The sequence below is a fragment of the Parasteatoda tepidariorum genome, chromosome 9 (genome assembly GCF_043381705.1).
Source record: "Parasteatoda tepidariorum isolate YZ-2023 chromosome 9, CAS_Ptep_4.0, whole genome shotgun sequence".
Classification (NCBI taxonomy): domain Eukaryota; kingdom Metazoa; phylum Arthropoda; class Arachnida; order Araneae; family Theridiidae; genus Parasteatoda; species Parasteatoda tepidariorum.
The window spans coordinates 54,808,028-54,950,948 of NC_092212.1; the positions used below are offsets into that span (position 1 = coordinate 54,808,028).

General features: G+C 28.0%; 4 protein-coding genes and 2 long non-coding RNA genes across 9 annotated transcripts; 3 read left to right on the top strand and 3 right to left on the bottom strand.

Annotated features, from left to right (window-relative positions):
• Positions 1-725: 725 nt before the first annotated feature.
• LOC139426502 (uncharacterized) lies at positions 726-3,756 on the top strand. The gene is made up of 2 exons (XR_011637817.1): positions 726-1,008; positions 3,452-3,756. It is a non-coding gene; the product is annotated as an uncharacterized lncRNA (long non-coding RNA).
• Positions 3,757-15,007: 11,251 nt separating this feature from the next.
• On the top strand, positions 15,008-33,960 carry LOC107455559 (integrin-linked kinase-associated serine/threonine phosphatase 2C). 2 transcript variants are annotated; one of them, XM_016073174.2, is made up of 9 exons: positions 15,008-15,022; positions 15,167-15,224; positions 15,311-15,469; positions 19,466-19,589; positions 22,102-22,208; positions 24,041-24,222; positions 24,373-24,494; positions 26,992-27,193; positions 28,754-33,960. In XM_016073174.2, exons 2-9 carry the CDS (start codon positions 15,194-15,196, stop codon positions 28,877-28,879), a joined length of 1,053 nt encoding a protein of 350 aa, XP_015928660.2. In that variant the 5' UTR covers positions 15,008-15,022; positions 15,167-15,193; the 3' UTR covers positions 28,880-33,960. The 2 variants fall into 2 exon arrangements, with proteins under 2 accessions (XP_015928660.2, XP_071042047.1); XM_071185946.1 differs by lacking the exons at positions 15,008-15,022; positions 15,167-15,224; positions 15,311-15,469 and adding exons at positions 16,481-16,672; positions 16,759-16,917.
• Positions 33,961-41,514: 7,554 nt separating this feature from the next.
• Positions 41,515-46,538, bottom strand: LOC122269068 (uncharacterized). The gene is made up of 2 exons (XR_006224957.2): positions 46,208-46,538; positions 41,515-44,127 (listed from the first exon to the last, which is right to left on the bottom strand). It is a non-coding gene; the product is annotated as an uncharacterized lncRNA (long non-coding RNA).
• Positions 46,539-46,545: 7 nt separating this feature from the next.
• Positions 46,546-90,555, top strand: LOC107455554 (Integrator complex subunit 7). The gene is made up of 22 exons (XM_016073165.3): positions 46,546-46,940; positions 52,116-52,228; positions 54,358-54,487; positions 55,615-55,761; positions 56,830-56,967; positions 58,972-59,101; positions 62,221-62,337; positions 63,957-64,079; positions 64,172-64,286; positions 65,406-65,513; positions 65,601-65,719; positions 66,334-66,430; positions 68,699-68,847; positions 69,699-69,884; positions 72,831-72,989; positions 77,604-77,798; positions 80,415-80,518; positions 81,212-81,280; positions 83,026-83,173; positions 84,648-84,746; positions 88,726-88,911; positions 90,140-90,555. The coding sequence occupies exons 2-22, from the start codon at positions 52,132-52,134 to the stop codon at positions 90,401-90,403; spliced, it is 2,880 nt and encodes a 959-aa protein (XP_015928651.1). The 5' UTR covers positions 46,546-46,940; positions 52,116-52,131; the 3' UTR covers positions 90,404-90,555.
• On the bottom strand, positions 48,988-51,312 carry LOC122269070 (tigger transposable element-derived protein 6-like). The gene has a single exon (XM_071185947.1). The coding sequence runs from the start codon at positions 50,622-50,624 to the stop codon at positions 49,434-49,436; it is 1,191 nt and encodes a 396-aa protein (XP_071042048.1). The 5' UTR covers positions 50,625-51,312; the 3' UTR covers positions 48,988-49,433.
• Positions 90,556-105,240: 14,685 nt separating the features above from the next.
• On the bottom strand, positions 105,241-138,853 carry LOC107455553 (metastasis associated 1-like). 3 transcript variants are annotated; one of them, XM_016073164.3, is made up of 18 exons: positions 138,470-138,853; positions 136,798-136,865; positions 134,311-134,401; positions 132,298-132,327; positions 130,994-131,181; positions 129,417-129,534; positions 129,211-129,313; positions 128,189-128,288; positions 127,084-127,272; positions 126,408-126,541; positions 126,231-126,313; positions 126,028-126,144; positions 125,212-125,309; positions 123,799-124,024; positions 119,580-119,771; positions 119,356-119,490; positions 114,911-114,981; positions 105,241-107,308 (listed from the first exon to the last, which is right to left on the bottom strand). In XM_016073164.3, the coding sequence occupies exons 1-18, from the start codon at positions 138,495-138,497 to the stop codon at positions 107,279-107,281; spliced, it is 2,001 nt and encodes a 666-aa protein (XP_015928650.1). In that variant the 5' UTR covers positions 138,498-138,853; the 3' UTR covers positions 105,241-107,278. The 3 variants fall into 3 exon arrangements, with proteins under 3 accessions (XP_015928650.1, XP_015928649.1, XP_042896431.1); XM_016073163.3 differs by having other exon boundaries at positions 114,759-114,981; XM_043040497.2 differs by lacking the exon at positions 114,911-114,981.
• Between the last annotated feature and the right edge of the window lie 4,068 nt (positions 138,854-142,921).

A 142,921-nucleotide genomic window follows, 5' to 3' on the forward strand; every position in this document is an offset into this window, starting at 1 on the left:
GGTGAACCTGGTCTGCAACTATGTTCAAGTTGCTTACAGACGTCAGGGATTGTTCTATGAGGATTATGGGTCCTAATGTGCCCCATGAAAACATTGTTTCTGGGCGAGAAACCATGAAAACCTGGGCGAGCCCATTGTTATAGATGGAGGGTGGTCATAATGTAATGGCTCTTCGGTGTATATGTTTTAAAATATGCATAAAAGGATTGAGAAGAACATCGTTCATATTTCCACATTAGGAAAGCTGGTCTAATTTTGATAACGTTATCGACCAATCCCATGCCAACCTTAAAAACAAAAAGTTAAAACTGAGCTGCGGTGGCTCAGAGGATAGAGCGCTGTTCTCCAAAGAAGTAACCCCCCAGGTTTTATTTCCCCCCGGCTCGCAGTCGCACGAATCACAGTGCTAACGTAAAATATCCTCCGTCATAGAAAGAATCAAGAGTTAGAATCCCCTTACCATCGAGCTAATTGTGAGTGGTTTTCTCTATTCTTAGACCATGTAAAATAAATGTGGATTAGTTCCATCAAAAAGTCCTTCCCTGACAGCTTGATCCAGGAGTTCTCTTGGATTGGGTTCATAAAATCAAAAAATCAAAGTCATAAAACCAAACTTGGATCGGCTATTCAACGTCAATAAAATGTTCTATATGATGATAAAGTAAGTTGAACTAATACAAGAGTTAATCAGTGTATAACGATATTTTTTCTTTTCGAACAGGATCTCCATGGCATCGAACGTATTGTAGAATACGTTGCTGATGAGCATGGTTACAGAGCCCAGATCAAGACTAATGAGCCAGGAACTGATAGCCAAAATCCCGCTGATGTTGTTCTGGATGCTAAACCCATTGTCATTGAAGAGCCTAAATACGAAGCCCCTGCACGACAAGAGTACTCCGCCCCAGAACCACACTACTACCACGTCCCAGAACAACCATACCACCCATACTACTACTAAATGGCTCTATTTAAAAACTTTCTTCTCTTTATCTGCTATTATTTTCTGTAAGTATGTAGAATTATTTATCTTTAAAGCAATTTTTTAAGCTTATATTTAATGACAAAACAATTTTTTTCTGATAAACATTTCTAGCAATAAAAAAAATCCAATTGGTACAACATCCCAGCGTGATTTAAGGTCTTCTGTCCAAGATTCCTCCAGAATAACCTATTTTTTGACCTAAACTGTTAGTATTTTACTACAATCATTCTAAAATATGATTCCACAAAATCGAGTCATCGTTGTTTTGGTCTTCCTCCTTTTCGACTGGAGAAGGACTTAGGCACAAAAGTTTTCTTCACTGGATCTTTTTCTTTACCATTCTAAGAATACGAGTAGCCCAGTTCATTCTTTTAAATTTAGTACTTTTGATGATATCGGACTCTGCTAAAGTTCGATAAATTTCTGAATTAAAACGTTTTCGCCAAAGGTCCTTTTCTTGGAAACCACCAAGGATACTTCAAAGAACCTTTTCTATCAAAAACTGATATTCTATGTTCTCCATTTTTTCTTATAGTCTAGGTTTCTGAACAGCAAATAAATAAATAAACATCAATAGTCAAATACGATATAGATTATAAAGTAATGCGATGTTATATACATTACAACATAGAATTCTAGTATATTAATCTATTTTGTAGCAAAAATAACGCACATTACATTAAATTTTAAAGTCATTGCTCTATGCAGAAATACAATTTCAATAAGTGAATATTTTTAGGACGAATATAGTTCAGAATGCGTTTTTCACTCAAATAAATCAAATTCAATCTTTATTTTGACAATTCTGCTTGTTTAGCCCTCAGTTGTCACGTAAGACTAGATGTTTCAGTATTATTTGTCCACCTTTTGCGTGCAGATAAAATAAATAAGATACCTAAGTTTTGCTTCTTGTACAAGTTATTTGAGCAAATAAGTTTTGTTTACATATTTTTATGTTATTCGCAGTTTAAATAGCTAACCAGGTACTATTAAGAACGTTTTAATTATCAGTGAGATTTCTTGCAAGTTTAACTGTGTGCTTTAACTTTATCAAACTAAGATAGAAAAAAAGAGACGAATTACTGTACTTGTAAAATTGAATTATTGTGCTTTATAAAGCATGCAATCTAGAATAATTTTTCTTGTATGTTTGTATAATTATCTACTTTTTACTAATACATATTTAAGCAACAGAATTATTTATTTATCCTATTTACGTTGTGTGCTTATGATGCGTCAAAGTCTAAAAAATAATTTTACATATCACCGTACTTAATTTAAAATTATTTTACTATAAATCCCATTTCCACCGTATTAGTCATAAAAAGTTTTCAGGTTAATTTCTCTCAAAAATAAATTAAACTTAACTAAGTGAAACTTAATAGCTTAAACCATTTCATGTATCAAAACTTATCCATAGTATTGAAAAAGACCATTTCACAAAAAGATGTTTTTTTTTTCTTTTTAATGAATCACAATTTTAATTTTTTAAATAAGTACTATATTATATAATTTAATGTACGAATACTTTAGGAAAGTGTTTCAAAACCGGTATGTAATTATTATTATTTTTTTTAAATTTCTAATTGTTCTTACTGGTTCTTACTGTTACTCACTTAATCGCCATAAGCAAAAGAACAGGAACAAGAAAATTTGAACAAAGAAATTAACAGCATCGAAAAGTTCATGAGTTGTCGTCGGCCATTTAGGCAGAGGGAGCGATTGTTCTTGTTTTCCAGTGGCGCCATCTATGGCCAGGAATTCAAATTCTGCCACACCCGTTTATAGGGCGGACCCATTCATACATCCATTCGTTCATCCAAAGTTCGTAATTTGGACTTGAACCAGAGAACGATCAATCACCAATTCAGTACCCCAGAGGTATAATTTGTTATGATAACATGAAGGATTTTGTGATCTGACAGATTCAACGTGCACCAGCCACCATTTACTACACGGAGAGTTTTCGGCCGGTTGGATTAGAACTCCCGTTCTCACGAACATGAGTAGTTTATGAGATAACCGAGGATTATCGCCCCATAACTCTTAATGCTTCCCAATATCTTGATGATTACGTACCTCCATTTATAGTTTCATATGTACGCAAGTGCTATTTGTCCATAGGCTCGTTTTTTGTCGCAAAAGGAAGCCAATGCGATCGAGATAGGGAGCAAGGCGATTATGCCCAGTAAAAAGCGAAAATCTGTAACTGTCTCCCATCTAGTTTGTTAGGTCTATCAAGAAGCCAATTATATCTTCCATATCTGGGTTTCTATTTTAGCTAAGAGTTCATTCTGGTTCGACGACTGCATAGTTTGTTTAATAATTAGTTTAGAGGTGTGAAAAGATTTTTCTCGTGTTGTGTTATCTGTCAGCATAGTATCCTTTATGGCAGGAAATGCTATTTCTAAGTATCTAATTGTGTTAAACATAAACAGCTTAAAATAAGTTTGTTTTTATTTCTAGGTACTTCTTGCGACTTCCTAGTTTCCTAAAAGGGACTTCAAAATACTTGTTGTTTCAAACACACAAAATTTCATCCTCTGTTTGTTAATTTTTCTTAAATTATAAACAAATAGTGCATTGGTTATGAACAAAAATCTTTAAAATGCTTTATGTTTTCATCTTTTTCTAAATTACATAAACTATATTTAGTTTATTTTGCTGGACTGTGCTGTCTTTGTTTGTCCCATGTATATTGTTTGTATTTTTATGTTAATTTATTTAAATGTTCATTTTGTGAAAAATAAATTATTATTTTTGAAATTAAACTATGAGTGGTTCGCCTTTTGTTTGATAAGAACTTGTCTTAAAAAAATCAATTTTTAAAAATTGTGTTATCAGCAGCAAGTAATTGGGAATATAAAAAACAAAATTACGTTAACATTTTTCTAGGGTATAGACAGGTGTTGTGTAACCACCACCTTAATATGTGTCGTTTAATTCTATGTCAAAACTGAAGTAAGAAAAAAGTGTACACATTAGAGGTCACAAATTAATAATTAACCGAGAAAAAACAAACACTCTTATAGAAATCTGGGAGCAGTGTTGAATGACAAACGACAAAACCAGTTTGAATGCCTAGTGAAACTTGAGATGTACTTCATAATAACTTTCAAATCCTCTGTTCTTTTGTCAATTAAACAGGTTTTAATGTTTTAGTCTCCCCTTTAAGAGTTTCATCCTCGCCTAAGTATATTATTTTATAACCGTCGTTGAACAGCAGACCCAATTTTTCGGCCTTACAACGACTAATTTGAATAGTGACACGACCCACCCTATTTGTTTAGGGTTTACGTCAAGATTACATCAAGATCATACAACTGGATTGATACATGATTACAACTTCAATCAAAGATCGCCACAAGGGACAATGATGCAAAATGCGGCCAAGCAAACAATTTATATAAAATAGGTCAAAGGACCCTTATAGTGTTAGCTGATTATAGGGTAGGAGGTCCAAGGACCCTTATTTCTACCATTCCACTTCCACACATTATATAACATGGCAGATAAAAACAATAAATAATACAGATCATTGATCTACAGAAAATGTACAATCTATAGAAGTAAAAGTTACAGAAGTACCCAAAGGGGCAAACAGACAGTCAAAAGACCATAGTACTAAAATCAAACACAATAAAATCACAATGTAATAAAGTCGAACACAAAAAAGTTAAAATTACAGAGAAGTTAAACACCATCGTATTGGAAAAAAGCAGGTAAAACCAATATAAAAATTGTAAACAGTTGACAGTGATAAAAAAAAGCCCATGAAAGCGCAAAATCAAGCCCCAGTAGAAGAGATGAATGGTGCTACTAATGTTCAACTTACAACTACTAATGTTCAACTCCGTAATCTTGTAATTTTGAACCCAATCCAGAAAACAAATGAACTCCTGTGTCAAGTATTCAGAGAAATTTGTCTTCGTAGAGCATCTTTTGATGGAACTAACACGCATTTGCGCTGCATAGAGAGGAAAACCACGAAAACCTCCCATGGTTAGCCTGATGGTTAGCAAGGTGACCCATGATCCGTCTACCACTAAAGACATTTTACGTCAGCACTGTATTCGGTGCGATCCGGATGCAGAATTCGCGTCGACCAGCCACCACTGGGATCCGAACTTGGATTACATCATGGGGTGGCGAGCACTCTATCCCCTGATCCACCATCATTGACCCTAAAGTGTACATTTTTCACTACAATTTTGACAGTTATTTTAAAATTATGTATTAAGAAAGGCCAGTAAGGAGCGCTCTGTATATTACATGTGTAGTACGAAAATTGGCTAACTGTTGTTGTTGTTGTCGTGTCTATGCATCCACTGCTAGTGCAAGGATTAGAAATCATAGAAGAGGGGTGCCATTGCCTCCAAAAAGATTGGACTTCTGCCTGTTGGTCCACGGGAACTATTTTATTTCACTTTGGCTAACTGTAAAGTGCCAATTTAGTAAAAAAAAATTTAAAAATTTAAACTTTGCTTTGTTTTACTTCAAGGTCTGTTTTATTAGCTCTCACATACAGTTAATGGTTGGTTTATGTGCTTATCGCCATTCAGAAACTATAACTATTTATAAAAAATTGATACATGTCTCGAAACAGAAAAATATTAATTATAGTTTTTATACTATACCCACGATATGAACAATTTTCAAAATATAAAATAAAAATTTATTAAATAGTTAATAAGATAAATTCGGGAAATTCAAACATAAAAAAATAAGTTTAACTGAACTTCCCAACTTTGCTGTTTCAGCCAAATTTTTGTTCAGTAGCACCAGAAATTTTGCCCAACTATTATTTCTTAGATTAATAAAGCCTTGTATGCGAGGCTTTTGATATAAATAATTAAAAACAAATACATAATAGCAATTTTAAACAAATATATAATAGTCCTAGAAGATGATGTGGGGTCCACCCTGATGAGCTCATCGATCACCCAACGCTCTGTTGCGAGGAGGTAACCAGTTCGAATCCCATCATGACCATGGGTGTATCTTTGCGATTTCTTCTCTCATTTGTGCTATCTGCTCTTCAACTTGGAACGGGCTTAGAAGCCATTAGCATCAAAAATTATACAGTAATAAATAAGTCAAGCAACGATGTGGTAACGTTACTGGCTGACTAATTTCATCTATCCATCCTAACGAGCCATGGTGGCTCAGGGGATAGAGCTCTTGCCTCCCAATGAGGTGACCCGGGTTCGAATCAATGTTCGATACGAATTCCGCATCTTGCTCGCATTGACCACAATGCTGACGTAAAATATCTTAAGTGGTAGACAGATCATGGCTTACAGTCCGCTAACAGCGAGGCTAACCGAGAGAAACTCTCGTATATTTGCTCTCCATAAAACGTAAATGCGGATTAGTTCCATTAAAAAATCCTCCACGAAGGAAACTTTCTCCCAATACTCGATCCAGGAGTTCCCCCTTATCATGGATTAGATTCAAAATTACAGGGCTACTTAGTTGAACTTTGGTAGCCGTGAACTCAAAATTGGGTTGGGTGTTCAACGACGGTTATAAAATTATACAAAATTATCCTTCCTAACATTGCATAAAATAAAAAACATATTTTGTCTCCACAATGTGTAACTTTAACAGCAATCGCACGAGTCTTAGAAGCTCTAAAACATGGTAACGTAAAGGTGACAAACCTTGATAAATCTATACATTTGTTACAAAATCCGTTTGTCATTATGTAAAGAATATAAAACTTCACCCTATCAGATATGTAAACGTTAACCCTTTCAGGAACGACAGAAAAAGATCGGGAGAATCTTTCAGTCTTAGACAGAGAGCCCAACAAACTGCCTTTTCACGCTTCTTGAGTTTCTACACTAGATCCCTTACTTTCAACCGAGGCCAAAAAACTTATCCTGAATGTCATTGGTGCTCGACAGACATGGCCTCCCCTGCGCATATTATGACTTGTTTGGGGTTCGGTAAAGATGAGGTCCTGCGAGACTCCAGTCTTTTTATGGACTTTTTGGAGGTGTTCAGCGATTCATTGGAGTAGTCCAGCTCTGCTAGACGATTCCGAGATTAGCAACAACAACAAGAGGAACGACAGAATAAAAATTGCCCCGCTTACAGGGTGGCTACTAAATACTGTAAAGTTATAAAAAAAAAATAGGAAATAAGTTTAATCGTTTAGTAAAACAATTTTTTCCCTCGGTTCTTGTGAATGACGTTTTCTATACGTGCAGACGATTTTTACTTCAAGCAAAACATTTAGAATAAATTTAAGGATAGAATCGAAAAGTTGGATGGTTAAACAGCTTTTCGATCACGTATTATCAACCCAGGACAGCTCGTCCACGCTCAGTTCGTTTCAAAAGAACGCATTAAAAGAATTCGTGAAAAGATACGAATAAATTCACAACGCTTCCTTTATCAAATAGCTGCTGAAGTGAACGTGAGTGGAAAAACTACGCAAGTTATATCAAAACGAACTAATATTTAAAGAATTGAACAAGCTTTTCAAGAATTTCAGAAACTTAGGAGCATTTTTGTGTCCCTTGACAGGGAAAAATAAACAAAATTTAACATAGCTTAATCCGCAACAGAGAAATTTCACGAAAATGAGATATAGTTCNGTAAGCACTGTATTAAAAAGGCTTATTTCTTAGCCATAGTTTGCATTAAGCACTGTATTAAAAAAGCTTATTTCTAAGCGATAGTTAGCATTAAGCACTCTATTAAAAAGTTTATTTCTAAGCGATAGTTAGCATTAAGCACTCTATTAGAAAATTTATTTCTGAGCGATAGTTAGCACTAAGCACTGTATGAAAAGGGCTTATTTCTCAGCGATGATTAGCATTAAGCACTGTATTAAAAAGGCTTATTTCTCAGCGATGATTAGCATTAAGCACTGTATTAAAAAGACTTATTTCTAAGCGATAGTTAGCACTAAGCACTGTATGAAAAAGGCTTATTTCTAAGCGATAGTTAGCCTTAAGAATGCTCTTTCAAAACAAAACATTATTTTTGCACGACAAGCTCAGTTTGTAACATAAAATACAGAACACCGACATTAATTTTTTACATCGTATTTTCAAGCAAAATATAATTATTTTATATATAATTGCTTATTATTGTTTATATTTAATTTATCAACTTGAAATACTCCAATTTTAATGTCAGTTAAAGCAATGCATTTTTATATGACAGAAGGCCTAATCTGAATGAAATTGATCAAATAGTTTCTGAAAAATAAAACGCATTTTTGCATCTTTACTTTTTTGAAAACGAATCTTTAATTCTTAAGACGAATTTCATATTTTGGTACTTAAATCCTGCACATAATTTAAAAATTTGTGTGACAAATGGCCAAAAAAGTAATTATATTAATTAACCAATTTGTATGTGATCATTATAAGAAGAAAAAATAAGAGGTTTAAGAAACATCCTAATACAAAAATATAGTTGATTCAGACATTCTTTAATGTTAATTTTTGTATTATTTATTAATTTAATTAATTAATTTAGCTCTAAAATGTGCAACACGACTCCTTTACTTTAAATTTTGAAACAATTTTGAAATTATTAAATTTTTTAGTTTCGTTCTTTTTTTTAAGATTTTTTAAATGTAAGCGGAAAAATAACCGCAGTAGAATTAATTTTTTTTCTCGTTTTATGTGAAGATAAGAAGGACCTTACCCTTAAAGTTCCATTAGTTTTAAAACTATTAAATTTTTAAGGTTTGCTGTAATGTTTCTTGTAGTTTTTTCTATTCTTATATTCCATTCTGAAAGGTAAACATGAATTAGATTTTCTTCGAGTTTTCTTTTTTAAAGATAACATCTAACTCTTAAAAAGTCATATATTTTGCATTCGTTCAAAGAACTTTTATTAGGTGGATTTCATAGTATTTGACATAAATATTTATGTAAATTAAGGTAGAGAGTGAGACTAAGATTTTTAAAATTTTCACCTTTTGGGCCTTAGCTTTCAAATCTGTCACTTCATGATCTCATGTCTCACTCCAAGCCCATTTCTTCAATTGAGACTGTAAGAGAATGAAAAGTTCTTAGCGGCTTGCTTTCGACTGATAAATTTTTTCTAGCCTCTGTAATTTGACTAATAAACATCAATGAATACATAATTTTCAAATTGTCAAATACTAGTTATCCAACTGGCAAAGTTATCAACCCGGGAGTTCTAGTTCACTGTAATTTTTAAAGTGATTGTGGACAAATGGGTACTTGCACTTCGAGAAGAAGAAGACCAAATATACCACCGCATGTGACCTATGGCGTCAGCGTCAATAAACAAAATGGCGTGTCAAAGTTGAGCTAAGTTTTTCCACATAAATTAGAATGTTAATTATGTGAAGTTAATTAAATGCAGCGCCGTATCGCACATTGAATTTATTGAAATATAATTCTTTCTTAGGTTTATTATTTGCTTATGTATTTATTGTAACACGTGATATATTTTTGTTTTGCGTACCTGGAAACTTCGATGCATAATTAGTTTGTTTATGTTCTACATGGCTTCGTGCCTGGTTTTGTGTTAAGTAAGAAATATATGGCGGAAGAATTGAAATCATTGTGAAAGAATCTTTGTGAAGGATTATAGAATGTATCACTTACGAGAATAGATACTTGACGGGGCAAGTTAACTCGAAATGGAATAGAAAGAACAATTGCTAACCCAAATAAAGTCACGTTTTAAAAACCAATCAGGCTCGAGATACCCACACTACGTCACTTACAGGTATCCCATTAATTGAGAGAGAGAATGAAGTTCTTAGAGGTTTGCTTTCGTCTGATAAATTCTTTCTAACTAACTTCGGAAATTTAGAGACATAATTTTTGAACTGTCAAATACTTGTTATTCTATTAACATAGTTATTAAATCGAACGTTCTAGCTCACTATAATTTTTAAAATGGTTCTGAATTAACAATTTATACCAGCAGATTTCTTTAAAATTTTGAAATCAAGCAACTGCAATACTTTTATAAAACTGAAGTAGTAGACTACACTATTAATTACTATATTAGATAAAGTGCAATTTCCATTTTTTTAGCAGGATTTAATGTTAGCAGGATGTTATGCAGGATTTCTATGGGTCTTAGTAAGATTAAGTAATAGTTATAAATTTAAGTTTATGTTTGTAAGATTCACCATTTTTCATAACCATTTTTACCACCCTTTTTAAAAATCATCAAGGAGAATAATAAAAATTGTTGTCATCAGATGCACAGCGAAAAAAAACAGTGATATACTTTTTTTTTTCAAAATTGAAGTTAAAATAGAAGTTTAGGAGATAAAAACTATCGGAATTTTAGAGTTTTATATTATTGTCATAAATCAAGGTAGATACAAAATACTGTTACAATACTGCTTAGCATTAACTGTAGACTCTAGAATCCCTCAAACACTATAGTCAAAAAGATTTAGATCCGGTCAAGAAGAGGACAACTCTTTTGGCTTAATAAATTTCGAACAATTGACATGGAGCCTAGCCTGTGTTGTTTTGGCTCGGTGTTACGGTGCAGAATCTTGCTGAAATATCCAATCGATTTTGGGATACAATCTGTCAGCGTGTGACAATAAATGTGTAACTAATACTTCCTCTTTGTAACTTTAAACATTGATTTTTACCCCTTTATCGATGAATTGCAGAGGAAATTTTCCGTTATTTGACACTGCTGTCCAAATAGTTACAGAATTCTTGCTCTGAAAGCTTTACACAGCTCGTACACTTTCAGGTATATCATCAAAGGTTGCTACATATACAGCATTATTTTCAGCATTATAACTTTGCTCTGTGCAAAATATTTTCTCATCAGAGAAAATCATTCAGTCAGCACTTTTTTTACCGTGTCGGTTTAGCAATTTCTTACATTTTTGTAACCTTTTTAATTTTTGTGCAGTTATCAAACCTTGAACTTATCTCTTGCGACTGGGGCAAAAATCGAGATCTTCATTTAAAAAATTCTTCTATAAAGTACTTCTAAACAAGAAAACTAAAATTTTATCAAAAAATTTACTTTTCTTTTTCATATTAATAGTACTAATAATTTGATTTAAAAAAATTAGTTCGCAAAAATATGTAATTATTTAGCAATATATATGTTTTTTGCAATAGTATTAGTTTTATTAATTTTAAGAGAAAGGATACATACCTATAATTTTGATAGGCTCCCGGATAGAAATGTCTCGTCAGTGACTCCATGTTTCGTTGACGAGAAAAGTTTTTGTTCTGTTCTTTTCGATGCATTTTTGCTTTTTTTTTTCTCGATAAAGTTGAAACATTGTATTAAATAGGCAGTTACCTTAAAAGACAAAATTTAAACATTTGGTTGATTGATCTCAAATGACAATAGGAAATGAAAATGGCTCCTTAACAATAGAATCTAGTTTCAGATACAATAGTAAGCAAGCAAAAGTTTTGAGACGATGGGAATTTTTTTTCTTTTTCTGTAAGCAAACTTTCTTAATGATGAAAATTACTAATTCGTAGCTTTAGTCATCCTACATGGGGAGCAGCTAATAATAGACTTAAAAGTGCTTAGTTCAACAAAAAAAATTTGAGATGAAAAGTTTTAAGACAATTTTGTTTTTCTACACTCTAATTGAAAGTAATCATCTTAAAGTAAGAAAATATTGTAAATTTTTCATACTTCGTGGCATTTCCTTTTGCTTTGATGGCAGTGGCACACCGTTTAGGCATCGAATTAACGAGGCCTTCTAGAGTGGACTTAAGTATTTTCGCCTATTTGAAGAATTTTCCTTGACCCGACTTTTCTATCGATGAATTTTCAAAGATGTTCCTCTGGATTCAGGTCAGGTGACTGAATTGGCCAGTTCAAAGTTTAACTTTCTTAGCTGTAAACTAACTAGCCCCAGTTTCAGAGGTGTGCTTAGGATAATTATCCTATTAAAACATCCATTCAAGAGGCATCTTTTTACGATTATAAGATAGCATGTGAACTAAAAAAGTGTTTTTATAAACATATTGATCCATAGTCCCACTGACGGATGTTTATGAGGGGGTGATGTCATTATGATACCATTTCTATTTCATTTTCTCATTTCACTCTTAGCCATTGGTACCAGAGGTCCATTCTGCTGCTTTTCGGACGTCAAATAAAACGTCGGTCTCCCAAACGAATTGAGCTTGGATTTATCTCTTCAAACGACTTTCTTCCAATTTTTAGTTGTCCATGTTTCGTGCTTCTTTGCAAATTTAAATCGGATTATCCTATTTGTGTTGAGTTGCGTTAAATGAATAGAACGAAATACAAACGAACTGTATAAAGCGTTTGTTTTTGTGTTAGCGTTCAAGCATAGACTGCATGAAAGGGTTAAGGTTGCCATGTTGGCGCAATTACAGGTGTGCCAAGAATTTCAGTAACCGAAATTGCATTAATAGCAGTGTCCAGGGCATAAAAGAAGTTGTTTATGGCGTGTAAATTTTAAATATTCAATTGGACCTTTAAGTTTGATATCAAGTTCTTTTTTAAATTCAGCTGGTTTTGACTTTGGTATGCTGGATTGCCCGTTCGTTGGTTCAACATAGATAGAGTAACTTTTAATTCCATTTTCCATAGCTGACAAATTTAAATTATAATTTCAATTTGTCAGCATTTAATATTTCTGGAGAATATGAATTCAGCCGTAGATTGTCCAGGGTTAATTTTTTGAACATTTATGGTTCAAGTCTAATAAGCGTCATCCGTTCCTTCAGCTAAGCCAAGATGTCTGACTTACGTTAACAAAGTTAAATAACGACTAACTTGTCGGTATTGAAAATAATAAGCTATATAATAATCCAGTTCGGGAAAAAAAGGAGACGAAATATTTTTCCGTTGACTTCTAACCAAAGTTTTAGCACAGTAAAGGGATTAATTCAGATTTCCAAAACTTAGAGGAAAGTCTCCGACATTATTTAACTTCGGTAGCTGGCTTTTGACTTTTAATGCTGCCACGCTTGCTGTTTAAGTTATGATCTCTGTCATATTTAGCGAAATGAATTTACGAAATTCATTTAAAAGATGAAGTTATTCCAGGAGATCTAGATCAACTCTGAATCTTTAAGTACTAAAATGTACGGAGATTGTGCTAAATGAATAAAACAATTGGTCAGTATAATGCGTTTATTTTCGCGTATAGTTTTGCTTAGCGTTAAAACATAGACTGCATGAAAGGATTTAGGTTGCCATGTTGGCGTAATTACAGAGTGCGTTAAGAAAGGTGCTCCGTCGCAAAAGCGGTAATTAACAAATACTGAACATTATTCTTTGCTTGGCTGAGAGGTTTTTTTCACAAGTACCAGTGCACACAATCCAGCTGTATTCAGACGACGCTTTATGACGTATTTTTTCCCTGTGACTGCGAGCACATATCGAAAATTGTGACAAGATGGTTTACAGCTAAGAAGGTTAAAACTTTAAACAGGCCCAGTCAATCACCTTATGAAAGGAAAATCTCGAGACAGATAAATATATTTTCCTACAACGATGGATAATTAATCTTTATTTAAAGCGAAAAAATAGTAAAAAGATTATTCACTAAAAGCATTTGACGTTGCAATAACTTTCAAGCAAATAAATTCCGTAAGAAAAAAATTTTAAAAAAATACTTATTATAGTTCATAAATGAGAATAAGACTTTCATCACGTCAAATTTCAACTCTGTAATAGCATTTCAGAGGTCAGTAAACATGGTATTTTTACAACAGGTTTAACAAATTATGATTTTTGAATGAATAATCACATTTTAATTTTTATTATTCCCTTTTACTTCTTGTACATTTTTCCTCACACCTTCGTATCTTCAAGTTTCTACGTTTCATAATTTTTTGGAGAGCAAAACAAAATATAACATAAAGCAAAAAAAGAGAGAAAAACTTGCAAAAAAAGCACTTAAAATAGCAATGACTCTTTGACTTCTTTTGGATCCCCCGAAATTTTGCACCGCTGCGTAATGAACTTGCATAAGGATCATGGATGTCTCCCATGACGGCTGACAAAGATCCATAAGAAGAGTTTTTACTATTGGATTTCAAGTGGTACTTGGAACATTTTGGCTCCTCTGTCTTTTTAGGTGCTCTAGTTCTGTCACAAATCTGGAAAGAACAACATTTTCTTTTGTGGAAACATTTTATGTCAGTCAAAATTCACCTTCTTTCCTAAATGAAATGAAATAAAAATAATAAACTTACAGGAAGTCTTGCTGTCCTCCTCTGTCATAGTGATGTAACCAAAAAAAAGGAAATTAATACTAGCGAATCTTTTACCTGAAGTTGAAAAACCCTGCCATTTAGAACGCGAACCACGTTCGAGGTTCTAGAATAAAGTCAGTCGATAACCGCACGAGCATTCAAGGGTCACTTTAACTAAAAGTGGCCCTTAAAGCGAAAGATTCGCGTATGCGAATTTGGAAATACGAAAGAAAACCTGTTTGTTGTCGCAGTTCATTTACGTCGCACTAGAGCTTCACAATGGGCTATTGGCGACGGTCTGGGAAACATCCCTGAGGATGATCCGAAGACATGCCATGACAATTTTGATCCTCTGCTGAGGGGATTAAAATTGTGCACCCCCGCTTTGGTAGCCCAATGATCTGCACGCGAAGTCAAGCAGTTTACTGTAAAACAGCTTAACAAGGGCCAATACCGCACACCCTCGGTCCCTACGCTGACTGATCCGAGTGGTCACCCACCCACACACTGACCGTAGCCAGTGATGCTTGACTTCGGTGATCTGCTGGTCGGTGATCAGTCCACTGCGGGACGAACCTGTTTGGTAAAATGCATCTATCGAAGAAAAACTCGCCATCAAGTTCTTGGTCGCATCTCTGAATTTGCAGGAACGATTTTCCTTTTTCACATTCGGTTTTTTTCGAGCGATTTTTTTCACATACGTGAAGCATGCAGAGAGAATTTTACCTATACTTTTATTGAAAATATTAGGTTTAACAGAAATAGGCACTTGAATACGTTTCAAAATACAATTTTTAAGCAAATATAAACCTCCCTAAGCGTTTTGTATAATATTATGTCAACAATAATATCGGTATTTAACAAATCAATTGGAATTGCTAACTTTTTTTATAAATAAAAAAAAGTCCTGAAGTTGAGAGTAAATTCATACAGTAGAATGACTTGAAATAAATTCTATGTTCTTAATAATTTTAGTCACTTGATTTTTTTCTTACAGATATTGTGTAAATATTTTGGCGTAGCTATGGATTTATTTGAAGATTTACCAGAACCTGGTAAGTTACAAAGTAATTCTTAAATTATTTTATCATAACTGAATGTTTTTTTATAAATGTTATTGCTTACATTTTTTTAAATATAGGCTCTCAAAAAGCTTCTATCTTAAGTCCCGAAACTCATTCTTGGGGTAATGCTAGCATTGATATATTTTCCGATTTACCTGATCCTTCTACACAAACTCGTGGTGTCAAAAGAAAAATTGAAGATGAAAATGGAAAAAACATTTGTGAAATATTGAATGGTAAGTCCAAGTATTTATCNGTCTTTTTAGGTGCTCTAGTTCTGTCACAAATCTGGAAAGAACAACATTTTCTTTTGTGGAAACATTTTATGTCAGTCAAAATTCACCTTCTTTCCTAAATGAAATGAAATAAAAATAATAAACTTACAGGAAGTCTTGCTGTCCTCCTCTGTCATAGTGATGTAACCAAAAAAAAGGAAATTAATACTAGCGAATCTTTTACCTGAAGTTGAAAAACCCTGCCATTTAGAACGCGAACCACGTTCGAGGTTCTAGAATAAAGTCAGTCGATAACCGCACGAGCATTCAAGGGTCACTTTAACTAAAAGTGGCCCTTAAAGCGAAAGATTCGCGTATGCGAATTTGGAAATACGAAAGAAAACCTGTTTGTTGTCGCAGTTCATTTACGTCGCACTAGAGCTTCACAATGGGCTATTGGCGACGGTCTGGGAAACATCCCTGAGGATGATCCGAAGACATGCCATGACAATTTTGATCCTCTGCTGAGGGGATTAAAATTGTGCACCCCCGCTTTGGTAGCCCAATGATCTGCACGCGAAGTCAAGCAGTTTACTGTAAAACAGCTTAACAAGGGCCAATACCGCACACCCTCGGTCCCTACGCTGACTGATCCGAGTGGTCACCCACCCACACACTGACCGTAGCCAGTGATGCTTGACTTCGGTGATCTGCTGGTCGGTGATCAGTCCACTGCGGGACGAACCTGTTTGGTAAAATGCATCTATCGAAGAAAAACTCGCCATCAAGTTCTTGGTCGCATCTCTGAATTTGCAGGAACGATTTTCCTTTTTCACATTCGGTTTTTTTCGAGCGATTTTTTTCACATACGTGAAGCATGCAGAGAGAATTTTACCTATACTTTTATTGAAAATATTAGGTTTAACAGAAATAGGCACTTGAATACGTTTCAAAATACAATTTTTAAGCAAATATAAACCTCCCTAAGCGTTTTGTATAATATTATGTCAACAATAATATCGGTATTTAACAAATCAATTGGAATTGCTAACTTTTTTTATAAATAAAAAAAAGTCCTGAAGTTGAGAGTAAATTCATACAGTAGAATGACTTGAAATAAATTCTATGTTCTTAATAATTTTAGTCACTTGATTTTTTTCTTACAGATATTGTGTAAATATTTTGGCGTAGCTATGGATTTATTTGAAGATTTACCAGAACCTGGTAAGTTACAAAGTAATTCTTAAATTATTTTATCATAACTGAATGTTTTTTTATAAATGTTATTGCTTACATTTTTTTAAATATAGGCTCTCAAAAAGCTTCTATCTTAAGTCCCGAAACTCATTCTTGGGGTAATGCTAGCATTGATATATTTTCCGATTTACCTGATCCCTCTACACAAACTCGTGGTGTCAAAAGAAAAATTGAAGATGAAAATGGAAAAAACATTTGTGAAATATTGAATGGTAAGTCCAAGTATTTATCTTTCAATAATTTTATGGTGAGTTTAGAAAAACTATGCTCATAAATGTTAAATTGTCAGTTGCACATTTGCCCATACTTTATAAATTTTTTATGGGTACTTTTAGCAAAAAAATGGTCTTTATCTCGAAGCAGACTTAAGTAAAATAAAAATTTGCTTGCGAACACAAAATCTCAATTGAAAAACTTTCTTCACTCATTGATTGAATAAACTCTCGTAACTAGTTTCAACCCTTTCGTCACCACCTCATTTTGACACAATTCGTTTGAAAATCACAAATTTTTTTAAAAATGTTTAATTTTTATAGGACTTTATGTTGATTCATACCACAGGAATGAGTTAGGTAAAAAAACTGAAAATAGATATCAAAAAAATGTTTACGTGCTAAAAGCAGTTTTTAAATAATTGAAAAAAATACCTTGAATTTGAACAAAAAAAATTTTATGTAGGAAGCATTTATCCACAAAATGTTATGAACGTTTTAATAAACGTATCTAAGTAGGATTTAACTTATTTGTTTCAATTGTGCGAGTATGAATCTCAAAGGGGGATTTTTAAATCACGCAAATGCAAATCTCGACATTTAATTGAAACTCGAAACAATCGCGTGAATATGAATTCGAAATTTAATTTAAAAAATCTTATGAATACAAATTTGAATGTTTGATTTTAAAATCGTAAATATGAATCTCGATGTTTAATTTTGAGAACATATTAATAAAAATCTCGGTATTTCATTTTCAAAATCACATGAATAGGAATTCCGGTGTATAATTTTTAGGTTGCGATGCGAATTATAACAGTGGCTTTTAAACTGTGTGAATATGGAGCGCAATATTTGAAATAAAATTGGGAAAGTACAAAACATGATGCGCAATCTTAAATCACATAAATAGGAATCCCAATGTGTGATTTTATATTATTCAAATGTAATTTTATATTGCCTTTGCATTGGTTGGAAAAGGAGTAAAAAGGAATTTCCTTTTCTGCAGAATTCAAAAATGACTAATTTTCTTTTATAGTAATAGTAAAAAATTTGGAAAAAAAAATTTTGCAAGATTTTTAACTAGTCAAACAAAGCTGAGATAGTTTTCAATTTTACTTGTCATAACAGTGTAAGAATATTAAAATGTAAACAAGCCTGCATTTTTATTTCAGTGTTAATTTATTTTTGATGAAAAGCAGTTATTTAATTTAATTTTAAACTTCAGTTGAGTTTCTCAGAGGCCACAGCCTAATTGTTGCATAAGATACCTTTTCTTCAAACTGTGTAAACTAAATCTTCAAACTTTGTACATGAGCTCTAATAAAAAATTAGTTGTTTTGAAATAAGCTTGTTGGGGAAAGACATGTATGTTTTGTATTTCTAAATATTTCTGATGATAATAATAATGCTTCTTTGTTAATAGTAATTAACTTTACAGATTCATTGTTCCTTTTTTTATTTATGGTAAAATACAAATTCATCACCCTTCAAATGTTGGCGTGAATCACTAAAATGCTGAATGGGCAGTATAAATAGTTTCAAGGATGTAGAGAGAAAAAGAAAGCCAATTACAGTTGAAAATACTAAGATGTTATTGAATTGTTTTATGATTAAGAATTTATGAAACAAAGTTAGCTTATCATTATTTTTTATCCTCCGTGATAATCATGTTTACTTTCATTAAAAATTAATTTATAACAGTCACTGTGCAATAGGAAACAAAACACAAAAACAGCCTTGTTTTATAATTCTTACTTGAAATCAGCTTAAACTCTACTGGCATTAAAAATCTCAGCCTGGTAATTTTTTTATTTGTAAGAATTTTATTTAAAATCTGTTCGCACTTAATATTCATATCTGCTTTGACTCTTCTGTTTTGTCTTTCTGGGAAAGTGAAGAAGATTATCCTGTATCTATAAATATCAAAATGTTCTAAAAAAGTACAGCTAGTTTATTTTTTATTATTATCTTCTGTATTTCTTTCACTCTATGAATTCTGTTTATTGAGATTTGTTTTTTATTAAGATTTTCTTCGTAGACTACGCACAAAGCATATAAAAAATTTTTTTTTATTCTTTTTATTTTTATAGTACATTTATTTACAGATATTAATTCCTGGTGTATGCAATAATATTCATTCAATACTCATTATTCAATAATCATTTAGGAAGAAAATATGCCTGACCTTGTAAAAGTTTCCTTTGCGCATGTATTTTTTAGACTAGCATACTGAGCTAGGCATGTGAAAATTGCATTGTTTTATAATTCTTACATATTTGAGATTTTTCAAAAAAAAGTTGAAATTACTTAAGTTGGATTGGAATTTTCATGAACCTTACATTATATCTCAATTAATTGTAACAATTAGTTTTTATTTATTGTTTCAAATTTTTGTGTGTTTAATCATTTGATCAATTCTCTTTTATTTATATTAAGCTTTAATGTTATTTATTATTGATTTCTTAATTTCAATGTCTATTATAGTTACATATTTTCAAATAATAGTCGGCTAGATTTTAAAGCATGAATTTCTTTTCTATTTCAGAAGAAAAATTGTATGATATCCAAGGTTTTTCTGCAGAAAAGAAAGGTGAAAGAGAAGAAATGCAAGACTTCCACATATTAATTGATGATTATCATAAATTTATTTCAGATCTTCATCCATCTATGTAAGAGGAATTCTCTGATTTAAGTATCTTCCTTTTTTTTCTATTATACTGCCATTTATTATGTAACAGCTGTGTTTTATCTATATTTAAAACAATGATCTTTATATTAACTCATCATTCATTTTTTATTTAAAATAGTTTTCTTTTGCGTTTATGATATTTTTTATATTTTATTAAAATTGAATTCACCCTGTCTTTTTTTATTATTATTTGTTTTTCAAATTTTTTAAATAATCACTATGCAACTAATGATGTTATTGAACAATTGTTTTTTTTTATGTATCTATGAGTTATACACATTACCAATCATGCATTTAACACAATGATGCAACATTAATTTTTCAACAAAGTATCCAATGTAAAACTATAATACTTGCATTATATGTCACATTTCCAAAAATTCTTTGAGTGCAAATATTCTTTTGAAATTTTCCATGTTATTTTTTATTTATTTTATTATTTTTTGCACCCCAATTTTTTATGTTGCATTACACAGCATGATACTTATCAACTTTACTCTCAAGTCACACATGTCAGCTTTTGGCAGGATTCCACCTAGTTTTGTTCATCTTTTTTTTAACCGTGCGCTGTGATGATTTTCCATTTGGTTTTCAAAACTCTGATTTTTTAAAAAATTTTAACAAACAAAGCTTTATTGGGAACAAAAACAAACACATAAATACAAAGAATATATATTTGAAAATCCTGTCCAGGCGACAAAGAAAGTTAATGCAATAAATTTAAAATAGAAGTAAAAAAATAAAAATTACATGAAACTATATAAAAAAATAACAAAGGTAACATAAGAAATTCATTTGGATTGGCCCAAGACTGGTATAAAAAATCAGATGCTTCCTTTAAAGAGAAAAATAGAGATCTAAATCGTCAATGTTCATCACAAATTGAAATAAAGCACACTTAAAAGAAGAATATATTTGGATATTTTGCAACTGAAATGGTAATTTATTATATAATTTAGGTGCTAAGTAAAAAAACTGTTTTCGGGAAATTTCTTTTGCAAAGTGGGGAATCTCATATATTTCAGTCGGTCTCCTTTAAGACACATTAGTTTTTAATTTGCATATTAATTTATTGTTGTGTAAATAAAGTAAAATATGCAAAAATACATTATGGCAAAATGGTAGTAGATTAATTCTTGTATTGGTAGTAGTTATACCTGAATTATTTATATTTAGAGAATTAATAAACTTGAAGCATTTATTCTGAACTGAGATTAAAGGAAGTAAATTAGTTTTATATTCACCGCCATATATTATTGCACCATAATTAATTAAAGAATAAAACCAGGAGTAATAGAGTGCTTTCAGAAAATTAAAATGAATTTTATTCTTAAAGAGATAAAATTTAACTAGAACAAAACGCAATTTTTTAACTAAATTGTTAATATGTTTTTACTAAGCATTTACAATGTTAAATTACTCATACACTCTCAATTTACAATAAATTTACATCATTTCATGGATCGCTTTTTTAGCACCTAAAGCTATGTTTTTCCCCATGATTTTCAAGTACCTAATTTTCAATATAATTATATTCTAACCCATGAATTTAAAGCCACATATTACAGTGATCACTTTTTGCCATGATAGTTTCATGCACACTTGCAATGTTTTTTCAAAATTATTCTATCATAATTTATATTTTTATCAGTCTCTTGATTTTACAAGATTGAATAATCAGTTTTTAGTGAACAATTTATTCAATCTTTATTGTCAATTTATGATAAAAGTAGAGCACATTTACAGATCTTGAGTGCGTTTTCTCGAAGTTTTTTCCGTGTAGTATATGATATGCTATATATCACATGCTAAACACTATAATCAGAAACCTTGACTCTTATGAAAAAGTTTCTTTACTGTTTTTATTTATTTGCATTTCAAATGATTTTAATTTTTATGAATAAATATTTACTAATTGTATTTCACTAGATTAATTTATTTCGTATTACTTTCATAAAAAATTTTTATGATTTCTATGATAATCCATAAAAACTTTTATTAAATGCGTGCACATAAATCTTATTGAAAACAATATTAAAAGATTAATTATCAGAGTACATATTTACTCCACTCTAAAAATAGTTTTTCTCAATTGTAAATATCAAATTGAAATTAATTAGTATTGAGATAAAATTTTATTTTTTAAAAACATATTACATTTTCATGGTACATTTATCTTATATAAATAGAATTTTTGAATTAATTTTTACATCCTATTTAAAACTTAAAATATTATAAGAAAATTAGAATGTGATAAGTTATAAAAATATTTTTTCAAATGTATTAAAATAATACAATACATTGCACATACTGACATTGTATTTTTAAATTTACTTTTATATATTAAAAATTTAAATTATTTTTTTGTTTCTTAACATATTAAGCAAACTTAGTGCAACTATTTGCATTGTATCTGTGCGTTTAAATTTTGATTTGTAGCAAAATTTATCTAAATAGCATAGTGTTACATGTATTTGTTTACTTGTTTCCAGATCCAGGCTTTCATATTATGCAGTATTTGATGGACATGGAGGAGCTAGAGCATCCAAGTTTGCTGCCAATCAACTTCATACGCATCTGGCACAAAAATTTCCCAAGGGTATCCACAGTGTTCCAGTCTGAATTTATTTAACCATTTTGCTTCATTAGATTTAAGGTCAGTCATTTTAGACCGTTGCACCGAATTCTTTGTTAGAGGGGGGATCTCTTTAAATTGGAAGTATTCTACGCCCAAGTTTCGAACAATCCTGTCAATAGGTATGCTGCCGTACAATGAAGTTGCATAAATGTATTTTACTTTCATAAAATATTAACTTTTCTGAAATTTTTCAGTTCACGCTTTCAATGAAAAACTAACAACCTTTCTATAAGTTCCTGTTGTATGTGAAAGAATATTTTTAAATTTATCATATTTTGCCTCGGTGATAAGATTTTTTTCCCCCTTAAATTTGGGACTCATATGTTAAATGAGAATATGATTTGGGACCAAGTATTGTATGGTTAAAATATTTTCTTATTAAGAAAGTTGAAATTAAATAAAAGTAAAGCTTTTTTTGTATCATATTTTATTTTTAAAATTAGTGTTTATAGCCTACTGAAGAACTGGTGTATATATTCATTATTTGTTTTAGTAATATGAAAAGCAAAGACTAAAATTTTATTTTGAAAATTATAAGTCTTTCTTTTCTTTATTTTAAAAACAGTATTCAATACATTTTTATTCTAGTACTACCTTTTGCTAGGTTCCAATTGTAAAATAAAACTTGTTTAAAATTCGTTTTTCTTTCTGAAATTCATTTGATATTAATAATTTGTTGTAGCTGTTCAAAAAGTTATCTGTTTATATTGTCAAATTACATTTATACATCTTTGAAGATATCAAAAGCTTCTTTTTATTTCATTTTTAAACTATGTTCTAATTGCATTAATAGAATTTTAAGTGCACTTTTTCTCTGTATCTTAAAATAACCATTTGTAATAAATAATGTACCAATTTAGGGATAATTATTTCTTTTATTAAAATCTATGTAAACTCAATATTATGGGTAGTACCCCATTTATGAAGTTAATTTGTCTACTTGTGCAAATATTAATAATTATTATTTGGAAAATAGCATTTGGGGGTCTTTATTTTGTAACAAAGTAATGCTGAATATTTTTTTTATTTATTCTCTATAATAGCCTTTCATATGAACATTTTTTACGTAAAACTGTTTTATGAAATTTTTCCATTTTTCTTAAGTCCTGTGCATAGTATTATTAACACAAGGAAAATCAACCGTTGTAAAAATCTTTCTGAGAGTCATATCAGTATTAAAATTAAGATTTCTATTAATATTGCTTTAATAAAATAAATTTCTAAGAAACTTTTACCTGCGAGAATAATCTTTCACTATATGTACAAGAATAATTACAGATACATGATGATAATGATATATGAGAATAATAATTACTGAAGAATACTGATATAAGAATAATTATGAGGCAGCTGTTTTTGTGAGGCCATTTATTAAGTTGTTTTCCCCAGTTTCGAAATGTTATTGAAATTCCTTACAAAAATGTGTGATTCTCTCAGCATCCTGAGTGGGAAAAAATTCTTAATGTAGTAGTGAATATTTTTGAAGCTATTTAATCTTTTCTTTCTTAATCTGCATGAATAACTTGAACATTAAATCTTTATGAATTAGATTACATTACTAGAAATTTAATTAGAAAAAAATATTTTTTTATTCGGTATTAAATTATTATTTTGTGAACTTAAAAGACAGTTGTTAATTAATGCATCTATTTAATATATGTGGTAATAACTAAGAATATTGATATCTTAAAAAAGGTGTACTTGTTAAGTTTGATTTCTAAGTTTTTTAAGTACTACATTATTTTGTTTGCTTCCTTAATCCTTTTATTCATAATTCCTTCCTCATTTTGCAGGCCCTTCTGTAAACATTGAAAAAGATATTAAAAGAACTTTGACAGATGTTTTCAAAAAAACTGATGAGGAATTCTTGAAACAAGCTTCAAAATCTAAACCATCTTGGAAAGATGGAACTACTGCCATTGTAGTGCTTGTCATCCAAAACATTTTATACATTACCAATCTTGGGGACAGTAAGGTAATTTATATCTAAAGTATTTATTATTTTCTTTAAATGAACTTAAATAAATCTTTCTCAGGCAAATATAACTTGTATGTAAAATACATATATGATGGGAAAAAAAAACACTATTTGAATTCATATTCTTTTGATTAACTTTTATTTTAGGCTATACTTTGCCGTTATAACAACAAAGCTGGTAAACATGTTTGTGTTCCTTTAAGCACTGATCATTCTCCAACTGATTACAAAGAAAGGATGCGTATTCAAAAGGCTGGTGGATCAGTACGGTAATATTCAATTATTAATGATATTAAGCGTCTTATGTATCTTATTGATCAAAGTTGTTACAAATAAAACAAAAACTGATTGCAATGTTATAAATTAAATATGCTCTTTATTAAGATAATGGATGATAGATTTAATGATGGTTTTGGAATTATATTGGATGTCACTTCACAATAATAATGTATATTGAAATAGAACAAAATTGTATTTGGATATTTTGTCGGTCATTGAATGAAAGACAAACATTATTGATTTCAAAGTAAATAACAAACAAATTAAGGCCGGAAATAGAATCTAGAATAATTAAAGTAAGAGTAATATGATCATTTGCTAAAAGGGTAGTACAAACCCGACGTGAAGTAGCAATAATCCAATAAATTCAATAATTACACTATGTGAGGTTAATATTAACTAGATTGGTATCATCAAATTTGGAATAAAGTGGGCACTAAAAGTTATCAAAATTATAGATTTAAGATATAAGACAATAACTTTCCATATCCAAATAGAAGCATAGCATTTAAGATCGTGATGGAATGTTTCCAATCAAAAATGAATCTGTGCTCACAAAACAAAATCTGTTCTCACCGCGTACCGGAGAGATATTGAAGAAAAGGAATAGATCAAAATAAAGACACTTTCAATTCAGCACAATTTCCTTTAATTTTTTTATGTATATATTCCTTTATTTCTCACATTTTTGGGAACAAAACATTTTTTTAGGACCTAAACACACACAAGACAGGTATTAAAACATAAAGTCAGGAAGCATTTTAACAGATGCCTATAATATTTCAAGAAATGGGTGGCAGAAGAGTAGTTTTGAAATTTTATAAAGGTTTTTCATTCAAACGTATACATTATAAAAAATACAAAAGGGTAAATTTAAAAGGTGATAAGCAGATAAATACGAAAGGAACACTTAATTGGAAAGAATTTTAAATATTAAAGAAACATTCAAGGGTATTAAGAGGTAGATATAAAGGACATTGAAATTGATGAAAAAGTAAAGGTTTTGAGAATTTGTATTAATGTTAAAGCCAAAAGATAAGGTTGTAAAAATAATTTTAAGGAAAATAATAAATAAAGAATTCCATCAATATGGACCAGAGTCTGCATCTCGGAAAGAAAGGGTAGGAAGTAGTACACTCCTTGGTGCATGGAAAGCTAGAGAGTGTGTCATAATATTCAGAAAAATTTGACAGAAATCCAGACAAGCAATAACTAATTAAAGTTCAAGAAGCAGATGATTAAGATTTTTTAAGTAATTCCCCCCCCCCTAAAAAAATTTAAATAGAGGAGTAATTGTAACATTAGACTAAGTGCAACCGTGACAAAAGTCTCCTTCAAAATATAAATTAAAAATACTTTTGTCTATATTATTATTTTTAATTATACCGTTTTACAAGGTAAAAGTTCAGCTTTTTCTAATTTCATAACATTTAGAACTTTATTTTTTTAAATATCTGGAATGCTGATCTCACATAGATTTTCTTTTGGTAAGGAAACAATTTTTTAAAGTTAAAATTAGATCTATTTAGTGAAGTTATTTTAACAGGAAACAAATCACTATTTGAAATGTTTCTAATTGTGCTGAAATTCAACAAATATTTTAATTTGCTATTTTATTTGTAAAATGTATTAATATCCTATACAGTCGTCTGGTGCCAGAATTCGCAGAACTTATCCTCCAAACTTTTGGAAAAATGTATTGCTGATACAGACAAGACAACAATATTGATAAATAATTTTACTCTATAGTAATTTTTAGGCTAATCATTTTTTTTAAACGCTTGTGTTAGGTTAATATACATAAATGTATTCTCTAATGTGTATGTACACTATTCTCAATAAATTCAGGAGTACAAATTCAACAAAAATTAGAATTTTCATTAGTAATGTTAAATCTGTCTACTATATGCATCTGAGACATGGTACTGCAATAAAAATAACATGGAAAAGCTGTTAGCATTATTAACAACTGTTTAAGAAGAATCTTACATATCAGGTGGTTTAATAAAACTTGTAATGCAGAAATCTGTAAATAAATAAAACAGAAATGAATTAATCTGGAAATTAAAAACATAAATGGAATGGTCATGTTGTACATAAACTTAAAAATAATCCTACATAAACCTTTAAAAGCATTTTAATGTAAAATTTTAAACTTCAGCTCAAGTGAAATAGAGCACATATCATTAAAATGCATTTTGAAAAACAATGAATGCTAGTGCACTGACTCAAAACTCATGTTTAAATTACTATATGCTTTTTTTATTCAATTATGATTTTTACAAGTATATTAATTAGGCTGATCTTTCTTAGAAAAAAACAGTGCTATTACATTTATTTGTTTACTTAAGAAGATTAGAAGTTACAGTCGGACCTCTATTTAACGAAGTCGCTAAATCCCGAAAAAAAGTTCGTTATATGGAAAATTCGTTAAATAGAAAATNTAATTAGCAAAGTCTTTTATAAAATCTTTTTTTATTATTTAAGAGATGGCAGAGTAATGGGAGTTATAGAAGTGTCAAGATCTATTGGAGATGGTCAGTATAAAGCTCTTGGATTGTGCTCTGTACCTGATGTTAAACGCTGTCAGCTTACTGATGATGACTTGTTTATTCTTCTTGCATGTGATGGATTGTGGAAGGTTTTCTCATCTGAAGAAGTTATCAACATAGTCTTAAGTTGTAAAAAAGTAATATGCTCTCATTATTATAAATATTTCAAATCTATTATATTTATGGCATAATATACCAGTTGTATTTGGAAAAAGAAATAATCAAATTACCTTTTCTTATATATATATAATACTTTTTTATATTAACACAAATTTTATTGCAAATTATATAAAATTTTGTTGCAAATTTTTTATTTGCAAAAATTAGTTGTTTATTACATTATACAATGATTGGTTATTTAAAAGATATATGATTCTTACTATCAAAATTGGAAATCTTATACAACAAGCAGTTTTGTGACTATAAGTGGTCAAACACACAGAGCAAAAACTACTGTAGGGAGCAAAATTTTTTAATGACATCAATTAATAATTTGTACATTTAGTCATCTTTCATGAAGAGCAATTAATAATGGACTGGAAAGTTTTTCATTTAACAAACACCAGACAAGAATTTGAAAACTGTCTAACTAGACTAGAATTGTCTAACATAAATTTTTTAAATTAAGGCAAGTATTAAATAATGAATATACTATCTCTTAATGAATATATAACCTCTAATGAGTTTAGAGTATATTTCTTATGAATGAATATATAGTTTCTTATTCCATCAAGGGGCTAGGAAGTTTCCCTTTTCCTGGAAATGCTTTATACCTAGAATTGATTTAGATTGTTCAAATTTTTAAACATTCCATATGTTTTAACAACTTTTTTATTAAAATATTAATTAAAATTTCATTAATGAGATTAATTTAAATGATATTTTCAACAGCAAAGAATATACTCAGATTTAATAGTATAATAATATTAGTTGTAATATAGGATATTGAAAAGAATCCTATTAACATCATTAGTTGAAACTTTCAATTTCATTCTTATCACTAAATAAGCTTATTATCATTGAGTGACTCATGGCGGTAAAATTGTTTTTAATGAAATCATTGTTCTTAGTTGGCATTAAATTAAAAAAATCACTTTGGTTCTAAGTTTATTTTTTTTTTTCAATTTTACATATTAGTTGAAAGAATTATTTTTACTTAAGGCTGAAGTTGACAATTATCTTAAAATTTAATGATATACAAATTAATTAACTACATCCCATCTAAAATAAGCTAATTAAGTATTAGCTTACGGCTAACCATATCATTAAATTCAAAACATAATATCATTAAATTCATGTTTTCCTCCCATTTTAACACATCTCCTTTAAACTTGATGTCAAAATCTTTAAAAATATGAAATATATCATAATCATTGAAATTATGATGATGTAATAAAAATTGTGATTTAGTTATTATAGTTTTAAAATTTAATTTTATGGAAATACCTTTGCACATTTTAGAAATAATACTGAAACTATTCTAAATGACATGCTTTATTAATTAGATTATTGTCTTATTTTACTCACTTACTAATGTTACACACCAAATAACCGAACTTAGTTTCACTTTATGAAAGTTAAATTATATGCTATTTTATAATAATTAATGCTTGACATTAAACTAAGGAATCAATTGATTTTTTATGTGTTTCAGTTATCTAGCAAACTCATTGCAACTTACATTTTGTCTTTTGCAGGAACGTTCAGAAAATAAAAACGAAATATGTTATGAGAGTGCTTGCAATAAATTGGTCAATGAAGCTATCCGTAAATATAGTGGAGATAATGTTACAGTTGTCATTTTATCTGTCAAAAAGAACTGAAATTACTAAACGAAGTATTTAAGCAATCACTAATAAACATTTCAGTTTCATCCAAGTTACAGAAGCAAAATATTTCTGGTTCAAATTCTTCATAATGTAGTAAATATCAAGTAGTTTTTGTAAATTTTTATAGTTTATGAGAAAAATATATATTCATTCACAGATTTTTCCTGTCATGGTAAAATTTTGATTTTGACTGAATGTTTTGTCCTGTTTTTAGATTATAAGATGATAATAAATCGTTAAACTATTTATTATTTATTTATCCAATAAATAGTTCTACTATTACAAGTGTGGAAAAGGAATATTGAAAATTAACTGCAGTTTTTGTTTTTAGATAATTTCTTTTCTCTTTCTTTTCACAATTTTTGTGTAAAATGTAAACCTTATCAACTGCATTTTTGATTAAATAATGAAGATGTGATAGCGACGCTTGTTAACTAGGCTTTTTTTTAAAAAAATTTAAAATATTAAATTTATAAAAATTAAATTTAAAACTTAGAAAATATTAATAAATAGATAATTGATGATTTTTGTCCACAAAAAGGGCAGTTAGCTATTTTAACTAGTTCTGCCATGCAATAATGTGCATTGATAATAGCAATAATGTTTTAAATTCGAGATAGATTTTTATACGTTTGATATTTTTGTATGATAAACTGCACACACTACAATTTTTTCAAAAATCAATTTTTTTTATCAGTTATCAGAAATTCTATTTTTATTGATTGCATGAGCGAGGGAAAGAGAATAGTTGTCAAGCTGCTTTCTACAAAATGTATTGTGCAGCAAGCACAATATATTGTGCAAAAAACATAATGCACAGCAATGTAGGTAACTCATTTTAGATGCCAGTTTTTATTTTTACAATTGACTCTTTGAAAAGAAAATATCTAAATAAATAAAAAGAAGTTAATGAATGCTTAATAATGGACATAGTTTAACAAAAGTAAGATTTAAAGCAATACATAGTTTAGCCAAAAATAAAATAATAATATAATATAAATAAAATGATTAATAAAATAAATATAAATCACATAAATAAAAATATTTAATTAATAATTTTAATGAAAAGAAAGTTTTTGAAGAAAAAGTAAACTTTTCTTCAAAGTTTCTAATTTTTATTGTTTTTCCTTTGTTTTTAGCTTAAAAACATATTCTACATTACTTAGTGTATGGTATGTTAGGTGTATTACTTAGGTTTTCTTTTACTGCAGTCCATTATTTTGAGAATAACTCATTTGCATAGATTATTGTTATGTAGTACATGCTCAACATTTTATTTACATGAATGATGAACACTGAACTGATAATTCAGAGTTCTGATACAGAGCTACTTGCACATAAAGATGTGCAATATAAACCCATATGTTAAATATAAGAACCAATTCATTGGAATTTTCCTCCATGTAAGATGACATGGGGAAACTAATGAGTAATATTGTTTTGTGTTATTTTTCTATTTAATATGTTTGCCTAATTTTGTAAGATAGTTTACAACTTTGTAATTGAACATTATCCTAAAAATTTTGATGACTACTCTTCAAAATATGTAGCTCATATAATATTTAAGATTTCTAAGTATATGCTATATATAGACAATCCATATTTTGTAAATTTAATTTAAATTTATTATATAGCATCCCTAATAATAGAAAATAGTGCTTAGTAATGTGTAATTGCATGTAAAAATACATTGTTCAGAAATTAATGACATATTTGAATAAATTCATGGCATAAATTTGCTGATTATCATTTAAAATTTTTGATAACATAAAATTTTTGCTTACCAACTAAATTTAAAATGTAAATTACCTTTTTTTAAATTAATTTTTCTTAATCTCTATTATAACAACAGAATCCTTAACAATTTCATTATAAGAATAAATGTATAATTAAAAAATATTATTTTCTAAGCATATATATTATTCATCTTATGTATATAAATCTAATAGCAATCCATTGTAAGCCATTACTTAAAAAAAATTGGAGTTTCTCAATCATGCCCTAATTTTTCAATTAAATAACGTAATGCCAGTTGCATTTTTAGAAAAATCAACAAGACTGCTTTAATGTGTCAGAATTGTTGCCAGTTATTACAAACAGTGAAAATAGTTAAAAAAATTATTGAAAAGTCCCATTCCTCATTCCTTATTTTTTTTATTTTTTATTTGCAAACTTTTACCCTTACTTTCCGTAACTTATTCAATTTGTGGACAAACTCCTATTTTTTATGTAATGATAAACTTTACTTTGTTATAGAATTAAAAGTAATATTTCCTATACTTTTATAAATTCTATTACTCTTTGTGCTAATAAGTTATATTGGAACTTAGTTTTAAAAAAATGTATTTTAATTATAGTAAATTAAATAATACAATTTGCATTTTAATATTGCCTCAGAAAGTAGAAGCTTATCATCAGTAGTATAGAAATCTATGAAATATTAGCTTTGTTTCTATGGAAAAACTTAGCTTCATTTTGAAAACTTTTATACATAAATGTTATATTATCAAAAAACAGAAAAATAATGTCTAAGTCTAAAACAATAATCATTTTATTGGTTACAGTAATTTAAAACGTAATGAGAAAAAAAAATTATGCTGACTAATGATAATTTTTTTTTCTTGCGCTTATTTGATATATTGTTTGAGGACATTGAAACTATGAGTCATTATAAAGCTTTTAAATGTCATTTATGTTTTCCTTCTTTTTCTTTTAATTTCATTCACTGTAATTAATTCATTTAATTTCTTTGGCATTATTCATTGTGTTTCCTTTGTGTAGCTTAGCTATGCTAAATCTTGAGTTATAAAATCAGTTTTACTTTATTTTATGCAAGCATATGCGTAATATTTTACTTAGTTTCAGCATTCAATAGAAAAAAATTGAATTGAAATCTTATATTCGTGGAAAATATTACATGCGTATTTGTAGGTTATTGATTGTTTTGTAGTCAGAGTTGTATGAAATGTAATAAAAAGTATTAGTTTTATATATTTATGTTTTAAATATTTTTTTAGGTGTAGAATAGATGGTAAATCAATGAATACCATTGTAAACACTGAAAATTATTCCAATTTTTATTCTGATAATATTTGGAGTTTTTTTTTCAATTAAATGCTTCTTTAAATTTAAAATGTTCAATCACCGAGAAATAGATTTCTCGGTGATTTGAACATATGGATCATTGTGTTTTACTACATTTTTCACTTTGTAGAATATTTTATCTGCTACAATTTTTTTTTTATATATACTATAAGATGTTTTTTTTTCTTATGTCTAGCCATATAAAATCACCTTTTGAACTAAACATACCATAATAGATAAATTTTGTTATATCCTACTTGTTTCACATATTGCAAATACATGTACATTGTATCATTACATACATATACATTGGATTAGCAGAACTGCTTACCAGTAGGCAATTGAAATATTACATATATCTAAACTTTCTGTGAGGAAATTCATATTTTATTTATAGCTATGTTAGGCTTTAGATAGATTGTAAATTTAGCAAAATAATATAATACTTTTTTTTTACATGACATTATACAATCATGGCGCACACAAACAATACTTTCATGGTACCTCATTTCCCATTGTCTTGTTTTGTTTTTTTTAATTTATTCTTTATAAATTCTGAGTTCATAATGAATAATAAACACAGAATTTGCTTCAGGTTAAACAAAAAATAACTATATTTTACTAGTTAATATTTTAAATGAGGAAATAAATACTAAATGCCTCGTCAGATAATTTTAAAAACAAATATACACAATTTCAAATCAAGTTAATTGTGTTAAATATTTTGTGCTTCAAATAAATTTAAAAAGAATAGGAGCAAGATTTAGTAAAAGAAATTGCAACTGCCTTCTTTTGAGTGCATTATAAAATATAACAAAGTATGTCAAAGAAAGAGAACTATAATGATGGTGACAGAACATGAATTTAGCTTACTGAAGTAAAATATGCTGTTTAAAATTTATTTAAAGGCGTATTTAGTTTTTTTAATGCATATTTCACTTAATTTTATAAGAGAAAAATATGTAAGAAAAATAGGTAAAAAAAATTTAAATATAAAAAATACAATAGTGTCAGGTGTAAATTTCAGGTATTATTCATTTATGAAAGAATTATTTTATATTTACAAAATTTAAATAAATTATACCAGGGAACCTTAGGATCTTGCTTTAAGCAGAAAAACTCATTTTTCTAGCTCTAATTTTAGTTACTCAGAACAAATAATTATGCATTTTAGTATCGGACATAAAATATTTGTCCAACACCAAAATTAGAATTCTTGTAGAAATTAAAATGCGCAATGTAGAAATTAAAATGCTATGTACTTATGCAACAGGACCAGTTTTTATATAATGCACATTACTGATTATTTACTTCACTTCTCAATATTTATATGAATTTATAAAAAAAATCAGGATTTTTTTAATAGTCACTTAATGCGACTAAAAATTTCAGATATTGGTATTCAGATACTAATTAGAAAATAAATTTATCAAGTTAAAAGTTAATATTTCAAAATCTTCAACTTTTTACCTTTAAAAAATAACACCTTGTTTGCTAAAAAAAATATTTACTTTAAATTTTTCATCATTTGGTTGACCGTACCATGGAACTGCTCATTCATTGTTTTAAAGAGACTTGACAAAAAAAAATTTTAAGTTAAAATGTTTTTTTTTTTTTTTTTTTAACTTCTATGCGATATTTGATTAATAATTGTGAATATTTATAGCATGCAAGTATATATGTATATGCATAATTTTGTTTTTTTATGGAGTATAATTGAATGGGGTTTGATACATTAAAAAAAAATTTTTTTTACCGATTTCACTCTTCATGCTCCAATGTTTCTTTTCTTCAATATTTCTTGATTAACTATGCAAGCTACTTGGGGGAAGAACACTTTGTCAAAGCAAAATGTTTGTGTTCCAAAATAAAATTATACATAGTTATTGTCTGTAAATAACGCTTTCAAATCAATTAAGTGATGTCACTTTTGTACCCATGGTGTCATGTAACTATTGTCTTAGTTATTGAATAAAATACTTTTATTCTAATGATTATATATTAATTTTCTTTTATTCTAATGATTGTATAAAAAATTTCAATAGCCTAACCAAACTAGTTAGATGGAACATTGTTAAACTTATATTCCCATACATGCTGCATTATTTTTGCCATGTCACCATTCAATATTTTCACCATCTGACTCCAAAAATATAGAAACATTATCCTTAAATTTATACTCTTGAAAAAACGTTAAAAACTAGATACTAATGTTTGATTTTTAAAACCCTAAAACAAGGATGCCTCTCTTTTAAAAAAAATTTCCTTCTTATCAGCGAAGAAGAAAAAATTCATTTTCTTTCAACAAAATTTTATTTCAACACAATCTTTGATTTTATCTAAATAATTGTTTACAGCAGAAATGGTCAATATTTTTTTTCCTCTACCATTTTCTTTTATATTTATCTTTGTTAGTAGTAAAATTTAGTTTTTCTCTCCAGTTCTTGACTCTTAGATAGCTTGACAACAAAATACTCTTAAACTTAGCAAGGAATAGTAAAATTATATAACTAGTTGAAGATCTTTATAATGCAAACCTTAAAACATGAAGCTTAGCATTACATTTGCTGTTATATAGATCATTTCACATTTCATTAAGCTTCCTATCAAACGTTGTAATATAGTTCTGGAACAGATTAATGTGTAAATGCTTTAAAATAATTTTCAGGTGCAAATTAGTTTAAAATACAAAAACATTCACTCTAAGAATTTCTTGATTATGGGGAAAAGATCAATTTATCTAGAGCATTAGAATTAACAACAAAAAAATATAACAATTTTGGTTTGCTTCAGAGATTGTAACCTTTTTGCAAATAATTTTTCATGAAAACAATTAATGGTTCTAGGTCAATTTTAGAAATCTCTTGTTTATTATTTTCATTGTATAAACCCTAAAAGTTACTGTAATTTATAAACTCATTACATAGATCTATTTTGTTACATTTGTCTTTTTTATTCATTTTTTTTTACCTTTTTATTTTATTTTGCTTTTTTTGTACTAGTTTGCTTAAAGTATTATATGTAGTCTTCCTTTTTCATCTGTACAATTGCTTTTGATGAAAACTTTTATATCTACATTAAAGCTTTTATCATCCTTCAATGAATAACGAGGACTTAACTTACTACTGTTATGTTAGAACATTTAATTATGAAAATTCTATTCTCACTTTATGTATGAAAATTCTATTCTCACATGTGTCTTTTATGTTGCATATTGAATTATAAAAAATATAATTAGTTTCCTGCCAGAATAATTTTCCCCTTGCTATTCCGGTTTTCGTACTTAAACAATAAAAGTTGTAAAAAAGATTTCAAAAACCTAAATAAATGTCTTGTAAATAAATTGCACCTTGTGCCTAGATATGTAATAAAATACTTTGGCAAGCTACGTAGTTCTTATATGGTGAACTATTTGGACGCCAGATAAAAAGAAAAATGCATATTCTGTAAAATTCTTTTTATTTTCAATCTAAATACATCTAACGCAATGCATGAAGCAAATTTTCAGTTATTATTTTTCCTAATCATATTTATTCCCCTGCTACTTTTTTGTAGTCTTTTATTATTACTTCTGATTGTTTTTCCATCCAAATAAATTTTCCTCCCAGTAAATGTTCAAGCTTCTTTTGTAGAATTTCAGATTGTTTACAACATGCTTTTTCAAGTGTATCTGCTATAGTATTTGCACAATACATGCTGTGAAGTTGGATCACTATATATAAAGCTTGATTGGCTTTATCAACTTTGCTGGATGTTGTTTCGACAATAACTAATGAATTCATCTTACACTTGAAACATTTCAGATCTTTATAATAAGCACTAAATATAACGACGCCTTTGGACTCTTTCCCAATGTTTTGAAGAATAGCGATATGATTATTTGTTAGACATAAATAATGGTTATTAACATAATGATAAGTAACGTGGTTATGATAGATTTTATACACAAGTTTTTTGCAAGGTATACTATTTTTAAGTGATATCATTTCGCTTACTTTTACCTTTTCTTGCAGAAGTGGTAAAATTGATTCTTTTTTAAGACTAACAGAATTATATAGACACCTAAAACGAACTAATTGCTTTACATTGTAAAGTTTTATTTGTTCTTTTGTTTCTATTTTTATACTTATACTATCGGTTAAATTTAGAATATCAATTGAGATGCGTTCTAACTGATGTAGACTATGCATAAAATTTTTATACTCAGAATCAATTAATGTAAGTAAATTTGTATAATTTTCAATAATAATTTGTTGGCATTTTGTTAAATAAGTTTGAATAAGTAATTCTGTGTAATGATTTCTGAAAGTTTCCCACAGAATTCTTTCAGTGAAGTTTTTTTCTTTAAAGATCGTTTTATAGAATAAAACTATCATATCTAATTCAATATAGGTTGACGTATACGTATCTGATTGTAAAATATTGAAAAGAACTGAACCGTACGTATCTAATAAATTAATAACTTCATGCTCATTCCTACTTTCAGCATAAAATCTCGCTATGGAATTTAATAGCCACAATAAATACCTCCTTAATTCGTTTTCGTTGGAAAGAAAGCTAGTTACCATAGCCATTATTGTACAATTGAGCTTTATGTATTTATTTGCTTTGCTATTTATATATTTGTCTTTTGATAAGAAAAAACTGCAAATGAATTTTTTAAATTTGCAATCATTTACGGCGTTTAATGTTATTCCTAACAAAATAAAAACAATTTTGCTGTTAGTAAATTCTTTATCGTTTGGTATTAATCGCAGAAGAGGAATCATAATATCAATCATAAGACATGTTCGAACTCTGTCACTAATATTTTTCTCCATGTTTAAAATATCATCTATAAATTCCATCTCTTCTTCATAACGATTATATGCGGCTTTCAAATTATGATTTCTACCACTGATAGTGAGTTTTCGAATACTCGTTATCGTTTGGCTAAAAAATAAAATGATATTTTTAATAAAAATTGGAACCAAAAATCTAGATATTTTCTGAGCGATTGATCTGTGGCAATTCTTGATCAGATTGAGCAAGCTCAGTTTTGCAACACTTCGTATCATATTATCTTGATGGTAAATATAGTGAATTAAAGGCTCTAAAATCGTATAGATTTGTTGTTTAGTAAAGCATGTTTCATTTAAAGTATTTGGTGATAGTTCTCGTATTAAAATATTTATGGAAGATATATAAGATCCGATTGCATCTTCGTTGTCAAGATCATATTTTCTCAAAAGTAAATCCTTAAAGTATTTGCATGACAGCGTCATATTTGTTTCTCTTGAATATGCAGTGTGAATGTTTAATCGCGATTTGACTTATTCCTTTCCCGAAATTAAAATTTTGTTGATCATTTGTGTAACTCTATTTGAAATATGATTCCTCATTTCAATGTGTAACTACTTTTTTTTAAATTATCTTTTCAGAGTTAGATGTTACAGCAAGAATCATAATTGTTCTTTAATTTAGTATCAGATATTTCCTAATATTTTTCTGAACTATTTACATTAAATTTTTAAAACTGAAAGGGTAAAAATTTGATTTTTTTTTTATGATTCATGCTTTAGGAAACCACTAATTGAGTACTTGCAACTCAAGAAGAAGTGGAGTACTAATTATGACTTGCCATGAGATCTAAATCAGATTTACCTGTAAGCGACATCACGTGTATGTGTCGAACCTGATTGACTTCTGAATCGACAAATGCTACAATTTAAGGATGAAATGACGTCACTTGCAAGTCAAACTATGGTCACATGGGTCATCCAATCAGATTCGACTCACGCGCATGACGTCGTTTGCAGTTTTCCAATTAAATATGATCCGGAAATTGATTCAGCGTGACAATAAACCTAAACCTTATTCGCGATCCCAAACGCTCGAATATGCCATCTGGAGAGAAGACTGGTTCATGTCTTGACCGTCCCCCCTCATTTGTATGGGAATGTGCTACGGTATTTTCCCCTTAAATAGCATTTTTCATAGTTAATTGTCAAAAATATTTTCTAAAATTTCCACGACGCTTTCTTTTAGAACTATTTTTAACGCAGTTTTTGTTTCTATATAGTTTCCTAACCTAAAAGCTTTTAATTTATTTGAAAATCAAGACAGCAAAAACTAACATACTTCATTCTCCTATGATCGTCCACACGCTGATGGGGAAAACATACACATACTATTAAATTTTTAACCAAAGTAAATGAAAATTTATAAAGTTTTAAAAATCGCCATTTAAAGTTTGCAAAGTCTTAATCTATACATATTTTGCCAAGAGCAGTAAATTTCATATTTTACACAATTTAGGACTAAAAATGGTCCAGAAAAGTAATAAACCTTATAATCCGTTTTGAAAGAAAGTGCAAAAACTAAATTTGTTTCCAGGCGATGTGCTGCCGTCACACAGTTTAACGGATTACCGTTAAAGCGGCAAAAAATAAAGGTATCAGAGTGGATTTAAATGTTCAATTCTTGCATACGAGGTTGACTTTTAAGTTAAAAAATTCTGAAAATATTCTCTTACATGGCATATCTAAATCCAGGGTGCGTAGCAAAATCTCTCGACAAAGAATAAGCACCTTTTAAGCACTCAAAAATATTTTTAAGCACTATATGCATAAACAAAATAATTTACACAGACTTTATGCGATCATGATAAAATAACTAGTTTATGACAAAGAACTCTTTTCTTGATTATATTAGCCATTATAAAATAATCCAGAGATTTTTCGGTTCGATTTTAGAGGGTGAAAAATGAAGCATGAAATAGAGAATATCTTGCAAAATACATCAGAGTTGCACATAAGAGTGCAATAATCTCACCAAACCCAGCTCATAATACGTGACGAAAATCGACCTGGTAAAGAAAAAAATCTTATTTTCGAAAAAGCAAAATTAAGCACATTTTAAAAATACCCCATGAAAAAAGACCCTTTAAGGGCTTTTAAAAAACGAAGATCGAAAATAAGCACTTTTTAAAAACGCTACGCACCATATAAATCTATTACCAGTTTTTATAATATATTTTAAAAATATCTAAGAATTTAGGTAGCGATTTGAAGATAAGACTATATTTCGTAGCTAATTTCAATTAGCTCTTTAAATATCAAAGCAACTTGCATATGAGTGGCTTGCATATCTATTACCCTACAAGGCTTTTTATATGCTAAATGCTATATTTTTTATTACTTTCATTTAAACCAATTTATAAAAAGATATTAAAGTTGTAAATGTAATGGGAATTAATTCTCAATTTTCATATATTTCATTATTATAAACTAAAAAAATGCATCCCAAATCTTAAATTCTTTTAGAAATTAAATTTTATTGTTATTATTATGCAATGAATCACAAAGTTTAGCCTCTCAGTCTAACGTAACAATATCATTAAAAGAAAAAAATAAACTTCTCTTTTTCTTTCCACGAAAAATGATTTCCGTTAAACTGAATGGTAATAGCAGCAGGATCCATCAACATGGTTGTCTCGACGTCATTTTTTATTAAATCTATAATCTCGTACTATTTTTAATCCAGGGTTTGAGATTCACAACTGGCATGTAGAAAGATTTAAGTCAAATAAACCACTATTTTGAGGAAATGTTACCGAATATCTCTTTGTTGCTAGTCATTTGAGAAAAGCTTAGTTTCCTCCTAAAGCGTTTTTTTTTTTTCTGTCAGAGCAATTTTGCCAAAGGTAAAAGACTGAATGCAGAGCTTAGAGGGTAGAACAACTGGCACATAAAAGTGGCTAATAATTTACAATTATGAAAAAAAATTAGTTCTTGCTGGGTAAATAGATATATGTATTTAAATAATCAAATAAAATGTTTACAAAATTTTTTATTAAAAACAAAAATGTATCACCAATTACATACTTGCGTTATATGATAATTGAGCAAAAGAAAATTTCTTTGAAACGAAAGTAAACATAATAAAAATATTCATGCATATACATTATTTTAATAATTCATATTATGGTAATTTTATGAGTTGAATTCATGTGAGAGATTAGCAAAAGATTTAAGGATACATAAATTTTAATATGCCCTGTATAACTGATTTTATAAATCTTTGAAAATTATAAATAATATTAAGCTTTACTTTTTATTGGAATTACATGAAAAAATGATCCATTTTGTTTAAAATTAAACATAATCCTTTAGGGAATTAATGTTTTGTTTCTGATGTATTTTTTATTTATTTAATATAAATAATATATTTTCAGAAAATTCAAATTTTGTCCGATTCTTATTAATATTGTTGGAACTTCAATATTTTCAAATACCAAATTGCAATGTATATTATGTATCATGCTAAGAACTGCACAAATGAACAATTTTGTAATAATTGCTCACTAACTAAATATTCAACAAAATTTAAATATTTAGCAATTTATTAATACAATTCATACAAAATATTTTAAAATCTGGGACTGATCCTTTAACTGTTAAAATGCATCCATAAATAAGGAATAGGATTTACTGAACATTCATTCATAAATTGACAACTTAATAAAATATATACAACATGTTTTTCAATTTTTTTAATAACAATAATGTAATAATAGTGTAACAACAAATAATTAACAAAAATTTGAAAAGAGCACAGAAAGTTTATTATACACCAAGTGTTCTTAAGTTTTACTCATGCAAAATAATAATAATAATTTCAATATGTAAGTATTTTTTGTCTGCGATGTTTTCTTCCTATAATATATCCTTTGTATATAAAATTATAATGATATAAAAAAAAATGAGGTCCTAAATGTACTCAACCACAAGTTGATAAATAAAATCTGAATATTTTTTACACAAATTTTAGTATAATTTTGTAAAATATTTTTGGTTAGAATTTATTTTATGTAAAATATATAATAAATTTATTAACTATTTTGGCATATGGTGGGCTTTCTTATTTGAAAAATAACATTTAATTAGAAATCATAAGATGAACATTTTTATATTCATTTATTGCGATATGCAAGTTTTTGTATTTTATAATGTGTGTTGAACAAAGAGAATAAATAATAAAAACTAACAAATATTAAATAAAAAGTTGTTAATTTTATCATATAAAAAGCTTTTAATTGTTTTTAAAATACTAAGGAGTTGAGGCACTAGCTAGCTTTTCTCACCAGACCTCATGAGTATTTCATCTTTGTTTTAGGTTGTCAAAGAGATGAAAATTCTATTGTTTGTATTGTAGTATAATTATATAATCCTCAAAAATAACCTGCTGCAATGTTTAATAGATATAAATTTGAAAATCTAGAGATTATATAGTACATGTTGCTTTGGAACTTACTTTCCTTCCCTTGCCTAATTTCAACAAATTCACAATAAAAACAACTTTATTATATTATACTTAACAATATCAAAACATTTACTTTTAGTCATTTAAACAGAAATGATAATGGTAATGAAAAAAGTACTTAATGTATTCCCTGATTATCACACCCCTGTTGTAATGACAGATAAATAAAAATGTTTTTAAAAGTAATACATTCAATAAATGATAGTTAATACATTCAATTTAAAATTCTTTTTTTCTCCATCTTTCGCTTTAATTTTTTTAAAAAAAATTAATTTTATTTAATTACATAAGTAGTTTTGCATAGTATAAATTTAATAGAGATTTGTAATCATACAAGTTATTTCATATAAAAAATGCTACATTTTATTGCCGAGATTCTTTATTTACTTTTAGTATCAACAATTTCTATCTCCCATAAAACATAAAATGGCAGTAGGGATATATATGATCATTATTTAGAGTAAAAAGTGAAAATAAATCTTTGTAGTGCAATGAAAGCCACACAAAACAAAATTTTTGAACATTTGACTGATGCATACGAGATCCTATTTCATTTCCAACTTTTTAAGTATCAATTCTGTAACTACATTTTCTAGCCTGTGTACACCACACTCCTTTATTAAATTATACTACTAATTTGATATCAGTGAAACTTGTAACTAACTAATTTTAAAAATTTTATTGCATGAGATATTTTTTTAAAGAAAAATTTGAGATAGAACTAAAAGCCTATATGAGAATCTGATCAAAAATAACTAAGATATACAGACTGAATTCACCTGTATTATAAAATATATCCTATACAATTACTTTCAGAAACAAATAGTCAATTGGCAATATAATAAACCTTCGAGATCTTTCATAAAATTTACAAAGAGTAAAACTTATTAAGCAATGGGTACAATAATTCTACAGTAATAATACACTTATTCTTAGAGAACCTTTTTGAACATTTTTGCAATAATTTGTCAATAAATAAGTACATATGTCACTTAAAAGTTATTAAATGTTCATAATTTTAAATAGTTTGGTTTTAATAGTCAATATAACAATATTTACTATAAATTAGATTTTAAAATTAAGAGCCATTTTTGAATCAAAGAAGAAGAATGTAACAAATTTTGAAAAGCATTTTGGCAACATAATTTGGAATGCAATAATATTAGTACTTAAAATGCAATTTAAAAAAACTACAAATTCGATAATTATATAGAATTTGTAAAATGTATCATACAGTTAAAAAATAAATGCACAAGCAAATACATGTTTAACAACCACAATATATTTTTTGATATGTTGCTTAAATATAAAATTGTTAACAATTTTATACATATATTTTAGAGATCACATTTATTTTCCTCATGGAGGAAAGTTACAAGAATGATTGATATTTACATCGACTAGGATTTTTCATCAAGAGAATATGATACATATCACACAGCAAATTTTCTTGATTAATAAGTTGGAATAAGCAATTTCATCATGATAATTGAATTTGATTATTTTATGTAATTAATCAAAACTATTTAGACAATTAATTGAAACTGTAAAATAGATATAAATTAATAAATAATAATGCAGTTCATTTATTTTGAAGCAATTGTATCTCATTAATATTTAAACATTGAAAGTTAGTTAATCAATTTAATATTGGTAAAATAAAGTCAAAACTGTTAGATGATATTCTGAAAAGTATACTTGAAACAAACCTAATCACCTTTATACCAGACCCTTGAAAGTATACAATATAATGCTCTGTCACCACAATGAGAAATCTTATGTTACTCTTGCATGATTATACATTCTTAAATCAGAAACAACAAAGCTGATATAGATACTAGTTAGTAAAAAGTCCAGATATAATTATAAAGAAATAAATCAGAATGTGCTATAAATATTTGTATTGAATGTAAAAAGGAAAAATATATACATAAATTCAGTTAAAGAATCAAGAAAAGAAATTAAATGATTAACCAACAGATAATCATTGTTACCAAGTAATATTTTTTACTGTCACATACTCCTGTTAATAAGCAACAGTTAGAAGCATAAAAATAGTCTCTTCTTATTTAAATCAAATAAGCATTTTTTAAATAAAGGACATGTATTTTTGAAAAGATCAATACACAGTTAGTTAATATTCATTTGTTCCCAATTAAGAATTAGAAAAATAACTTCATTTCAGATCTAAAACATAGAGAACACATAAATTTGTAATATAAATTTCACTTCATAAAACAATTGAAATAAAAAATAATCTACAAAACATACTAGCAATTTAGTGTATAGATTTTTAGAATTTTAACCTTCTGATTACAACTGGTACAACAAGTTGACCAGAATGACAGACTTCACCAGGCTAAGCACAGTAAACAAATGGTTAATATCCAAATAATTATAAATGAGAATATGTTTCAATAGAAACACATAATATATACAAACTCTACATCACCTAAATAGGAGACAATAACACTTTATCATGTTTAGATATCTTTTTGGCACAAAGCATGCATGGCAATGAATATAATATTTCTTTGGGATCTGGTTGAGTACAAACATAAATGCAGAAAAATATTTGAAAATAAAATAAAGCAAAAATAAATAACCACAAAGTGAAGGGTACATCTGGCAAATGCTTCCACAAAGAAATCCAATGAGAACTACCACTTTTCAAGCCTATGGATGAATGGTGAACTTTATTATGTTCAAGTGCAAGAGTGTTATATTGATCACTAATTTCAAAATAATAATAAATAGCCAAAAGTGACAGTAGAAGGTATAAAAATAAAATAATCCAGGCTAATCTCTGACGAAACTTCATGGTTGCACTGTGCCATAACTACATCCTCATATACCTGAAAGTAAACAAATATATATATTATATTGAATATATCATATTTTGTTGTTAACAAAAAGTAAGTCAAATAAAAAATGGTAAGAAGTAACAAGGTAACATATAAATGTTTAGAAATCTTAAGACTATTTTGCAGTAAAAAGTCAATGCAATTTCTGCTTAATTTAATTGAAATTGGTAAAAGATCATAAAATCAGAGGACTGTAAAAAAAAAATTGCACTTTATTTTTAAGCACTATTCTACAAAACGCAAACAAGATTTTTTTTTTTTTTACTTACATAAATATAGAATACGTACAAGTTGAAAATAGCTTAATTATTCCTTTGAGCCATAACAGTGTTTTCACTACAGAGCGAGAAAGCGAGAATCTCGCATATTTTTTTCTCTTCTCGCAATAAAAAATTATTAACGTGAGAAGTTCGCGCACTCTGTTAATCAATTTCAAAATGCGCAAATTTTGGAAAAAAATTTGTCTTTCGCCATTTTGAATAAAACCCGTTTCACTTTTCTTCCTTGATCTTTCATTATTTTGAACATCGGTCCTTGTTATCTAGCTTCCCTATTTAACAGTATATTTCAGATCCGGTGCAAACAGCAGACCACAACTCACCCGAATCCCTTTCAGAACACATTTCTCTGCAACCACCTGGTCACCGTAGGTAAGGTCTCTTCATGTAAGATGGATAAATACCTTGTTAAGGCAACATCTTCTACTCCGTAACAGACAAATGAAAATGAAACAAATGTCGGTAGATACGCTCAAAACGAAACGAATACGGATATTTTTCAGGCAAATAAATATTATAGCTGATGAAAAAGTAGATATAGAACATTTTCCATATGATGATGCAGCAAAAATATTCAATTAGAAGATGTTAAAAATGTATTATAATTAAAGAAATAATTTTTTTCCAAGTCTATTCGTGTTTTCTTAATTTTTAGAAATTAAGAAAACACGATTTAATTTTTTTTAAATCTCACCCTGTTTTTGAGAAAGGGTAAGAAATTCTCTCCCATTTTTTTTCTGTAATGAAAACACTGCATAACAACAAGAATAATAAAAGACTTCAATAACAATAGGTCAAAAACATTGGGCTATATTTGGAAAATAACTAAATTCAGATTTTGGTATTCAGAAATCCTGAGAAATTCCAAGCTAAAGTGAGACTGCAGATTAGATGGTAAAATAGCAGTGAATAAGATTAGAAAATTTAAATATAGAGCAGCAATGCGGACAAAAAATAACCGCGAGGAGTGTGTGGTTGAAGCATTAAAGCCTGCAAGAAGTTGTTATACTTGTAAAAAAGAAGTAAAGCGAATCATACTACATAATGCATACAGTATTAAAAAAAATTGAATTAGAAAAAAAAGCTTTTTAAGCTTTGTACACTTAGTATTCTTTAAAAAAAAATTTTATAACACATTTTTAACTTTTTCCTTGAAAAAAAAATTGGTATTTTCTTTATATAGAAATTATATCTTTAATTTTTTTTTAATCTTCTTCTTGGGCACAACAGTCTATGACAAGCCAAGGCCGTCCCAATAAGTTTTTGCCATCTTGATCTAAATTTTTTTAAATAAATCTCTGAATTAGGTTGGTTCTTAACAAGTTTTAGTAAGAGAGAATTTGAAATAGAAACGTTAAAAGAATCCCATTCTTTTTTGTCAATGACTTAAAGAATTTTCATGTTACAATTTTTGTCTCTTTCTCTTCTTTTTTTCAGCATTTATTGAAATCAGCTTGAAAAAGTTATTAAATTTGGAATACACATATTGGTTTTACAGTTTTAAGCTACAAAATTTTCAAGACTAATTATGTAGATTTCTTCCAAGGTATGAATGAAGATTATGTAACCAAGTTCATAAAAGTCTTATTGCTTCATAAGCAGAATCGAACGCTTTAAATTGACACTTGTATATAAATAAAATATTTCACATTTTCATTTAAAGACAACTTATTTATTTAATCAAAAAGAAAAAATCTTAAGTATGATACGAGTAAACAAAATTCTTATTTACTTATAAGGTACCAAATTTTAAAGATAAACTAAACTTGGAAAAATTAAACCATAGATCTTACAATGAATAAATTTCTCAGTTTCTTTTAAGTGATGCAATAACAAAGAATGTATTGTTTTCACGCAACATAATCTAAAACAGTTTTCTCAAGAAAATAAATGATTTAAAATGTTCAAGTGAATGTGTTGCTAACAAAATGCCACAGCTTAATTGGTAAAAGCTAATTTCGAATCGTCACGAACACAAATTCTTTTTATTTGATTAAGATCCACAATTTTCTTACAAAACTAAATGAAATTTACTTTATCACGATTTTATGAGTGGCACAAACAATAAAAACACATTAATCATCTTGGATCTGTTTGTTTACATTAGACTTCACGTGAAAATATAACGGTTAAGGTTATAATTGTGATGATAAGCAAAATCATCTGCTGAAATTACTGCGAAAACTTGAATAACACATAATAATTAAATATTCTTTTCTAGTTAGATCAAAGTAATCGTTAGGGTACTAATTTTCATCATGTCATGAATTAATAAGTCTTTGGATGAATAAGCCTATTTGACATCTCTTAGCTGCACAGAAGTAAAAAGCCCAAAAGCGTAAACAATAATTAAAAAATAAGAACGATGCAAAGTCAACGATTATAGACAATTAAAGATTTAGATTAGTTACTGTGAAAGGATAAATGAAAGATATTTTTTGTTGCACCATAAGCACTATTTTTTAGAGGAATTCACAGATTCTATTCATTTCAAGATTCGATACTTTATACTTCCTTATTTTGCCGGTATTTATTGTTTTAATTTTTGATAACTTAGTATAAGGGATATTTCATTTCCTTGCCTAATCGCAATAACTGAAAACCCTAAAATGCTATTATGTTTTTGGAAAGTGACATATTTTTTATAACATTCAGAATATTTACCAAGTCCTGGCAACTTTCGGGTAGGCCGGCTAGAAACTAAAAAACAAAAATAACTTCTCAGAAGGGGACCTAACTCGTAACCACTCTCAGGCAAACCTCTTCATATATATATATATTTTTTAAATTAAGTTGGTGCTTTGGCAATTGTAGTTAGTGTGACAGAAATATCCCATAGGATTGAAAAATATTCCCAGAACCAAATATTTGCATAAAACATTTTTTTTAAAGAATTCCTTTAATTATATGGCATTTTTTTTTTCTAGATAAAAAAATCTTTTTAAAAATAGTTTTTGAAAGTGAAATTTGTGTATTGTTAAAATATTTTGATAATAATTTTTTTTAACAAAAGGAAAAAAATTTCATTTGATTTTACACATTTCTGAAATAAAAGTGTTTTAAAAATGATAGAAATCAAAACATGTACTTTTCGGTTAGCCAGGCACAACAAAATTAAATTATTTTTTTGTGAACATTCATTTTATTTAGTGAAAAAACAAATAAAATAAAAATAAAGGGAAAAAAATGTGCAATATTTCGCCAACCGAAAATTGCCTTAAAATATATTAAAATAGTTCCTATAGTTAATAGAAATATATATAAGTCATATAGAAATTTAATTTATAAACTTAAGGAATTTAAACTAACAATCAAATTTACTTAGAAAGTTATTTGTGTTACATTTAACATAATAGAAAATATTCTTACTCTTTTAAATTAGTAGTTATTACTTTTTCCCATCATCAATTCTTGTAAGATTTCCTGCTGCAATCATGAATTTTCATTCCAATTTACAAGGAAAATTTTTGCTGTGATTTCAGTGATTTTTCCCAAACCATACTTTGGCATATTTTGCATTCCTGCCTAGTTCATGCTAATATGTATTTATGTCTGCATGCATTCAGCATAGATAGAATTATTATTTTTTTTAAAAATTCTTTATCGATTTAATGGATTTCCAAGTTTCTGATTGATTAGAATGTAAATTTACTCATTCAAAGTTATTTATTGCTATATTTATTCTAGCAAAGAAGGAATATAATGAATAATTTTTATTAGTAATTTACTAAATCAATGTCAAACTATCTAATTTATTAAAGATGAAATGTGAAAAAAATGAATGTTTCACAATGTGATTTGATCTAGAGTTTTCTAATGGCTTAACTCTACTGTAAAGCATAATTTATGTATCTTTCAAAGGACTGTTATTAAACAATAGAAAAATTAACAGTTGTAAATTCAGAATTTTAAAAATCAAATTTTTTTACTAAAATTTAACTCAAATATGCATAAAGACAGTAATTTTTAAGTTTCTAGGATTGTATTACTGTATGTAGTATTTATAATTATAACAATAGTATTAGATAGCACCTATTTAAAGTTAAAAATTAGACATTATTGAAAAAATTTAGCCTTTGTTGTAAATTTTGAATATTTTATTTTACGCAATTTCTCTATAAATATATACACATATAATTAACATCATCATTCTTAAAAATTTTAATAACAAAACCAGTGAAATTAAAACACAGGATAAAAATGGAGAAATATTGACTAAAGCAAAATATATTTTGTAAATCTTAAGAAAGACGTGACATATAAATGATGTTTTTTAATGTAAAAATGAAGTACTTTACCATTGGAATAGATATATAAATATAAAACATACAAATAAAATTTTGCTTCTTCATTTAAAAAAAAAAATTTTTTATATATACAGTAAAACCTCGCTACAACAATATTTTGCGGACCAAATAAGAATATTGTTGTAGAGGGATATATTGTTATATCGAGGGCCCACATAATTCTGGGACGCAATAAGATTTTTTGAAATTTAATGTTATATATTCATTAACTATAAATATATTTATATATTATCGAAAAAATTAATTTGCAAAGTGTTTATTACGGTTAAGCATTAAAAACAATGGATATAAATACAGAACATAAGATTGTAAACTTACCTTTAAAAAAAATTTTATTGAAAAAAATCCGATATTTTTGTTTGTTTATTCATTTTTCTGACTGTTAAGTCAACCAACAAAGTATGCATAGAGTCCAATGCCCGAAAATGATTTTCATTTGTGAATGGAAGACTTGAGAAAAATGTCTTTAGAGATTTTACGGATTGAAGAGCTTCAAGGGGTGACAATACGGACTGTGATACACATGGATCATCATCACCATCTTCTTCCTCATCATTATTTTCCATTTCATCCGTAATTTCAGAGATAATCTCTTCATCACTAACTCCTGCGAAAATTGTGAGATCGTCATCGGCAGTTAAATAGTCCTCCACGTTAACACCATATGTTTTACCCATTTTTTCCTGAAGTTGGGATAAAGATTTTTGAAGATTCAAAACAAATTCTTGATTATCTGAAAGATCACTGTCTGTGAAATTTTCTTCACTATTAGAAGCAATTTCATCTTCCATGACACACAAATCGGCCTTTTTCCAACAATTTTGAATAGTTTTTCTGTTACCTCCCACCAACTACCAGCAATAATATCACATGCTTCCTTGACATTCACAGTTTTAAAAGGATCTTCTACTTTATTTTCGATGTTGACAAGTATCGATTCAACCAAACGCTTCCTGTAGTATCCTTTGAAACACTTGATTATTCCCATGTCGAGTGGCTGCAAAATCGAAGTGCAGTTGGCCGGGAAATAAACGATTTCGACGTTGTGTAGTTTTGGAATTGAGGTGTGAGCGGTGCAGTAATCAATTAATAAAGCAATTTTTTTCTTCCTCTTTTTCATTTCTTTATCTAACATCAACAACCATTCAGAAAAAAACTTAGAAGTCATCCAAGCTTTTTTATTGGCTTTATATTCCACGGGAAGACTTTTCACATTCTTGAAACACCTCGGCTTCAATGATTTGCCGATAACAAGAGGTTGAATCTTGTGTGTCCCTGTGCTATTGGCACACAGAAGAACAGTCAATCTCTGCTTTGATTTTTTTCCGCCGTAACATTTTTCACCCTTAAATGCCAATGTTCGATCGGGAAGGAGTTGAAAAAACAGCCCAGCTTCATCTGCGTTATAAACGTTCTCTGGTTTATACTTTTGAAGAATATCTGTCATCTTCTCTTGCTTCCATTCATTTGCTTCGTTAATCGGAGCAGATTTTTTCTCTCCGTGAACTTCCTGGAAAGTTATTCCATGTCGATCCCGAAAACGCATTAGCCAACCATTACTAGCTTTAAAAGTTTCGTTCCCTAGCATTACTGCGAATTTACGTGCTTGTGTGCATAACAAGGGCCCATTTATCGGGATATTTGTTGCTCTCATCTCTTGAAACCATTTTAAGACGGCAGCATCAATGTTTTCATTAGTTGCGACTTTTAGTCGTTTACGCTTTGGATTAATTAAATTTGAACTTACAGTATCTTCGATCTGTTTTCTTTTCTTTAGAAACGTTGCAACTGTAGATTGAGATAATCCGTATTTTCTAGCTGCATCAATCTGTTTCATTCCATCATCAATATCTTTAATAACGTTAAGTTTATCTTGAAATGAAAGTTGCTTTCTCCCTGCCATCTTATGCTAAATTACACTAGTAAAAAATATCCAATACACTGAAGACTCACCAAGCTGAAAATGTTAGCAGCACTAAATGCGAAAAGTTCTGATCGTAGAATTTGCGCTAGCTCATGAAAACACCAGGTGTAGTTTAAATCAGGGATTAAGTGACAGTGATGAACGATGACCAATGGTCAGTATACATTTTTTTCTCCTCCTCAATTTCAATAAACGTGCTCCACCCACCTTCTACAGAAACAGTACCTTCTCAGGGTCGCAGGTGTTACTGTGATGTGTGTGGTCATTTATGACTCATGATGTTACAATGGTGATTTCTTAAGAACTGAGGGAGGCAATTCTAAAACATGAAGCTCTTAGGGTGGTCTAAGTACCTCAACAGTGGGGGAATGAAATTTGAATACAAAAGCCATTCTCTGATGTGCAAAGAAATAACAGTGGGGTGAAAGATCATAACCAGCAGTGACCCTTTTATCAGAAAAGATGAAAAAAATGGTAAAAGATGACAAAAAGGCATTTTACATTATTTGAAAACCAATAAAAAAAAAGAAGAAAATAATGTTGAAATTTGAAAAAAAAATCGTTTTACAGAGGTTTACTGCTTCAGAGAATATCGTTATATTGAGAGGAAGATAACATTAATCCATATGCAAGTTTGGCGGGACCACGGAACATTATCGTAATAGAGGGAGTTCACTGTATATATATACATGGTTATTCATAATTCTCTCCAGGATTTCGAACCGTTATAGTAAAAAAACGAAGACGAATATGGCAAAAAAGAACATATGAAATTATTCCGAAAGTATTCAAGTTTTAATTTAATATGGATAACATGTGATGCATGAAAGGATAACACGTGCTATCAATAACATAGACAGTACCCTGTTGAGTAGAGTATGGCAGGAACTGCACTATCACATTGATGTATGCCGTGTGACCAAGGGTTCACACATAGAACACAACGTATGTAAGTAAAACTTGAATAGTTTCGGAATAATTTCATATGTTTCTTTTTTTCATATTCGTCTTCTTTTTTTTAACTATAACGCTTCGAAACCTCAGAGGGAATTATGAATAACCCTGTATATATATATATATATATAGCAAATATTGTTTAAAAAAAAATTTTTTTAGCAGGACATTATTGTATATTACATTAAGTTTGAAAGCCAACTTTCTGCGCTTTTTTTTTCGCTTTATTTTAAGTATTTTATCTGTAAAAAAAAAAAAATTAGTCAGTTTTGAAATTTGTTAGTTTATTTGTAAAGCTAGTTTATTATTTTTTTTCTACTCACTAAAACTTCATTGTAGACATTAAATTTAAGATTTGAAATTTGTTACTGAGGTAACATATCTGTTAAAGGTTGTAATTTAAGAATATTCTCTTTTTTTCATACTTAAGTTTTAACTTCATGATTATCTGTATGTTGCTTTCTTTGATCATAAATATTTCATTAGTTAAATTCAGTTTTCCTTTTTTATTTTCAGAAAATAATCCCCGATTATGGCTACTGTTTCAGCTCGACTTTCTATAATTGGAGAAACATCTTCTGGTGAACCTGACCAAGATGCTAATTCTGCTCTGACAGAACTTGATAAAGGCATTTTTTTTTCTATTATGTTCTTTATTATTATTAATCATATTGTGAAACACTCATTATATATCATATAATAGAACATACAAATAACTTTCAGAAGTTAATTTTATATATATTACCCTATTTTTTAAAGAGGGTACCCTATTTACATACCCTATTTATTACCCTATTTTTTAAATAGGGTAATATATATAAGATGAACTAGCATAAGACAATATTCTGAAAGGAATCTAAGTGTCAACTTACTTACAGATTGCACCATTTGAATGTAATATTAAGGGTTGACATTTACAATTAGGGATATCTTTTTGCACCTGAAAATATTATTTTCTCTAAATCAGTGTTTCTAAGATGTTAGATTGCAGTAGAAAGCACGTTGATTAAATTCAATACAATGCTTTGAGCTTTTGTTTTTGACAAATGAGTAGGTAAAAAAAAAAAATCCATTCTTTCATTTTCTTTCCAAAGAAACTATAAAAATTAAGAAAGTCTTCTTAGTTAATAAATTCAATCATATTATTGAATGAAAACAATTTCATTATCATTTTATTCATTTAGTTTTGCTAATGAATAGGTAATGGGGATGCCCAAGTGCAAACTACTACTACCAGGGGTCTGTCTAGGTTTTTCTGAGAGGTACCTATTTTGTGAAAATTTAGACATAATTTGTGAAAAATTTAAAATTATATTAAAAAAATCAACACAAAAATATGGATTTATCGTTTCTTAAGGGATACAAAAACAAAATTTTAAGAAAAAGTATTTTGTGAAACTACCGTTTTTCCTTAAGTTGAATTTGTGAAACTACCGTTTTTCTAAAGTTGAATTTGTGAAGGTACCGCTAAACGGTAGTAAATTCGGCCTGGACAGACCCCTGACTACAGTGTACTACTAAGTGTACTACAACTGTGCAAACTATAATCTAATGAGTTATTGCATAAGTTGTGTTTAAACCTTTATGAACCTTTATGCATAAGTTGTGTTTAATCCTTTATTTTTTTTTATATTTTAAATGCAATTATACATTTAAGCATTTTTATCATTGTTTAACTTAATTATCCACTCTCTTACAGTTAAAAATGTAGCATTAGAAAATGTTTGCTTGTTTTGTATAATAAAGCATCATTACTATATACTTTTTTGCAAAATGTTGATCCACGTTTTTGTAGTTAATTTCTATTTTTGCATCATTTTGCTTATATATTATTTATGCACAAATCATTTCATAACTAAATTCAGAAAAAATATTTGACCAAACTAATATATTATTTTTAAACTTCGTATTCAGCAAGATTGGTCAATAGAATATCTGGTGTATCCCTAATACATAATGATTATAGAAATTGTTAGCACTTTCTGTCATAAAAAAAAGTTATGAAAAAGGATTGAAATTAATTTATATTATTTCTGTCTTCTTATGAATTCTGTTTATCATATTTTATGATCAAAAAGCAAAAATTTTAAATACATCTTCAATACATTAAGATTAAAAAAAAAAATTTAAGTGAAACCAGTTAAAATTATAGTCTTTTATAAATGAATAAAAAAAGCAGTCCTAGTTTAAGCCTAATTGAATTATTTTAGATTTATTTTAAGTGGTGATTTTTATTAAAACCAAAATGTAGATGGCAGACACCTGAGATCACATGTTCAAATTTTATGCTGTTCTGGCCCAAGCTCACCCTGCAAGAAGTTCACTTTTAAACACCCCTTGTATAATTGTATTCATAATGGTGAAACATAAAAGAAATAAGTGCACAATTGCATTCATAATGCTGAAGCATTGAAAAAAATTATATAATTGTATTAATAGTGCTGAAACATTGAAAAATAATTGCATAATTATATTCATAATGCTGAAATATTGAAAAAAAAATCACATTAAATTGTTCATGAAATAAAAAAATTTTAAACGGTGAAGTAAAATACTTCAAAATTATATTTTGGAATGAAATCTTAATATTGTCTAGGTAAGAGTTATTCTGTAAATTAGTATGGCCACTTAAATTGTTTATTTTATATATTTTTGATGTTATTAAAATGTATTTTTCAATTTAAAAGTTTAAGAAAATAAAATTTTTGTTTTCGTAAATATGTCTTGCTCCTCTTTTTATTGTAATTTTATATTGTAGGTTTAAGATCTGCTAAAGTAGGTGAACAGTGTGAAGCTATCATCAGATTTCCACGACTCTTTGAAAAGTATCCTTTCCCCATTTTGATAAATTCAGCCTGCTTGAAGTTAGCTGAATTATTTCGCACTGGGTATAGCACATCTTTTATTTATTTATTTGCTTTATAGTTTTAGTTGTTTTTCTTATCCAGTTTTATGTTTTTATTGTAAAATGATTACTCTCTTTGAAAAGAATTTTTTTACAATTTTGATCAATTCACCCTGCTTGAAATTATCTGCATTTTTCCCCACTGGGTATTGTACTTTTTTGTTTATTTATTTATTTTGTAATTTTAGTTTTTTTAAATTCAATTTCATGTTGTTTTTTTTGTGCAATGATTACTAGTAATGATTTTTCCAATGTGCAATATTTTTTTAATAATTACTTTATGAATTCAAGACATTAATAATTTAAGATCGCTTTGCACAATTTTGTCTATTTCATAATTAAATAATATAAATTTAATTTATAACTATTGATCATTTAATTTATACGAAATTAAATGTATAGCTGGAAATCAAAGTATAAACTATAGATTACAGTTTTTCTTTTGTATTCTACAACAATAGAATTTATAAATAATGGCCTTTAAAGCTCTGCATGAAAAGTCTGCTGTATTAATAAAATTTCTTGGAAAAACTTAAATATAAATATTTTTCTTAGTTGAGGAACAAAGTTCAAGTGTCTTTATCCCTACTATGAAATGGTTTAAATGCATTGAATGTGTTTTTTTTTTCTTTTTGCTCTTAAAAAAATATATTGCACATATTAAAGCATATGATTTTATATAAAATTTATTTCTAAGTATGATTTATAAATTTGTATTTTTTTTTATGTAGTTTTTTCTTGTTTAAAATTTTATCTAGAGTATTTATCTGACAATATGATTTTAAATAGCACCCATTTCCTATTTACTCATATGTAATTCTTTTTTTAAAAAACTAGCCATCTTGTACTTAGTTTTACTTTTAACCTTATTTATTGTTTGTTATGATAAAATTTGTTTCAAATTGATTTTGAAATAATTTATAGTTTGTTTTTCAATTCGTAAAACTTTTATTAAATTTTAAGTTAATTCATTAATTCTAAATTCTAATTAAGCTTTTATTTCTTATGAAGCTTTTATGCAACTTATATTCTCCATTTTATTTTCTAAAAAATATTCTTTATGATTCTAAAAAATGTTGCTTCTTTATGTTGTTTAATTTTTTATTTTAGGACCAACTTCCATAGAGTACTTATTCTACGAGTTATGCAACAAACACAAAAACATCTTGACAAAATTCTTAATTTAGATGAATTTGTTCATCGGTTGTATGCTGTTATCCATAGCAATGATCCTGTGGCTAGAGCACTGACTTTAAGGTTTGTAAAATATTTTTTTTAAATCACTTCACAAATTCACTTCCAATTTTTATAATTATTAAAAACTGTAATAGTTTATTTTTGTGTTAATTTTTTTACCAATTTTAACTAAATCACATTACTAGAAAATGTCACAGCAATTTATAAAATTTTTTCATACTGTGTATTTTTGTGTTTTCATGTATTTTTTGTGTATTTTCTTATATTATTTTATCTTTTCTGTGGGTTGTTTCATAGTTCTTATTATTCTTTTTAGGTTTTTGTATGTTTCCTTTTTTTGTTATTTTTCCTTTTAAAGATAACTTCATGTATTCAAAGAATATAACTACTTCATTTCTTTGAGTATTCATTACATGCCAAATTTTGTCTAATTCAATAGCCTAATATTATTATACATATGAGAAAAAAGGATACAAAATGTAAATGTTTTATTTTGAATAGAATAGAAAATGTAACTGATGTTACATAGAAAGGATATTAAGTAAAATATCATATTTTCCTTTTAAAATTATCCTTCCTCTGTAAGCAATAATGGGATTCTTTAAAAAATGTATTTAAACAAAAACTTCAAATAAACAGGAAACATTGAAAGGACACATGAAATCGCATAGAAAAAAATGGCAAAAAGAGAAGAAAAAATCTTCTGACTGATGGTACAAATAAAACTTTATAAATTTTTATTAAACTTTTTTATTATAATAACGAAATACTAAAAAGCTGCAATTTTTGATTTTATATCTAAAATAATGCGAAAAAAAGAAGAGTTTGTTAATGGAGGGATGCTATTAAATATTTATTTAAAATATTTTTATTGTGTTGTCCTTTGCTTTAAGAAATTGTTCACATTAAGGTTGAAAAGAAAAAGAAATATGAGTGAATACTTTAAAAAAAAATTATAATTTAATCACTTTCCTGTGTATTATAATGGAGCAAAAAGTATATAATTATATTTTTTTGCTCAGTTGGAAATTTGTGCATTCAATAATGAGTAATATATTTTATTTAAATTAAATTTTAGTTCTATTCTCAACAAATAAATTTATTTAAGGAAATCAATTCTTTTTTTAGGACTTTAGGCAATATTGCTAGTGTTGTTGCTGAAAAAAAGAGTATACATCACAGTATAAGAAATAGTCTAGATTCTCATGATGCTGTTGAAATGAAGGCAGCTATTTATGCTACTGGAAAATTTGCTGCCCAATCAAAGTTTGTTCTTTTCATTAGAAGTATCACAAATGAAAATTGCTATAAGATGGATTTTGCAACAACATTTTTGTTTTATTTCTTTAAAAGTATATACTTTCTTGATGATGTTTTTTAACTTAATTCAAATAAGGATGCACTCATATGTTGTGTTAAGCACTTAAGGGGGATAGGGGGTTTGAGCTTTGCTTATTTTTGTTGACAAGATAGGAGAGGCATGGGCAGTGCTTATGTAAGATACCAAAAATCTCATTATTTTCAAAAATATTTTTAAAAAGCCGAAAATTTTGGAAAAATAACAATTGTAAAATTTTTTATTTTGAAATAAAAACTTAACTTTTATATGAAGTGAGAAGAAAAATTTCTTCAAGGCAAGGTATTTCAAATTTTTATAAAACATACATTTTGTTTTATTCAAAGTTACGTAATTTATTTGAATTTAGTCTGTAAATTCTATTTAGTTATCTGAAAATTCTAATTGGTGTAGAACTGTAAAAGTATACATTAAAGCAAGAAACAATATGGCTGTTGGGAGCTGTGACTTTCTTACATAAACAGGGAAAGGGTTTGTAATTAATTTATGTTTGCTAACAATGGGGAAAGAGTCTAAAATTGCCAAATGCATGCTTGCATAATTTTTGAACAGTCCCTAAGTATAAAAGAAATTTTTTTCATCATCATTAGTGTTAAGTTTTCATGCTATCATGTCTTTCTGATTAAGCTGGGTTTTTTTATAATTTAATTGAAATCACAAATGATGAAATGCTAATATGATATGTTTGGTTATCCTTGTACTATAATTTTATCTTTTATAACACAAAAATATACTTATTTCACAATCCTATTTAATTTTATTATTGGTAATATCATAGAAGAAAAATAAGCAATTTCTTTTCATTTGATTTTATGTTATTTGCAAAAATGAAGTCTATATTCTGGCAAGAAATTTTTTTATTTTACTTTAATCAATTTTTTAAATTTATCACATTTGTTGAAGCTTCACTTGTTTAAAGAAATCACTTATGATTTTAATAGTAACAAGTAAATAAGGAAACTTTTGATATATTTTCAGAAATAAGCTAATTACACCATTGTTATTATTATGGATACAAATTAATAGAAAAGCTATTATTATTTTATTATTATGGGTACAAATTAATAGAATTATAGAAAGCTTATTATTCCTCTCTTTGTAACAATATACATAGATCAGAGCTGTTTTAAAATATACAAAAAAAAATGACAAAGAGGTGACAAAGTTGCTTCATGATTTGTGTAATAAGAAATTGATATATTGTGGTAACAACTTAAAAAAACTGGAAAATATATGTATTGAAAATATTGACCCTAAATGCCAATTTTAAATTAAAATTAGTAGCTCTCTCAAAATATTTGTTGCCACTATTTTTAGAACATAGCCCGTGATTTTAGATTTTTAAAATAGAACTCTGAGTCTCACAAATTTTAAGTTCTAGAATCAATTACTTGAAAAAAATAATTTTTATCTAATAATAACTTAAATAAACTATAACATATTTGCTCAATTTCCTTTACCTTCACTGAACTTCCTTTTTTTTTCTTAAATTAAAAAGTATTCAATTTTATGAAGACTTATCTTTTAGTAGGAAAAACTAATACGACAAATCAGCAAAGTTTGCAACTTATAAAATTTTTTTTACATAAAGATTGTTTGGTTTTCCTTAAGCATTAATAATATTAACAAATGTGAGTATTATTAATAATAGATTTTTGTAATAATTGTATAATTTTCCTAATAAATCATTACAAGTTGTAACTAATTCTGTGTAAAGTTTTATCAGAGAGAGGAAAACATAAATTTTTTGTAAGTGTATTATTGAGACCGTAACATGTTTTTTTCTGTTCTAAAACTAAATGTGCTTGCTTAATTATTTAGATAATAAAACATGAGTTGTTCTTATATGTTTTAATATTATTCATAGCATTATTGTCTTTAATTAACTTAACATTTCTTTCATTCAAAATTAGGGCGTTTGCTTCTAATATTTGCAGCAAAATTGGAGAAATGATTCAAGGACTGGCTACTCCAGTTGAAGTCAAGTTACAACTCCTTTCAATATTTCAACATATGCACCATGATGCTCAAACTATTGCACAAGTAATCAAATTGATTGACATTCCTGTTCTTAAATTGTTTTAGCATAGTCATTTCACTAATTAAATGACTATTTTGTTACATTTTCTGAAGAAAAATTGCTACTATTTATGTATATGTTATTAAGATCATTCTAGATGCTTTGGGAATCATTCTATTTAAATTTAACTTTAAAAAAAATTTTATGTTATAGTTGCATAGATATAAAGTATACGATTAAGATTTAGAGCAGCGGTTTCCAGCTAGCATGAGGCCAGGGGCTACAATTAGAAACACAAATCAAATGGCGGGCCGCAACTTTATAAAAATTTTATGTAGGACTCTTTTATGTTTGAAGGCGCATTGAATATTACTGTCAGAATTTTACCAAGCTGTACAAAACAAAAGTAGTGAATTGCAAATTAAAGTAAGAAGCAGATTTTTAAAAATATTTAATTGCATATTAAAAAAATTGGGCTACAATAACTTTAATGTGAACCTATGTATTAAACAATTAATGTGCAACATATATCTAATTGTTAAGATATAAAACTTTATAAAGGTTGGTATTAAAACTTACATAGTAGCACACACAATTGAGGTTTGTCTGCTGCAATAACCAGAGAATGGATATTTACATTTTAAATTTAAAATTTACAAATGTGTGTGTAAATATTTTCGTCCAAATAAAGTGGTTTAAAAAAGTTACATCTAAGAATTTCTTCAAGAAAATTTCTGATACACACATGCTAAATTATATTCACAAAATACAAAAAAAAATTAATAAAAAAGAGCAACATACACGATTATTTTTGTATTTGAATAAATATTTTCTTGGATGCAAAACCTGAGAAATAAATTTTTTTGCACCTTTGATATGATAAATTTCACAGAAACGAAGAAATTAGGTTTTTATTAACGAGAAAAGTATTTTAAATCCATAAAGATTTTTTACGAAAATTCCCACAAAAAAATGACAACTAATATATTTTAGTTCGCAGGCCACGAAAAAAGACTTCGCGGGCCGGCAGTTGGAAACCACTGATTTAGAGTAAAATAAATTTGATTCCCAGATGGTATTTCTTTCCCTGTATCATCTTGTTATTCAAGGCTATACCATTTAAAAATAAAATGTCAGAAGAAACATAACAATGTCAGATGAATGTCAGAAAAATGTCAGATGAAACATAACACACTTCATGTGTTATGTTTCAAAAATCATAATTTTTACTTGCTTCATATCTTATAAGCATGAGCATGCACCTAAGGGACGAACGCCCCTCAATTAACTTTAAAAATTTCCACTGTCAACCACTGGAAAAATTAAAAACTATTTAAAAAAAATTTTTTTTTAATTTTTGACTTTTTTTTCCTTTTTTTTTAGCATTAGAAATTAGAAGCAATTCTTTTAAATCTATTTTTCTAAGGGTTCTTTCTGTTCGTTCCAGTCATTTAAAAGAATTTAAATATCTCTAACAATTTAAAATAAAAAAAATACTTTTAGGAAAAAAAATTATTTAGTTCATCTTGTGAACATTCTTTTTATGAACATTTTTTTCATAAGTAATATAAATTATACAAAGCAATGTCATGAAAATAAACTGTTCAAAGGGAATAATCTGAGTGAGTCTTCGTTTGAAAACGGGACAATATTTTTCAGATTACGGCAATAGGAAAGTAGGTAAGGGGCAAGATCTAGAAGTTCAAACACCCCATTGTATCTGTTTTTCATTTATAATTTAAGATTTTTTTTTCCTTACTAGTTTTGAAACAGTTTAAATGTTTTATTGGGTACAAAATAAATATTAAAAATTCCTGGTTTTCTTTTAAAAGAGCAATAAAGTGGTCTCTTCACAGACCAAAATAAAGCAGTCAGCTAGAACTGCACTGCAAAATCTACCCCCTCATCACCAACATTAATTTGCGGATTTCTTTTCCTTTTGAAAATTCGTCACAGAAAAAATAAGAGAATCAAAATGATGCATCCTTTCCTCCTTGATTTTCATGCTTTTTACCACCCACAGCATTTTCAACTTAACTCAAGTCAATCAATTTCTCAACTAAGTATAATGGAATTAGTGTTCATTTTTACATTTTAGCTAATAATGAAGCTATTATTATGCTTATATTTTTTTTTTGTAATATCTGTGCTTATCTTTGGTACTTTAATTTACTTTTAAATTAGTGATAAAGATCATATTATAATAAATTGTTGTATTAGCTTTTTTTATTTGTAAAGTAAAGTGTTTCTGAAAATCGAAATTGAAGTAAGAGTTAAATTAATAAAGAATAAATTTTTTATGAACTCTTAAATTACAGTAGAGAACCGATTATCCGGAACGATCGGGACCATCGTGATTCCGGATAACTGATTTTTCCAGTTTTCTGAATCGCTACAAAATACCGTTTTTTTAATGTTTATAAAACGAAACTAAAAAATTATTTTGAAATAGTTTTAGAAATAATAAATAATGGAAATAATAAATAGTTTTAGAAATAATGGACTAATAACAAAATGGGCTCAAAATCTTGCAGGAAACTAAAAAAAATTTTTTAAATAGTTTTAGAAATAATAAAAAGTGATAAATAATAATACCCTTAAGTTTAAATAAGGAAAGAAATTATGAAATAAAAATTATATACAGGCTTATATATGTTATTAATATTATTATTAACTATAATAACATATATAAGCTATTTGTGCTTATGTGAGATTCGTCTACAAACGGCTTTTGATCCGTCCTCTAAATCAGTTCTTTCGTCAACTCGATACGCCGTACACTCTAAATAACAAAATGGGCTCAAAATCTTGCAGGAAAAAAAAATTTTTAATGGAAGAAAATTAATTTCCGGTTCCGAATTATATTCCGGTTTTCCAGATAAGAGGTTTTGCACTGTATTATTTTTTATTTTTTGATCCAATGTGCAATTTTGAACAAAATAGTACTGAATTTTCTTTACTGCATTTTGAATATTTCTCATTGAAGAACAATATTTTTGTCTCACAAAAGTGATCTGTTTAAAGTTTGTAAAAAAAACTTATCTCATGAAATTAATTAGAAACTGCGATGAAATAATTTCCTAATTGTTCAACTTATGTTGTTTGAACTTGTAAATCAGTATTTTTACCTAATGTAATATAGGTCTGGAAACTATGCACATCCCTTCTACCTGATTATCCATCTCAACAATTTGTTGTTTGCACTCTGCATACTCTCACTGAACTAGCTGCTGCTTCAATAACTCACATTCCTCAACAGGTATGAGAAATTTAATTATTTATATTGAAAGCATTAGTATATAATTTATGTAGTACAATAGAACATTTTTCTAATATAAACATTGAAGCATGAGGTTTTACGATATATAGAATTTGCACAAAAATATGCACTTCAGTTTTTTATTCACAGAAAAAAGAAAGCAAACAAATTTTTCAATTTTTGTTTGCTTTAATGTTTTAACCTCTTGTAATTGGAGATTATAAATTTGAAACCGTGAACAATTTTAAATACTTGGGATCTGAAGTCAATAGTCTTAATGGCATCTTGCCTGAGATCCGTAGTAGAGTCACAGCAGCTAATCGATGTTTTTTCGGTCTTAAAAAGTATCTGAAATCTAACTTCATCAGCAGAAAAACAAAGATTCTGATATACAAAAGTTTGATGAGACCCATTCTTACTTACTCTGCTGAGACTTGGACAATGACAGAAAAAGTAAAGCACACTATTTCTGTGTTTGAAAGAAAAATTTTAAGAAGCATATTTGGTTGCCTTAAATGTAACAATATCTGGAGAAGAAGAACTAACTCCGAACTTTACATACTATTTAAAGAACCTGACGTAGTCAAATATATTTCAATTCAGAGAATCAAATGGGCAGGACACCTATCAAGAATGGATAATAACCGCATTACAAAAAAGATCTTCTCTGCCAGACCATTAGGCACTCGAAAAAGAGGAAGACCTAGTCTTAGAGGGCTCGACTGCCTTGAAAGTGATTTAAATATTCTAAAAGTCACAAATTGGATGTCTCTGGCCAAGTGTAGAAGAGCCTGGAGTTCAACTCTGCGGTAGGCAAGGGCCCATCCTGGGCTGTCAGGCCAATGAAGAAAAAGAAGAATGTCTTAACCTTAAATTAATAATTTTTCTTGAACCCTGTGAAAAGTTAATAGTTTTTTCTCTGATACAGGAATTTTTTAACTGCAATTTCCATTGCTTTCTTCTGCAAACTTATTGTGATTTATGGAAAATTATGGCTTATACAATTCTTTTTTAAATCTTCAACTGTATATGATATTTTTAAGAAGCATCAGATATTAAAATTTATTTTTTTAAACAAGATTTGGCTATTTCTTTTGCCTCAAATTGAGGTTTAAGATGATTTTTAAATATAATTACTGTATATTATAGTTGTCTTTGAACATAATACATTAAGTGCTTAATAAGTTTCAAAAATAATTAAGCTTAGATGTTTGTTTTTTCAGTTAAATTGAAATCACATTATTTTCTATTAAAATTATTGTTTCTGAAACTGTTATTTGTCAGTTACCAAATAATCATCTTAAACAAAGTTTTTGGAGTCTTTTTTATTCAATATCTTCTTATCAGTTATTATCGTAACATGACTAATGGATAATATTTGGTTAACATTTTAAAACAGTTTGATTAAAATTATATGACTTTTTATAAAAATTTGATTTTTTTTATACTAACTTATTGTTATTTAATTAACATCAGTAACCAAAGCTTTTCTGTAACTTTTGGGAAATATTATTATTATTTTGCAATCTATTCAAATATTCAATCTTTATCTGTTTATTTTATTTCACATCTTTTCTAATAATTAATTTTAGATCTTTTTTTTATTTTATTTGTTATAGGTTAATTTATTAATTTCTTACCTCAAAGAAGATGGCCGTATGTGTGTGAAACTAAATGCCTTAAAAGATATGGAAAAATTAGCAAAGACAGGTCCTCACTTGTGGACTTTAGAAAACGTAAATGTGAGTTTTCCATTTTTATACATTTATATTTTTTTTAAAAACAAAAATTTCATTTAAAAATATAAAATCATTTATATTTATTTTTGTTTCAGCAATTGGTGAATTATACCATTGAAACGCCCTATATTAGTTTGAAGTGTGAGATTTTCTCTGTGATGGTGGCTTTGGCTTATTCAGTTTCTGTGGACAAGTTTGACTTATCAGCTGGTATTATTTAAGTTTATTTATTTTTTATCTATGTTTTATCAAGTATTTGTGTATAAACATTAGCTGGTTGTGTAATTGTAGCTATAGACATAAAAAAAAATTCTTTTCGAATTTGGGCTTTTTAATTTTAAATTTATTGTATTTTTTGGCGTTGAAGTCAACTTTTTAAACTGCTAATAAATTTAGACATAATTTTTTTCTAAATAATATCTTGATTAACTTAAGATATATAATCAATATAAATAAATACAAATGCAGGTCTATATGATGTATGCAAACATCAAAAGAATAACTCAACCAATGCTTTTGTACAAAAAAAAAGAAACTTTTTGCATTATATATAACTTCTTTTAAGTTGATACCATTCATTTTAGAAATCTGAAAGTTTTATCTACGCCAAGTTCAAATACTTAATTTACAGTATCAAAGTTAGAGTTTAAATTAGATTTCCTAATAAAAGTAGTAGAAAAACAGCTTTAAAGTATTGGTTTAAATTATTGTTATTAAAAAGTTTTTTTTGCATTTAATAATCAGTGCATATTAAATAATATGTAATAATTGAACTATTACATAAATAATTGGCTCCAAAAAATATGTTAGTTATATTTTGTGATGGTAAAATACCAGATTATTATTATGTGGAACTGAAGGTGACAATTTTGATTCTAAAATGGCATTCAACTTACCTTATTCTTTTTTATTTGTCGTTGTCTTGATTCATGTAATTCCGAATTATTATTATAAAATAATTTATATTGCTTATAACACTCTTTCTAACATATAACCATTGAAATTTTCCATTGAAGCAGATGTTGATCATTTAAACTAAATTGCATCATTATTTATTTATACCACAAAGTTTTGTTATTCAATTACTGATTCTGCTTGCATGAATTCATCTTCTACAAGTAAATTTGGAACTTATTACTCTTAAATGCTTCAATAATTGTTACTTTAAAATGTTTTAATGAGTGAATTTTAGTATAGAAACTGCAGTATTTAGTTTTGAATATGCCTGATTGTGAAGCATTAAATAAATAAAGGGAAAAATTCAAACATCAGGATACTGATGATTAAGTGAAAATATTGTTAAATATTTCATAGTTTTTTATTTTTTAGAATGTAAAGTTTTAAAACTTTCTCAAGATTGTATATTGCATGATAATGTCCCACTTGCTGCAATATCTGTGGAACTGTTGTCTCAAATAGCAATTCATGTATTTCAAGGTAAACTTTGTTCCTTTGCAATTTGTTGAATTTTTTATTTTATTTATAAATGAACTATTTTGAATTTTTTTTCCAATAAACTTTTAGAAGACGTAGTTGTTCAGAATATAGATTTAATGCCAGAAGTATCAAGTGCTATTGAAGCATTACTTTTAGTAATTTGTACATCTGATGATCAAAGACCAGAAAACCTCAAATCACTATTAGTAAGTGGTGTTAATTTTATTTATTTGTTTTTTATTTATTTATTTTTATGTATTTGTTTATTTTTATGTATTTATTTATTTTTATGTATTTATTTATTTTTATGTATTTATTTATTTTTATGTATTTTTTTTAATAACATTTGTAAGTAATGCAACCAAGCTTATTCTAGAATGCGTAATTTTATAGGTTTTCTAATTATTAAAAAACATGAAGCTTGTGTAGATTTTCTTTTCAATCTTAAATTATAATAGCTTTAATTTTCTGATATAAAATATATTAGTAATGATTTCAAAACCTTTTATTTTTATTTACATTGATTAATGCATGCAGAACAAAGTTATTGATTTTGTATTTTTAATACAAGAGCAGTTTTAATATTTTTTTAGAGGGGAAAAACATAATATTCTTTTCTTCTTATAATATGTATAATTTTAAGGTATCACTTTTGATATGCAAGCATTTTCTAGAAAAAAAGATTAAATATTAATCACAAGTTTCTTATTTCTTTTAAGTTACTTATTGGAAGGAAATATGACTGTTTCATTTTGTGTTTTTCTCTTAATTTTAAGCAAAAGAATAATCTAATGATTAAATATATTACATTATTTTACAGAAATGTTTCAAATGTGCTGTAAATATATGTGAAGTATCTCCTGAGATGTGCATTCAGTTTGTTGATACTATTGGCTCTTTGATTGGTAAAACTTCAGGTAATTGTGATAGTTTTTACTAAGTTCTCTGCTTTTTAAACCCTTTTATAAATTGTCCTCTGCATAATATTCCTAGTTATTTCTTATTATGTATTTAGTGCTGATAAATTAAAATTGAACAACATAATTATCTCTCAAGAATAAACAAAATTAAAAGCATGTCATAAAATTCTTAACTTATTTATTGAATAACAATTTATGTGTTCATCTTTGCCTTGGTTAGTCTAAATCTTTAAAAAGAATCGTGGTGGTTCTGGGGATGGAGCATTCGCCTTCCAATGAGGGGAACTGGGTTGGAATCCCAGCAATGCCTAATCAATATGAATTCTGCACTGACTTGCTGACATAAAATATCCTTAGTGGTTGACGGATCATAGGTTATAGTCCTTTTGCCGTCAGGCTAACCGTGGAAGGTTTTCATGGTTTTCCTTGTGATAGGCAAATTTCTTGCAATAATTGATCCGGGAGTTCCCTTGTCTTCTGGACTGGGTTCAAAATTACAAGGCCATGGAGCTGAACATTAGTAGTCGTAAACCCAAAATTAGGTCAGCTTTTCAACAACTTATAAAATCTTTAAAAACGAAGTCTAGTAAGAATATTCTCTTATGAATGAAATTCTTTTTAGTACATGCTGAACCTTGAAAAACACTCTGAGAAAAGGATCAAGTAAAGTAAAGCATTTAAATTCTGTTTTTATTAAATTAGATGGCAGACTCTTAGTCGAAAAGTTTGAGAAATTTCTAGAAATAATTACTTGTTTTAAATTTTTTTATGCACAAATGCCTCTTTAATTTCACATTCAAGAGAATATATTATTTCTATGTTACATCATTTGAATTAATTAGATATCTTTTGAGTTCAGCAGAAACTATGTTAAATTTTACTTTTTTACTATGTAGTTAAAATGTTTCCCAGAAGATTTGAAGATCTGCGTTCACTCTTTTTTTTTTTTTTTTAAGAAAATGTGTGAAAGTTAACTTTGAAATTTTTCCCCACGATCAAATCGTGTAGTAAAATTTGAAAAGAGTTAATATGCTTTGTTTTCTTGTAACACTATTTGAGCAAAAAATGTAAGTTTAATATTCTCCGTTTCATTAAATCTGCTGATTAACAAGACAAGATTAACTAGAAAAGCGGTGCTAGATGGTTCATTTTTAATTTGTATTTTTTTAAAAAATTCAACACATTAAGACAATTTTACATGATCTCGTTTAGAATAATTTATAAATATAAAGTTAGAAAGTTAAATAAAACATATTTCTGATAACGAAAAAAAAAATTGAATGTGGAGTTAAAGTTTATTATAAGATTTTGAAATAATAGCCATAAAGTTTTATAAAACTAGTCACCCATAAAATTTTAAGTTATTGTTATGCTTTTTAATTATATATGTATATAACTTTTTTATTTGCATTTTTGATACGTTTGAAGTAAAACAAATTTAGTGCAGGGTGTGAAATTTCCACTCATCAGCTCCCCATTGGCAATCAAGCGTTTAAGTCTGACGAGTAAATTTTATCTTTTAAAATTTCAAGTTTTGTGTTAAATTCTGATAATAGTTTATATTAAATTTATATTAAACTTAGATAATCGTTCTTCGACGCCCGGTGGCTGAGCGGTAGCGCTTCGCGCTGTCATGCCACAGGTCCATGGTTCGATCCTCGGGCCGGGCAAGGTTGACTCAGCCTTTCATCCCTTCAGTGGGTCGATAAATGAGTCCCAAGCATGCTTGGGAACTATACACTGGGGGTTCCGCGTTCGGCTGACCACCTGACCGGAACATCTGCTCCTGCACCCCAGAGCCCAAGGTCAAGAAAACTGAGATGGACACAGTAGGCCTTGGCCCTCTTTGGGCTGTCGCGCCGTTGAGTTTAGTTTTAATTGTTCTTCAGTGTAGCGGTACCTAGAAGTGTTTTGAAATCAAGCAAAAGCATTTTCATTCTATTAAGAACGTAAAATGCTGAGTCACTCATTTTTCATCCATTTAAACCATTGCATCTGAGAACATTGAAATCTTAAAACAACCACGACTTGATTCAATATTATTATTCCAGTTAACATGTCTACATTCTTTTATGATTTCGTTCACAGAAAGTTCTTCATACAACATCTACAAATATTTTAAAAATTGTTAATATTTTTCATGAGTGTGAAATAGTGTTGAGCAAAAATTTTAGAACTGAAATGTCTGCTCTGATTTTTTGAATGAGCAGAATTCTTGTTTTCGCACTCACACACAAAAAAATGAAGATAGAATTTTTATTCTAGATGTATGGGTTGTTCCACTATGTACAGCTCTATGTGCATTAGGCAATAAAAGTGCTGGTGTTGTAGTTTGCTGGCAAACAGATTTAATACCAAAGCTGAAGGAATTCATTTTACAACCTCAAATAACTTCTGAAAGAGCAAAAGCTATAGTAAGTAATTTATATATAATGATACTTTCTAGATAGTTTTTTTAGCGAACTCTATAGAATTTGTTTATATTATTTTCTTATTGTTTCAGAAAATAAAGGTTTGCTAAGCGTTACTTGTTTGAATGTATTGTATTTCTTGAATGAGAATTTTTTTTATTAAAAGAAATAGTTCTTGTTCTTATTAAAAGCATTTTAAAATAAAATTTTTAAATTTATGATCAAAATAAATAAAGTAAAATAAAAATACGAAATGCCACTGAAAATTTAATATTTAAAAAAATTTCTTCAGACTTGTAATCTAATGTTAAAGTATAAGAAAAACTTTTAATTCATATTTTTTATGTATTAAGATTGATTTACCAATTTTGGATAAAGTCTCACTTTAGAATATATTATCTAAAGAAAGTTTTGCTATGTCTTATTCTTTTCTCATTAAAAGATGTTTAAAAATTAAATTTTGAAAAAAAATCTATTAATATGGCTATTGAGGAAATATTGTTCTATAAAATGTTATTCTTTCTCTAACTTTGAAATATATTTTGGCAATATAAAGTGTAATTTGTAAAAATAAAAAAAAATATATGCTTATTCTTATGTTATATAAAGAAGTGCAACTTAGATAAAAAGTTTTTAATTTTTAAAAAATACAGGGTTTTTTTCTACCTTTTACAACTTAAGTTCTTGTTAAATTAAAAAATTAAATTCTAAACTTAAGGCCTGAAATATTTTTTTATATTAACTTACTTTAAATTTATATTTGTCTTTTTAGTTTTTGGATTAAAACTTTAGTGTGATACATCTCATGATACTTCATTCTAATGTTTTATCATTTAATGACGTTTTTCTTTCAGGGTATGGTATGCACTTTACTATTTCAAACAAGCGTTGATAAGCCATGGGTTCTTCATGATGATGAGGTTGTAATGAATGCTATTGATTCCGTGGATTTCTGGTCTTCTTATAAAATAGGCCGTCAAGCTACCAGATATGGGCATCATCAGTATGCCATTAAAATCTTTTCTACCCTCTGTAATAAGGTAAGTTAGTTATATTGATATATATAAGTTACTGTGTCTTATATTGACTTATATTGATATACAGTGGTGGCCAAAAGTGTGGACATTTTTTTAAAGTTTCATGTTTTTCAACTTTGTGTGCTTGTAGAATATATTAATTTTCACTTAAATACAAACGTTTATATATCAAATTGAAGGTAATTTAATGTAGAATTTAATATTAAATACAGTATTACAATATCTGTATTACAGAAAAGGTTATGCAACTAATAGTAAGATCTATCTCAGATTTGCATTTTTTTAAAGTGATACTTACACAATCAATACTTAAGGATAACCCTTATTTTTTAAGACAGTTTCACAGTGTCTTTTCATTGAGTGATCGAGTGTTTGGAGTTAATCTTTTGTAATCACATGGTGCCAAGAATCAATTATAGCTTTAATAAGTTGTCTTTTATTGGATGGACATTTTTTTCGTACAAGTATTTTCAAACGTCGCCACAAATTTTCGATTGGAATGAGATCAGGGCTGTTTCTTGGCCTTGGTAATATATCTATGCCTTTATTTTGAAACCATGCTTTGTATACTTTTGCTGTGTTGCATGTAGCTGAATCCTGCTGAAAAGCAAATGGTGGGTTGTTGGGGAAGAGATCCCTGATGGAAGGTATCAATTTTGGTTTCAGGACAGGTTCGATGTATTTTTTGGCATTCAGGATGCCATCAATCACTTGAATTCGGCCCACACCATCTGCAGACATACATGCCGAAATCATGACATTTGTTGGGTTTTTTGTAGTTGCTTCAATGCAATCAGGATGAAGTGCTTCACCTACTCTACGTTTCACATATTTTCTACTATCACTACTACGATATTTTACTCTCATCGCTCTAGATTACTTGCTTCCATTGATTTTCTGACCATTTAATGTGTTCTTTTGCCCACTTAACTCGTTTTTCGAGTTGCTTTTGATTTAAATATAGTTTTTTCCTTGGAATTCTAGCTTGTAGTCCAAATCCTGATAACCTTCTTCTTATTGTTCTTGAACTTACTGCAATACCCGCTGCATTCATTTCACATCTAATGGCATCTGATGAAATTTTTCTATCTTGAAGGCATGGTCGTTTAATTTTTCTATCGGCAGTAGCACTTGTGCATTTTTTTCGGCCTGATTTGGCTTTATTTTCCACTGATTTCATTTTTTCATAACATAAACAGAACTTTTGTACACCAGAACAAGTCACTGAACCACCAACTTGTCTTGCAATTTCAGCATAAGAGAGGCCATTTTCTCTCAATATGACAATTCGGCTTCTTTTCGTAGATGTCCAATTAGTTCTTCTTGTTGATGACATTGTTTGAAATTAGTTTAATTTAAAAAAAAGGACTTCAAATATTGAAAAACAGCAATACTCTATTTAATTGTACTAGTAGGCATCATTCCGCAAAATATTTCCACAACAATAACTCTTTTACCATCCAAATAACCTAAACTATAGTTACAGACATTTGATTGGTCCTTAGAACAGTGTTTGTGATTGGCTTGTACGCTTTTTCTACAAAACACGTCCTTATTCAAAACGATTTGTGTTTGTTTGTTGTACTAAAATGAACATAACTTTTTTTGTAATACAGATATTTTAATTCTGTTTTTGTTATTAAATTCTGCATTAAATTACCTTCAATTTGTTATATAAACGTTTGTATTTAAGTGAAAATTAATCTATTCAACAAGCACACAAAGTTGAAAAACATGAAACTTTCAAAAAATGTCCACACTTTTGGCCACCACTGTATATAAGTTATATTGATGTATATAAGTTACTTTCTCAAGTGAATTTCAACAATTGCATAGTCACTTGAATGTCCAAGATATTTGTTATGTCAGTTTTGATATTAATTTATCTACTGATATTTTTAAAAAATTTTTTGTTGACATTTTAATATCTGGTAAGGATATATTAGGAAAAACTCTTTGTTCAGAATACTTGGCAAGTATACACCGTGCGAAGATTTTTAATCTTTCAAAACATTAGGTTAAGAATACCGGTTATTATCCACACTCTTTCTTTTAATGTGATTATTGTCATTTACCGGGAAAACTGGGCTATCACGAATTTCAATCATTCTTAGTAAGATATAGAAATATTAATAATTGTTGAAATATAATTAAAGAAAGAAACTGGTCTACAAAGTCAGAAATAGACAAAATAAGTAACTAACATTTAAAATAATAAATCAAAATAGAAAAACACTTAAAGCAGCTAAATCCAAATTTGTTTTATTTTAATTTATTAAAATCCGAAAAACAATTCTACCAGAAAATTTTAAGATATGTGTGTTAGCAGGACAGCACTTCATCAGGAGACACATTGCCTGCCTAATTGTTCAAATATTTTTGCTTTCAAATCATAAAAAATTAATATATATTTGCTCAATTTTAACAATTTACTTATTGTTGTCTTATTTAGATTTTTATTTTGTTTTAGCTAGTTAAAGCTCAATTAATATATTGTTTATATTATTACCATTTGATTATTTAGCTTGTTTTATGAGCTTAAACACTAAATATTTATAAACTGTTAATGTGTATTAATTACTTCTAAAAAATAATAAATTGTTGTTAAATCATAATATTAATATATCGTTGATAACTATAATGATTTCATGTAATTGTTTTCATTCAATTGTTTTCAAATAAAGTTAGTAATGTATACTTGTAAGTATTGAAATGTATTTTTTCTAATATCTTCTTATTTTATTTTATAAGGAAATAAAAAAAAATTATTCTAATTATGTTATAAATTTAACCTTGACACTCACTTTTTTTTTTTTTTTTTTTTTTTTTCTGTTCCTTTAATTTTTGAAAGCCTCTGTAAAAAATTCTTCTTAAGATTTGAAATTTAATTTTGATCATTTTGTGTGATTCATTTTTATTGCTAAAAAAATAGTTATTGTTTATTTTTAGGTTAGCTCTGAGCATTTGTATTTCTGGTTGATAAGTCTTTGTGAAATGAGTAAAGCTGAGAACTGTTTGACATCTAAAATTGTCAGAAGTAATCAAGATATAATAGAATATGTTACCCAAGCTATAACTCATTACATGAAAGCTATATCAGCTCTGAAGGTATGATCTTACACTTTTTTTACATTTAAATTAATGTGAAAATGAATTATTTAATAATAATTTGACTTAGCAAATCAAAAAACGATAACCAATCAAAACTAATGTTCACAACTGCAAGGAAACTAATCGGTTAAAGAGTTAAGGGCAAGCTACTAAAGAGCACCTGCTTGGTTACAAAAGAAATACAATGAATATAAATAATAAAGAAACAACGAATATTTATTAAAAACTTTACAACAAATGCATAAAAGAACAACCATCAACTGGCGTGTAAGCTTTAAATAGACAATGAAGTAAATCATGCAGATGTTGGAAGATTCCTGACCTTTTATTAACACTTACAGCTGTGACATTGATTTAGGACAACAATAAATCTTCAGTGATGCCACTAAACTTTGGAAACTGTGCATCCCTGGGATGCAGAACTTCCAAATTTCACTGACTTTTTTTACTAAGAGTAAATTCATATCCTCTTTAAAATAAAATAAATTATTTAAAACATTCTAAATTTTCAAAATTTAAAAAAAAGCGAAACAAAAAGGATGGGGAAAATTGGTCGCATGATGAAAAAATCCATTAAAAATGATCTGTGGTATTGGATAGACAATAAACTATCCAACTCTTTATCCATCTATTAATTCACTCATTTATGAAGATTTCATCTATTGAAGAGGAAACAAAGAATTTCGAAACAAGAAAATAGTTGCAATACTTGCCTTGCCAACTCTAGTTAAACACTTGTCTCAAAGAAATACAGTTGTATTTCCGTGAGATACAATGTATTTGATACTCAAATACAATGCAAATGATACTCAGATACGCTATACAATGTATTTTGTTACTCAAATTTTGTTCACTTTCTCTTTCTGCCATTAATATGGAACTATGAAGAAATTTTATTAAAAAGAAAATTTGGTTTTATTTTGCCCACATTAAACAGCTGACAATTCTCACTATGAAAAATTAAGTGTCCTGTGGGTGTGTAAAAAAAATTTTGCCCCACCTACCACTTTTTAGTCCTTGACGCACTAAGGTGTTTAAGTGCAATTGCTGAATCTTATTAAAAATACTTTTTAAGTGTCCACAACGAAAGAAATCTAAATTGGGAAATTCAGGAGACCTGAGAAGCTCAGAAATACATGCCCACCATAGGGAATCCAACTATTCAAAAAGACAGCATCCAGTCTAGGTAGTTTGAGACTACTGTGAAAAATATGCTGCTTCAACATGCAGGAACCACATAACCGTATAAAATCATTTGGTACATTTTATCTTAAATAAATAAGGCAGCATTTGCTGATGACAGATAAGGTTTTTTTATCCATTTAAGATTCTTTATAATCATACTCAATTCTTTATCATCAATCATTCGTCTATATTGTATTTTCCATTTTCACTAAGCAGGTTCTTTTGTGCTTCAACTCTTAATTTTTGATTCCCTATGGAAGTAGTTCGTTTTAGGAAACTCTCTCAATCTTTACTGTAGTGACCTTTATTTTTGTTTCACTTTCTATATAGCTGCCTACAAGTTTACACATATTCAAATATCAAATTCAATGTAAGTGTTTTACTTCTATAAAATATTAGTTAATATAGTTTTCTTCTTTTTTTTATTTATTATCTCATTAAAATCTCACTGATCTCTAATGACCCTTTATTTAGGCCTATGACCTGTTAAAACATGACGAAAGATTGTAAAAATGATTATTGAAATAATATTCGTAATATTGGACCAAAATTGTAAATTAATCTTATAGCATAGGGCAGAAATTTTTTCTTCTTAAATATATTTAGAAAAGAAAGATTTTAAATGAACATTTAATTTTACTGGTATTTTATAAGCAAGCCATTTTTTTAAATCTTTGAGTATGAATGGATAAACAATGTTATTCCTGATGTTAAAGCAAATTTTACTTTCATGCACATGTTAACATAAAAATATTTTATTATCAGCTTTATAAAGCTATCCAATTTCCTAATTATTTTTGTAAAGCAATTTATACCTTTCCAATTCTCCTTAATAGTTCATGTATTTTATTTTAAAATGTTTAAATTGAAAATTAGTAAATAGTTTTAAGATATGTAAAATTTCTGGTAAAAAATAAAAATAATACTCATTTATAATGTTTATCTCATGTAAACAATGCATGTATATAGTTTTTAAGCAATGAACAATTTTACTAAAATAATTACAGTGAAATAATAACCTTTGGTTTTGAAAAATTTTAAAACTTATATTAATATGTTTTATCTTTAGAACATGTTTAGATGTGGGTCTTAATTTTATGTTTTAAGTTTCAATATCTTGCCTTCAGTATCTGCAGGATGTTTTTGATATAATCTGCAAGCAAAACTTTTAATTTTATTACATGATTTTTGTGCAGAGAGTTTGAAAGATTTAGATGTAGTATTATTTTATATGATTGAAGTCTGCAGAGATAATTTTAATGTTTTATAAAGAAAGTTATATAGGTCTACAATTTTAAAATTAATGCTTTAAAATTTTGAATGATTGTATCTGATACTCAGACAGTTAATTTAACTGATAATTATCTATTAAACAAAAAAGTATGTGAAAAAGGGTGGAATTTGAATAAAAAGGGAGGTAAAAGTATTATATAAATATATCACCTTAAAAATAAAGGTGATATCCTTTATATTATCTTTTTCCACAATTGTATTACATCTTTATCGATTAACACATAGCATTTTTGTCTATATCATTTACTAACAATGTGAGAGTAACACAACTGTGTTACATTTTTTTGGATTTATAAGGGAAGGAAAAAAGATGATATGAAAATATCATCTTACTAGTATCTTTCTATATAGTAAGGTGGTATTTTTACATTGTATTTTATAATAATTTTGTTTCATATTTAAGGATTACCTCATTCTATATTTAATATGTATTACACAGGAGAAAAAATTTTTTTGTTGCATGAGATTTTTTTCAGAAATCTTCGATACTTTTGTATTGTTGATTTTAAATCTGAAATCGGTTCCTCTCTCCATGCTATGGAGTTATTTTAATGCATTTTGTAGTCTATTTCTTGTCGACATGTACAAGTTTAAAAACGATATATAAAAGGGTGTCACGTAATCGTTCCAACAAATTTTTAAGAGCACATTATCAGTAGGGCTGCAAATTTGTCGCGGGACAAAAAAGCCCCAAATTCGCGGAAAAATCGCTTGAAATTTTGAAAATTACACAAATTCTAAACATAAAAAAATTTATTATATTAATGATGCAAAAGACGGAAATTGCGCTAATAATTAAAAAAAAAGCGTAAAAATATTTCTTTGAATTTCAAGCAATATTAATATTTTTATTTAAATGAACAGAATTTTGGTACAAAGTATTGTACATTGTCAGATTATTCTCATTAATGCTTCGTCTTTCATCACTTAATGCATTTTTATACTTAGAAAACGATCTTTCTGCGTCAACGCTGTTTTTAGGCACCGACAAACATCCAATTGCCAATTTTGGAGCGTTCGGCCTTTGATTTCCAAAACTCGATCAATTTTCCTTCACCAACGCGCAATTCCTTTACCGTTGCTTTGTAAGAAGTAATTGCTGTGAAAACTCAAACATTCTACATTCAAACTACTAGATACAAGTCCCTAGTAACTACTAGTCCCCCCCACCTTCATCCAGAAACTGATATATATTTAAGAAATCACAAAAAGTCGCCTAGGAAAAATTGACTGGATATGTAGAGAGGCAGTAGAAATTTCATTGCCCAGTGCAATAGCATGTATAACAATTTTTCTGTCAAAGATTTGATTTATAACATTTTCCTTCTTTTGTGATTCTAATTTCTTTTGTACTCTTACTGACTTCAGAAAGGTAATTACCCTCCCTAAGTGTAGAAAGACCACCTTACTTGACAAGATTGTGATTATCTCTTATCTCTGAACTATTTTCATATCATTTTGCTATCGATTCACTCCCCTAAATATCTAATCAATTTTGCATCTTCAATTTAAGGTTCAGGAAAATAAAAAATTCTGTTTAATAAAAATAATAAATAAAAAATGGAAAAAAAATCAAATTTTAAGCAATTTTCGCGCAAGTCAAGACATATTGAGAAATTCGCGGATTTTAGGAAAAAAGATGACAATTTCGTGGAAATTCGCGCCACGACAGACCTGCAGCCCTAATCATCAGGATTAAAATAGCCTAGGAACCCATGTCCTGATATGTTGTTATACACCCCTAGCCGTGTACAAAAATATTTCCATGCATTGGAAATATTTCTTATGCAATTTTAATCTTAATGTTCTGCCCTTAGAGTTTTGTCTCAACATTTATGTGACTCCCTGTTATACATGTTGACAAAAAACAGACTAAAAATGTCATTTTGAAAAACTCTGTAGCTCTAGGATTAAAACTTGTTTCAGATTTGAAGTCTTTACACCCAAATGAGACAAGATCTATTATTTATTTCACTGCCACAAAAAAATTTGTTCCTCAGTGTTAGTTATAAAAATATTTATTATATTGTGAAGGAATAAAATCTTTTCTATTTATTTTTCATGTAATTAATTGGTAAATGAAACTGTTGAATGAACTTTTATGGAGTAATAAATTATTATGTGTGTTTTTAGGCAGCTACAACACCTCAACATTCTTTACTTTTCCAATGTGAATATGCCAGGCTGCGAAGTGAAGTACTTCAAGCACATCTACAACTGTTGTTGGCGTGCTCTTGTGTTAAGACTTCACCACCTCCGGCAATTGCTGTGTCTGTTGCTACTGCTACCAGAGATGAGCTACAGAAATGTGGCAGAGTTGTTATGCAGGTATGGTGCAATCTCAACTAATTTGTGCATGAAATGAAATGATGAGTATGTGTCCATGTGTAGAGCCATGTCTGTTGCATGATATGTGAGTAAATGGGGCTCTTACGATTATGAAATTTGACATGGAGGTTTATATTGATCACCCAATCATCAGAACATAGCCCACATTAGAGTTTTAATGCTTCTATCAATTTCGGTTTTTGAATTTTTAATTTCTCAAAACATATAGACAGGCAGTGATTTATCTAGACCAATGAAGAAACATAACAAAAAATGCACTTTTGATTTTGTTATATTTTATTTATTGTTTGGGGAGAATTTTTTTTTTCCTTGTTGATGTTGCAGCTTGAGTGATTGGAGTACAGTACACTCTCGATTAACCGTGCGCGGATTATCCATGCTCATTCCGGAGTCAACAAAAAATTTAAAGGGAAACATTTTCAAGATTAAAAAAATTTGATTCATGAAGTTATAACACTACCAAATTTTTGAAAGCAATATTCGTTATTGAATTGCAGCATATGGAATATCAGCAGCATGGTCAAGGGTAAAATCGTCTACTTTATCACGATCTTGGAGAAAGATCGTACCGCTTGATGAACAATCCTCTTCAGATATTCAAGAAGAGTATAATAATAGTATTCTTGAACAAGCAAAGGAAATCGAAGGTTTCGAAATTCTTGATGAAGAAAATTTAGAAGATTGGTTTCAAAGTGATGCATGTGAGCCTGGCTTCCAGTATTTGACTGATGAAGACATCGTTATGTTGTTAAATCAAATAATGATGATAGTAACTGATGCAGAAGATGTAGTAAATGAGGAAAATACAATTTCTCATTCTGCTGCTCTGTGGAAACTTTATTAGTTTATATGGGAGTATCTGATTACGGTGATATTAATGTGATTCGTAAAATATGTGACAATATATGGCGCATTACACATTTTTTTTTAAAAGGAAAATTCCTAGTTTGATTTTATACAGCATGCAAATGTCAGTAATTTTTATATTTTTTGTATATTAATTTTGTATATATTGATATTGATTTTTTCTTTAATAAAAGGAGTTTTCAGATTATCCATATTTTTCGATTGTCCGTGCGACCTGTCCCGGTGATTAACCCGGATAATCGTGCACTGTATAAAGGATAAAGTGCACTGTATTTTATTTTCATTTTCCTACAAATATATTAGAAGAAAAAGTTTTTTTTCCAGGGAGAAAAAGATTTTGTTTTGAAAAAATAATCAGAAGTCTCAAATAAGATATTAATTAATCGGCACCAATTCCATATGATTTTTTATATCATTTAAATAAAAATAATTTTTTTTTATTTTTTCCTCATTGATACAGCAGCTTTCAATTAATATACAATCAATTAATTACAATCTTTCTATTAATTTTAATCTACATTAATTCTAATGATATCTTAAAAGTAGTGATATTAATGCAATTATTTGTTTCTGAAAAAAATGAAAGTTTAATAAAAATTTTAATTTTAAAATGCTATTTAAAAAACTTGCAAGCAATTTTGAAGAATTAAATCCTTTCTTTTGCATCACAATTTTATTATTTTTGAATAAAAGTTAAATACTGCCATGCGAATCTTCTCGTGGCTGATATTTTACTAAATAATTATTGTGTTTAATTTTTTTTTCTTGTAATAAATTAACTGTTATTTTGAGCCTAATATGATTTGAGACTATTAAAGTTGTTTAAGAGGCTCAGCATTGTGTTTTAATTTAGTTTCTTTATGGGCATTTTGTTATGTTATTCTAACAGTGATGAACAGAAAGTTCAATATTGATCTGAGAGAAGAGGCAGGGATGCTACTCTTTTATCTGAGTGATTAATTTCGTCCTATGAAAAATTCATCAATCATTAAGGAATAGTCTTTGTTTAATCTATGCTTTTAATTTTGCGTAACTTTTGTTTAAAATAAAAATTTCTAATTTTTACTGACAGTTTTCATTACATAAAATATTGTCGTATTGCATTCTATTTTCCGATCGTCGTGAATCCTTTTTGTGATTACTATTATTATTTTAATAAGTCGTGAAAATTGTCATTAAACTTGAGGCTAATTTATTCATTTTCCGATGGAATTAGCTTTGATATACTAAAAATCTTAGTCACTTTAAAATAAATGGTGTATTTTTTTATTTGTTTATTTTTTAAAAATCAAAGATGTATGCAATAAAAAATTGAAATTTCAAAGCTGCAGGTTACATTATCTTTTTTAAGCTGTTAGTTTCCTCTTCTTGATTTACTCATAGTTCCCTGGATCAGATGTATACCTAAAACAGGAAGGGAGCACACAGAATTTCTCCCTATAGCTCAGTCTATCTTTGTAATTAAATTATCTCATAATCGTTTCTCGAAAGTTCACTTTGAGATGAATTATAATTATTAGTAATAACCTAATCTTCTTACAATATTTATATTTGTTGTATCAATAATTTTTATGATAATTGGCTTTTAAAACCAGATAAATATCTTTCTTTAATATATAGTTTAGAAATAAATTTAAAAAAACAGAATTTTTTATTCAAAAAAAGTATTTTGCAACTAGAAAGAAAACTCTTTATCTCTGATTAAAAAGGATTTTTTTTTCTATTTAGATAAGAAAATGTGCAAAGGACTTCAAAAACTTAGCTGACCAGTACGGTGCACTATATCAATCTGTGTTTGATGCTGATTCTAAAACACTGATAAACATTCAACTGTATCCTTTTATTTTTTAAAAAAATATATCTGTATTAGAGGTCGTAAACTATTAAATTCTTCTTTTTTTCTTTTAAAAAAAATTTATGGTTTTAAAAGTCTTAGGGCATGAATAAAACTATGTTATACTAGCTGTACAGTTTTTTTCGAAATTGTCCTAGGTAGATTTTAGTTTATAAAGTATTAGTACTCGAAGAAAAAATTCTTTTTTTTTTCCTATGGTAATAATTTGCAATTTTTATAATTGACAAATTTTAACTGCCAAGAATAAACTCTGATTCTAAACTCTGATATTGCTTGGCTGGTATGAAAAATTACAAATGGGTATTTTTATTTTTTAAATTTTAGTATATTATGAGATCAGTGAATAATACAATTTAAATGTGCTATTCTGTGTGTATTCTAATCTATCTATTGATTTATTAAGTTACTGAATAAAAGTCGTTAAAAGAAAACTTATTTTGTATTTAATATTGTAACTGATTAACTCATGCTTTCTGAAACGCTTATGATCTGTTCTTCTATTTATATTTCTTTTAAAAAAAATTTTAATGCTGTTAAAAGATGAAACCCTAGAAAACGGGGATAGTTTTTTGGCCATGTTAATGTGATATGTCAATTTTTGAATTATTTACATAATAGGATATTTTAGTTTTTGTTGTGTAAAATTGACTTGTCTTTAATACCTTTTAAGATTACACCAAGGTTGTTTACTTATTGCTCAAGCTATTGATAAAGTATCTCAACATAATCAAGGAATGGGGTATGTTAATTTATGTCTAAAAAAATTTCGTAAATCTGTTCTTTTTCTAAGAAAAAAATAATAAATAATATAATTTTTAGTTTTAATCTTTACTTCTTATTTGCTTTTCAAATGATGCATATTTAAGTTAATTTCTTTCTTTTCCATAAATTATAAGCAGGTTACTGCTGATGATTATTGTATTTTCAGAAGAAAAAAATGCTCCAATTCATTATTTGCAGCAGATCTAATTTATATTGTGTGCTAGTGTTAAAGATATATTTATTAATTTTTCTTTATATTGAGATTTGTTGAGATTGAGAAAAAATGTATTGTCGATACAAAGGAGAAATTTATCATCTGTTACTTTTAATTTCTAAAATGTAGTTTTTATTTTGATGAAAGAGTGCCCAAACTTGTAATGATACAATGTGGCATTTAAAACGTTCAAGTCACAAATTTTCTTTGTGAAGCCTATATTTTGAAAAAATGAATAATTTCTACTCTTATCACTCTTCAAAGGGCTACCATACACTTTGCATCTGAGTTGTGAATTTTTCTGGAAAATGACAGTCAAATCTAATGTTATTTTGCAAAAAAGTTATTCAACTTTTAATGATGCATTGGACACATGAAAAACTGACTTTGTAAATTAGCATCACAGTAATTAAATTCTTATGTATCTAATTAGTTTCTGCTTAAATCGCATTTTAAATGGTTCCATACACATTGCGTCTGTCTCTGATGTAACTTTTTATAAAATCGACAGTCAAAGATAAATATTTACTTCGTTTAGAAATCCCCTGATATGTAATAATTCAATGTACGAATAAAAAATTTATGTAAAACAAATTCACCTCAGAACTTCTATCTTAATGTGAAAAGTGATTTATACTTGTATCGCTCTTTAAAATGGTTCCATGTTCTTTGTATCTGAGTTGTAACATTTTCTATGAATAGCAATCAAATGTAATTTTATTTTGGTGAAAAAGTAATTCAAATTAATGTAATACAATACACACCTAAGGAATTTCCTTTCAAATTAGCATTACAGTTAATTAATATTTTCAAAAGTTAAAAAACTCTTTAATTGCTCCATAGTTTTTAAATCTGTGTTGCAACTTTTTGTAAAATCGACAGTTAAAGATAAATATTTACTTCCATTAAGAAATCCCCTTATATGTAATAATTCAATGTACAAATAAAACATTTATGTAAAACAGATTCACCTCAGAATTTCTATCTTAATGTGAAAAGTACTTTCTACTTGTATCACTCTTTAAAGTAATTCCATTGTATCTACTTTTTCTAAGAATAGCTCTCAAAAGTAATTTTATTTTGGTGAAAAGTAACTCCTATTAATATAACATGATACACACCTAAAATATTTTCCGCTATTATAACTCTTTAAATGCTCAATACATTTTGAATCTGTATTGAAAATTTTTGTAAAAAATAAAATTAATAACTTTGTAATTGTTGTAACTTTTTTTTTTAAAAAAAGTGGCTGTCAAAGATAAGTATTTATTTTAGTGAAAAACTGTGCTTAATGAAAGAGTACACACTTGAAAATATATTTTTTAAAAAAACTTTTCACTGCAGAACCTAAATTTTTTTAAGATAAATATATTCTACTTGTGTCACTTTTTTTTAGATTGTGTTACATACTTATACAATATAATTATTTAATTTTTATGTTATATCTTGACATAGTAAAGTATGAGAATTATAGATTATGTTTATTGTAACACTCTTGCCTCTTTTAGGTTTAGTACAAGTGAAGAAGACATATTGTCAATTGAATATTCCAAGCAATCTTTAGAAAACTATCAAATGGGAGAAGCCTGTAGAAAAGCCTCCACAATTATTAGAGATTTTGCTTCGAATTATGAGGAACGAACAGTTTCACGACAGGTTATTTATGTGTTGTTGTTTTGTTATTTTAATATAAAAATATATTCATTATTCTATTTAATTTTGAAAAAATTTATGAATACTTTTATGTATTTCAAAATAACATTGCGGTGTGATATTAGTTTTTTTTTAACTTTTGAGTATTATTCATTTAAGGCTGCTCCTATGTAATGCTAAAGTATAAGAAAACTCCCCATTTTTTTATAGGAAATATTTCTAAATTTTCTCTAAAATTTTTCAGAATTTACAACTAATTCAGTATTATAATGTGTTACTTGAAAATTATTTTGATTTCATTCATTTTGTTCAACAAAGCCTTAAAATTAAAGAACTATGGGAAAAAAAATCTGCTATTTTTTATAAGAATTTTGTTTTATGAAATTTTATGTCTCGTAATTTTAATTATTCTTCTTATTCAAATTATTATTAAAACAATTTTATTCAACTTAAATATGATGAATAAGGTTATAGTTCAGGTACTGTGGTGTGGACTAAAAATCTAAATAATATGATTTCCAATTTTTTTAATATCTTGAATAATCTCTAGTAGTTCTAAGCATATATTAGTGTATTTCAAAAATATGCATGACATATTTCTTAACATTTAAAAACTAAAGTATGTCTTATTTAATCCTTTTCTCTATAAATAAAAATCATTAATATAATCCGTAATCTTTTTATACCACAACTTTGATTTGAGTGCAGAATAAAGTTTATTTTCAGAGATTCCCTCTACTTCTGTCTAACATATTAGCATAGAATTTGAAAACCGTTACATGGTTGCTAAATGTTTTGATTTTAGTAAAATTTGCTATTTGTTCTTGCACTTCCTTTTCCGCTAACTCATCTGAATTTGAAAGGTTAAGAAAAAGATCCTTTGTAATAAATTAAAACAATTAATAGCCAATACATAGATTCTTTAACTTTCCTTGGAAACTATTCTGAATACATGTCATTTGCGTTTTTGATTTCTTGATGCACAGATGTGTCCTGTGGAGCTTGGTCGTGCAACCACACCTTCCAATTTACCTTAGTAATTCATATGTATGAAAAATAAAGATTAATTTTTATTTTGATGGAGCTTTATCAAATTAAAGATTTTTATTACTTACCATATTTGATTATTTATTAAATCAGTTTATGATTTTTAATATGTAATTGCTTGCTTATATCACTCTGGAATAGATTAACGGACAATTAAAGATGAATCATCATCAACTGAAAATCAAACGATGATTTTAAATTGATTGAAAATCTAATTCCAGAAATCCTGGTCAGTCTAAAAAGAAATCTTTCTCCTGAGAATCCAGATACATGATTATATATTATGAAAAGTCTTTTTTTTATATATAAATGAAATTAATGTAAAGAACATTGAATATTTTTTTTTATAATTTTCAGTACTTTATAAAAATATGAATTCAATCTTTTGATTTTACATTTTCATTGTGTTATTCTTTATTTTTTCTTACAGGAAACTGATTTTTTAATCAAAATTAGCAATGAAATCTTCTTAATTCCATTATGTTTTCCGAGGTTCTTCTTCCAAGCTTTACAATCAACTAGCATTAAAGTAAGTTATTATATTGTAATTTAAAAATTTTAAGATATGTTTGATTGCATTTGTGCTTCAAAAATAAGCTTTTATTTAACATTTTCTAACTAAATAAATTAATCATAAAATATGAATTATAATTTTTAATGCATTATCAAAGTTTTTAAATTTGGTTATTAGTATTAGAAGAAGATGTAGTTGGAAATGTAGAAGTTACGATGGAACATAAGTACTATATTTCATAACCAAATTTTTCGAGTTCTTATTTACACATACTAAAGCTCAAAAATGGTTGCCACCTTAAGGTAACAAAATTGTAACTTATTATAAGGCAATTTATTATAATGTGACATCCTTCCCACCCTGGTTAACCTTGAGACGGATGACCAGAGAAATAGGGTAGGATATTTCCTTTCCATTTACTATAAGTTTGCGAGATCTGATCTTACCGTCTCGTCCTTGATGTATGCTCATTACTCGAGCCTTCTTCCACATGTGCCATGGATATACGTCTTCTTGTAGTAGTACAATGTTCCTAATTGTGATGTTAATGGGGTTGCCGAAGTTTCAAACTTGATGGAAAGATCGTAATTGGAGTAATATTCTTTTTACCATTTTTTTTTTAGTAATTCCTGATGTTATTTGTAGATCATCTTAAGCCTTATGTTTTTATCTGAGCTGGATGGCACAGCAGTTAATTTTCAACTAGTCAAAAAATAGGCTGGTGCTAGGACTTCAGAGCTGTCATCTTTTCCCACTTTGTAGACGGTTGTTGATTGTTGAGACGGTTGTTGATTGTTGAGACGGTTGTTGATTGTTGAGAGAGACTTCAATTACAATAAGGAGAATGGATAGCCATTCTTCTTATCTAGTAGTGTTTCCTTGTCTAGTAGTGTTTGTCCAAGTGCCTTTCGTAGACATTGTTTAACAATTCCTATTAAGCGTTCCCACCAGCTATCAATTTTAAACTTGATTATTAGACTGAAATACAGAAGTTAAGACAAAAGACAAGCACTGAGCTCTATTATCATTATCAAGTTTTATGGAGTTCTATTTTACATGCACTGAAGTTCTAAAAGGGTTGCCACCTTAAGGTAACAAAATAGTTACTCATTATGAGGCTATTTATTATAACACATCTACGGAACTCAAGCTAAACACTATTTTTTTTTACAAAGTAAAAAAATGATAATCAATCTATGTCATGTTACCTATTAATACTAAACAATAATGCATTGAGCTGAAAGGCACAATTTAATTGTGTCAGTATATGCCTTTCAGTTCAATGCATAAATTCAATTCAGTCCATAAATTAAATGTACTTTTTTTATTGTGTGGGGCACTTCTGAGATACTTTATATTATTAAATTAAGTAAAACACATTTTTAAAATAAATTCATTAAAGGAGAAATTCAATATACTTGAACCTGTTTTAAAGGTTAACAAATTAAGCATTGAAAATTATGCTATTGATTGTAACAAACCTTGTTAGTTAGAGTTACCACAATCTAGCAATTCAATGCTTTTCTCTCTAGTTTATAACTTAATTTTTTAAATTTAAATTATGATAGAAACATATTTTAAAAGCGTAAAGCTTTAAGCAAAGAAAACTCATGATTTCAGATAAAGTTCAAGATATTTATTTGTTGGTGTTGGTCTCATATGTATCTATATTGATTTTACTTGTGCTTACCTGACTTAAAGAATCAGAGAAAAGTAATTAATGAACCTACAATAAACTCCCAGTAAAACTCTATTTTGATTAAATTAAGCTGTAAACAAGTAAACATCACTTATGTTAACTTGTAAATAATTGGGGGGGAAAATCATCTGCAGTTTAAATTTCAACATTACTTAATACTGATGCAAACAAATAATTTATTTTAATTCAACCCTTTATAACAGACATTGAAAATTTCAAATAGTATCGGAATTGGAGGTAAAGATCTCCCTAGCACCAACTCTTCAAGTTTAAGTTGCAATGTGTGGTTGAAATTCGAAATTTAGAATTTTATTTAATTTTTCTTGTAGTTGTGTCCTAGTTTACTTTCTTGTATCTATTTTTAGTAATAAAGTATTAAATCTTGGAATAAATTAAACATGCTGCATGCTGTTAAATAAAGTAACTCTATGTAACAGATTTCTAAATTTTGTTAGTTAAGGTATAATATTGCAATTCTGCATTTTACTTATTGTTTTGATTCAGTAAGCAAACTATAAAGTGAATATTTTATTATTTTCCCTACTTTCTTTTCGATATTTATTTTTACAAATTTAATTATAGTACTAAATAATTATTTTAATTGATAAATATAATTTTAAATGTTATTTTATAAGACGTATGGAAACTATTTATTGCTGATATTGTTATTACATATTGATTAAGCTCCGTAAATATGCATTTCAGTTTATGTACTTTTTCTTTACTAAGTTAATTACTATTTAATTTTTTGTATGCAATTTGCAAATGACCATAAAAGCTGAACTCCTTTTTTTAAAATCCATGTTGTAAAAACTGCTTTTTGCCTTAAAATTCTTAGAAAAATACTTTTAATAGCACCTTTTCCACAAAGATTTAATATGTTTTAATTTTATTTTGAATTCTAGTAACTGTTTACTGTACATCCCAGTGTATAAGTCGATTTTTAAAACCCCCGAAATTTTGCGAAAATCACGAGTTGACTAATACATTGGTAATAATTGGAACATTCATTGATCGTGAAATATCAATGCATTATAAACAATGAGATAGGTATGAATAACTCGTTATCAATTTACTCTTTTCAAAAACTATTTTTAATGTGTCGTATACAGTTAATTTTGCATTTTCTCTTATGATATTTATTTTATAAAGGATTTTTTTAAAAGAAAACAATCTAAATTATGTTCAGAGAAAAAAAATTTATGACAATTTAAGATAAGTTACAATAATTTATTCAAAAGTTTTTTAAAAAAAATATAGCACAATGAAAACTTTTAAAATATACTGGAAAGCAACATCACATATGGTAAGATGAACCTAATTAACTGCAAACTTAATTCACAGCATTTGTTATTGGTTATGGTTAATCTCCTTGATTATGATGAGATACTTCATTTGATAAGGTACATCGTAGCATCTTTATTTGAGGGCAAATGTATCTTATCTAGAGAGAACAATGAAATATTTTTAACTATATTTTTTCTTTTTTTGTAGACTTAATATTTTTGTTATTGTTTTTTAATTTCAGAAATTTTAAGATTTTGTTTTCCAGGCAGTCCATTTATACACCGAGGTGCATGGTATTTGCTTTGACTAAAAGAAAGTTTTTAGGGTATATTTCTTTTCGAAAATGGAAACTCAGCACAAATGAAAAATAAAATAAATGTTTTAAGCCTGGGAAAATATAATACGAAATATTTCACATTGTCCAAACATTTAACTGTTGAACTAGTACTTGGTGAAAATGAGGAAAAAAAATTTTCTTTCTTTGTAAATGAGAAAAAAGTACCTCAGATATTTCTGTTGTAATTATAGGTTAACAACGCTCTCTTATATATTCTGTGCAAGCCCTTTTAGCTAAATTCTTGAAAATCTGCATTTTGTGCTTGTGCATAGAAACCAATAGTCTGAGATATTGACATCAACAACGCTCTCTATGAACTTACTCTAACAAAGAACAAAATGTCTCAAGGATTTCTTTTACACACACTAGGCAATTTGAGACCCACATTAAAAGCGTCAGATTAGGTTTCATTTGTTGTAATTATATTTATTAAGTATGATTTTGTTTATTTCATACTTTTCTAGTATGTTTTTTTATGCAAAAATCTTATGTGTATTATAAAAATTCTCAAACGTATTTTGAACTTTTAAAAAAAGTTACAAGTATGTAAAAATTACTTTGAATTACTTTCATAAATTGCTGCATAAACCAAGTGAGCAAAACTTATTTGGTTTCCCGAGACATACTAATTATAACCTATTTGTTTATTTATAATATTTTCATATTTCCAGCTTGCTATTTCGCCTCAACCTAAAACAACGGGCGAGCCTATTATCATTCAACACACTTCTCAACTTTCAATCAAGGTTGAAGGTGTTGTGCAGCATGGATCAAGACCTGGATTGTATAGGAAAGTAGATAAGATATTAATAACTGTTGTCAGTCAACAAAATCGACCTCCTTCTCAAGATCCCAAGGTAACTTCCCTCAATTAAATTAATGAATCATAAATATTTTTTAAATACATGTCGTTTTCAACTAACACTTAATTATTGAGATTTAAATAAGCTGGAAATCAGTTATTAATTGTTTATGAATTTTGTTTATTGACTGAGAAACTAATTTATTCATAATAAAGTTTTAAGTACCTTAATTTTAAGTAGAGATAAAAATTTCTTCATTAATCAAAATATGCTAAAAAAATCCACCAAAACATGTAAATTACATTGAATTGAAAACTGAATTTCTGTTTTAAAATAAGTAGAAGACTTTTCAGAAAAACATATAAACTAATTTCATTTAAATGTTCAAATACAAATTCATTGGGTAGAGAAACTGCTACAGAAAAATTTCATTGTTGCATTTCTTTGAAGTTAATAAATTGTGCAGCAAAAATAATGCTTTGATAATGCATTTAGTGATTTACACAAATTTCATTCAACATTTATCTTCAGTAAACAATCTTTCCAAACACTTTTGACAAAAAAAAATTTCTTAATTTTTGATGAAAATTAAAACATGTTATGAGTTCATTTATGTTGTAAATTTAAGTTGTTAATTACTTGTTACAAGGATTTTAATTACTTGTTCATTTTAATTTTCTATATAATGATTTTAATTTTCTATATAGGAATAAATTTTTTTTAAACAAAGCTATATACTATTTAAAGCGTATATTTATTAGTTCAGCATAATGATATAACATATATTCTGAGTAGTTATTAAATGAAGTATTTATTGCACTAGCAATTTTTTTTCCTTGCGCATTTAGTTCTTAACATTACAAAATTTTACATTTAAATTTTTTCTTCTATAAACTAATGTACTGAATTGTCCAAGCAAAAATATGGGGAAAATATCAAATAGTTTTGAGATTTAGCTGAGTGGATGAAGGAAGTGCCTTGTTAACCATGTGCCATGTTAAGTGCCCCTACTGATAAAAGGTGAGATTGATTTTTGAGAAAGCTGGTTTTAAGGTACTTCTTTTCAGTACTTCATACGGTCTTGGTACGATGTCAGTACTTCATCTTGGTTGTTCGAGCTGATTTATGGCCACTTCTCTTAAGTTTCAACACATATTGGAACTGGTTGTTCTTGTATTTAATCTAGAAATATAATGACATTGAATAAAAACTGTTAATATGATAACAGGTTGTAACATCTTGCTGCCTACTAAAACACGATCATAATGTTATTCATTTTTAGACTTTTCCGGAACCTAATATTGTGCCAACTACTACTCTGTCTCAAAATGTGACACCTCATTATGACTATTTCCATGCACAGTTTCTTTTGGGATTTCCCATCGCTGGCTTGCACTCAATAACAATAGAAGCAGCAGTTATTGACGACAAAGAAAGTCTGTGGAAAACAGGTCCTAAAATGACCCTCAATGTGAAGTCTTACGACGACAGCAATAACCAAAAACCAGCATCTCGGCCAACTTATGCTTCACGATTTCAAACATAAGATGATGACTTTTGCAGTTTTTAAACTTCACAAAATTGAACTCGTTTCTATCATTACCTCATTTGTAAAAATATTTCATGTCTCTACATTTACAAGAGAGTTGTAACTTGTTTTATGTTTCTTCATAAAGTTTAAAACGTATATTTCGCTTACGACAGTGTCTGTCATTTATTTCATATTTTGTGATAATGAAGAATCAGCATTATATATTCCATTTCATAGTTTAAAAAATATTTTTAGGCATGGAGAAAAATTTTATGATATTTTTTTTTTGATAGATTATTATGATAGAAAAAGTTTAGAAAATATTTACTTCAATAATAAGAATAACTCAGTAAAAACATAAATTAATTTATAACCTTTCACTTAATCTACATTTTCTTTGAAAAATTCCAGAATGGACTGCTATTTGTAGAAAATTTTAAAACTCTAACAGAAAATGTGTTATACTGTTTTCTAATGACTTTTAAAGTCATATTTATTTTAAAAACAATGTAGGTTTTATTGTACAAATTCACAAAATTAATTTATAGTTTATATTTTCTACTATTTATGGTAAAGTCCCTATTAAACATTTTCTATTTCATCGTGTATTATTTCTTATATTTTCGATAATTTTGCCCAAATTTTGTTTCATGAGCAATCTTATTCTATGAGAAAGCTGCCTTAGCTCTATGATTTTGAAGGAGTTTTGACTGCATATGTTTTCAAAATTAATATCTATGCGAAATATTAGGGGGAGTAATGTTTCGATGTGTTTGATATTTGTTATCAAGATTTTAGTTTTAATCAATAATGTATTTACCCTTGTTAACAATAACCTTTCAATACCGGATCGAAAAGGAATCGAAATGGACTGAAAAAATGAATTTGTTTTTAAGACTAACTAATATTTAATGCGCCAAAACGACATTACAATCCAGTCCCCCTAATATATGCTCTCGTTTACTCTTTCCTTTGTAATTATCTAAGTCATAATTGCCAAAAATTCAAGCTAGCATAGAACCTTTCATTCAAATTTTAATGAAAAGTTAATAACTCTTCTACTTCCATCAGCATGACAGCCTAGTACAGGCCAGAACCAAATCAACTAGTTGTCTCCATCTGGCTCAATCAGACACTAGGTTTCTCAATCTATAGATGCCCATGGCTTTAATATCTTTTTCTACAGAATCAATCTATCTGTTATTGGGTCTCCCCCTTTTTCGGTTGCCAGTAAGCTACTTAATTGGGTCACCATCATAGCTTGTCATGTGACACAGCCATCTTGTTCTGCAGGATTTAATAACTGAAATTATGTTTGGTTGCTTAAATTTTCAGTATAATTCAGAATTGTACTGAATCCGCCAAACACTATTATTTCTTCAACAGCTCCGAAGATAACCCTGAGTAGTTTATTTGAAATATTAGAAGTTTCAAATAACCTACTCTAAATTTTCAAATAAACTACTCTAAATTTTTTGTATAATTCATAATTATACTGAATCTAGCAAACACTGTAATTTCTTTAACAGCTCCGAAGATGGTTCTGAGTAGCTTTCTTTGGAATATTAGAAGTTTATTTTCCTCAGTTTTATTTAAAGGCCAGCATTCGCTGTCATAAAGTAATACAGGTTTTTACTATCAAAAAAAGCCAATGCCAAATTGATGCTTTTTCATATGGCAACTGTCGTAGATTCTACAATTATTTTCCTCTGACTATCCAGCTATCTGATTTCCCAGCTATCTGATTTCCTGAACAGCCAATATACCCATTCCATAGGAAATTAAAACATCGATCAGGTTTCTTAAAGCACAATTAACTCTAATGAAGCTAATGTTGTTGAATTACTTAATAATGGACAATGTAACTTGAGAAACTAACTGATTTTTTTTAAATCTCAAAATTTTTAATATTCATCTATTTTTTTCCTTTTTTTCTTTAATCGCTTAAGTGATTTAGTTATCTAAATCCTATACACATTAAAGTTTGATGAAATTACTTATTTTCTGCGAACAATAAGTATGAAAGATAGCATTGAATTGAATATTAAAAATCTTTAATTACTTTACAATTTTTTTTTTTAGTAATATTATTAAACTTAGATTCTAGTTTAAATCTATCTCCAGTAATTTCATTCTCTCAAAAAGAAACCGATGTGTACCTTTATCTTAATATAAAGGCACTCTATTTGTAGTTGCTGTATTATATTGCCTACATTGATTATGTATGTACATTTTTTTTAAAATATATGAATTTAAGATAAGGGTATTGTGCCCAATTGATTGCCACTGTTAATAGTTTTGAAAAAGAAAATTTTTCACAATATTTTGCATTACTTCTGCAAACAAATAAAAAAAAATAATGCAGGGGTCCTATAGATGAAGACACTACTAGTCCTACTGGTATGAGAAGAAAAATAGACATGTTTAATTTGGAAATGTTGTTTGGTGAAATAATTTTGAGTAAGTAGTACCTATTATTTATGTTTCTTTACGATTTGTTTAGCTCATTCCATCACTTCTGTGATTATTGTTAAATTAGTAATATGAAATACAAATGATAGCTTCAATTCTGTAAACCCCTGGTTGTAGAATCAATTGAGTGAATCTGCAGCAATATTTAATTTGTCTACCAGCTCAACACAGTCGGACAGAAATTATTATTGTAAAAATTCAGCCTTAATATAAAGTACATGCAGTAAATTTTCAAATATAAAGACGCTATAGATAAAAACTTTATGTTGTTTAAATTTAAGTTGAATTTTACAAAATAATATTTTTTAAAAAATGGAATAAATCCTTATACTGTTAGGTCTGTCATCAAATAACGGGGGTTAAAATTCTTGATTTTTTGTTCTTTGCGGTATTCTCTCGATTCCACTTTTTAATTTTTACTAGAAACAAATTTTGGGATGTTCTAAAAAGGAGTCTCAGCAATTTTTATCTTTTTATTTGTTTACCTTTTAAAAATAAAACTTTGATGAAAAATAATCTACGAATGCTGTAAAATTCTGTGCCTGCCATTGTGCTGGTAGGTTTCTGCTATTAAGAGTATACTATAGTAAACGAATTATAATTAAATTAAAATAAGTTCAAAAAAATTAACATTTGAGTAAAAAACAGTTACAAGAGTCATTTTAGAACATTAAGTATAATCTGGAGCTCTTCAGCGTCTACAATCAAATTGAAACTTTTCATCTTCAATTCAACAGTTGAAGCCGTCCTACTTTATGGGTGCAAAACTTGGAAACTTACTGAATCTCAATAAAACTTCTTTTAAACTAAAGCTCTACGCAGGATTTTCAAAATCTTTTAGCCTTGTGTAATTTCAAATGAGCAACTGTACCAAGGAGCCAAAACGAGAGTGAGTGAAAGATATGTGCTTGGATGGTCTAGCTGGAGCTTGGCTAGGGAGGCTGCTTCGGACGCAAGGAAAAATACTTCTTAAATTGTAACTTTGTATTTTTTTTTTTTTTTTTTTTNTTTTTTTTTTTTTTTTTTTTTTTTTTTTTTTTTTTTTTTTTTTTTTTGGCAGGTAAGCTAAAAATATATTTTTTAGAAATCATTTGTTTCTATTATTAGAATGATATGTATACCATATTAAATGAAATATAATTACAGTAAAATTTGTTTAAAATTTTACTCATGACAAAGGGATAAAAAAACTTCTTAAACGGTAAAACTTTTTTGGCAGGTAAACTAAAATTAATTTTTTAAAAAAATCATTCATGTAAATTATTAGAATGATATGTATACCATATGAAATTAAATATAATTACAGCAAAATCCGGTTAAGAAATTTCTTACGGCAATGAAAAAAAATACTTCTTAAATGGTAAAACTTTTTTTTGGCAGGTAGACTAAAATTATTTTTTTTAAAAATCATTCCTGTATATTATGGGAATGATGTGTATACCATATTAAATAAAATATAATTGCAGTAAAATCCGTTTAAAAAATTTATTAGATGGTAAAAATTTTTTTTTTGGCAGGTAGGCTAAAATTATTATTTTTTTTATCTTTTGTATATACATATTATTAGAATGATACGTATACCTTATTAAATAAAATATAACTAGAGTAAAATCCGTTTATGAAATTTCTCATAGAAAAGGGGGGAAAACTTTTCTTAAATGTTTAGGATGAAAAAAAATGTGATGAACAAATGACGGTTTTAGCTGTTGAGAGTTTTCAATGGACGAAATGCGATAGTTTTCACTAACAACTTCCAAACGTACGACAGGCTCTCTTTTTTCATAAAGCAGACATAACATAAATAATTGAGAAAAAATGTGTTTTTGCGCGTGATCGTCAAATTAAAAGTGTGCTGCTGCGCGTAAACCGGAAAAAGTTAAAAACAGAATTTCTCGAAAGAGTTAACCCATTTTGACCTAGCGCAGTCTTTCTCAAAGTGGGTGATAACGCCCCCTTGGCGGCATTTGAAACCTAGAGGGGGGCGTTAAGGGGCCCAGAAAAGATGGAGGGCGTTGATGTGGGTTAGGGGGGCGATGTATAATTTGTAATTTCATTTACTTTATATAGTATTTTAAATTTTACTAAAATTAAAACCCACCTACTACACAATAACGAATAATTAGTTTATATTTCTACCCTGTATGATGTTATAAAAACTTAAAATACTTAACATAGATTTCGTAGGATAGCCCGCACACCGTACGCAATTAAGTTGTAACAAGTTTCTGCGGATAGATAAAGGAACATGATCGATGATAGTTAAAAAATTAGAGCAATTTTACCTTAATTATATTGCACCAGAAATTAATTTAAACATTAGGAAAAAAACTACCATGCAGAGTTTTAAAATATTATACATACGTAAACTAACATAAATTGAAGTTTTCTTTCTTTCTTGCTTTTAACATAAGGGCATTTTACAGCATTTTCCTAGCATTTTATAAGAAATTACTGATATAAGAATCATCATTTTTTTATAAAATGGAAATACGTATATAATCATTGTTCAAAAAGTTGTGTTGGAAAATTTTTTTTACAATTAACCCATTACCGTCCTGTGTCAAATAGTATAGTAAGCCTAAACAGTTCAATTATTGTANACAATGGAAAACTGCGACACCATCATTAGAATTTTATATATAGTAAGAAATATTAGAAATAATAAAAACGCTGGCTTGGGCGGCGGTTTTTATTTGAACCAGTTCTAAATTATAAACTGAAATTCTACGAAAAATTACCCATATTTATCTATAATACGAAATGATATTAATTTATTTTCCGTAGTTAAATAAGTTATTATTGTTAGTAGTATTATTTACTAGTCGAAATATAAAATTTTAATTATCTTATGATGAGAATCTTATTTTATATTAACATATATTTTGAAATTGGAATCACCAGACTGGGTGTTAGATCCTTTTTCAAATGTCAACATAGCAATATCACCCCAGTTGGAAGAAGAACTTATAGAACTGACAACGAACGAGGAAATAAAAATCAAATACAAAAATGGCTACCAACAATTTTGGCTACAAAAGTCAATTCCGCAGTTGTACCCTGGATTGCGGTCTATCGTTGAACGATTTTTGATAGCATTCCCATCGTCATATTTGTGTAAACGTGGATTTAGCGCTGTGACAACGCTGCTTACTAAAAAGAGAAATCAGTTTCAAGTTACCAAACGCGGCGACTTACAACTGTTTTTGAGTAAAATCGAAGCTGATATCAACAAACTTATTAAATATCATCAAATTCATCCATCTCATTAGATTAGTGTAAAAACGAAAACTGATTACATATTTATATTGTTTCTTTTAATTTGATTAAAATATATTATTAATATTATGAAGTTGGATTTTAGTTCCTCTCACTGGTAAAAATTTCTAGTTTAGAATGTAAGTTTAAACATTAGAACCGACTAATAAACTAAATTAATTAAAGTAATGAAATTGTGGTTTTTAAGTTTTAGGGGTGTATAAAAAAAGGGGGGCGCTGAAAAATAAATGATTTTCAAAGGGGGCGGTAAAAGAAATGAGTTTGATAATCACTGACCTAGCGTGACGCATACGTCGCGTGAATTTCGATAATTCTTCTTATCTGAAACAAAACAAGTTTTCATATCAAGAAAATATTTTTTATTCTTTTCAGAAATCAAGTAGTAGCTAACAGAAGAAAATATTCATTTAACTAAAACAAGTAACCACTTTTTTTTAACATCACCTTTTCTTTGCGTTAATGCATATAAAAAAATTCAGGCTTAAATGGGTTTTAATTTAGGATTGAAGAAAGGAGGATGAAATTTTAACAAGATTGTAAACTACTTTTTGAAAACTTTAAACTGGAATTTCTTAAACGGCTATTATGAATAACTGGACATCATAAGTTTTTTTTTTAAATTTATCCTAATATTTATATTATATTTTTTATAACTGTTGTTGAACAGTCAACCAAATTTTGAGCTTACGACTATCAATGTTCAACTCCATAGCATTGTAATTTTGAACCCAACTCAGAAGTTAAGAGAACTCCTATACCAAGCATTGAGACTGACTAGGATATTTTGACGGAACTAACCCTCGCGTTTGCGTTAAATAGAGAGGATAACCACGGAAACCTCCCATGGTTAGCTCGACGGTAAGTAGATTCTAACTCATGATCCGTCTACCACTGAGGATATTTTAGGTCAGGACTGTGGTCGACGCAAGCGGGGAACATCTTTTATGGTGGAGAACCATTGTTCAGTATTCCTAACACGATTTATTATTATTTTTTTTAATTTAAGGGGCATAGTCTGGCATGCTCTTACCCAGTATTCCCTACTTGATGCTTTTTAAAAGTAAATTATAAGTGCTCAGTATGCACTTTCCTGGTATTCCATTTGTTAGAGCCTTTTTTCCCGGTATTTCCTACACTGACATTTTTTCTTACCTGAATTTTGTGAAATTCATATCCACCTTTGGGCCAAAAATTATAATCATATATTCCGACTACTTAAGGAATGTATATGAATAAAATAATAGAAAATAAAAATTAATACAAAGTGTGGAACGTCGAAATGTTTTTAAATGCATTTCGTTATTAAAAAAGTATTATTTTATTTTCGATTTCCAAATTCTGAAATCGAAAATAAATTCTCATCGCTGTATCTGCTTCGGGAAAAATGCGGAATTGTATCCCCTCTTCACCTGCAAAATATATGAAGTAGTCCAATCCTATAGAGAGATTCCTATAGTAGTCCCAATTCTATAAAGAGATTGGAATTGTGCTGCACCCTTGCTGTTTTATAATCCTGCTTCCCGTAGAATGTTTTGCAAAGGGTGCTTTTCGCAAAAAGAAAAAAAAATTGGACATCCTGAATAAGTTTTGATTTAATGATCGGATTTTCACGTGCTAAGATTCAAATTGAATCTTGACAATATTTTACGATGGATTAAAAATATAGAAATATAGATTTCCGATAAAGTATTAGTACTTTCCTTCCATGATGCGATAGTTTTGATGTTATGACGAAATTGTGCACATTTTCTCTAACAAAATAATTATTTTGTTTTTACAATCGAAAGGATAATTTACATTTTAACATAAAAATCTTATCTTTAAAAAAAATAATAAAAGTCACGTTAGTAGATTTTAACTTCTAATTCATCTTGTAAAATGAAAAACTTTTCAAAAAATAATTTAATATCGGTTTTATATCCATCATTTTTTTTATATAATTTAAGCTTAAATTTGAGAATCGTTTTATCGTCTTTATAACATCAATCGTATGTTTCTGATAGAATCTAATTATTTTTCACAATGTTATAATTAAATTTCAAAGAAAACCATTTTAACGTAATTCACCATAAAAAATGAATATCGTTATTAAACTCGCAGAGCAGCAATATCTTTTCTTCGTAATAAGAACAGGCATTAAAATTAAAAGCTACATTATTACTCATAATAAAATGTCATTTTCATGTCAACGACCGAAAAATGAATATTGATATTTTTGGCAGAAGCTTTCAATATTAACCATCCTTTTAGATGAAAATATAATGAATTGTGTGAAAAAAGAAAAGCCATTATTTCTGACAAAAAGTTAATTTAGCTGAATTGAAATGGGGAGGTTTTGAGATAAATTATATTTATAAAAATAAAAGAAAAAAATTGAACTATTTTTTTTCATTAGATAATAGTATTTGCTTTTTGTTGTAAATGGAAATTCATATAATAGCCTTCAAGAAAAAAAATTTCTTAATTGCATTTTATATTTGATCTTGGTATGTCATTTGGTCTTCATCTTTTTTTGTCATTAAAAGCAAAAAAAAAACAATTTCATTTTATGGTTTTCGTATAACAGTTTAAAGTGTTAACATTAGTGTTTCTAGAGAATTTTAAGGAGTGACGCAGATGGTAAATGTCCAAATTAAATATTTTTGAAGGTAATTTACTCCGATGAAAATTTGTTCATCATATTTTATTTGTTCTCGTAAGCTAGATTGCGTGCGATTGTTCTTGCGAACGAATTACTCTCCCTAAATTAATTGGATTTTATTTTTTCATATCTATTTAAATATTTCAGCTTCTGCTAATGTACAATAACTTTAAATAACCAGCTAGCTGCAAATAAAAAAGCACTTGCTATTTTGAAAGAACCACTTCTGCCAGAATCTATCATGTCGTTTTGGAAATATGATTCTAAATTGATACATATTTAGTATTGCAAGAAAGTATGGCTTGTTTGTGTGCTGCATGTTGAGTCCTCCATCTTATTCAGGACTTCATAGGCATTCTTTTATGAGTTATTTTGAATGATCAACTTCTACCAAAATCTATCTCCGAACTTGATATTCTTTTATAAACATTTCTTGGACATTATTAAGAAGTCATATTTTTTTGAGAAACATACTGCTTTATTGACATATTGTATGCTTTTATCGCAAGAAAATACGGCATATTAACATACAAATAATGGATTCGAACCAGGGAAGTTTTCGGATTATTCTGAAGACACTTAACTTGTTTGGACTTTATCATGCAAAAGCCAATTCCCTTTTAGCACACTTTTGGAATATCTTTGTTCTTGCATTGGTAGTTATAGCAAGCAGCATAAGTTTATTCACAATTCAATCGATTTTATCTTCAACTCAGATACTGTATACTTTTTACGTATATCTAATTCTTGGACTCGCTACGCGCTTGTTGTGGCTTTTTAAAGCAAAAGAGTTGAATGCAACTTTGTCAAAAATGGAAGAGCTAAATCATTGCTTGAATTACGATGGAAAAAAGTGCGAAAATTTTTCAAAAGTGCTGATTGTAATTTTTTATCTGTGGCTTGCAGTAGTATCTGCTTGCCTTGTGATGTATACTTGCAAAATGACTCAAATAAGAGAAGATTACGGCATTTTTACGAACGGAGAATATTTAAATGCGGATGTTGGAAAGGGGATGGTTACACTTTGCGTAATCATATCACTAATCAGTACAGCAAGTACTGTCTGTTTATCTCTAGTGGTTTGTAGTGGCCTATATACATCGGCGAAGAATATTTTACATGCATATGGTCAGAAACTACTGCACGATTCATGGAATGCGACGAAATTAAACTTGCATCTGAATATTGGAACGTATCGCAACATTATATTGTGCTTTAATAACATCGATTCCTGCATTTCCGTTTGTTCCTTGCTTTTGTATGCTTCAGCAATTACTTGCTTTTTCAATACTCTAAGCACATATTTAACATCTGGAATTGGTCTTTCAGATACGATATTGGTAAGTCAAATTGGGATGAGTCTCTTTTTATCTCTTGTGGTGTTTTTTGGTATCACTATAACCGGAACTAAAGCTAACTTGGGACATACTGCTTTGAGAGAATTATTGCTGGAAGTTATAGAAACTGTCGTAAAACATTCTACGGATACAGAAACTTTAGTTTTGCTTGAGATGATGATTAAGAGTATTACTCTTGTCTCACCCAATTTCAGTGGAGGAGGAGTGTTCACCATAAACTGTAATTTGGTGCTGACTACGGCTGGAGCTATCATTACTTATGGAGCTATAATATTTTCGAACTGAATTAAGATGAGTGCTTGTAGTCATTTATTAAAACTATCACAACCACACACATTATTTTGAGTAAGCAAACCAAAGTAAATTGCTAGTAGACTGTTCAAATATAGCGTAAGCACCTAATGGAGGGAAAGAGTTCGATTTAAAAAAATGTATGAAAAAACAAAGAAAAATTCAAATTTGGAATAAAAGTTGAATTTGAGAAAAGAAAAAAAATTGTGAAAAAAAACTTTTTTGGAGGGTTTTTAGGTCAAGTGTTTTGAGTACCAAAAGAAAAATCAATTAGAACAAAACAAATTTTTCATGCAAAGTGACATTTTTTATTACGACAGTAAAATTAAAAACAAATGGTACAGTGTTATGAGTACGTAAGCATTAAAGGGGGTTTGTGATTTGCCTATTTTTGCTGACAAAGGGAAATCCGAAATTACCAAAAATATGCTTATGTTATATTATATTTGAACATCCCCGAGATGGCTAGGCTTACATGAGTGACTATAGTTTGTCTAAAGTATGAACTCCCTTACCCATTCGTCTGGACCCGTGACGGTGACTATGGTAACGAGGTATCTCTATTTCAAGTAGGGGTTTGGGGTGACTGTTTAGGTCAGGTTTTGGCGAGAGAAAGGGAATCTTTTCCTTCCTAGTTAACCCTTGAGTGAAGAGAAGCTACCCTCCCTGAAATGCGCCATTCGTGTTTCCATAGCAGCAGACGGCTTCAGACTTTGTGGTTGGGGGAGTTCTTAGCGTAGACAAACTATAACTCATGCACGCCTAGCAAGATGGCACTCACTTTTCTCCTAATGCGTCAATTGATCATTTCCCACCTTGTCAGGTTAAACATTATGGCCTAAGAGCCTTATGTGCTATTTTCCAGCCTTTTTTGTTTTTGTCATTTTTGTTCTACGAACATTTGCCGAAAACTTCTTTCGTGAAAACCATTAAATGTACTTAATCCATTCTTTAATGCTCTTTCCATAACCGAATCAATTATTAGTAAGCAAGAATAAATAAAAAGCTAATAATGATGCTAATAAGACCAGTTACTGGCAAAAACATTTTACAATTGGAGCAAGTAATTTATAATGATCTTAAAACGTCATTTAAAGTGATGCACCGTCAAGAAAAATAGAAACTATAAATTTTCAGCTAAACATAACATTATTGATAAGTTCAGATTCTAGCTTTTAAGTCTTATCCTTGAATTAAGTTATCACCCAGTATGCCATACAAAGTTGTATGAATGGAAATATTTCAATAAATGAATAAAACATTTTCTCTGTGTCCTTGCTAGTTTCATACTGTAATACCTCAATAAATATTCCCAAAAGTTTGTTTAATTATCATTATCAATAAAGCGTGTTATTTTAAAATTTAATCTTTTCCTAACTACTTCAAACAGAACGTATCGTCAATCAAAACTTTAACTTCTTTGAAACTACTGAAATTTTAACTACAGTTCTGTGCCAGATGAGATGAAAATAGAATTATTTCCTACTTTTTAAGCACACTTGAAAAACGTAGTTTTAAAATTTTAAAATACAACAAACGCTGTGTTAGAAAAAGCAATTTGTCATTACCGTGCTTTACACCCCTGCTAAGACGGGTTTATTGGCTAGAAGTATAATTTATCTATAGCAAAAACTCCCTTCGCCACAAGTCTAAGATCGTCTGCTGCTATGGAAACAAGAAATAGCACATTTCGAAAAGGAAAGCATTTCTCTCCTCTGATTCCCTTTCTCTCGCCGACCGCAGTCCAAAACTGTCTTAAATATTGACCCAACTTGAAATAGTGAAGCCTCGTAACCATAGTCTACGCCACTGCTCCAGACAAATGGCGAAGGGGAGTTCTTTCCATAGACAGATTGCATAGTCAGCAATCGCTCTATGGTATAAACAAATGCAGACGTTATGCCCTGATGTCTTCATACCGCGAGAGAAAAAATATCGTATACTCTCATGATAAATATAATATTGTACTAAATTTAGCTGAACTAAATTAATTACTAACTTCTAAATTGTACTAAATTTGACAAATTCGTGATATAAAGTTAAACTAGTTAATATTAAGTACGAAAGGAATGAGTTAATTATCTCGTTAAATTAGTGCGCTTGTTTTAAAATTGAGTTGGCCTGAAATTGTTAAAAAATATAAGTTACTATGAACAAAAATGCAGTAAAAAATCTTAATACTAGAGAGATATTGTGTGAATTTTAAGTTTGTGCATTCGGACATTGCTCGACGTTCATTAACAGGGCGATATATACAGAGCGCAAAATAAAAATCTAACCATCCTGAATAACATTTGATCTAATTATTGAATCTTCACGTCTTAGGATTCAATCTTAAAGATGCGAAAGGGTCACCTTAAGTATTATAATCAATTACTGCAGACAGTATTTTAAGTTGCGAAATCAGACACAAAAACGTACTTTCTCTGAATAAACATACTTTTTTTCTCGACGGATTCGGATTTCTGACCCCCAAGATGTAGGAGATAGCCGCAATCTGTGAAATACAGTCCCAATAGTTTGGTCAGGAGAGCGGTCCAAAGTTTGTACCCCTTAATGTTTTTACTTTTTGTCGCAAGGAACAGACGGCACAGTGTTAAAGCCTACCCAAACTGCCCCAGGTGCCACAACATGCAGGCTTCTCCCCAACATATCCTGGACTGTCTTGGTCTGGACAAAGGGGACATTCTGGTGGTCACTTTTGGTGTCGACTTCCTCCGGGTCATGAGTTTCATGGACATTGTTTAGCCCTGCTAACTTTGGGGATAAGGAAGAAGAAGACTTTTTGCGTATCTCGCCAAATCTCAAGAACTTTTTAAGCGAATTGAAAAAATTTTTAAAATTATAAAATTCGTTTATACAACGATAATTCCCTGTCTGTTACTAATGAAAAAAAAGAGAGAAACAAGTAATTCACTAAGGAGATTTTAATATCTCTCAGGTTCAACGTTTGGTCAAAATTTGTCTTAATTGTACACACTACACAGTACTACTGGAAATTATTTAACCTTATAACACACAGTGTTCTAGACAACTGGAACCAGGAGTTGTTACACCAGCGGAAAACTGCTAGCTGACACTTCTAAAGTATAGTTGATTCATCGTGCAATTTTAAAGAAAAACACTTTCCGTCTCTTAAGCACTTAAACCAACAAAAATACACGTTTTACTCACATTCTCCTCCAGTGTCTCCGATGCCACTTTGCCCAACACGAAGCAAAATTTCATGTCACTCCACTTGCAGTAACATGCCTTTTCACACTGATTGTGTTAAACTGGTCGAAGCCTGTAAACACTTCCACTGGTGAGATTTCGATGCTGTGGAGTACTAACTGCTCTGTCTTTTACTAAATTTGATTGAACATAACTAGTGCGATTATTCAACGAAGGAACTATTAATAAGATGTAAGGTAAAACAACGTTTAAGAGCACAAAAAATATATGAAAATGCAGACAGCTGTTTCGGATGCTCAAAGGGCAACCTTCATCAGTGCAACCTCTCTAAATAGCACTGATGAAGGTTGCCCTTTGAGCATCCGAAACAGCTGTCTGCATTTTCATATATTTTTTGAGCTCTTAAACGTTGTTTTACCTTCCTTTGTATTTCAGCACAAAGGTCGCCCTTATGTGTATTTATTAATAAGATGTTCTTAAGGAGAGCCTGACAAAGGCAGGCGCACTTGCCCCGGGCCCCGCATCAGAGGAGACCCCAAATCGAATTGAAAGTTTATTTTAGGTTTCCTTCTTTAATGAACTTTTTAAAAACAAAATATCAGTTGTAAAATTGGTCAATTTTATGTTAGCTTCTTCATTAATCTATCGTAAGAACTCAGAAAATCTATATCTCGTAAATCCATGGCTTTCAAGTGCGGAATTCAGTTAAATTTTCGCCATTACGATGGACGAATTTGGCCAATCAAAAGCCTGTATTTTCACATTGCAAAATGTGATATGTTTAGAACAGGGACTAATATAGGGGCCTTTATATCTATGGTTTAGAAAAATACAAGCATCTCATTGGCTTAATTGGGCCATCGTAATTGCGAAAATTTAGCTGAATTCCGCCCTAATGACAGCAAGGATATGAATTTTTCGCAGCTGGATGACAAAGTTAACAATCTAAAACTGCATTCGGCATGATGGACGCAAGAATTGTTAGAAAATCAATAAATTGGACAAAATGGTATTTCGTTTGACCATTGGAAGGGGGGGGGACTTAATAGCTATTTTAGTTTTAATCAATTTTCTTGTTGTATATATAATGAAGTGAAAAATTTAAATACCTCCATAAAGATTTTTATTTTATTTCCAATGATCTGCACAATCAGTCTTGCCGATGAGCAGACCTAGTGCGTTCTCCAGAAGTAGTATCCACTCTTTCAAGACCACCACAATGGGTGAGATACCGGACGTCTAGTTTCTGCCACACTAGATGGCAGCACCGACACTCTATTTGGATGCTAAAGTGCACTAGGAATTTTTAATTTTGCCGGAAATGCCAAGAGCCAATAAGGCACTCCAGGGATCTTTTACATGCCGCACAATCATATGACATGGCCGCTGAGGATTTTCTGCATCCCGAAAATCCGGTGTCTGGGCCGGGGATCGAACCCGCAGATTTCGGCTCAGAAGGCCTCCATAAAGTTCAATTCTTTATTACTGAAGTAATGAAGCAGAGGGTGGCCACCAAACAAGTTTTTGCCCCGGTCCCCAGTTAGGCTAAGTCGGGCCCTGTTCTTAAAGGCACCTCATCTAATAATTAGAGAAAAATCAATAACTTTATGTAAAAAAAAAAAAAAAATTACACAATAAACTTGAAAGAAATGGCTTTATTGGTAAAATTATGCACTAATGGTTCAACAAGATGAAGAGAAAATGATTTTTAAGTTTAAACAATATGAATAAGTGTATGAAGTTAATATGAATAATGAATGACATGAGATATTTTTGATGCTTGAGACAAATAATAATAAAAAATAATAATTCAATGGTAATAAATTAAGATTTGAATTTGAGTTGTTTAAAGAAGTGAGGGACAAGTTTACCAACAAAAACTTGAACATGTCCATGCTATTTGACATTATGAGTTATGTAATTTAACAAATAGTATTTTTAGTTCAATAAAAGAAAATATTTCATCACCACAGGATAATATAACATTACTTTTTGATTAAATAAAGATTTATAAGTGAAAAAAGTTTCAATGATATTCTTTTCGTTTCATTTACAAAGAAAATATAGCATAAAATATTTTAAACAACTCATTATGAGACATGCGGTTTTAACTACAGCTGGGCAATATATTATGAAATATTGTTACCTTTTAAACATCCTGATAATGATGTTTTAAAAATAATTCTCAGGATAATAAAAAGATTTAAGATAAAGATTGTGCCATCAGCATTATCATTAATAAGTAATACATTATTGTGGTCATTGATGAACATTATTAGGATGAAATAAAATTAACCAATCTAACAATCATGTAAATTAGTTAAAATGAAAAATATCGTGACATATTGATTTTTACTGAAAATCTATTGCACTGTTAAAATTCTGATATCTTTCAGCACTAATCTTGGCTACCAGCTCTCTAACAGAAATAATTTGATCTAATTAACAGTGTAACGAAATAATGGTAAGGCAATCTATAAAAGTTTAAATTAATTCTATATTTATAATTTTTTTAGGATAAAAATAAAGAGAAATTAAAAAATAGCTGTTTCTTAAATAATTTTGATCCATTCCCTGAAATATTTTAAAGTTATGCAAGCACAGATCCTGTTTCAGTATTTTCTTTTTTAAGTCAAAAATTAAGTTCATTTTTTAAATATGCAAATTATTAATTCAATTAAGAGTTAAAGAATTTAGTGACTATTTAAAAAACAAACTTTTTTAAATATAAAACGAGATATAAGTTTTTGAAAAAAATTCATTTTTTACTGAGATTATCCGACTTGGTTCTTAAATGTTCGTGCACAAGAAATAACATTATTAACCTACTGAAAAAGGAAAAAAAGGGCTGGACAAAACTAGAATAGTAAACAATTATGTAATAAAAAAGGTAATTAAAAAAATGCAGAATTCAATATTGACACGAGAAGTCAAACTTTATACAAGAGATGATTAACAGAATAATAGCTTTCATTCATTTTTGGTCACACATTACATAAAGCACTTAGAAAAAAAAGTTTACAATGATAAAAACAAAATATAATGCACATAAGAATAGTTAAGTAAAATAAAACAAACGACCTTTTTTTTTTAAAAAAAAAAGGCCTCAACAAATGCTAAACCATTCATACAGATCCACCATTGCAAAATATTGAAATAGTGACTACCATTGAAGGATATTAATATGATTCAACAATTGTAAAATGCTTCTGGATTTGTTTATACACAATACACACAGAAATAGATATATAAATGATATTATGATCATTTTCAGCCAATGAAGCTGCAACAGAATCCTCCATAAAACACCTGAGATTTGAATATAGGAAGCACAACACAGACTATCTTCCAAAGGCAAAGAGTAGTTTATAAAAGCACTTTGCACCAAAAACTAGAACTTTTTGAATCATCACCAATACACCTGAGTTCAAATAGGGTAATTGTTCTGACAACAAAAAACCAATGCAGACACAGCTTCTGTGTTTGTTGAGAGCCAGTTTGTTTGTTTAGTTGAAAATCCTATGTTTAAATCCTCAGTCAATGACAGCAAGAGTTTCAGGAGGAGCAGCTGCAGCAGTGCTAGGAGCAGGAGGAGGGACAACGGGAGGTGGGTTATCGTAGTAGAATGGAATTTTTACATTCAGTTTTCTACAGGGTTTACGAGCCGATCTTCTCAGTTCAGGGATGGTTATCTGCTTTCTTAGCTTCCTAGATGAAATACAAACTTATCAGTATACAATATCAATTACTTCTTAAGCAATTTTACAAAAACTATATAATTTGCACAACAGTGACAACTGAATCTATGAACAATCTATGGACACAAGCTTTAAAACCAGCAGGGAAAAAAAAAAGAAAAGATTATGGGTTTCTTCTTAAAACACACGAGCTCTTAATTTCATATTATGTAAAATTTGTGGAATAGTTTTCAAAAGTGTAGTTTATGTTTAGGTTCTTAAAATATTTATTTTCATAACACAAGAAAAAAGAAAAGAACTTTTACTTGTTTCAAAAGTACTTATTCCGGCTTAAAACGAAATGTTTATTAGTTTATGTTGTGTGTGTATATATATAAGTTCAAAATAAAGATAAAACAAAGGAAAATTACAGACATATGAAAAAAGGGGGGAAAAGAATAATAATAATTAAAAAAATAACAAACAACTGGGAGAAAAAGAAAAAAAAAGAATAACATTTTTTTAAAAAATCCTGAAAATAAAAGATATAATCTTTTCATCAGCCCACACGATTATATCCGCAAAAAAGATTTGAATATATATATAAATAAATAAAACAAATTTCTGCAACTGTTTTATCATTTTATTAAAAATAAACTACTCTTTTTGCAAAGAATTTTAACCAAATCCTTGACAATCCTAGGTTTTGGAACTACTGTCCATGTCGCCCCCCACCTCCGTAAGTATGGCCTTAACAATGATATTCAAAACAATACAGTTCCAAGCTGAAGAAGTGCAACAAGTATGTTCAGTCAATGTATGTCAGTATGTTCAACAAGTATGTCCAGTTCTCAATGATTCAATCATAAGCTTGAAAGAATTGAGTAAGCTGTGCATAGATTCCCAAAGAGTTTTCTCTTTTATAATTGAAGTAAATTCACAGATATAAACTGATAGTATTTGTTGTAATCATCAAAATGATTGTCATTATTCACGATTCTAATGAGAATGGATGTACAGAGATATGCAAAATTAAACGCTGGTGATAAAAGAAATCTTATAAGTTGTCATTTATAAAATTAAATAGCAACAAAAATGAGAAAAGCCTTAATTTCTCGGAAATGATTATGACTACAGAAAGAAAGGAAATAATTTTAGACTTGAAAATGAAGGTTCAAAGTTTCCTTCATTCACATTTGCATAAAAATAATATGTTCATAAATATATTAAAATAATACTGTATTTTGCCTAACAATTTTTGCAGCAAATTATATTAAAAACAAAACTGATCTCTTTTATTGTTTTTATGTTTGAGCTACTATTTACTATTTTTTATACTTCCAACTTTTTTGATTAATGATTTATTAGTTGTAAAATAAGTGTTATAAGTTAAGAAAATGAAAATACAACTGACACACAAGTAGTTATCTAATCAAAGAATGAAACTGATTTAAGCAAATTAAAAAAAAAAAAGCAAAATAAGATTCACAATAAGTCAAAATGGAAAGGCTCTGAAACCAAATTTGTCTTAATTTTAACAATTTAAAAAGTTTTGTATTACCACTACAAATTTTGGTATAACCACTGACAACAGCGTGCCCCCTGATGAAGTGCTGTTTTTGCTAACATACATATCTTTAAAAATTCTTCTTTTCTTGTGCTTGATTTGTGTTTCTAACACAAGTACTTATATTATTATAACAAATTATTAGTAAAGAAATTGTGCGCAATAGTGATGCTTGCTGAGAAATAATGTTTTTTTTAAAATAATTTAATAGATAAACAAAGGCAAACTAAACGTTTTGAACTAAGAAAAAAAATCCGAATATTGATTATAATAGGATTTTTTCTAGAATAGAGAACAATGTGTAAATGGTAGTTTTATAGTCGTTAGTAAAGGCAAAATAATAATTAAAAGAAATTTGTTAACAGAGAGCATGTAAAAAGGTTCTTCAGGTACAGTTTCTATAAACAATAATTAATTTTCCATGAACAATAATGCGGTATAATAATACTTATTTCCTTCTTTTTTTAATTGTTTTAATGTTGCATTAAAATAACTGGGATCATTTTAATGTACTTAAATTCAAGTGCCTAAAGTGAAAATAGGGCAAAAGATTGAAAACTGATAGTTTATCAGAAAAAAACTATTGAACTTGCACTTTAACAGAAATCTGGATAGTTGATACACTATGAGAAGGTGAAAATTATAAGGCTTTTTCATCTTCTATGAGCAGAAGCAGCAGTTGTCTATCTTTTTTAATTGCTTATTTTTTTTTTTCACTAAACAATTAGCAAATTAGGTATAAGAAAAAATAAAAGTTAATCATTTTCAAATTTGGTTAGTTGAAAGTTACATAAAAAACTTTTATAAGGGAAACTGGTGCAGCAATGTTTTAGGTAGGACCAGTTGACTGAAGCTGAATATGTTAACCTTCACCGGTAAAAGGCGGTAGTGCTTTTAAAGAATTATTCAAAAAATAATCTGACTCATTTAGCAAATATACATAAAATACAAAAACATGACAAGTATTACTCATTTAAAAAAAAATATGCTACAATTCATTTTTTTTTCTCATTACAATTACAATATGTCTATTTATTAAGTACATTTTTTCTGTTTTCTTAGTCCTCTTACTTGGTAGACATATATCTCACACAAGCTAAAGTATTCTGATAACAAATAAATAAATGAAAAACATGAATATAGTAATGTTTTGCTTAAATCACTTTCTCTACATATGTTTCATTCATGGCAATGTAAAGCATGCAATTTTGATTACTAGAAAATGATAAACTTATAATATTTTTTTAAATAAAATACGTAGAAATAATACAACTTCAAAGGTCTTAATTTTTGCAGCATTATACATTGTAAAATGAGTAGTGCAAGCAATCAAGAAAACTTATGAGCAGAAAAATTGGGAAGTGATTACTACAAAAATTTAATAAAAGACAAATGGTGAAAACCAATTACAATGTAATACAAGAGAAGTCAATCAACAGTTTTTGAAAATGAGCTTATCCACTTATATGCCAATTTGTTTCACGAAAATTGAAAAACATAAATGCAAAACTAATTCTCAAGTATATTTAGTCTATTTTAAGCAATGGTGAAAGGGTTGACAATAAGGTACAATAATTAATAAATTATTTGCAGAAGATTTTTAATTCAGATTTGGAGTTCAAGGTAGAAAAGTTTCCAGCTTTATTTAAGTTTGTCAATAATTATATTTCTGTTCTCGAACAATATGGATTATTTCGACCAAAATTCATATTGAACAAAACAGCATTTTTAACCAATATGGTTCTTTTTTTATTCAACTGTTCCTGTTGTCCCATTTCAGCTTTCTTCCCCTTCCTTTTTTACATATCGGTAAATGATAAGCAAAATAAAAAAGTGAGAAAACTGAAATAAAGATTCTGAAATGAGTATTGCAGAAAAAAGGATCTCTCAGAATTTTAAATTTGGTACCAATACCAAAAGGTGTGCTATGAAATGAGACAAGCTTTTATTTAGCTTAAAAAAATTAGGTCTTTGTATGAAACATATGAATACCTGTATGTGAGTAGCAAATTAAAGATAAAGGCTCCACACTTTTAAGTGATTACATTAAACTTGATGTGAAAAATTATAACACATGCTTAAGTCATAAAATCAAACACTTCTTATAAGTATTAGGCACAAAAAGATTCTTTCTTTTAAAAAAAAAAAAGGGCAAAACAAAGAAAAACAAAAAAGGAGGAAAGGTAACTAGGGCACCACAAGGTCATGAAACTCTTATTTATCTAAATGAAATAAATTTGTTGAGTACTAATATACCATTTTGAGTTGAAAATTAACATTTATTTTCTATTTTTAATAAATTATAAATGAGCATAAAATAATAACATTAAAAACTGAAAACTACAGTAATAATAACTAAAACTTTGTTATTATCCTTATTGCTTAGGTCAAACTACTCTCTCTTAAAATCAAAGATAATATTTTAATTCTGCACTTGCATCTTAATTAAAAAAAAAAATTACACATAAGACAATATTTTTGAATGGTGATTAAAAAAGATTTATAATTACTTACATAATGGCTATATCTTTAAGTTACAAAATATGCTTAAACTAGGTATATGTTACAGAAACATAAATATTAAAAATAAATATTTTTGAAATAAATATCAAAAATACTAAAATTCCACTCAATTTAATAATAAAAAATATGTATTCTAATAATATCTGAACAGCCTTCATACTAAGCATAGAGTTTTCTTTATTGAATTTAGTAGATTATTACTTTGGTTGATAAAATTGCCTTTTTTTCATGCAGCAACGGGCAACAAAAATGATTTCAGCTTATTAAAAAGCTTTCAATATTTAAAGTTTAAAACTGCTGCAATATAAGCCCATAATTATTAGTTTCTCAATTTAAAATACCAGAATAAAACTTTGTCACTCATAGATATCATTTATTTTACAAAGTGTATTTAATTCATAATTATTTTGAAACTGTTAAAAAAAAAAAAAATCTTACTAAAATTTTTCTAACATACAAAAAACATTTATCCAATAGATGTTTAAATAGTTCAGGTTAAATTAGGAAAAGTCATGTACTTTAGTCAAATTGTCGGTAATTCAAAAATGATAATTTCTTTTTTATCTTTTCTAAATTAAAATCTTATACATTTTAAAATAGAAAAAACTTTCCTAGTGCAAGTAGAAACGGGACATCAAAAATTAAGATATAAAGGGCGCAATTTCAAAAAATTTTCCTATTAAGGATGAACAATACTTATCATGCATTTATATAATTAAGTAAACCAAAAATAAGATATGTTGTAATTCATAAATATTTACAAATGAAGATTATTTCAATTAAGCACTAAAGCATTTTTTTTAATTCAATTCATTATGTTCTACTATGCTGTTGTTAACTCTTTAATAAGCAAACCGAAAATCATATTAATCTAGAATCTGATTAATATTTATAGAGAAAGCCAGTCCCCCTCCCCCAGATTAGAATATGAATGTTTTATACAAAAACAAAAGTAGAATATAAATAGTTCTATTTTTGTACTGTACATAGGTAGAACATTGATAGTAACACTTTTGTTTTGTACAGAACAAAAGTAAACCATTATTTGTAAAAAACTAAAGTTAAACAATATTTAAATGGTTTAGCAGAATATAAGTAACAAAATTTAAAATGGGTTGAAAAAATACAGCTAAAATGTGCAAAATTGTAGTCTACTAAACAATTTTCAAATTTTTTTTATACAAATTGAAAATTCTTACTATAATTTAATTAATTAAATGGAAATAGTATTTTTTTTTATAGTAGCATGAAAAAATTTATAGGAAATTTGACAGGCTACGGATGTATCTGGATCAAAAAGCCAAATTATATATATATAAAAAAAATGAAATAGCTGCCATTATTTAGATACTGCAAATCAATACATACTATTTTTATCAATGCTATATTAAAAAACTGCTAAGAAAACTTTTTACTTAATAAAAAAAATGAAAAAAAAAAACTTCAAACATGTAAAATCTTCTGTCATTTCATTTGTGCAGCAAAAAGAAGTTTTTATTAGCAAGTATTAAAAAGTTTTTTCCATAAACAAATATTACTAAAACAAAAATGCAAAAGTAAAACAATTATATTACATAGAAGACAATTTAGGTTTAAAGTGACATAGGACATCCATAACATATTTTTCAAATAAAGTATAATATCAAGTTCTTATATTGGTATTTTAAACAATGCGAATATATATGCAAACATCATATACATGGGTTGCCACTCTTATGTAGAATTTTTTTTTAACGCAATAACGTTGTCTTGGATACTCGGACGTCAAACTGAATATAACTCTCTACAATAACCCAATTTAGAACAAATATTCATCTTTAAGTAGCGTTATGAAAGATTGATTTTAGCCGAATAATTAAAAACCCAGCTTTTTCAAAACAAATTATCAACAAAGTTTGAATTCTCTCTTTTAAAATTTATAACATAATATTAGATAAAATAAATCTCACTATCTTTAAACGATTATGAAAACTGAAACTTAACCACTAAACTGTTCGTAAATTTTCACATAGTAAATTTAAAATTAATAATTTTTAATAAAATATTTAGCATATTTCATAATTTTAAAGAAAAAAATAATGATAGAATAAATATATAGTACTTTATGTTAAAAACTAAGCGAAGATAAATAAAATACAGTAATGTCAAGAATAGGTTTACTGTAAGAATGTAGCAAAAAATGTTACCTACTTAACACGTTCTATTCATCATTTAGAGCTCACATTAAAATATTGAATTTTAAACTGAGCTGTTTTAAAATATCAATTTGATTTTGAAGAGTGGCAACCGTGGAAAAAAAAAGTGTTAGATAGAAGGGGCAGGTTAGTTTTAAACAAGTCAATAATGAGCAACAGCCTTCTATTCAATTAAGGAAGTGTTGCAATCGGTGTGCCAAAAGTTTTGCACACATTCAAAGAGAGGGAAATTTAACAGGACAATTTAGACAAACTATAAACTAAACAAACACAAAAGGAATAAAGAAAAATAAGAAGTTAAAAAGAATATAAACAAAATATAAACATCAATATTTCGTGCAAACAACTGTAGTAGCAAAAGAAAATAAATATGTTTTATGAAATAGTGAGAAACATGGATGATGGGAGGTTGAACAGGGTTGCCACTCTAGCTTGTCTGCAAGCAAACGATGTTATCAATGTGTTTTAACGAACATGAGTGACATACAAAAACATGTATCCATGACAAAATGTTAACATTTAATGCTTTAGTGGCAAACTAAAAATATTAAGGACAGAACTAAGCTTTCTCCCCACAAACTTTTCAGAAAAATAAACGAGTGACAACCCACCTAACATGAGTGTTTAAGTTATCCCTTATCATTAAAGAAAAAAATGGTGACCATTATTTATGGACAAATAATACTAAATTGCAAGTTAATGTTTTTTGGCCCAAAATAAAACTATTTGTCAAAAGTCTAACTGGCAGCAAAGCCAATGCTGGTAAATTTTAATTCATATTTTGAAACAAGCGTAGCATATGCTTAGTTAACAAAAACTTTGAAGCAATAAAATCACTTTATATTTCATCTCGACATAACACACAAGAATAAAATGTATTATAATTTGAAGATTTTTGAATGTCGACTTGTCAGAAATGTTACAATATAAATAGCTTGATGCAAAAAAAATGCAAGTCCCAAGTCAAACCGAGATGCCGTACGATCTTCACTGAGACTACTGAAACAGCTCATATTTTATTGCGTGCTGCCATGTTAACTTTAAAACAAATATCCTCCTTTTTTGTTTAAAATTTCTAGTGCAGTTACAATAGGGTACAAAAACAAAATTAAAAAAAAAAAAAAAAAAAATCATGCTAGAATATCTAAATTGCCCTTAATAGCCAAATCTGACTCTGCAGGTATGTCAACACTCACTTAGTTGAATCAGTGGCTACAAAGTAAACGTCATCGGGGGCATCCACCCAACTGATCATTTGTTTGCGTCCACCCACTCGAGTGATAGTGGCCATCTTAGCCCTCCCATTCAAAGGGTTGTTCACTACAGAACTCCGAGCAAGAGAACTCACGTTGAAAATATCAGGCGTTGGCTTGATTACTCCTCCACCAGAGAGAGCTCTTCGTTTTGGTGGAATCCCAACTGCAAAAGAAAGAAAGCATCTATATGTATATATTTTTTTTACACGGCGACAAAAAAAAGCCTCATTACAACTCCCCGAATGGCAACGGTAGAAAATCGACCAATGATTGCCGCTAAAAATGTCACATGCCAAATCTAGCTGAGGAGGCTCAACATATAGCGCTTTTAAAAACGGAAACTGAAATCACCAGAGAGCATCAGCTACGGCAATCTCATACTATTAAGCTAGGCAGAAGTGAGTAGTCTTTGTCGATAGATCTCTATTTTAGTATTTTGTCGAAAGTGCTTTTTTTCACAAATTTATATATTACGAATTTATTTGACGATTTTTGATTTATATCACGAATTTAATTGTCTTATTATTGTTATCAGTTATTCATGGAAAAATGAGTCTCAGTCAATGAGTCTTTTTTTGAATTAAAATTTATTTTAATGACTTAGTATTTACTAAAAAGATGTAATTTTTTTTAAAAAAAAAAAGTTGTTATATGGATTTGAATGATTGTTTTGAATCCTTAGAATTTTGTGCATTTGCAATGTACCTAAGTTAGTAGCGAGAGAAGCGAGCTTGGTTTGCGAAGTAAACCATATAAGACTGCGTAGCAATTTTCGGGGATTGGCGAGCGTCAGCGAGCAGGGGGCGTAGCCCACTAGTATTTATAATTATTTTAATAACTATAATGATTAATTTAACCAATTTTGTACATTACATGTTAATAAAATTTTGTATCGAAAAATAATTTTACTTATTACTTCACTTGTTAGATTTCAACATGATTTTTCTAAAAAATCTTAATATCTAAAAACTGATCAAATAAATGATGGCTTCCACTCAATTTCAGAAATAAAATGACATGGCTTTTTTTTTTTTCAGAAACATTTCAGTCCGATATTATACCATATTTTTGCAATGCATGTCAGTTTTTAAATTATAAAAGTCTCTCTCTCTCTCTCTTTTTAATACAGTGTTAAAATTGTACTTGGGGTAAAGCATAAACATATTGGTACATCTAGAAGCAAAGACGAAAATTTCGAATCTCCAAGCATGGAAAAAAATATATATTTAATTAGCTTTAACTTATTTCATTTTCTGCACTTAAAAATGGATTCTATTAACATAATTTATTTGTAAAGGTAAATACTAATAAACAATTTTTTCCTATGCTCATCATATTTTGTTTTGTTTTGTTGTGCTCATCATATTTTTTTTCCTACCAATAATTTATCTAATATGACATAAAAAGTATGATTAGTGTTGTGGTATGTAGAATTTAAATCAATTGTAGATTACTGAATAGAGCAGCATTACTTATGTAAATTTTTAAGTCTTTCCATAACTTCATGATTTTAAAATTGTAACTAAGAATGAAATTATATAAACCTCGGGTCGAGCCCTCTTTATTACTCCCATCCATTTGCGCATAAAGCCATATTTGAAATGTTCCAAAACTTTGGATTCGAAGAAATGCGAATAGTTTAGTTTCTAAGCCTCCAAAAAGATTTGATTTTACGCCACAGAACGGGGTTAAAAGTTTTTGACAATTGACAGTTTCATCGGTTTTAAACGTCATGTCAAAAAAAACTTTTTTTGACAATTGACAAAAACCCCAAAATTTGATGTAACCACAATTTTTAGCCATCATAAATATGAAGCATTTATAAAAAAACATATATAAAAAATTACAATTGATCAATTAATTAGGTTTTTGAATTATTTTGACATTAAACTCTCTTTTTGTTTTGACAATTACTGTCAAAAACACAGTTGTGGTAAAGAAAACATTAAATAATTATAAATAAAAATGCATAAATTGCAGTTTATTCAATCTGTTAATTTGTAATATTATTGAAAATTAAAAAAATATAAAAACAATCTTATAAAAAAAACTTAAACTTCTCATCCCATTCTCATTTTAACTCCTCCCTTCCCTATAACCAAAAAAAATATATATATATATATTTTTTTTAAGCTCATTTTTTAAAAAATTGTTCTCATTTTAACTAAGATTTATATTTTTGTAAATAATAATTAGTTTACTTATCAGGGAATATATTATGTATAATCATGATTTATTGGAAATATTCATGTACATATAAGTATGGGTGCAGAAAATTTCCAGAGCCATCAGAACAATAGAAATTTTTTTTAGAGTTTTTATTTATTTTTTTATTATTTTTTTTAGCGCAATAACTTTTTAAAAGTATTTTTTGAAAAGTAAAGTTTCTATATTGTAAAAAAAAAAAAAAAAATTGAAAATAAAAACAAAGTGAAAAATTCACTTAATTTTACAGAATTCCTGAATAAACGAGCATGTGTGTTAAAAATAAAGCTGAATAATAAATACGCAATATTTTATAAACAAGGACACATACGCACACAAACACATTTTTCAATAAATAAAAAAAAATTGCTGGAATTTCTTTAGACCAAAAAATTTTCTAGGATTGCCCGAATTTTCCCCCTGAAACCTCATTTGCGCAATCAGACATATTCTTCTTCACCGCACAAAAGTAGCAATAATAAAGATAGAGAATCAAAAAGAAAATTATAAATTGAGATCAGACAATTATTGGTGATCACTTTAGTTTTTTTTACTTAATCTGAAAAATCTGCCTAAATTGTGGCATAACAGAATTGAAATCAATATTTAGATTGATAATAATTAACTACTCATAGTTATCACCTGTAATATAAACTGAATAATTATAACACAGCAAATAATATTGGTCTTAAAGTATTAAAATACCTTGTTTTTAGAAAAACCAATTAATAGTTCCAATATATTTATGATATATTATAATTTTAGTAGTATATAATGCAAGCATTGCACATCGTTTAATATCTAATTCAATGTCCCCAAACAAAAAAGAAAAAAGGTTTTAGACAGTTTTTGTCAAATTTCGACAGGTTTTAATGAGTCATGGTAAAAACCAATTTTTGACGTCAAGAACTCTACCTCTGAACTTCTTTTCGGGATACACTAAAAATAAATTGCATACAGTGAAACAATTGCAGATAACCACCAATAATCATACAATATGTGTACTATTCTATTATTATTGGTGGCCATTACACATGAATTTTGAATTAGAGTTAACACTTTCTGACATTACGGCAATCTTGTCGTTTCCCATCGTTTTTCTTATTCTTATTCTTAACTTATGAAGTTGTTGTTTTTTTTTTTTTTTTTAACAACGATTATTTTGATAAGCTGTTACGCTTTGCAAATTAGAGTAATCACTTTTTTAGACATTTGCTTACGATTCTATCATAAATCTCCAGTGCTTATCAATAATTTTTTCTGTCCCTTTTGCAGATATAATTCATTATTTTGGCCATTTACACATGCTTTTATAAATTTTGACTTTTTTTATTATTATTCAAGAATTCTCATTTGAGTAATTACTTTTTAACATGCTCAATTCAATCTTATATCTACAAAGTTTTCTAATTTTTTTTCAGACCTTTTCCAATTCGCAAACCTCCATCAAAAACTCATGTCCTTCGCTGATGAATTAAGTTAGTTTTTCAGTAATTAACGTTTATTTCGGTAATTTCCACAGTTTCGATGTTTTTAACACGATGTTATGGCTACAAACAAAATTCTTTTTAGAGTTTTTTTTTTATACATTTGATCCGCAATGGTTTCAGACTAAATTTGCATCACTTATGGACTCAATATTCAGCAGTTATTTGCTGTTTTTTCCCCCCTATTTTCAAATTTCTATAGTATAATACTACAGAATATAGACGACCTTATATAGAATACATTATTATATTAAAATTTTTATGTTACTCCAAAGCACAAATTTTGATTTTGAGCAATACTTCTTAGAACGAAAAATTTTTATGACTTCATTAAAAAAAATCGTGACTTTCATGATTCTCGTGACGACTAGATACCCTACCCTGATAACAAACATAAGACTATGGGCATAGCAAGTAGCATTTATCTAGCCAATCAGCATACTTATTTCAGGAATGTTACAGCTGTTAAGGACTTATAAAAAGTGCAACAATTGATTAGACGAGTCGTTACTAGCCTTTTTAGTTGCTACTAATTTAGTAAAAAAAAACTTTGAGGCTCATTACTAAATATACAAGTAAAAAATATAATTACAAAATCTATATAAATACATATAAATATGTTTTTCCATAGGTTTACATATACATACATATATACATAAAGAACTTGTGAATTGTACTGAAAAACTGGTATTAGATAGTAAGATTTATCTTGGACTCTCAACCTAGTAATGGTCTGTAATATATGGGTTGGGAAAACTGATTTAGATGTTTAAGAAGCAGTATTCAAGTTGCATTTGATTAAACTAGATTGTACAAAATAATAAAAGTAAAAATAATATATTTACCAGGCTCAACCCCATTCTGTTGTTCGTATCCTCTTTTTCGAAGAATGGTTGGTGATGCACTAGCAATGCTGGGTGTTAGACGCACATTATTTTCCTCCATGTCCATTGGATGTTTAGGTATTGAAAGAGAGCCATCTATGAAGAAAGTGAATATTGTATCATTTTATAAGTTCTTCAATTGCAAAATACGTTTTTAAAATCAAAATAATTTAGTAAATTCATACCTTCATTTCGAGGTGGCGGAGGAAAAGCTTCACGTTCTAGTTTTGGAATTTTATCCAAGGGGGTAGGTAGCAACCACTCAGGAGGGGGTAAATTGGGTGTCCCAAGTCTATGAGAAACATCAACAACACGACCTCTTTCGTGTGGCCCAAGTTTTGGCAAATCAGGTTGCCCTTCAATCATTCTAGTGTGAACTAAATATTAATAAAAATAGTTTTTTTTAAGAATTAAGAATCTCATTAGAATGCTTTAAGTTTAGCATTGCATCCTTATTACCAATTTATTTACTACTTTTAAACAATAAAAAATGTTTATTTTCCTATTACTTTTATTATGAGTAAAACAAAGTAATATGCATTGGTTAAAAAATGTTAATAGCACTGAATTTTAAAATCTTAAGGGTGTTTTGATGCAATATTAATCATTACCTTTTTATAGATCATACTATCAAATCTTACTTTAATTAGTCTATAAATCCATGTTTGTCATCAATTTAATTTTCATTTTAAAGTACTTAACTCAGTACGTACATACTTCAGTTCACCCTCTTTTCATTTTCAATTATAATAATTTCTCCTAACTGCTGAAAAATATGAAATGCATTTTCAATAGATAACAACTCTTCACCAACACTTAAATCCCTTTAATTATTAATACTATTTTAGATTTTTTTTAAAAGTAATTTACACAATGGTAAATTTAATCATCTCTGTCCGACTAAATTAGTTTTTTAAGTTTTGAAACAGAGTTTCGACCAAAAAGAAACGATTCATTAAAGAAAATATTTTGGTTAGCCATTTTAAAAAAACTAAAATAGGAAAAATTATCAGTTCTATTTCATATGCTTAGAAGTACAAATTTATGTTCAAAATCAAGTACGTTCTTCCATTTTTTTTCTTTTTAAATTCATCAAATCCAAATTAAAAATGTATCTGCTCTTAGTAAATATGCTTTGGGAAAGAATTTCATAATATTGCACTGTCATGGAACAACAAATGTCATATATTAAAATACCAAGATTAATACCGATTTAAAATTTATGATACCCAGGAAGAAAATGAAAAACATAAATTTTAATGGACATTCACATTGGCTCAAATTATAAGAAATTAAAATTTTACCAAGAAAACCTGATATGAGTAAAAACACTTATACCTCTTTATTCTGAAAGTTTGAAATTTATTTTCAATTAGTTCATTTATCTAATTTCAATTACTATTTACTTGATTTCAATTATTTGAATTTTTTAAACAAATTTTTGTGAGATCCCACTAAAAAAACAAAACAAAGGGTATTTTTAAAAGTTTTTTCAGATATTGTAATTTCAGGCGTATTATTAAACATTCTGGCACGTTTAAAAAAACATTAAAAGTTGTGAGATACTTTTATACATCACTTTCAAAGCAAAAGTATGTGAGATGAAAATTCAAGAAATCTAAATGGCGTAAACTACACGCGATACTATCTAAAAATATAGGTGGTGATTTTTGAGACTCCATGGTTTAAATTAGCGCTAATACCGAAGTCCAGGATGTGCTTCAGAGATATATAGTTAAAGACACAGTTTTAAGTATATATCTGGAGCACATTCTAATAAAATATAGTTAATGATTGAATAAATTTGCTAACATTAATACCAAATACTTAATAAATCACAAGGATTCATAGAAATTAAACTAACTTGTCCTCAAAAAATGAATCAAGACTAATTCTTAAAAACTTTAATTTATTGAATCTCAACAGTTAATTACAAACATAAATTGAAAATAAAAAAATTAGGCATTGAAAAATACTGGTGATTGATGGAGGCATTCCAATTAAGAAAATACTTAGTACATGAAAAATTATTTAGTATAAATACAAATGAAACAAGTTCATATTACTTCGGTCCGGCTAGTTTAATATTTACAAAAAAAAATTAACTTTAAATTCATTGAATTAAGGTTCAAAAAATTGAATTTCAGTTTAAATTGAAGATCAATATTGGAATTAGAAATTTTTGATTTTTACAATAAGAATCAACAATGCAGGAAACAATAATTGAATGATTATAACATTTTGACTGTTTTAAAGTTAATTTTATTTTTTCATTATTTATTTCGAATTCAGGAAATTTTAATTATAAGTACTAGTAATACTTAACATAATGCATGATATTGAGTTCAATTATGTTGGTATTGAGTCAATTTTCTGTTAAATTCTAGATTTTACTCATTTTTTAAGACAAAGTAGTTTTTTGCTGTCATTGCTAAAGATATCCAGTTTCTAAAATCTCAATGTTGTAATACGACATCATAATGTAATTTGAATTGAGAATCGTGCTTTTTAGTAGTTACTTTTTGAATAATTTAATTGGAGAAGTTCCGACCAGAAATCCACAAGGTTTGTCAATCAATATTTTGGTATTTGTTGCTACAAATTTCTACATAGATTTTAAATTCTTGATGTTTTGCTACAACATTCGTGAATTTCAAATCATGCATTTGAGTTAACACTTTTTTTACCACAATAAATCTGCAAGATCGTTTTTTTGGTAGTTACTAATATGGCTTTTATTTGGTTTTTAAAATCTCAATGGTTTATAACATTATTTTCCGGAGAACTTCAAATAACACAAGTGAGGAATCACTTTTTTACCACAATAAATCTGCATGATCGTTTTTTTTTTTTTTGGTAGTTACTTAAAATGGTTTTCATTCGGCTTTTAAAATCTCAATGTTTTATAACATTATTTTCCGGAGAACTTGAAATCGCACAAGTGAGGAATCACTTTTTTACACAATCCATTATTGAGGATTCTGTAAACCTACATGGTTTAATTGATCACAGTTATGTTATTCATTGCCAATTTCACGATTTTCAAAACGACTCTTTAGCGGGACATTGTTCTGTACAGAGAATTTCAAATCACGCACTTGAAAAATAACTTTCTAAAGCACTAGCAATGCGACAATTTTATTGTCTGTAAGGCTTACTCTGTTACATTTTCAACAGTTACTGCTACATATTACCATGCTAATTTTAAAATTTTTATCTCTTTTTAGATATACTATTTTGATCTATGAATTGTGAATCATGATTTTAAGTAAGCACTTTACAACACACTATAGTTGTGACAATCCAACCGCAAATCCGCATTTTTCGAAATGTGAGAGTTTGTTCATTTTGAAACTGAGTAAATGCATTCATGGCGATAGTAATCTTTTGATACAAGAGAATTGGATTTTGGTTTTATGATATCCGTTTTTTAAATCATTTTATAGCTAAAATTGGATAAAGTCACACAAAAATCTGTAAACACGGAAGTCTGGTATAAAGCATAAAAAAGTGGAGGATTTTCATCTTTGGTTTATTTTTGCTATTTATAAAAAAAGTCCCATAGAAATAATAAATTATGTGCAACTCAAAAGAGAAATTTGAAATGAAAGAACAAACCAGAACTAGAAAAGTGAGTATAATTTGGGTTCGAAATTAAAAAAAGAATTGTGTTTTTGTTTATGTTGAAACACTACTAAAGGATTAAATTAACCTTCTTTAAAAAAAAGAAAAAAATTGCATAGGATGGAATAAGAAAAAAAAAATTAATATTTCAAGTATTTCCTTTATTGACTAATACATTGATTAAGGTATAAAAATAAATTTGCTGCTTTTAGAAGTTTCTGACTTCACGTAATACTATCAACAAAGGAGAAGGTACAAAACTGTTTTTGCATTATGAATTAGAATTCTGGATATGTAATTCATATTTGCATAAAATTTTGAACTTTTTTTGCTTAAGAAAGAGTTAATTAACTGACAGCAGATGAAAATACTCAAAACTGTGCAAACTGATTATATTCTAATAAGTATAGTTAGTGTTCAAAATTTCAAAACTAATTGAAGAAATTTATAAAATAAAATAAAAATAGTAAAAAAAATTTTTTTAAAAAAATTCATTACAATTTTTATACATCGTCTAATTATTTAAAAAAATTTAAACAAATTATTTATATAATATGTTTTTTTCATATAGAATAATTTTTCAGGAAAATATATTACAAACAAACAATAAAAGATCTCAATTCCTTTATTTAACACAAAATTTATTGGAAAAATTTTGATCACTTCTTTAAATACTTTATAATATTAAAATAAATAAAATAAATGCAACTAAATATGCAAATAAAGCATGCATAAATTAAGAGCTATCTGTAGAGTTTAAATTGCCAAAAAGAGACATACATTCTTGTTTGATTGCAAGAATATTGATGGGCTGGAAAGGATTTCTCGCAGCATGTCGTGGTTTTACTAAGTGGCTTGCATAACGTCGAGCCTTTCTGGTTAATGGCGTAGTATGAAGATAGAATGCTGCCCTTGTTTTCATAATTGGCCTAGGGCTCCCAGCTCTTATAACAAGTCCATGAGCTGTAGCACAATGTCTTGCGAGGTGTGCTTTTAACTTGAATTCCTTAAAAAAAATTTAAAAAACATTTCAGATGCTGCATTTTACCTAATAAGTGAACAGATAAATAGCTTAACCAACATTATTAATTAGTTAATGAAAACTTTAAACATGAATGGTAGATCAATCAATAATAAATGCAGGACTGCCACTAGGGTAAAACTTCAAAAATAGTTGCTTCAGATATGAAAAACAGCCATTAAAATAGTTGCCAGAGGCATAAAAAGTTTCCCTTCTCTAACATATTCTTATAATATTTATACTTTAATGATATAAAATAATCCAAAAAATGTGTTTTTTAGACCTCTACACTTAAAAATATATATACAAAATGCAAATTTTAAATACACAAAATGCAAAGACCTTAAACTCGATCTGTTGAAGGTGCATACATATAACGCTTTGAAGATGCTTACAGAAATTCTCAAAAAAAAAATAAAGCAAAAGGAAATATATACACAAAAAATTTATATTATGTTACACACTGTGCCTCTAAAATATTTTTTGAGCATAATAATTAAAAATACATAAAGAACTAAATTCAATGTTTTAATAACACATAAGCAATATACAGATACTTTCATATCTCTGTAACAGATTTTGTAACTTTTATTTTAAAAAAGCCTGATTTGGAACTTTTATTTTTAATAAAATGTCAGAAAATGAGAATTGTAACTTTTTTGTCTCATGCATTTTGTGTTATATTTTTTAAAAAAAATATTAACATTAGAAGCTTACATCGTTACCAAATACACTCCTGACTTTTGCCAGTTATGCCAAGTTGGATGTTAATGTAAGACTATTTATTTTACTGATCACTCAGAGAACACTAAGAGTATTTCTCATCAGCTACATTACTTGATTTGGCATTTATAAAAGGACATTTTTAATAAAAAGTTTATGAGTTAAATGATTAACACTAATATGAATATAGTTATTAAGAGTTTAAAATAAAACTACATTTATGCTTAGAATTTGCTCATAAATGCTCACTGTAGGAAACAACTGATTCAAAAGGAAAATACACAATAGTCAAAGCTCATTTGCAACGGAAGAAAAAATAACTATTATTACTTGTTTATTAAGATTTACATATATTAAGATTTTGTTTTATGATCTAGTATAACACAATACCTACAAAAAGTTATTTCCAGAACAAGAACAATAACATAAGTTTAATTTCAAAAACTTACTTTTCCACATCCAGATATTGTACACCTATGAGGCCTATGCGAAGCAATGTGTGATTGGAGTTTATCTGAACCAGATCCAGAGATTAAATCTACAGATTCTGGAATAAAAGTATGTATTACTATTAATAAGTATCATTTAAAGAAGGGAAAAAGTTCGGAGAAAATAAAAGTTATCAATAAAATATTTACACCTATTAAGATAATTTAAATAAGTCCAAGTTTTGAATTAAAAACAAAAAGATAATACAGCACAACATTTTTAATTGTCTAGCATTATTTTATAATGAAGCTGTTTTTAAATTGAATGCTTACCAAAAATTGGATGCATTTTAATACTGAATAGGATTCTAGATTTTGAACTCTAAAAGTAGTTTTTGAAAGGGCACAAGGATTTAATATTTAAAATATTACATAAATTAAAAAAACATAGAATTTTAGAAGTATTTAAATTCCATGTTTAACCATAGTGCACGCATCGCACCCCTACACAGTACAGCTTGCAATTAAAATAATTGCACGCCGCAATTAAAATAAAACATAATGCAATTAATTATTAAATAAATTAATAAATAATGCAATTGAAATAAAACACGCTAATTCTTAAACAAAAATGAAAAGCTAGAGGGAAAGTTTTTTACACTTGAACTTATTAAAATATTATGAAAAATTTGAATATGTTGCGACAGGAGTCACATGAATTTATAAATCTAACATGTCAGCAAAAACATAAATAAGAATAAACTACTAACTAAATAAAAATAAATGAATAAAATTAATTAATGTTGATAACTTTCATAACAAATATAAATTACCCACCTAATCTAGTAGGATACTTTAATCCACCAAAACGTTTAAAGTAATTCCAACAAGATTGGCACAATCTGCATTGCAAATGAGCAGGTCCAAATGCATACCACTGACTAGATGTGGGGGCTAAAATTTAATAACAAAAATACTATCATACTATTATCTTGACAAAAATAATTATGATAATATAAATATTATGACTAAAAACATACTGTAGCAGCTTTCACAAGGTCGCCCACTAGCAGAAGGACTTTCACCAGGATTGGCTCCATTTAATACGCCAGGTTTATTATTACTGTAAAGTATAGAGATGATTGAGATTAAGTTAATTCAAACTACTTAAGTTCAGCAAAAGTAGTAAAAAAAAATAAATAAATAAGTATACTAACTAGTTAGGAATGTACACTTGTTTTAGTTTGCTCTCAGCTTCCACCGCCTTAACTCTTTTCTGCTGAACATAACGGTCTGTAGTTTTCCACATGTAATAATACTCTATAACATTCTTTAAACTTTTCCAAGGCAGCTATATATAAAATAATGAATGAATACTATCTTCAAAGGTTGAAAAGTTAAATATTTTATTATAAACATTAATATATACATATAATAAATAAGAAAAGGCTAATAATGTTTGATATATATATTTACCACATTATCACTTTTATACTTTATTACATAGTCCAGTTAATCTGATTCTCAACTTTAAAAAGTCATAATTGCAACGTTTAGAAAAAATTCCTAAACTATCCGGGAGATATTGATTCTAGACATAAGTCACTCCTAACTGGTATAATGCTTGATTTAAGATAACAATGTTAACAAACCACATATATTTAATAAATTTACCACAATTTAACTAAAAAAATTAACCAGATAAATTTTTTAGTATTATGTTAATGTTTGTTAGATAAATTAAAGAATTTTTTTAAAAATTACAGGAAAGATCAGGACAAATCTTGGCAAATACAATACCATTTCGCGAAATCGATAAAAATAAGTTATATCATTTTAGATGCTAATAATGAAGTATACAATTAAGACTAAAAAAAGTGATTTGTAACTTACGAAATCTTGTCTGACATCGATGAAATCTTTGCCATACTTTTCTAATGCTTCCTCGAAAAGGTTGGCCTCTGAAGCAGACCATTCTTCCATTTCATCTCTACATAAAACTGGTCCACCACTCGGCACTAAAGATGCTAGTGCTGTAGTTATGTCGTAATTATGCTTGTGCAAAATATCCATAGCATGGAACTAAGGAAGGAAAAAAAACTATTTAAACTCTTTAAAAAACAACTTATTATTTAGAATGCAGAAAATTATTTTAGGCTAACAGTGAGCGTAGAATTTTTTTTATTTGAAACTAATTGTGGGGATGCACAACCTGCCGGTCAAAACTAGCCCTTGAAGTGAGTGGCTCGGCTCTGTAAAGTTTTAAATATTAATAAAAATATATGAAGTTTTTTAATTAAAATTTTTTTAAAAATTGCGCCTTGGGGGGAGAAACAAAAAGCTGTATTAGAAAAATAACTTGCTTTAATTATTTTTTTATTGTTTAGCCTGACTTTAAATTACTTATTGTTTTAGTGCAATTCTGAGCATGATTGTAAAAATTTCTTTTTACAGTTATATCTATGGCTAAGATTAAAGTGTTTGCATAGAAATGCAATAATTTGCAAATTTTAAATATTACAATCTATAAAATGTAATTACATGCACTTTCAAATAAGATCTTAATAGATAACATTTTTTTTAGCAATTAGATAGCATCTTTTTAGTTTCTGTGGGAATGTAGAGTGGAGTTTCTATCAGAAAAAAATTGAGCAAATCTGCTCAACGGAAGTTGTTTTTTTCAGAAACTTAAACAAACAACCATATATTATTGATTGTATCAAAGCTAAGTTTATACTGTCCAAAACTACTGGAAGAAAGCAAAGAAAAGTTTTGAATTTCTTCTGCTAAAAAATTGTGTGTGTTAGAAATAGAGTGATTTGTAAAGACTTTTATTCTTAAAACTATTACTTCCGGTTTCACCTTAAAAAAAAATTTCGATAAAGGTAACAGAAGTGAATTACAACTTTTCTTCAGAATCATATTAAAAGAATTTTTGCATTGGTTTCAAAAAATCAAATAACTCTAAAAGAGAAATATTTTTCGTTGTTAAACTTACTAATGTAATGTCCCTAGAAGCAGCAGCTGCACTCATGTGAAGACTTGGCTGTTTAACTGAACTAGAGCAATCCAGGGCTCTTGCAAATGTGCCTACAGACCTTAAATAATGCAATTATTAACAAACATGCCGATGAAATACAATTACAAATATAAGAATAAAGAAAAAATTTGCATTTTACTTATTCCATGTTGGAATTTAAAAAAATCAACAATTAAAAAACATAACAGGATATCGCTAAGATAACTTAATAAAGGATTATGAAACAGAAAAATTTTTATTATATAATATGTAACACAGTAGAAGATCTATATACTGTAATTTTCCTAAACCACACTAGCTCCGTGGGTGTAAATAATGAAATTTACAATTAAGAAATTTCTAATAACTAAGCAATAACTATTAACTTTTTACAATATTTGTTTGATTATCTGAGAGGTCAAAATTCCAAAAGCTAAGCAAATGAACATTGATTAATTTGTTAGATAGTAGTTCTACAGCTGCAGAAAATTCAATTTTTTTTGTTGTTGTAAATATCAAATACTTTGCACTGTTTGTGTTTTTTTAATTTGTTATACCTAATGCTTATTTTAAAAGTTGATTTGTTCTAGACAAGATTTGCCATAATTAGCAGGTAAGTTTAAAGATAAATGATCTATCTAACACAAAATTTCAAAGTTCCAGGTTTCAAGGGTTTGGTTATAAAGATCCTGAACTGTATTTTATTTTGTTATTAATCATATCTTAATAAAAATTCATTTTTATTGGATTTTGAAATGATGATCAGTAAAACAAAACATAAAAAACCCACTTTTGACATAATTTTAGCATAAGTAGTGTTGGAAATATTATTGAATTTTAATCATTTTCAGCCGTAGCTTGTACGGTAAAGCAATAAGCCTAATATTATACAATGACAACATTTATCATTTTACAATTTTGAAATATGGAAAGTTTTTATTTAATAACATTGAAATTAATTTGAATAAATCATAAAGAAATAGCTTAATTTAATTTATTACCGGCAGATAATTAAAAACTGGTCAATTTGTCTATCTGTCAAATTATGGTGTGGTGTATAAACAAGCTCTTCAAGATCTTCTAATTTTCGAGGATCTTCAGTGCCTGCATAAAAGAGTATACAAAATAAATTAATCAACAATTTTATTCTATTTTTGCAAAAAGGTAAAAATTACATTAAATATGTAAAATTATTTAAAATAAGTACCTTCTGGCAACATAGGTGGAATTTCAGCTTGGTATCTAGGTCCAACTCTAATTTCTCCTTTGTCTGCTAATAGCGTTTTTTGTTGTGGATCAAAAACCAAAGAGTAAAAGAAGCAGTCCTAAAATGTTTATTATAATAATTATACAGGAATAAAAGAAAATAGCAGAAATGACATTTTGCCTTCTAAAATAGTGTTTTTGTCTCAAAAATATAGCTTTTTCTCAGTAGAGTTCTAGCCATGGATAAATAACAACAGTTCAACAATTTCCAATAATATTAGAAAGAATGTACATATAGAATTTTAAAAGCTCAAAATGAATAAGTTTAAAGTCAAAGATTGAGATCACACTACTAAAATAAATAATGTAACTGAAATATATAATTATCTACAAATGAATTTTTTTTAGATATTTTTAATAAATGAATATGATTCAAACTTTTATTTAATGATATTATCACAAAACATTTTGAAAAATAGAAAAATCTGCATGAAAAAATTACCATTAAATTTAACAGGGATGATTACAGACCGTGAAAAATTTCTGGAATTTTAGCCAGAAAAAGTATATGAAAAATTCCCCTATATTAATTCATTGCTGTTAATTAATGCTTATGGAAAGATATAAATCCTGATTATAATTACCATGAAGGAGAAATTGATGTATTCTTTTTTTAATATTCATGAAATTTTCAAAAAATTATATTCATGAAATTTACAAAATATTTTTTAATAATTTGTGACAACATTGAAAATAAATGTTATGAAGACTATAGCCAAAACAGACTTTTCTTTTTAACCACAAATTAGTATTGTCTACTTTTAAACCTAAATTGCAAGAATATAAATCATTATGTATGGATTTTTGAATTGAGTAAACACAAATTGCATTTTATTTTTAAATCGCACACATACCAATAACAATGTGTGCTTTTAAGATCAAGTGAATATGAATCAAGATGTTTTATTTTGAAACTGCATGCACGCAAAAGTGGGTTTCTAAATTGCATGTATATGAATTTTAATGTGCAATTTTAAAACTCATGTAAAGAAATCGCAAAGTGAGACTTTTGTAATAGATATCAGGGTTGTCTGGTTTAAACCAAATAGTTTTTATTTTAAAAAATATTTCTATTGCAAAATGATAGAAAAAAAAAAAAAACATTCCTTTCAAATCTATAAGCAGAATTAGAGTTTCCTCAAGACATACCTATGCAAATTAATGTGAGCAAATGTAAGATAAAATCAAGAGGTTACTCAAAAATATTTGATATTAGGAAAAATTTGAATGAACTAAAATTTTAGATTCATACAAATCAAAATCTTACAGTTTAAACTTACAGGAAGCTATTTTATTCAATGGTATATTTTCAGTTGAATTAACATTGATAAAATATATTGAGAAAAAGAAGAAAAAAATAGAAATCTTAAATTAAGCTGATAAACTTTTCACATTTTGATATTAACTTTCACTTAAAAAACACAACCAGTTTTAACAAAACATATTATTTAAACATACATTTTGTAATAATAAAAGTTTGAAAAACTTGTTTAAGATCATATTTAATGAGTACTTTACCTCTTTATTCAGATAATAAAGAAGTGATTCAGTTTCATTTAACAGTGTTACAGAACATTTCCCTCGAATATGTGTGGCTGGCAGTGTTTCTACTTGTCGAGACAGAAAAAGTTCTCTGTGTTTCAGTTGATGACGTTCCTTTTCAGCTAATTGCTCTGCCTCACGTTCTTGTTCTTCCTCTAAGGCACCTTAAAAGGAAATTCATAGATTTCAGAAACAGTTAAACTGAAACTTACAAAATGTTTTCCAAAGTAGTTTCATATCTCATGATAAATTAAGCTCTGAACTTAATTAATTAATCTGAGATTAATCAGATTAAATGTATTATATGTTATAATACATTTACAAAATATTATAAATTATGTACAAGTATTGAATTATTTTTCTGCAAAAGAGTCAAGTATTTAATAAAAAGGCACAACTCTCGTTTTTTTTATTCCTTCTGGGAAGGTGCCGATTTTGCTAGCATAATTACGATTTTTATAAAAGTACCGTGCAATGATTTTGGCAAAAGTACCGTTTGGGTAGGGGGGGGTGATTTTTATGAAACTACTGATAAACGCATAAAAAATCCATTTGTATTAGGCCCTGAATGAGTTAAATTACATACTTCACTCATAAGCTATGATGATAACTGCATTTTATTTTATTTTTTTTATTTTAGACATTTGTAACTATTTTTCCCTTCATAGGGCAACTTTTTCCGTTTTTTTTTGCTCATTTTTTTCTCCATGAAAATTTCCCCCCGATGAATTTTGAATATTTTTCATTTTTAGAGAATTTTGTTAGTGAATTTAATTCTTTACTTAATAAATTAGTGTTAATTTTACATTGAACTAAATATTCTTATCCACTAAATATTCTTATTTTAAATATTCTTATCCTCCAATAACAAATGGATATTGAAAAGAATTAAGATTTACTTTCAAAAAAGTGTCAAAAAACATTTGATAATAAAATCTAATTCTGATGCTCTTGAAGATTGTAACAAAAAATTAATAAATTCCTATTTATTTTTATTCGATATTCATTTATCATAAATTAAATTACATATTTACTCCAATTACTTTATTGTTTACTTAGATTATATCTACAAGCTACGATATTTTATAATTATTATTATTTTTAAATAAAAAACTAATTATACAAAACACGTTCTTACAAAAAAAATTTAAGGAATTACTTTTCATTTTAATGGATTTCAGACACATCTTTTTAACATTTTTAAGGGCTTTTTAAAAGAATTCTTAAGTCATCAATATCTAAAGCTTAGTAATAAGATAAATGTACAAATTTAAACTCACTTATCAAAGTAGCATCCATATTTTCATGACCTAAAATAAAACACAAAAAAAAGAGGATTAAAATGTAGATAATAGAAATGCGCATGGCAATAAATCTGAGTTGGTGTCAATATATTATTAGAAAGTCTTCTCTCATCAACCTCCACTATTACTTAGCAATCATTTCTTTTCCTTTTTTTTAAATTAATAACATCAAAATAAATAATACTCCATTTAAAGGTCACTAAATTTTTTTATTAAATTAAAATGGATTCTATTCCTGATTCTATTAGATAAATTTTAAACAGAATTATTTCACAGTTACCATAGCAATTTTATTCCCAAACTTATTTTCTACTTTATTTTTTGATCTTTTGGAATATCACTATTTTTCACAGAAGAGAATATTTGCAATAGCGCAAAAAAAATAATCTGAATAATTGTTTTATAATTTTAAATAGCTGCTTTGTATTCACTATTTTAAATTTATATTGCATGCACACGTTTTATTATTAAAAGAAAAAATATAACTTATTAAAAAGTAAGTAGTAAAATATGTATACCATAAACTGTTTTGAATAAGTACCAAACAATTACTTGATAATGTAATCAAGGAATGCACCTTTAAGTTATATTCTTTAAATTTTGAATAATATTTAATAAAAAAATTTAATAAGATAAGAGAAGGACAGTAAGAAGGAAATAAAAATAAATATTATAAAATAAAGTGTAATGAATAATTTATAGATAAACACTTTTAGACAATTACTTTATATGATATATAGCAATATAATTGGCACTTACAGCAATGAAATTATTTTAACCAAATTATTAGTACATAAGTTATTAGTAGATAAAAAAATACAAACATGAAAAATTGTTTCCATGAAATAATAATAAAAATTAGTAGCTGAGATTTAAATGAAATTTTGACAGAATCAAGAATGTGTTGATGCTTATTTCTGTAAAAGTATAGAAAGATTTATTTCCACTACAGTGGTAAAAATAATTCGGAACTATTTTTACATTATGATGAAAGTCCTAGCAATTCATAACACTTTTCATTGTAATATTGAAGTGAATTATGAATTGAGATGAATTTATAATACAAATTGTTTACAAAAAATAAAATCAACCAAATGCCAATCAATAGAAAATTCACACACTCTATTAATCATTTTCAAAATGCGCGAATTTTGGAAAAACTTTCGTCTTTTGCCATTTTGAATAAAATTCGTTTCACTTTACTTCCTTGATCTTTCATTACTTTGAACATCGGTCCTTGTTATCTAGTTTCCCCATTTATCAGTATTGTTCAGAACCGGTGCGAACAGCAGAACACCCCACGAACCCCTATTACAACACATTTCTCTGCAACCACGTGTTCACTGTAGGTAAGGTTCAGAGACTAATATAGGTAAGGTTTCTTCATGTAATACGTTTTAATTTTTTGTGCATGAATGTAAGATGGACTAATACCTCGTTAAGGCGACATCTTCTACTCCGTAATGGACAAATTAAAATTAAACAAATGTCAATAGAAACGGTCAAAACGAAACAAATACGGATATTTTTCAGCCAAATAAATATAATAGCTGATGAAAAAGTAGATATAGAACATTTTCCATATGATGATGTAGCAAAAATATTCAGTTAGAAGATGTTAAAAATGTATTATAATTAAAGAAATAATTTTTTTCCAAGTCTATTCGTGTTTTTTTAATTTTTAGAAATCTCATTTAATTTTTTGAAATCTCACCCTGCTTTTGAGAAAGGGTGAGAAATTCTCTCCCATTTTTTTCCTGTAATGAAAACACTGTACTAGCAATATTGATTTACTAGAATTAATGCAATAATTTAGCAGAAAATACACAAACTGTACAAAATTGCAGATCCTAGAACTTTAGTTCTAATGAAAAGAAATTAAAGTTTTAGCGATAAAAATTTAGTCCAAAAAATTACAAATCTTAATTATTAAATTTATAAAAGTAAAATTTTTTTTAAATATGTTTATAATATAATTAAAACACATACGTTGTTTGTCAGCCATCATAACCAATGAAGTGGCTATATCTCTTCGCCTGAAAAAACACATGACTTTTGCTTCTACGTTACCATTTGGTGTCTGTAATATCAAATTAAAAATAAATTATTTCAGTAATACATAATCAACCCTACTAAAGTGTATAATTTAACAATAATAGTTGTTACAAAAAAAGTTTAACAAAATATGCAGTCAAAAATAACGTCATAATTACAAATAAAAGTTATTTATCCTAATTATAATGAGTAATTGCATTATACAGTGTTAATATTGATTGCTGATCATGATACATGATTTGTAATAGGTAATTGGTAAGTAACATTAATATAAATTATATTATACATTTCATAAGTTAGATAAACATACAAAATAGTCTGTTTGTTGTAGTCCTTGTCAGCAATACAAATCTTAATTTAAGATCTGTAAAATGTGTTAATATGAATCATAATGTGGGAATGAAGAATCATATATAACCCAACAAAAAAAGATGCTTCATTCCTAAATATTCTCTGAATTCCCTAAAGCAGATTTAAGTTAACCTACTTCGGCCAGGGTTCTTTCTAAGCGGAGTTTGTAGGGAGAGACAACCTGGTTGCCCCAGGACTGAAAAATTATGTGCCCAGACATTTCAAAGGGTGGAGAAATATGCTGAGCAGATTTTACGGTAAAGCCACTTTTTTCTGGTTGTTTTTTTAGTAATGATGAATAGTGTTTCGGCAGTGATTAATTGTTTTTCAACTGTTTCCATATGGTTTTTCAAGTTCTCTTAAAAATATTATTTTGACCTGTGCATTTTGCACTTAATCTATCATTTTTGAAAGTGTTGGATTTGTGACAATTCCATCGTAACTTCACATTGTTCGATGATAATTTTTTCAGAAGCTACTAATAATTTTATTACCCTTTTTCACATGGTTTTTCAAACTCAATACGATTTCATTATGACGTTCAAAATTAGATTTTGAATTATCACCATTTAATCCGTTCGACATGCAGGGGTCTGTCAAGGTTTTTCTGAGAGGTACCTATTTTGTGAAAATTTAGACATAATTTGTGAAAATTTAAAAGTTATATTTAAAAATCAACAGAAAAATATGGTAAAAATGTGGATTTATCGTTTCTTAAGGGATACAAAAATAAAATTTTAAGAAAAAGTATTTTGTGAAACTACCGTTTTTCTTAAAATTGAATTTGTGAAGGTACCGCTGAACGGTAGTAAATTCGGCCTGGACAGACCCCTGACATGTGACAATTCTATCGTAAATTCACATCGTTAATGATAATTTTTCAAAAGCAAAGCATTTTTCGGCCTTTTTTATGTGGTTTTTTGGTGTTTTTATGACATGCGGATTTTGAACTGAATTTTTGAATATTACAATTCGTGACGAATCTATTGCAATTTTGCATGTTTGTCGATGGATTTTTTAGAAGTTATGTTTCGACCATTTTATGTGGTTTTTTAAAAATCAAAATGTTTAACTCGACGTTCAAAATTCAAATATGAGTTATCACAACTTGATGCGTTGGATTCATGACGATCCTCTCACAATTTCTCACCGTTTTACGATCAGTTTTTCGGGAGCTATTTATCGGCCTTTATCACATGATTTTTCAAAATCCGATATTTTTAATACGGTGCTATTATGACGTTCAATTTGTGACGATTCCATTGCAATTTCCCTTTAATACTGGGTCCTTCTGAAAGCTCATGTCGACACAATAATACTAGATAATGCATCGGCACTAACCTTCTCGACAACCTAGTAGTTTTTTCGGCAGCTATTCATAATTTTATTTGGCCTTCTGTACATGGTTTTAATGTTTTCCCTCAAATTCTTCTAAGATTTAATATGACGTTCAAATTTAAGTTCTTGAAGTGCTCGATTTACGACAATTCCATCATAATTGAATTTTTTGACACACTCAATTTAGTAGATCGATTTCATCTTTCATCGTAAATCCCCTTGTTTTTGGATCGTTAGTTCGGGACAATTTCCACATCTTTTTTTTTTTTACCAATTCTGATTTAATTAACACAATGTTATGGCTAGTGATTTTCATAGTTTAATAATTACTTTTGCACACACTTGATTCCAGCGTGTGTCCACATTAATTTTCGATCAATTTTTCAACAGTCCTTATAATTACTTGTAGTTTTTTCATTCATTTTGAGATCGTTTTTAAAATACCTATATTTTTAAAAAGTTCTTATAACGACACACAACAGTTTCAAACATTGGCTGACATTTACAAAAGATCGATTTATCAGGGTAAATGGTATATTATTAATATAACTTAATTACAAATCTCCTTATATTTTTTATTTATAATTGTTCAGTATATATTTTTCAAATATTTCTTAAAATATAATTATATAAGCACATAAAATTAAGCACATATATTTCACATATAAAATAATCTATTTTAAATTATTTTACATATGGATGTAACAATTGATGACTTTTATGAGCACTCACCTTAATAAGCTCTTCTATCCTTCTAATCTGATAAGGTGCAGTAGAAGAAGTTTCAAAATAGACATAATCTAAATTATAAAAAACACAAATTGGTTAAAATTGGTTTTTGAAAAAAAATCTGTTTTCTAGTAAAATTAAATGTTTTTTTTTTATTCAAACCAAATTTTTCTGCTTTAATCTGAACAAAAAATTACCAAAATTTCATTTCTTAATTATATAAAACATTTCATAGAAACGTTTTTAAACTAATATATTTAATCCTTTAATTAAAAATTTAAAAGTATCCACGCTTGTACCATGTAGCCAACACGATAAAAAATATAACTAAAAATTTTAATTGTGCTGCTCCATTTAATAATAATTCATTAAATTATCATGCAAATTATTTAATTGTATCAAGCATAACATATCTTTAACAAAATTAAAAATTGCTTAAACTTGTATATATATTGTTAAATAATTACTTCATTTAACTAATTTTAAAAATTATAAAAACATGGATTTAATAATGATCTGTTTTATTTTTTCTGTAATGTTTTAACCTTAAATTTTCTAATATTTTTTTTTTTAAAATTACATATTTTTTCAGGAAAGCTATGACACAGACATTTAAACATTACATTTAATTTATAGTAAAATTCCTAAAAGACTTTGAGTACAGAAGTTTATTAATCACTAAGATGAATGAAAGAAAATCAAACTACTAAAAAAGCTTTTCAGCTAAGAGCATTTGCCAACTAATTATATTAGTAATTCGCTAAAAAAATTCCGATTCCAGCTTTATTGGAAAAAAATTTTAAACCTACGTTTAATCCTAGACAGCATTGGTGAAAACAATACCCGACTTTTTCCACATTTAATTTTTATACATGAAATGGTAGTGGATTTTATCTTTGATCTTCGGATTTATAATTTAATTTAAAATGATTTTAAACATAACTGCGAAGAAAAATAAATAAAACATACATTAATACATCATAATACAAAAGTGAGTAATCTATTTCAAAATATATATATATTCTTCAAATTGTATTTCAATTGTCACTTCACTGCAAATTAAAAAACTATTCCTCAAAGAGCAGAAGTTCACAAGTACGGTTTCATTAGCAATGAAATAAAAACCATTAATGTAATAGATTAGAAAAAAAAATTTATTCCCACTTTAATACACAATAATCAGATCATGCAGCAGGAGGATTTCTATTGAATATTTCAATGTTTTCAAGAGTTTCTTTTTGTTTCGGTCAATGCATTAATCTTTTGAAAATCCAATATATTTGGAAATTTTACCATTAGACCGAGATCAGTTAATAAAATTTTTCATCGTAACTTATTGTGGAAGATGAAACTATAATGAAATTGCAATTAGAGTTTGATGGAGCAAGTTTAAACCAAAACAAATCTAATTTTTAGTTAAGCTGCTTAAATTTCGTATTTTTCGGACGCCTTTTTTTCCCCCCAAACATAGTACATTTTAATGAAAAGACAAAACATAATGACTTTAATAAAATCAGTGTTTGTTTTTAAATTTGAGAAAATTGTTCATAATGTAATATTTTGTTAAGTTAATTTCTAAAAATACTGTTCTTATCTTAAATGCCGCTTCAATAATTATAGGTGCCCACAATCAATTAAGTACAAATGAGCCGACAAGAAATAACAACAGACATACCACCAACTCTATACATATTTGCAGTCATTATTAACAATTTTATAGTAAAAGATCCATTCACGGCGTATCAGCATAAAAATTTCCGTTGTGCATTAATTTTGCTGATCGCAACACACTAGCTAGATGCATTTTACTTCACAGACAGTCAGCCATTTTTGATTTTTGTTTTCAGGTAACGCAACCATTGATTTCAGTTCACTTCTTAATATTTCTTCACAGGTTATTTTTACTGGTACGTTGTACCAACATTTATCTGTGCACATTTTCATATTTCTACATAAAAATTTGAATTTGGAAATAATTTTAAATCTTAAAAAGCACTATCTGTAGTCAAATTAGGTGCGGTTGACACAAGTTACTCCTCAGAGTTACTTGCACTGTTTCGGGACCGTTTTGAATTCGGATTGTCAAGGTGAATAACAAGGGCCATTCATAATGCCTGCGGAAAAACTCACCAATCAAATTCTCGCTCGCATTTTCGCATTCGCTATTTTTTTGTATACAGTGTGAATGCTCCCTGCTACTCCAATCAGATTTTTTATAGAGCATTCTTACTGTATATGCAATCACACGCCATTTTGAAACAAGAATACGCAAAACACGTGTCCCGCAGTGGACTGATCGTGAAGACACAGTTCCCAGCCAGGGCCGTAACTACGCCGGGGCAGTCGGGGCACCGCCCCGGGGCCCCGACGGTCAAGGGGGCCCCATATGAAGGGACCACGCCACATTTTTTAAAATAGTTTATATATATATATATATGAAAGAGATTGTGTGAAGATTTGCTAAAATCTTATTTTTCGTAGTCACAATCGACTTTAACATAGGGTGAAAGACTCTTTCCAAGAATTATTTCCCGTCCTCAAAAGAGCAAAAACGCTTCACAGAAAAGAGGAACGGAAAGGTATTTTTGAAGCTATACCCCTAATAAGAAACTTTATTTTGTTCTGAAATTAACTTGAATGGGCAAATAAGGCGCCTTTTGAAATTTGGGAAAGTAAAGTGAAAAAATATCTTTATTTTCACTCTATTTTTTGAGGGTAGAAAACTTTATTTTGTTTCAAAATTGTAAAGAAGTGCTTCACCCCTTCTGAAATTTAGACATTCTCAAAAGTAAGTTCTAGTATAATTAGTACATTCAGAAAGAGAAAAAAGCTATTTTTTTCAACATTTAAGTTATTTTTCAAATAGAAAACTTAATTTTCCTCCAAATAAAAAAAAAGAAATCTGCTTAAATTTTTTTTTTTAAGGAAAAGCAAATTTAAAGATATTTTCCAAGTAGAAAATTTTATTTTCCTCTTAAATTAAAACGAGGGAGTTAAGAAAGTACTTTGCATCTTCTGTAATTCAGACATTCACGAAAATAAAGTAAAATTACTATATAACTCATTTTTTTCTACTTTTAAGCTATTTTTCAAGCAGCAAACTTTATTTTCCTCATAAATTTAATTGATGAGCGTCATTCCTTCTGAAACATTGACATTCACTACAATAAAGTAATTTTTGTTTATAAAATAGAATTAGCAATTTCAGAAAAAGAAACTACTATTTGTTTCACCTTTTGAAGCTATTTTTTAAATAAAAAAATAAAATAAAACTCCCCCTCCCCAACCGAGACAAATACGTCTGTTTTGTTTGAATTTTCTTCCACATATGACAATTTCTAATTTATTAAGAAAAAATTTTAAAATTAAAATTTAACCAAAAGAAGGGCTCAGCATAAAAAAATAAAACAAGCCTTTAGGAGACTAAAATAGTTGCCTTTCTGTTACCCTTCCCTGGTGTAATAAAATACATCCTTCACTGACATATTTTATCCTTGACTCTCAACACCTGCAGATCACCAACCGAGACAATTATCTGACCCCTCAAAATATAGGCATCAAGGCATCTCCTTTTACACCATGGGAAAATGTCATTCCTTTGACTTCTTTAAATTGCCCTGTTTACGACCCTAGGCTTTTTGTCCTTATATAAAATATCATATATTTCCAGAACCATGCATTTGTCTGTAAGTCACAGTTGTCTTAAACAAGCAATTATCTAGATGTTCTAGGAAAACAGAAGCAAGCTTTTAAGGGATCGAAGGGGATTACTTTTGTTGACATATTTTTTCTGAAAGAAACGCGGGAATCACTCTGTTAAACTTCAATTTTTAGCTCCTTTAACTGCTTAATTTAAATGAACTATTTTTAATTCAAATATAGATTTTTTGTTAGCTTTTATTTTGTTCAATCTTTCAAATTAAAATTTAACTTTAATTGATACTAATTAAAATTATTTGCAACTATTAATTAAAATATAAATGTCATTACTTTGGATTACAACAAAACGAAAAGGAAATTGACTTCTAAGGAGGTAAGCAATTGTTTACATTAAATTATTTAATAAATTCAAAACTGCGTATTAATGTATTGTTGGAATTGCTTTTTTTATATTCCTATATCAAATTGCTTTTATGTAATACATTTTGTTCTTATTTTATATTTTTAAAATTAACACCATTAAATTTTTTAAATTAAAAATTCGATTTTTTATGCTTTTTAACAATTTTGCTTTCATTTAAAATTGAAAAGCAAACTTTGATTTTGTTTAAAAAAATCATATTTAATTTAATTAAAAAATCGCATTTAATTTAATAAAACGCTATAAACATTGTTTCGTTGAAAATAACTGAAAATATGTCATCATTTAAAGTATTTTGGTTTAAATAAACCATTGTTTTTCAACCAATAAAAAAAAGTTCTTCGAAGAAAATATTTTATTAGGTTGTTTTGATAATTCTTTTTACTTTTATGAGAGACTTTAGTAGATTCTTTAAGATCAGCATTATCTACATTGCATTAAAATTAAACTAATTTCAAATTCCTTGGTTTCACTGGCAAAAATGGTACATGTTGTAGTTTTTACATATATACTTAAGAGAGAAAAAAAAGAAAATATGTTAATTCAAAAAGCAAGGAAATATCACAATTGGGTTAAGAATGCAATTAATCTTCTATTTCATTCTTATCTTATATGATAACCACATTATATTGAGTGGAGCTAAGACATCAAACCCGTTGCACATTTATTCTGTCTTATTTATTTGACTATCTCTGTTGTTTTTGCAACACTAATTTATATAAACAAAAGTAATCTTTATTCTAATACAAAAAATTAACCTTAACTTATATTTCAAATATTAAAATAACGATGAAATATATTTGATACAAACGTTTAACTAAAATATTATTATTAAAAACAGCTTTAATTGGAAAAAAATATCATATTTTCAAAAATGGCACAATTTGTTTCCATAACATTTGAGGAAGGAGGAATGTTGAGCGCACTTAATATAGTGTTTTTTTTTTTTTTTAATAAAACTGTTATAGGATCATCAAAGTAATTATCTCGTGATAATAACTTTCTGAGAACTTTTTTCGTGCATTATTTTTCTCAGTTTAAAGTATACATTTTTGAAAATTTTAATACTGAAACTATAAATATTGCTGATGTAGGAAAGGAATTTATCCGACCATCAGAATTACATTTAATCATTTCTTCAAAATGTGTGAACATTTCTGTTTATCAATTGAATTACTTTATTTTCCGTTTTCAATATTGGAACAAGATGTGTAAAACATTACACTTAAGATTAAATTAAATCAAGTTTCTACTTTTTTTTTCTTTCTAGTTTTGAGACTTATTATTTTTTTTTCCATTGTGAATATGATTTCCTCTGCAACCAATATTTAAGATATTCATTGAAATATTTTGTTCAAAGCTATTGTATTTTTCAATATAGAAATCCAAATCAGATAAAATTCATTGCCATGACAAGCCATTAAAAAGGTTTTCTTCTTATTTTTCGTTTTGGAAAAATAAGAAAAAACCTTTTTGGAATATTAAAAAATATTAGTTTCTTGTCATAATTTTTTATCATATATAATTACATGACATCATAAATACATATATTTATTTGTTATTTTGTCTGTTCAGAAGTTTCGATAGGCAAAATATTCATGAATGAATTCTTCTCAAAATATTACTATATTTTTAGGACCCTGTACAACAAATACCATTTTGTACTAGAACTTATTTATCTTACATTGCTATGCTATACAGACAAATGAGGTAGTATTTCGTCTGTATTTTAAATCACTGAACCAAATAAGACAAAATACGAAACAACAGTGCTTATATTTGAAAAGTTGAAATGTTTCTTTTTTTCATGTGTGTGTACAAAAAGTACTGTCTTTGAAATGCACTCATTATGAAGAAGACCATCATAACTTCAAAACTATTTATCCTATCAGCTTGAATTACATCTCATTTAATTATGTATTAAAACTTTGATCGAAAATCTTTCCTTACGTGATCTACTACTTAATTCTAGAAATATCTACAAGCTTTTCTTGAAACATTTGAAATGTAAATTAATTTGCATTGCATCACAAAAGTTTATTTTTT

Coding starts and splice junctions, on each gene's coding strand:
- LOC107455559 (XM_016073174.2), top strand. CDS start 15,194: ATGGATTTATTTGAAGATTTACCAGAACCTG. Junction 24,223..24,372: donor CCAATCTTGGGGACAGTAAG/GTAATTTATATC, acceptor CTTTTATTTTAG/GCTATACTTTGCCGTTATAA. Junction 27,194..28,753: donor TAGTCTTAAGTTGTAAAAAA/GTAATATGCTCT, acceptor TGTCTTTTGCAG/GAACGTTCAGAAAATAAAAA.
- LOC122269070 (XM_071185947.1), bottom strand. CDS start 50,624: ATGGCAGGGAGAAAGCAACTTTCATTTCAAGATAAACTTAACGTTATT.
- LOC107455554 (XM_016073165.3), top strand. CDS start 52,132: ATGGCTACTGTTTCAGCTCGACTTTCTATAATTGGAGAAACATCTTCT. Junction 59,102..62,220: donor ATGCTCAAACTATTGCACAA/GTAATCAAATTG, acceptor AATGTAATATAG/GTCTGGAAACTATGCACATC. Junction 66,431..68,698: donor TTTGATTGGTAAAACTTCAG/GTAATTGTGATA, acceptor TTTTTATTCTAG/ATGTATGGGTTGTTCCACTA.
- LOC107455553 (XM_016073163.3), bottom strand. CDS start 138,497: ATGACTGCAAATATGTATAGAGTTGGTG. Junction 126,542..127,083: donor TCGATGTCAGACAAGATTTC/GTAAGTTACAAA, acceptor TTTTATATATAG/CTGCCTTGGAAAAGTTTAAA. Junction 114,982..119,355: donor ACAGAATGGGGTTGAGCCTG/GTAAATATATTA, acceptor TTTCTTTTGCAG/TTGGGATTCCACCAAAACGA.